At 37.7% G+C, this 124,194-nt stretch overlaps 1 protein-coding gene across 1 annotated transcript; it reads right to left on the minus strand.

The window, feature by feature from the left end:
• Positions 1–6,439: 6,439 nt before the first annotated feature.
• LOC125229974 (vesicular glutamate transporter 1) lies at positions 6,440–81,295 on the minus strand. Its single transcript, XM_048134927.1, has 13 exons — positions 81,121–81,295; positions 68,924–69,082; positions 66,618–66,725; positions 17,097–17,209; positions 16,463–16,602; positions 15,126–15,380; positions 12,082–12,275; positions 11,696–11,858; positions 11,119–11,226; positions 10,541–10,726; positions 9,991–10,176; positions 8,491–8,667; positions 6,440–7,986 (listed from the first exon to the last, which is right to left on the minus strand). Exons 3-13 carry the CDS (start codon positions 66,683–66,685, stop codon positions 7,780–7,782), a joined length of 1,797 nt encoding a protein of 598 aa, XP_047990884.1. The 5' UTR covers positions 66,686–66,725; positions 68,924–69,082; positions 81,121–81,295; the 3' UTR covers positions 6,440–7,779.
• Positions 81,296–124,194: the final 42,899 nt, after the last annotated feature.

Genomic DNA, 124,194 nt, shown 5'->3' on the forward strand with positions numbered 1-124,194 from the left:
CAGCCAAAAGGAGGAAAAGATTTTATTAGACGGTACGATTATTATATCAATCTCTAACAACTATATTTCTAGTGGAAACAAACCAATGTGACCAAAGGCAATGCAGGTTAAAACGTCTAAAAATTACACCGTTGTTAGTATTAATTACACGTGGCTGATGCAAGCACTTCAACATTGACTCAACCGAGTAGGTAAAGTACTTATCAAACAACCTTTAATATTTGAACATGATCAATGATTAAGAAAAGTATCATCATGCTTACCTACATCGGAATCGACCACAATTCCTTTGAAATGTATACACATAATTTAATAGTTTAACAAAATATCTAGATCAGAAACCATAGTTAAGTAGTAAATATTTACAGTAAAGTTACTAGCGTACCCGTATTTTCCACCGAGAGCACATATATTGTTTTACCAATCACTCCACATTTCCCCGCCTTTGTCTTATCGTTATCGCATCATTTGTAATATCCAACATCTTTAACTTCGATTTTATTTCTTCAAGTTGCCATAGCACCCTAACATTAAGACTTTGTAAGCATAATCTATCGACTCTTATAAACCTAAAATCTTATAAATAGTTCAAACCACTGTTTTATATACAATCTTTGTCTTCCGCGCAACTTTTTCAATATTAAATTCATTCAAAGAACTCTTATTGTTTTATCTCTTATACTTTACAAGATCTTATTAAAAAATTACAGTAAGACCCAGCATGAGATAAATTATGTTTATTTGTTAAGAAATAAATCCAAAACTAGCTTTAAGCTACACTTTTCAATTGCTGAAAAGTAAAATGTGTTTTAGTGGCATCTATTTACTAACTTGACAGTTTATAGTGTCGATCATTGTCGTAATATAGTCGGACTAGAACTTCAATCAAAAGAGTCAACAATTGATTGTCAAGTTAGTGTAATAAAGGCTGATTTATTGTTTAAACTTCTAATTACTAGTTATGATAGGCCAGATTGAAACTAAATGCTGACACTGCCTTAACCACAGTGAACTAACTGGGCACACATAAATACTACAATACGTTGATACCACTCGGTGACCTTATAGTCTAATTAATACTGCATATTCCATTTTATTATCGTCATCTTTACTTTCGTTTTGTGTAGTTACTACAATCTGTAACGACATAGTAAAAGAGACTTTTCGACTTACCAAATTGACAATTGTAATTCTTCATGAATATTTTATATGCAGGCATTTATAGTGCGATATAAAAAGTTTAAAAGTTTTTGTAGAAAATAAAGGCTCCCGTTTCTACTTTTTATTTAACTGTCACACTTTTGATAGTTGTGGCAATAATTTTGTATGGGAAATGTTAATAAAAGTTTAGTAAAACAGTAATGTTGAATTGTCAGTCATAGAAAACTCCCAATTGTCAAGATGGTATAGGTAACTGTCATTATTTGTTTTCTAATTCTACCACCGCTGGCGGTAAGTGTAACAAAAACACACAAGTTATAGTGTAATCAATGACTGATTAAAACCTTTATGTTATCTATACAAACTGTAATAAGTCTTAAATGCATGGTTTCATGGTTTGTTTTTAATTTGAAATTTAACGGTCTACACGGTCCGTCCAGTCCGGCGATCGCCTAGGCCCTAACTGATGTTATATTATTATTCTCCTATTAAACTCTTATTATAGGCCCAACACTAAATTTAAACTAGTAACAGAGTGGGATTGAGGTACCAGTAGAAAGTATTTATAAGTCTAGTCCTCATAATTAACAGGGTTTTATGTTGGCATTCTCAAGAGAGAACAGGGGAGACGGAGACTGCTTATCACCAGGCGATCCGTGCGCTTGTTTGCCATAAGGAATTCTTCTTCTTCAGTCGGTCCCTCAATGCTGAGGATCGTGACATCATGTCATTCTGTTGAAGACTAGGTCCCTCCATAGACATAAGGAATTAATTCGTTGCATTTAACCATGCATTCAAGGATTGAATAATGAGTAAAGCAACGGGATCAAATGAGACGTAAGCGACACAAATTATTTACAGCGGTTGTCAATATCAGGACTTTGAAAGCAAATCCTTAAACATGAGTCTAATCAGTAATTGACAAATCAGTGCCTTTGTGCAATAAATACTTACTTCAAGGCTTATGTTAAATATTACTTTGACTTGCAAACATGCAGAGAAATTTACTAGTGGAACGGGGAAATGATTTTAGTGATCTTGTATTCAACCTGTTACACGAGTACAATATTTCTCTGCATGAAAACATTCAAAATGCGTTTAAACTATTGTAAGTACACATAAACTCTATTAGATTAGGTTAGCCTACTAAATTTATACGCATTTTAATTTTCTTTTAATCTAATAAATGGCAAACATGCCGTTAATTTTTTTAACACCACTAAACTATTTACAATAGTATTTTAATTCATTAAATTAATGATAAAAAAACTTGGTTTAAAAATACAATACGAATAAGATAAAACGAAAGAAGTTTAGCCACATTTTAATGAATGTCCCTACAAGCTACTCCAAATTATTGCACTTTCTATATATAAATTTGAATATTATTGTCTCGTCCTTAAGTACAAATTTCAAAACAAAAAATGTGTTAAATAATTACTTATATTCAATTCAAGAATAATAATAATGTTGTCCTATGCAAGGTAAATTTTATACTGTAACACTTATTATAAATCCTTACGTTCTAATTATACAGGCTAATTGTCGTTCCCCAAGGGAACATTATTGTCAACACAGCCTTATAGAGTGAGATCACCCCTTTTAAGAATATAATTATTGTCGTATATTTAACTTACCAAGTAATGCACCTACCTATAATGATTTGATAAATAAAATAAAATATCTAATTAAAAAATACAAAGATAAAATTCATAACGTAGGTAAGTAATCAATACAATCAGAATACCTATCTAAGTAATCTAAGTACCTATCTCGACGTATAACAAAAAAAAATGTCGATATCATAAATTCAGTGTGCGCTCGTTCATAACTAACAATTTAATGCCATTATCGAAAGTACGTTAATAAAACAAATTAATTAGTTATTAATTATGGTTTTAAAAACTAAACACAACAATCAATAAATTTATACTTACTACAGACATACAGACCGGATATTACGAATCAAACAATTTATTGCAATAACCTCATCAGAAAAACAATTGACATGCACTGACATCCTTAAAAACAATGTATTTGTTTATGTTGTAAACGTAAATGAACTCATTTTCGATGTCGATGGCGTTCTGTAAACTATATAGTAAGTATAATAACGAACAATGTTTCGATGATTACTGAACATGGATATATTTTAATATGATTACAATAAGTATTACGCTAACTTATCCTACTAAATAGTGCACGTCAAACAAGTGACCGGGTGATCGGTACCCTTTCCGCCATAGACATTGGACATCGTGAAAATTATCATTGATTACTTTATACATTACGATATGGATGAGTTCAGCCATTCTCAACAAATATGACCATCAAAACTCCGCTACCACCAAAAATCCGTTTTTTATTATTATTACACCTTTAGGACGTCAAGTAGGTAAAGACTTGCCCTATTACATTAGGTAAATGACTAAATTGCCAATTTATAATTGTTATTAGTTATTAGTTAATTAAGTTTTCAGTTCAGTAAATATTCCATCAAATTGACAGTTATTATATGACACTGATAATTCAATTTTTTTTATTTATTTAAAAAGTAAACGTGGTCGTAGTGTCAGTGTCCTTCACTTGCGGCACAGTATAATAAAGAATATCTATGCTTGCGAGCTTAATAATGAACATGAGATTGTCAGTAAAGATTGGTAAATTAGCTAAGTATTTTTCGCATAAAACGTTATCACGCTAATTCATAAATTTTAATGTTGGTAGAGTAACTGCTAACTGTCAACTTGATAATATACGAGATAGCTAGAGTGTTACCTATTTATAATTTATAATTAAATTTAAATTGAAAGTCTACTAAAAACTTTTTTCTAGTAAATCATAGTTATTTTATCGTATTTTTGCACATTTCCCGACCTTTAAACAGCGGCGTCGTCGTATCTGAAGAATTAGAAATATCAAGATTTTCTGGCCATGAGAACGAGTCGTGATTGATATTTTTAAATCCATATATTTTTCAAGCTCATAGTAGTAAATATATAAATTCTTTAAAATCCAAACATTTCATCAAAGTTCCACAGTCTTTGATCAAGAACTGAGATACCTGTTTTATTACTTAAATTATTAACTTTCTAAGTCATGATACAAAATACTACACATTGAAGTAATTTTAAAAGTTAGTCAAAATATTTTACAACACAGAAATTGACGGTGTAGAGATTCTTTAAAACAACCACTTGCTCTATATTATAATTTAAGACATGAATCTAATGACATGAAAATAATAAATAATGTTAGAAACTACAGTTCTATATCCCTTTGAAAAATTAAATAAATTTCGCAGATATGTTTAGACGATGTTTAACTGAGCTACTTGAGTCAGCAGCCAGCAATCCGGTAAAGTAGCAAGATTGTTTGCTAGGGTATCTAACATGCCTACACCTATGATAATTCTCACCCATGTCCAACAATCGAACTAATAACAAAAATTTAATATTATGAACGTCCTAACCTAACTATAATAATGTTCTCATATATTTCTTTTTTCAAATACGCATTTTTGGAATCATTAGTATAATTTGGTATAATATATTTATTTTATTCTGCAACCTCAGATAGATTCAATCATTATTTTTTGGTTATTATACCGAATTAATAAATTATCATTCATTGAATGCCAGTATGTCATTACAGTAGAAGACCGTATAAAATATATGCGGCCATCACGCAGACCCTTATTATATTTTTTATTATTTTCTAAAGTTATAGTTGCCTGGGTTAAAATAACGGCATCTTTCATATATTTGCAGAAATTTTCTAAATGTTAACGTGCACCACATAACAAGTGTACTTACGCTAGACTCTTATGCCAACATCAGTCATCAATTATTGTCACATACCTGCTGTTTCATATTCGTTGACGCATACCCTGTCGAGTGTAGGTAGCCGTAGAGCTATATTGTCAAGTAAGCCACTAAGTTTTATTTGTATTTTAATATCCATAGAAGTCAAAGTTGTGAAAGCGAACCCCAGGCTGGAACGAACCGCGGCGAATGCCGGGATAACGGAAGGAGGATGATGAGAAGTCATAAGTTTATTGATCATCGACAATTCATCACCAGAGTTGCTTTTCCGGATTTAGGAGCTATTTACTGCTCACCAAAAAGTTTATATTACGACTTGTTTATAAACTTTTAGAATCTAGTAGGTAAAGTGCAAGGTGCAATCTAACAATGAGGTGGATTGAAAATTGGTGCCGTGCTTTAAACCCAGAAACTATGTACAAGGTGAAAGCTATGTCAACTAATTTATAAGTAAAGCAATATTGACACATCATGCAGTAGGTACAATTACTGTGTATTTACATCCTGTGTATTTTATTTCTAGACCTATTCTAATGTGCATATGTATTTACAAAAGTGCATGAGTATAATAAACTAATCGTACCTATTTACAGTTGAATAAAGTAGGTAGTATAAGTATTCATACTAAGTACTTAGGTGCATGCTTTATGCAATGAGATCAATGAATTCTGATTCTAAACAATCTACAGCTATGTGCCTAAAATGTCAATAGATACTTAGAACTAATGCTAATGTTCCATGAAATTTACGAGAATATTATTTGCGTAGAGTATTTTTATAAGTTTTTACCAATATGTTTATTTATGCGTCTTATCGATCTATTATCACATTATTGACTATGTGGTTGAATTACTGAAACTGAATCACGCACATGTAATATTTATTAACAACTGTATTTAATCAGTTCTCCGAGTAAAAACTCAACAAGTTTTTTTGAAACAAAGAACACAATTTTAATTCAAAAGTTATTAAAAATAATGAATTAACACCGACATTTCACATTATTTACCAGTTTAGTAAAGGTATTTTAAAACACATTTTATTCATTTAACCTAATTTACTCGCTCAAAATACTCTCTATCAAGAAGATCGAATTACTCTAGGAAGACGGGGAAATGTGTTTTAGATTGCAGATCCATACTAAATATTTATGGAAACTTGCTACATATATACAAATCACTGATTTAAACTTTCACGATTATTACACATAATTATTTTTAAAATCGGGACTTAATCGCGTATAACTACATATTAAACTGACCTCCAACGTTTCAAGGGCGGCGTTGTCCCCGTGGTCTCGGAGAAGACTCAAGACCACGGGGACAACGCCGTCCTTGAAACGTTGGAGGTCAGTTTAATATGTAGTTATACGCGATTAAGTCCCGATTTTAAAAATAATTATATATACAAATCATTGTAATAACAAAGTCAACAGCACAGATACTACTGATATTATACGTAAATTGGATGTTATCTAAATGACTTATAATTACAAGCAAACGCAAATCTTAAAACAAACATGTTTGATGTTTTGATTTTTTTTTTAACATTTTAAAATTAAGTGATAGGTACATTTAATAAAATATTCTTAACTCAAAGATTGCAACTAATTTAGGTATAATTATTAAACAATGATTGCATTTCTTCCCTCTGTACGAGTAGTTAACATTCCCTAGCAAGTACATAATATATTTTCTACATCTATAATATCGTTTTATATTTCAAATAGGTACAGGTAAATCTAAATTTGAACAATTTAATTACATACTTATTTGTAAAGATATAAACATTTTACAACAATTAGCAACAAGAGAGCAATGTATACATATCTATGGGACTCATGCATTTAATATTCAGTGACGTGTGTTCCTATTTGTTCAGGCTCGGGATTGACCAATGACCAAATGGCCAATGGTCAACATAATCGAGATTATGGTATATTTCATCGCTACATTATTTTGACAATTGCAACATAAGAATGAGATTTTTTTTTAATTATTATGAGCTAACCACAGAATTGTCATGTTTATATAACAATTGTCATCTTAGTATAATATTTGCTTTGTTGGTTATACCAATGGAGTAATCGAGACTGCTCAAATAGTAACACGCTTTCAAAGAAAATGACGTGAAAATAAAACGATACTAAGGTATATTTATTACTTGATGATATGTCAATAAATATAACAATACAGACTCTTTTAGGCTACGAAGAAAATCAGCACGGTTTACACCGAGCAACATAAAGTTCAACCTCAACTGGTTATGTATATGAATATAGAATGACTGAATGTTTATAAAAATAATGAAGATCTGAACAGGTACTGTTAATTTCTATAACGATATGACGTAGTACAAGCTAACCATGGCGAGAGTAATAGCACATGTAATTTCACCTATCTACTCGTTGGACTAGTTCACCACCCGACCGAGGGGCGGCGCTCGCGTCGAGTTATGAACTAGTAGGAAAATACTATGGTGAGCACAAAATCTTTGAAATCATTAAATCATATACTTCAATAGAATACTAGACGAGAATCATGATTTAGATTGCTTTTAGGTAAAAAAAGTTTTGAGATTGCAGAAAAAATCGTCGCTTATCAAAGTTTGTTATGACAAATATGAGCAATATGTATAACGAGCAATCTCGTCAAACAATTCGCGAAATCTGCTTTTAAAGTGGGAATAGTTGCGTTTAGTTGGAGTGAATGCTCAGCACTCATCAGTCCCTTTGGGCAGGTTTTTTTTAAACAACTGAAAATCAAACCTCTCCTCTAGTACCACATTGAGCAACCTAGTAAGTGCCGTCGTCTGTGAGCTCAGGGTACTGGTGAGCTGGCGGTTGCACGGGCTCGGCCTGGTAGAAAGCTCCAGACACGAACGGGTTGTTGGGCACGTGGGCCGTCGGCGGCGCGGCGCCGGGCGCGGGCGGCCGCGGCGGTGCCACCGCGCCGTACGCTGGTGGTGAGCTGCTCTTCAGCGGCGCGGATGGGTTACCCATCTAGATTAAAAAAAAAAAACTAAATTATAAAAATACACGCCGCCAGATTGGTGTCTTAAGGGTCGGTTGCACCAAACCGTCTCGTCACCGTCAAAACGTTCGCTAAATTTTATTATATGAGATGTTTCATAGATCTCTGCCGCGTGACGATGATATGTTTAACTGTATTTGATGCAACTGGCCCTAATATGTGAAACGTTGCTAAATAAAGATTGTATTTAATAAATTTAGTAATTTGACCAAATCCCGCGGTGTATCGAAAAATCACATGCAAATTCTTGATCCGAATGATCCGTCTGAACAGGGTCTTACGCGGCTTAGAAAAGACGTGTATTTTTTGGCACGACTATTTTCATAAGGGTTAATCTTTCGGTCCTAAAACTAGTCTAGCGACTCGTAAAACTGTTGGTTCAACCCTCGATTGCACCTCGTCCGAAGCGAAAACGCGACAGTACACTGGATTACAAGGATCAGGAGGTACATATTAGGGATCAGGATACTTACGAAGGTGGTCTCATGGTCCTTAGACTTGACAGGCGACTCATAAGAAGGCGGCGGCTCGGCCCATGACTGCAGCTCACCCGAAGCGAATATGCCGTAGATGGTGATACCAATGAAATGCACCGTCGCGCCCATTAGGAACACCTCGCGCCACTCTGTTATTGCTTTCTCCAGCTTATCCTGTAGAATATATTTCAATGTCAGATACTATGGACGGTATTCTATAAGTTTTTTAAATGAGCGTCTTAAATTAAAATAGTGTATCTATTCCGTGGATATAATCGAAACAAGGAAAGTTCCTATTTTTATGTGACAAATTATGTGCAATTGGTTCTGAAGTGCACAACACAGCAATTTCTCACAGAAATCTTTAGAAACAACGTGCCTGTATCTTAACAATATCTCATTCAACACAGAGATCTATTTAACATGTTTTATCGCAACCTTATGCATAAACAAGGGTATCGGAGCGCACTACCGCAGCAGGAAAGCACCATAATAAAGTGCTAACTCATAAATACTGTTTCATACTCCGGAGTAACGCATCACCGCGCACCCACAAAGCGATTCATTTCATATTCCGAACACAACTCGCTCGGAGCTCGATTTCCTTTTTAAAATTAGCCACGGCCGAATGTCCTTTTTGTTGCGACAGCTATCGCTGAGGAGCGATACGGTGGGGGCCGCTTTCATTTCTATATAACGTAAGGACTTTAAACTGAGGCAGGAAATGCGAAATAATTTCATCTGTGAGTAGCTGAAGCTGCCGTTTCTGCATTATGTGCACGTTATGGATCGGATATTGTGAAAGAGGGGCAACGTTTTAGGAAACAATGGTAGAGCCGGATCAAGCTAAGTCAGCGGCGATTTTGACTGTTTAAACTGTGCAAATGTTACATTTAACTTTATGCAAAGACCTATATACTTAACTTCGTATAGACGGCCAAGGTCTAAGAAAAAAACGTACCTCAAAGCCATAGAGAAAAAGGTACGGTGGCCAAGATGGCGTTACACCTTTGGGGAACGCTCGGCTAGATGGCGCTAATATTAATATTTGACATTGTAACACATATCAAGCTAACAATATGGGCCAAATTGACAAAACTGAGGTTCAAAAGTTGTAAGATTGTGTCGCGAGATGGCAGTCTATGCACTGTGATTACACATTTTACTTTGACAGTAACTCTCTATAATACTAGATCCTCTTTGACTTTATGACATTTTGGCGTTTACAGAGCACATTCTCAATAGGTATGTGTTTTCAAAATATAGCGCAAAGCCAAGTTAGTTGTTGTGCTGGTTTATAGTATAAAATTGATAATTTTTATTTTTAACATTTTTTTTTCAATTTTCTTTACTATACAAACCTAGGCACGATATTTTCAGACTTCGAATGATTCGACTCTTAGTAACATCTATGAGTTTCTTTTAATGCCATTTGGTCTTTAAAATACGTCAATATTATGTCCAGTTATGTGAGCTTTGCATTCTACATTTACATACCTTCTCCTGCGTGATGTAGTTAATGACGATAGGCACCACAAAACCGGCGATTGTCCCGATACCGTTGGACAATCCCATGAGGATAGACGCGTATCGCGGCGCGATGTCCAGGTGGTTCACATTGTAGCCGGAGATAGCAAAACCGCTGCATGCTACGCCCAGCGTCAGTTCTATAGTTGCGACGTACTGACAAAGAGAGAGGAATTTAATAATGATACCATATGATGTAAAGATTAAGCAGGAAAGCGGACCCTGAAGCTAGGCTGGGAAAATTCTAGGTTAAAGAAGAAGAAGAAGACCCTATAATGTGAAATAGTGACATCTTTTAGAGCTATGTGATTCAAGAAGTGGAATTAAGATCAAACAATTGCCATCCGGGTCTTAGCGATAGAATAAAAATACTTGTAGTTTGTTAAAACCTGTTCAGAATTTTGCAGGCATGGTTAATATATGAATTGATTCATACAAAAATATAAATTAAAAGTTGAATGTAATAAGCTTGTTAATAAGTAAATAGGTATCTGATAGGTACCCGTATGCCTAAACTCACCTTATTATCGGCATAGGCGACAAGAACAAAGAAGAACGCCTCCAGCCCGAAGCCTCCGCAGTTAAACAGTTTCCTCACGTTGGTGGTAGTCATCGTGCCACTCTTGCGCAGGTAATCGGCCAGCATGCCGCCGATCGGCACCAGTGACGTCATGATCAAGTGAGGGATGGCGCCCACGAACCCAGACTATAACAAGATATCAACGTAAGTTTGGCAAAAAAACTATTCTTAAGATCTCATTTACACAGTTATTTATATTTTGTTCAAGTGCAAACATACAAGGGTACAACTCAAAACCATGTCCCAAAGTTCGTAACTTGCAGATTGCAGCAGACATGAGATAACTTGGTAGGTATCAGTGGCGGGGCGTCGATACAACTCGATTCCCTACGGGTTCCCTAAAATTCTCCAGTATCTGTAGAAGTTCATACAAAACAGATCCCAAAAACCCCTCCGGCTTTATCAACGAAAATTTTCACGCCACGCCACTGGTAGGTATATCATATGGATTAATATGTGCGTACACTACTATATTTTTTCACTGGACTGTTACTAAGTTTGGTGATTAGGTAACTCACCTCTGTGATTTGCATTTGAAATCTTGAATTAAAATACGCAGACTGAAAAATAACTAACAAACAGAAATTCCACGTTCTGCAGAAATTCGCTACAATAATGGCATATACCTGAAACAAAAGAGAATCATTATAGAAACACACTTGAGCATTCATCATCTAGATAGGTCAATGAAAGTGGGAAATAAACAAGCTTATTCGAAAGCATTTAATCAGATAAGAGTATGACACATTCTGGCTTGGTACATTCAACATGCATGTCAACTTACTGGAGTGGAAAAGGTCTTCTTCCACGGCGTTCCCCAGACGTTAAGTGTAGAGAATCATTTATAACTGATAATGTATGAAACAGTGGATTTTAAGTACTGTTCGGTGACCAAGTATCATATGACTTACTGGGGGTGAAGTGACTGCATTGACATGACTGCTTGATGTAGGCCATCTTCTTGTCATTGCAAGTTATTGGAAGATAAGAAAAAAGGCCACCCACGACATTCCCCAGAAGCTGAGCGTGAGAACCTATCGTCTACGAGACAGTGACTTAAGTTGTTCGGTGATGAAGTATCTCGTGTGAACTTACTGGGGGTGAAGTAAAAAAGGCCTTCCAGGGCGTGCCCCAGAAGCTGGGCATGGGGGCCTGTGTGGCGGTGCCGAGGGACTGCTCGATGTATGCCATCTCCTTGCCGGCGATATGCGGGTGCTTGCTCGGCCGCTCGAACACCAGCCACAGCCACATACAGTACCTGCACGATAATAAACAGAGTCAGAAATGCCAAATAATAATTAACGAAAAAAAAAACAAACGAGCTTCAAGAATTTATTGAACAAGGTATCAAAGGCACACATTTTTTACATATCATATCCACCACTATGCTCATAGACGTGGAATTGCATCGGAAATGCGGAAAATGTCCGCATAGATCCCGCAGAAGATAAGCATAGTTCAACGGCACACCAAAAACTCACCATATAAGTCCAAACACCCCGTAGAAGTAGAACGGAGCTTGCCATCCGATGTAATCTGATAGCATCCCAGACAGAGGCATCCCGATGACAATGCCCGCATAGGTCCCGCAGAAAGCCAGCGTGGCCAGCCGAGAGCGCTCCATCGGTGGCGCCCACATACGCCAGATGCCGTGGCATGAAGGATAGGTCACACCCTAAACAGAAAATTATTCTTAAAGTTCATAATATTAAAGGATATTACATACAGCAAAGGACTAAAAGGGACTACTCCAACTTAAGATTTTTCCACAACCATATTAAAACACATTACCTTTTATACCTCCTTACTATAGGCCTCGACAATGCCAATCTATTATAATTTGTAAAGGATGGGTAAATTGGGATGCCTACACTAAGCATAGCCCGACATTCGATTTACCCTTAACTATTATGTTTCAATGGACTAGCAAAGATTAGTTCTTTACAAGTAATGTATTTTTTTGTTAGGTAGGTATACCTATTCTTTTATAGGTATTTCATAAAAAATATGCCTTACGAGTACATACGTAGCTGTAATTTCTAAAAGTATATCTAAACATTTCTGTAAGATACACCAGTCAATAGAAAATCTTCACAAAGCGTCCCATAAAATGGGATTCTTTTGTCAGTATATCTACAGTTATCAATGATTAGATTTAAGGGGATATCATGGGTATTGAGGAGTCAGCTAAGTCGCGATACACGGGCGCAAATACGTCGCCATAGCAACGGGGTCCGCGTAATCCTAAAGAGGCTTTTGAACATCGGAATCGATGCCGACTGTACTTGAGAGCGATTAAGAATGGATACGGCGGAGGCTAAATTGTAAAACCACTCAAACGTGCTCTAAATGGGAATGGTATGTAAAAATTGAACATAGGTACATGGACTTGTGATCGTTCTAGAATAGGTACACATACTTACAGAATAGGGAATATTAAAAACAAATATACTTACCTACTTATTCAAATCGTTTATCTTATGGTTTTATGTTTATTAAAGGACAATTTTCTTTATCAGGTTTGTCTGACTAGTCGCAAGGTAGGTAATAGTATTAATGCATTCCACGTTATTTACGACAAACTTTGCCTTTTAAAGCATTTTCGTTTACGCTTTTTCAAAAAAAAACTTTAGGCCGCAACGCACCACTCAAAACAAAGCGTGCTACAATACGTACGTTTTGTTTTGAGTAGTGCGTTGCGGCCTAGCATTAAATTTTATTTTCACACGATTTATGATAACAATGCTTATTAATGTGCATAAAGCTGTCTATCTGCACTTCTCTGTAAATAAAATACGACTAACAATTTAGTTCTTATTTATGCATGACCACTATTATGCTAATACCATTATCCTACTGTTTACACTTATTAATAAGGGATCGCGCCGACCGCTTCCGCGGAGCGGCACTAATGCGCAGTTAATGCATTCCTAAAGACTACATTACATCATGTAGAAAAGCTGTAATATGCAAAATGTTGTTTGTCTACAGAAGGGGAGTGGGATCCAAACGTGACGAGCGGAACGGTCGGGGCCCGAAATTCGGAACGAGCGTAATAGGCCTCATCATGCGATGGCACGATCCGATCAATGCCAAATGTTCAAAATTTTAAACGTATGACAAGTGAACTTGTTACATGTTCATCTTCTCACCCTCTTTATCGTGTTATTAAATGTTATAAGTAAGTATACTCGTATGTAACCTTTGCTATTGCATAATGCGTTCCATATCGAATCCTTTGTTGTCTTTTTTGGCGAATCGATATACCTTCGCAATAACATTGTATCTAGGTACTTTGAAGTTGTTAAGATTAAACGTTTTGGGTATGTAATGTACTATTTTGCAAACTTTCATTACGTTAGTATTTTGTATGTAGGGTAAGGTGGTTGACAGTGGGTCGCTGGTGCACAATAGGTCACGCACACTACGACGAATTCAAATACACTATTATTAATTTATTACGCGCCGTGGATACCTCTGGCCAACACGTACCTACTAGCTCAGTGCCCAGGGGACCGCGCGAACAGAACGTTGTGTGCAGGTGTGAACGTGATATCACTCCGCGGGTAGCATATTTACGTAAGTTGGAATTTATCGTATAATTTCGAATTATATGCCATTGAATGTCTTGTTATCGTTTTTATTACTACCTTGATTAAAAAGCTATTGTGTGTTTTAACATTTTCCGCTATAAATATTTTTTTTGTATTTGTTTTTAATTATTTAATTTTTTTGGCGTGTAGGTTGACATTGGGTCATATGGGTCAAGTACACAGTGGGTCAGATTTAGTACACATTCCTATGTTACAGACTGCCTCGAAAAAGGGTCACACCTGTAGAAATGAAGGAGGAATACCAAACGAACGAGTGGAAAAAGCATAGGCTGCCATAAAAAAATCTTGGAAGACTATTTTTATGTGGCTCTTACTTATGTTGTATGGTCAGAAATGTTCATTTCAGAAATATTGATTCCATAAAAGCATTTTGAGTAGTTAATTATTTATATACGCATAATAATTATTGGTCTAATTTTCTTACATTATAAAGTTTAAGTTAGATAACAAGAAATATTTATTTTTGTTTTATTGTATGGCTGTTTACTAAGCTTGTATGGCCGAAAGTGGAAATTCTTACAAATTGGATCTTTTAGTTAGATGATCAGTACACCTATGTTACTAGGTTTTGATATTTAGTATTGAATATTTTAATAAAAATTAATACATGTTCTGTTTCATTCTTTTTCCCCTTATCTTTCTGATATGATTCTCTTTGGTCCACTGTGGACCACTGGTATATCCATTGTTCACACCCCCTGTTGCACAGTGGATCAAATTCCATTTTTTTTTAAAAGCGTTAGTGACCATACATGTCTCATAATATAGCTTTTAAACCACAACACAATAAATCTTAAATAAATGATGTATATAAGAGTCCAAACAAAATGTAAATATGTCAAACCTTTCCTGAGATATGGCCTCCGAAAAATTGAGTGATCCACTGTCAACCATCTTACCCTAAAACCCACCTCAACAAATCCCTGCGCGACCTTCAACAACACGACTGCAGTGGGCCCCACAGCCATGGCGCCAGGGATGGCCATATTAAAGATGGCGGACGCAACAATGGCCGCCCCGAAGATCCTGTTGGCCGGGTACATGGACGCCAGGAAACCGCCCGGCAGCTGCGTGATGAAGTAGCCGAAGAAGTAGGAAGAGTCGATGGACGCTTCCACTTCCACTGTCCAGTTGAAGGGCGTATCTTCTTTGACGCCGCTTGATGTCTGTTAACAGTTTTCTGATGTTATGATGTGACATGATGTTTCAATAGCATTAAGTTTTATAAAATAAGCAAGTAAAAAAACACTTTTTTAATATTCAGGGAGTAGGCACTAGTAGGAAGAGTTGTCAAAGCGGACCCCAGGCTTCCATGAGCCATTGCGAATGCCGACATAATACAAGGATGATGACTAGTAGGAAGAGCATTTAGAATTTTTTGTATAAGTTTTCAAACCATTTTTTGTAAAATTTCGTGTCACTCCTTTACCTACTTTTTAAAGTCAGGTAAGACCTTTGTTCTTTACAAAAGACTGCTTACATCCTCATGAGTATGTCTCATCATGGCGATTTTACCTAATTATTGATAAATAGACGGAACCTTTGGTAAATAAGTATACCCTTCTAGGTCTCAGACTCAGATGGGTATACCAAGAAAGTGGTGGGTACCTACGCTGAAGCCATCGTGTAGCTCTTCAGGGTGGCTAGCCGAATGGCACAATCGCTCACGAAACGCTCACGAAACGAAGCGCTAGTAGATATCTATCTCTATCGCGCTTGCGTATTGGCGCGACAGAGCCAGCGGCGTATCGCTTTCGTTTGGCGTCGGAGAAATGCCATTCGGCTACGGGGCCTGGTATGGTAGATCCGTAGGCGGTGTGTCAGGTCTACACATTTGGCCTTTTTACTAATTGTTACAGAAGTTTTTGTGAGTTTGTACGAACTCTCAATAAACCCTGATCATTGTTTAAACAGGCCAAATGTGACGGCCACACACACATCACACACCACACATCTCATGACACACTTATCCATATAGATCTTACTGCTATGTTAATAATTACCAAAGAGGATTGAGTATTATAGAGAGTTACTGTCAAAGTAAAATGTGTAATCACAGTGCATAAACTGCCATCTCTCGACACAAGCTTAGAACTTTTGAACCTCAGTTTTGACAATTGGGCCCATATTCTTACTTTGATATGTATTAAAATGTCAAATATTAATATTAGCGCCATCTAGCCGAGCGTACCCCAAAGGTGTAACGCCAGTTACGGAGTTACATAATTATGTCTTTGTAACTACTCACGTTGTGCTTCTCCGTCATCTTGAGCTTGGCCATGCTCATGTTGCACCGCATGCCGAACATTATGCTGAAGCCGAAGCAGGCGAGCAGCGCTACAGTGTAACGCGCGCTCAGGCATGGTAACTCCGCTTTGATGTACTTGTCTGTAACAAAATGTACCGTTTTAAGTACAGGCAAGCAATCTGACTACTCTACTCCAAAAATTCAGCAGGTGACTGCCCTGAGTAGGTCTGAAACCAAGCCCCCTGGCTAACTATTAAAGGAACGAAGGAAGGAATACTAGAAAGTGTATCATAAGAGAAACTGTGTCTGGACTTCACATTTCTCCTTTTTATTCATAGTCACATGTGTTTTTACGAGTTCATGCTTTTGCAACTTGCTACTCACGGTTAGTGGTTAACGTGTGAACTCTCAATAAACACTCATCATTGATTTAAATAGGCTACATTTTATGTGAAACACAGACACACTTCCCTTATGTCACACTTACCCGTCTTGACCTTAGGTATTCGGTGCGCGGTTATACAATGAAGTAAAATGTGTCTACACGTAAAAATAATTTTCTGCTTTTGTTGTCAAGAGTTCCTTCATTGAGGAAGCTATTATTCAGATATATTTAGGTACAAAATCTACTCACCTATATGTCTCGGTGGAGGCCTGTCGGGTGAAGGTGGTGTCTCCAGGTCCTCCCCGTCGTACATCTGATCGTAGCCCTTCTGTTCCACATGAAAGGTTTCATACTGGCTGTTCCTGCAACAAAGAACATCACTTCATAAGTCATGTGTACCTACGTCGGTATCAAGTTTTAAGTTCCGATAATATTATACTGTATTGACGTCAAGAGTGTTCAAAATAATACTTTTTAATAAGTTAAAAAACATGAAAATCGGGCTTTACTAGTTGGTCTACAGTTTCAATTTTGACAGGGTGGTTGCGGTAGACAAACTGACAAATTTTTAAGTTGAACCAAATCTTATGATGTTGGGATTAAATTACTTTTTTCGCGAGAAAGGAGGGCTACGCACCATCACAAAACATGATTGTATTATCCATTTACTGTTATCATTTGCCAAAATTAGTTGTTCATACTTTTACATATGCAAAAGTACCTGTTACCATTATATCAGCATACAATCAAAATAGAGACTGTTTGCAAAACATCCCTAAACGGAACATAAAAGCAAAATAAGTGCTCACTACCCTCATGGATATTCCCGTGTAACTACATTAGTCTCCCGTGAGCAGTCGCGTCGCGTCGCGGCGATTAGATTGCAAACAATGAATTGCGACGTGCGACATGCGACGACACTGCTAATTCAATTTCATCGCTTAATGGCCCGAGTGCGTCCCAAACCGAGCGCACATACGCGTTGTTATTGTACTATTTTTCGAAAAATACTAGCAAGTTAAATGGTACAGTCACCGGCAATAACATCGTACAAAAAGAAGACCGCAAAATATGTGACATAATCTTATTTCTAGACCCATATAAGAGCGTTTCACTTCTCCACACAAACGATAAGATATATTATAATTTTGTTGTCAGAATGATGTTATGTAATTTGACGCCCTGCATCATCCTCACACACCCAACGAGAATTAAAAAAAAATAGTAACTACTTAAAGCTTTCGAGTTTATTAAAAATCCATCCAATTAATATCCTATTATGGTACTGTTCGCCACGCCAACACCTGAGCGCCGCATCTCAATTATTACATTGTTAAGTCACCCACACACCTCGTCGGCTCTAGATTTTAATTCTGCATTTTTCATTTAATTTGCACCTGCGATGGACGCAGCATAGTCGATAACCTGCTCTTTGAACGTATTTTATGTAATGTACGGAATAATTTATATAAAGAACTAGGAAATATATATGAAATAGAAGTAAGTAATTAGTAGTCGAAAAGAATCTTCAAATTACCTATGTACCTATAGTTTATTTATTTTAACAAATCTACGTATACAACTAGCGAACAAATCAAATTATTTTATTGAATATTTTTATCTATTTCAATTTATAAATCTACGTATATTCGAAACAGCTATTATAACTATTCTAATGTATAAGTTAACATTCAAGAATCAAACTCCATTGTTCCGTCGCCAGGGCTACCCCATATCCTCCGTTTCCACTTGGTTATGCCCTTTATGCGCTATTCATTACCAAAGGGGACGCGGACAGATCGCCGCGTTTATTACTCTTGTCAGCGGAAAAATGAATTCACACGCCGATGACTGTTTCGTAATGACTTTGAGATTTTTTGATAGAATAGTACAGTTACGTTTAATAACATTTATAACAACTATTCTAATGTATGTATAGGCAAGAACGATTTAATACTGGACTGACAAAGCCCATACAAAAAAGCGTACCCTTGAAATGTATGGGCCTTTTAGGCTTAAAACTAGATGGCGCTGTTCGCAGCCTGAAAGTGGCCAAAATCATATTTTTACCAAATATTTTTAACAATTAAGAATCAAACCCGTTGTCTCTGGTGACACCCGTATCGTCAGTTTCCACTTGCGTTATTCATTACCGCCCAAAGGGGACGCGGACAGATCGCCGCGTTTAACATTACTCTTGTCAGCGGAAAAATGAATTTTCAGATTTCGTACTGCGGCCCTAGCATGCTATTGTGAGGTAGCCGCGTCTGTGCATAAAGTGCATAAAGGACGGATCGATGCGATAAGTTATATCACGCGACCGTGCTTACCCAACTGATCAGTGTATGTTTGAATTGGCCTGTTAGTCAGATAAATTAGTTTGGTCCAAAAAAAACTAAATACTATAACCAGGGCCCGTAACTTTCATGCCGATGACATAAATTTGACGTGACGCTGCATATAGGATGGTTCAAGAATTTTATTTAATAATTAATCATTATTCATCAATCATTTTAATCATGATTCAAGATAGATTAGTATTAATCTATCCATACGTGAAATAATTAATACCTACTTGATGCGTGAAAAATAAATTAAATTATTTGAATATTTTTTATACATACCTTTTATTAAATAGTTTTGTTACCGTATTTCAATAAATTACAAAAACAATACAAATTATTTCCTTTTCGTTTCACGTATCAAGTAGGTATTAATTATTCCATACTTTTGAAGTCATTTGTACATGATTAAATTGATTGATGAATAATGATTAATTATTACAATAAAATTATATGAATCAGCGTGACAGTAAATTGATGTCATCGGTATGAAAGTTACGGACCCTGACCATAACTTTAAACAAAGTTACTATATTTAACTAAGTCACATATTAAAATATGCTCCCTTTAACCTGTTTACACGCTAAAAGCAGTATTTTTTGTTCGGCCATCGCCTCATCTAAATAACTGGTGCATCGCCGATCGGGGGAGGGAAACAAATTTAACCGACAATTGTAAATCAATTAGAGAGGGTGGTTTTATGGGGTGTAATAGCTACCCCCGGGGCAGGGCCGGATTCGGAACAAACTAATATAAATATTATTTTATTTTATTTCTTGGTGTGTGCCACAGTGTAGATAAAATCATAATGTCCTTTAAGTATAAAGTGAGTGATTACAAAGTAGAGAAGGTTTTTTTTAAATTTTTATATGTAATAATTTGTAACGATTCTTTGTACCAACTGGGATATACAGATTATTTTACAGACATAAAAAATAAATAACGTCAAATAATTATATTAATTTAATATTGTCAAATATTTTATAAAAAAAAGCTACTAGGTAATAAAATCTGCGATTAGTAGCTGTATACATGTATAGCACTTTTTAAGATTCTTATTCTGTCGTTTTTAAAATTGCATTAAGCGACATTTGGGTAGGAGTGCATTTTTATTGCTCAAAAGCTGTTCTGCTAATCGCATACTTAAGTGCCACCAATTTTCAAACTGCGAAAAGTTAAAAAACCTAACATAACTAAATCTTAGTAGAGTTAGGATTTTTTTACAGGAAATATTTATGCCATGCACAAATCTCACAATTTCGGAAACATTCCCTCAACCAAGAACGATTTAATACTGGACTTAACTGACAAAGCCCATACAAAAAAGCGTACCCCTGAAATATATGGGCCTTTTAGGCTTAAACCTAGATGGCGCTGTTCTCAGGCTGGAAGGTGCCAAAATCATATTTTCCCCAAATATTTCTGCGTGTTTTTATTTTTTATAAGAACAAATGACATATTTCTTTTTTTTTAATCATGTTATCACGTCAATACAGAAAAATAAATTTGTAGGCATCATAAGTGTAGTTATGATAGTACTAGCTTTTACCCGCGGCTTCGCCCGCGTAATAAAAGTATTCTTATTGAAACGTTTACAAAAAATAAGATTTTCATTTGGATCCGTAGGTTTCTTTGTAGGTACATCTGTCCGCGATTATTTCGATTAAGGTAAAGCGGGGCAATTCTCGACTGCCATTGTAACTGATCTATTTGCCGTACGGTCAGCCAAGAGAGTGGTTTACCACTTTTCGACTCTATTGATCGAAAAGTGGTAAACCACTTTTTTGGCCGACTGTACCTTACACATATTAATATTGTTTTAAAAGAAATTCTTGCAATGACTGTAGAATTGTTACACAGCGACCACAGCGTAGGTAGTAGGTACGAATATGTATGTATTTTACCTATATAAATATTTATACTGGGGAAACTTCATACAACCCATATAGCCAGTATCTCGACGCTATGGTCGGTAGGGTAAAAAGTACTTTCTTGCATTATCGCTTACAATTTTTTCCATTTTGCTTATACTTATTGCAATCGTAAACATATAAAAGGCAAGCAAACAACGATCTTCTTACAGCACATTGAATGTAATAGTTATTACAGATGCAGGATACTCGCCGATGCCTACTTACTAATTCCCTTCCCACCGAGCCACCTGCATTTTACACTGCCTAGATATCGATTGCCGACCGATTATTCCGACCCCAATCCCTATTCTTATCCCTGTCCCTATCTCTATCCTTATCCCCGTCCTCGTCCCCGTCCCGTCCCTGTCCCTGTCCCCGTCCCCGTCCCCGTCCCCGTCCCTCCCCTATCCCTGTCCCCGTCCCCTATTCCTATCCCTATTTCTATCCCTATCTCTATCCCTATCCCTATCCCCATCCCTTCACTATCCCTATCCCGGTCCTGTCCCTGTCCCTGTCCTTGCTCCTGTCAAATTATCTTGCTAATAGGAGGTGAACTTTGAAAAATCCTTTTTTAATGCTCCTCTAAGGAACTTCCGTGTCAATTTGAAATCTCTTGAACCAGAAGTAAATATAAAAACTAAACCTATACTTATGGCTATTTTGGATATTTTAACCCCATTGCACAACAACAGAGGAGAAAATTTCTTTTCCACCTCATTAGATTTTAAAATCGTTGTATTTATCGTGATCAGCGACCCGATAAACCATAAAAACGATACCCATATTGTGTTTTTGACTTTACCCCCTTTGCACCCTTTTAGGGGTAAAATTTTCAAAAAACCTGAAACATGTATTTAGTCATATGTCTTTAGAAATCCTCCTGTGAAGTTTCGAATAAAATAGTCAAACTAATCTTGTTTCCCCATACAAACTTTGAACCCCCATTTCACCCTTTTAAGAGGAGAATTTTGAAACATCCTTTCTTATTGCTCATCTACGCTATATGAGGAACCTACGTGCCAAATTTGACATCTCTAGGACCAGCGGTTTCGGCTGTGCATTGATATGTCAGTCAGTCAGTCAATATCTTCTTTTATATATTTTTTTGATATTTAAACCCCATTGCACAACAACAGGGGAGAAGGTATTTCACTTCCGCCTCGTTAGATTTTAAAAACGTTGTATTTATCGTGATCAGCGACCCAATAAACCGTAAAAACGATACCCATATTAGTTTTTTGACTTTATCACCCCCTTTTTACACTTTTAGGGGTTAAATTTTCAAAAAACCTGAAACACGTCTTTAGTCATATGTTTTTAGGATCCGTCCTGTGAAGTTTCGAATAAAACAGTGAAACTAACATTGTTACCCCATACAAACTTTGAACCCCCATTTGACCCCCTTAGGAGGCGAATTTTGAAAAATCCTTTCTTAGTGCTCCTCTACACTATATGAGGAACCTACGTGCCAAATTTGACATCTCTAGGACCAGCGGTTTCGGCTGTGCATTGATATGTCAGTCAGTCAGTCAATATCTTCTTTATATATTTTTTTGATATTTAAACCCATTGCACCACAACAGGGGAGAAGGTATTTCACTTCCGCCTCGTTAGATTTTAAAAACGTTGTATTTATCGTGATCAGCGACCCGATAAACCATAAAAACGATACCCATATTGATTTTTTTACTTTATCACCCCCTTTTCACCCTTTTAGGGGTTAAATTTTCAAAAAACCTGAAACACGTATTCAGTCATATGTCTTACGGAATCTTCCTGTGAAGTTTCGAATAAAATAGTCAAACTAATCTTGTTTCCCCATACAAACTTTGAACCCCCATTTGACCCCCTTAGGAGGTGAATTTTGGAAAATCCTTTCTTAGTGCTCCTCTACACTATATAAGAAACCTACGTGCCAAATTTGAAATCTCTAGGACCAGCGGTTTCGGCTGTGCGTTGATATGTCAGTCAGTCAGTCAGCTTCTTCTTTTATATATTTAGATTTAATAGGTGGCGCTAAAAAATCGAGGTACGATTCTTTCGTATGAAGTATGTAAATCCTATATAAATAATCCTTGCTTCAACTATCAGTATAAGACGCCGAAGACGCGTCAACTACCATTTAGTACAATAGGCGCTCGTCCATTGTTTAATTAATTAGCGAAGAAGTCGCGTTCCTCCCTGGCGGCTCGAGCTCGAGTGCATATTGTGATCCCCCGCTCTTCACGTCGCGCCCAGGGTCTCAGGGTGTGTGGTGCTTTATTTTGGTTCCAACTTGAGAAATCTGCATGCTGGCTGTTTATGGTTAAAGATGCTATGAATATTCAAGATAATTTACGACTGGTCTGGCTCAGTCGGTATTGACCCTGCCTGCTGAGCCGCGGTCCTGGGTTCGAAACCCGGAAAGGGCATCTATTTGTGTGATGAGCACAGATATTTGTTCCTGAGTCATGGATGTTTTCTATGTATATAAGTATGTATTTATCTATTTAAGTATGTATATCGTCGCTTAGCACGTACAAGATTTGCTTAGTTTGGGGCTAAGTTGATGTGTGTAAGGTGTCCCCATGATTTATTTGATTTATTTATTTGAGTTTAGGTTTTTCTTGGCTAGTTGGTTTACTGTGCGTTCTGAAATTCGACCGCTCAATTTTGTACATTTCGTCGTTCGTAATATATGTATAACTAATCATTAAAATTAAAATAGATTAGTCGAATTGGACAATTCCCAATTTAGCACGCTCATATAATCAAGTGCATTTTACCGTTTTCTACAAAGTATTTTGAGTGACGAAATCGAGCAGTTGAAATTAAAAACTCTGCCTCCAGCACGGGAAGTCGTCCCTATCGCACTTACAAATAGTGCGATAGGGACGGCCTGCTATTTTATCGTCTATCGCGCGACCATGCTTCCCGTGCAGATTTTATAAATAAAATAAATCAAACGTAACCCAAGCTTATCAGTGATTAACTAAAATTATTTAAGCGTTTTCGTTCCTGTATATACCGAGAATATAATCATCCACTAATTAATTACTAATTATATCTAAACAATGTCAGTTACCAAGAGCCCTCAAGAGGGAACTTCGAGCATACCGAAGCGACGGTACGGAGAGTCTATTAACGAAGTTAGTGGCTAACTAAAGTTGGCGAGTAGCGTGGCCCAGTGACGCCGCGTACTGTCCGGCTGTGCCCGCCGTGATGAAAATACTTCCACTTCTGATAATGGCAATGGGAGAACTTGTTTCTTTGAGCACGTAATTATTTCTTCGAGGTATAGAGGTAAATAGATGAGGTAATAATGGAAATTGAGATTATTTTTGATACCAGCCTTTGACAGCGATTGGGCTTTACTGTCATGAACTTATCTGAGTAGTAGATAAGTTCATGACAGTAAAGCCCAATCGCTGTCAAAAGCTGGTATCAAAAATAATCTCAATTTCAACGTCATTAAGAGATCACGATTAATATGATTATGCCAATGAAATGCTAAAAAATACGTAAACAAATACCAAACGAAAAAGGAAAACAGGTGCTACGAAAAGTCGCGTGTATTTTGTTTTATTTCATTTTTAAGTTACCACTCTTTCTGTCACAAATATGTAGGTAGGCATACCCAAACTGACTCACTGATCGATCAGCCAGTACATCAAACCCCGCGATCACAGTGACAAAGTTAAATGCCTTAATAACTATATCCATTAACGGGTACGACAAAACAGTGATTACGCGTTGCGTCGCGTAATGACGGGCTGTGCATTAGCGGAACAAAGGGGAGACGTAATCAGTTCAACTTTTGGATGTGCAGGCTTTTGATTTGTGGGGTTGAGTTATGGTTTTATGTAGTTTTATGACTATGTATTTAGATTGAATTCCGTATAAACATTATCTGTATAATGAAACATGGCCCATTTAGGGATGGTTACCAAAAGAACACTGTTGTTGATAAAAAAGCAGCTACGCATAGAAAGCTACAATTCGTAGCTCGTAAGTAGTCAAGAACGATTTAATACTGGACTAACAAAGCCCATACAAAAAAGCGTACCCCTGAAATGTATGGGCATTTTAGGCTTAAAACTAGATGGCGCTGTTCGCAGCCTGGAAGTTGCCAAAATCATATTTTTCCGAAATATTTTTGAGTGTTTTTATGTTTTATAAGAACAAATTACATATTTCTTTATTTTAAAATCATGATATCACGTCAATACACATTGTGAAAAAAAAATTGTAGGCATCATCAGTGTAGTTATGATAGTATTTAATAGGTGGCGCTAAAAAAATCAATGATTCTTAGTATGAAGTATGTAAATCCTATATATTTAAAAAATCCTTGTTGGGCATTAAAAGCTATTGGCAACGTGCGTGACAAAGTGACTGTCACAAATACACGTCATCTTATGGACATCCAACATTAATGCTAGCGGCAGCCGTTGGAACTAATCTGACACCATACCATACCATTTAATGGGCTTGGGAAAGCCCAAAAAATGAGTGCAGCACCAGTCGTGTACGTAGCAGTAATTAGGCATTGTATTTCGTGAAACATTAGGTCCGCCTCAAGTCGCTGTAGGTACTCGTATAATAATGCAATTAAGATTAAAATAGATATGTAATCAATAAACAAAACGCAAATATCTGAAATCCGTAATGAAATGTAAACCAACTCCCACAACAACAGCCAACTCTATATCCGGCTCATTACTTGCTCTGCGAGTTATGGAGCTAGTTAACAAGACTTGGTTGTATGCGGCCCACACTGGTACTAAGTAATAAATTAGATAGCTAATTTATTTTAATTAATCGCTATCGTTAGCCCTACAAAAAATATGTGACACGCTCTTATTACTCAGCAAAAAAGATTTTTGCGGCCTTTGAAGTGTAATACAGGCGATATAATTATTACAGGTTACTGTAGGTACTTATGTGTGACTCAGCGGCTGATACAAATTACATTCCTTTTAAATATAAATTTTGTGGATCATGCCACAAAATTTATATGTGATGAGATTAAAAAAAAAAATTATTTGCAGCATTTTTATTTGCATAGGCGGAAGGATACAGATACGTTAATGATTTTTTGGGGTAGGTGAGCTTAGTATAAAAAAAATAGATTTTTTTGATAAGTTCTGCCTAATCGCCAGTCTCTTGGATTCAAGTAATACGTGAACAGAGAGGGAGGAAGCACACGGATACGTCGATGGCGTCCAAAAGCCAACTGTTTGAATAAAACATGTAATAAAATAACGCAGACCTCACATGCTTTTTGACATTACTTAAACTTTTTTGACATTACTTAGACATTACTTAAATAAAATATAATTATTTAGGTATGCTTATAAACTAAGATTCTGAGCACCTAACAACAATAATATAGGTAAGTATACCATTTTTGTTGTAAATATGCTTATCTTATCGAATTCATTATTATTATTCTTTCTCTTTATTTCTTTCAAATCTTAGGCTAGGTTATTTATAATACGAATATAAAAGTAAAATACAAAACCACTTACAAAACAATAAAAAATATAAACATATTATAAAAAACCTAACCTAGGGTGCCGCCAGCAGCGGGGCAGGGCCCAAGCTGCCGGTGGTTAGGGCTGCAGAGAGAGGAACCGTCGGACTATCCGCGCTGTGTCCAAAATCACCGCCTTCTGCATCTGACCCTTGATCCAACCACCGAGCGAGAGTCTCTTAAGATGTTGGTCGAGACTCTTAGCTATGAGACCGTTCGCTGAAACGACTATCGGGACAATGATCGTTGAATCAACATCCCACATGGTGGTTATCTCGTGAGCCAAGTCTAGGTACTTACTGGACTTGTCCTTCTCGGCTTTCACGAGATTCTCATCATGGGGGATAGTGATGTCAACGAGCACGGCCCGGCGTTGCGGTCGATCTATTATCACAATGTCAGGCTTATTGGCTACAATAGTCCTGTCAGTGATAATAGATCGATCCCAATAGAGCGTGGCACGGCCATTTTCAAGAACTGGCGCAGGTAAGTACTTGTAGTACGGTACTTCGCGGTCCACAAGGCCGTATTGAAGAGCAAGCTGCTGGTGAATGATCCGGGCTACGAGATTATGCCTGTGCAAGTACTCACCGTTAGCAAGATGAGAACAACCGGAAATGATATGCCTGAGTGATTCTCCGGGACGGCGGCATGCCCGACAAATGTCGACCGTGCCGTCCTTCAGGATATATTTCCGGTAGTTGTTCGTCATCATAACTTCGTCCGCAATTGCACAGGCAAAACCCTCAGTTTCTCCGAAGAGGTCCCCGAATCGTAACCAGTTCACCGATGCGAGCAGGTCTACATCGGGTCCCGTGAGGGCCTTGTAGAACCGCCCGTGTAGCTGCTTGCTATGCCATATCGCCTTGCGGTCCGCAGCACTTAGTACCACAGGTTTGCGCCAGTTCTCTTTCGCCAAGGAGAGCGGCGTGAGGTTTCCGTCCACTGCCACCACATCACGATGCATCCCACACTCGTTGTTAAGGAAGTAATTCCTGAGATTGTACACCTCACGGTTGTGGAGATTTTTGGCGTTTAGGAAGCCTCGACCTCCGCACTTCCGTGGGATGTACAATCTCATAACAGACGAGCGCGGGTGTAACATACGGTGTGTGGTAAGCAGTGACCGGACCCTCCGATCCAGGGCGTCCAGCTCGGTCTGTGTCCACCTTAGTATGCCAAAGGAGTATGTGAGTAGAGGCATTACCCAGGCGTTAAAGGCGCGCACTTTGTTGCCTCCTGACAAAAGACTGTTAAGGACTTTTGTCAGCCGACTGAAAAAGCGCTCCTTCACCGACCGTCTAATGCCAACATCCTCAATACCCAACGACTGTGACATACCAAGGTACTTATAGGTTTCTGATTCAGAGATAGATCTGAACGACATCGTCTCAGAAAGTTGTAAATTTTCTGAATTTACAACCTCCCCCCGCTGTACATGCATAACCGCACACTTATCGACACCAAACTCCATTCTGATGGCGGTACTGAAAACTTCTGTGGTTTTCAATAGCACCATCAGGTCTTGGGTGTTCGGTGCAAATAGTTTGAGATCGTCCATGTACAGAAGGTGAGAGATGACTTCACCCTCTCTCCGAAGCCGGCAACCTAGCCCTGAATCCTTCAGCAGGGTGCTGAGGGGATTCAGAGCTAGGCAGAACCATAATGGACTCAGACTGTCACCCTGGAATATTCCTCGCTCAATCCTTATGAAGTCCTGCGGGCCAGTGGGGTCATCTCTGCCTCCTGGTTGACGAAGGACTGTGGTCCACTGCCTCATACATGCAGCCAGGAAGGATATTAAAGCTGCATCAAGTTTATACAGCTCCAATACCCTTCCCAGCCATGAATGAGGCACTGAATCATAGGCCTTCTTATAGTCAATCCAAGCGGCCGAGATGGCCCCCTTGTTCCGTCGAACTTGTTGGCAAATGGTCATGTCTATGAGGAGGAGCTCTTTAGTACCACGGGACCCAACCCTACATCCATTTTGAGTGGGGGCCAGAATGTTGTTAGCGACAATATGCGCGTTAATTTTTGCTCTCAAAATGGATGTAAGGAGCTTGTAGAGTGTAGGCAAGCACGTGATGGGTCTGTAGTTTTTTGCTTCCGTGGTACTACCGGACTTGTAGAGCAGGAAAGTAACACCAGTTGTTAGGGAAGGTGGGAGAGAACCAAGATCGAGGGCTTGTTGAAATTGCGTTGCCAAACGCGAGTGCGAGCATCGAAACCATTTTAGCCAGAAGTTGTGCAATCCGTCCGGTCCAGGACTTTTCCAGTTCTGGGCCGTACGGACAGCACAACTTACGTCGTCGGGGCTGATGGTGATAGCCCCCATAGGTTCGATGTTCTCGCACTCGCGTTCGACAACGGTCATCCACTCACCCTCCGTGTGTTCGACGGGCACCGACCAGATGCTACGCCAGAAATCAGACATGGCAGTAGCATCCGGCAGCCGCACGTCAGACACACGAGGGTCGGTTTCCTCCCACCTTCGGTATACTTTCCTTTGGTCGCTTTGAAAAAGACGATTCTGCTGGAATCGGTCCACACGCTTTCTGTAGCGGCGAATACGGCTTGCCCATGCATAGACTTTCTGCTTCAGGAAGTCGATGCGCTCTGTGACATTGGCCAAATAGTCGCGGGGCCTGATGTCCGTCCCCGCGAACGCCTCACACAGGGATACCTGATATTGATACCTGGCCAATATTCGTAAACCACAAAGTTTATAATTTCTACAGAAAATAACTAGACTCATTAGGTAAAGACTCATTGGGTAGCCATATGATTTTTTTTTTCGGTACATGTCGTGGGTAATTGTCAATCGGGTGTCATTTAAGTCATCAGTTGAGTTCGTTGAAAGATCACAATGTACGAGCGAAAATAATTGCTTCTTTTAATTTGTAATTTCAACAAGCACAAGTCTTTTTTTGTTATAATGTCTGAACATGAAAACAATGTACCAGATAAGCAGTATTTATTTAGTTGATTACTTTTTGGCATCAAGTTTCTTTTAAGCTATAAATAACATTTTACGTAACTACCTACTCGCGTATTGAATTGACAAACTTGTGTTAAAATCAAAAGTCCTAAAGTTATGATGCCAGGCCCCTGTTTCAAAAAGGCTACAATTGTCAGTGACATATGTCGAGCGACAATTGTCGATGACAGGTGACAAATTACAATTTTATAAAATATTTTCTATAGAATTGCTTACAAACATGACAGGCATTTTGCTACAATTGTATGTATTATAATTATGTTGTGAAACAATAATTATTATTTCTAGGCGACATATTTGTAGAATTGTCGGTGAATCTCGACAGGAGGATTAAGATGTGTCGAATTGTGTGACAATTGTAGTAATTTGTGGTTGACATACGCGTTTTGTTCAAAATGGCTGCCCATGCGAGAAGTATAGTGACACTATTAGTGATAGTGACAGTAATTCCTACCTACTTAGGTTTTCGTACTTAGTTAGGAGTTCCTGTTACTTCGCCGTCGATATAAGTTTCAATAATGCTACGTAAATATGAAATTAAATTTGTAGCAAACTACGGATATCTCAATTTATTTTTATCATTGTACCATCGGCAGCAATGTTAGTACCTTATTACAAGGGCATAAAGCCTACCGATGATTAGTTAAGAGTGTTGCTGTTAGTAAATGCTATTGGCCCCTTCGTAACATTATTAGTACTTAGGTATATTTTTGAGATTTCTCTGCGTTATATGTATTATTATACTAAATTGTGTTTTTAAACTTATGTATCATAAAAAATACTACATACCTATGTATCTAAATAGCTATCATTAATATTATTTTGTACAAATACCCTCAAATTAATTTGAGCGTTTTTAAATGAACGAGTTACCTTCGTATTTAGGTACACCGAATTCTAAATTCAAATATTTTTAGTTTAGTTAAGCATTTTAACTATTAGTTTAGAATAGTTTTAATTTGTTTTATTTGTATATTTTTATTGTAGTAATGGTCAATGTTTTTACTTTTTCTTCTTTTATTCACGTTTATAAGAAATAAAGTTTATATATCTTAATAATTAATAATTCAAACTTATTAAATACTTAGTATAGTGCCAAGTTAGGTATATGTCTTAGATATTTCTATTTCTTTGCCATACATCCGTTTCAATCAAACGCTGAGCTCCTTTATATTTAAGTATTAACTTTCATTGCGGATGTTAATTTGTTATCAAATTTATCAAATAACACGAATAAAATTTGCGGTCGGAAATCAATTTTAAGATAGTCATCTTTCTTATTATATCCATACTGCAATATTGTTTTTGAAACAAAATACTAACACATAACCAATGCCTATTTGATACACATAAATAATGTTACCGAAGAAAATTATATAATGGTGGGAGAGGATTTAGGTAATGAATAGTTTTAAATAAGTTTTATCGAAGTTAACAAAGGCATTTATATTTATAGTCAGCCAATAAACATAAAAATATCCATTAAATAAATTTACTTATTGCCATTTGAGTCAACTACTATTAAAAATTTGATACATTTATCCCTATGGTTAGTCGTGACAATTGTATTCTACAATTGTCGCACCTGTCAGCGTGGTGAAACCAATAATTCTACATATGTAATATTTTGTGACAATTGTCGCACCTGTCACCTATATGAAATTGGGGCCAGGGTGGTTCCCGACTATTTTTCTTGTATTGTTAGATAGTTTATTTAATATTATTAAACAAAATTAGAATCTTAGGTGCTATTAAGTGCTACTTTGGTTTTTATGGTACTTTTTACATAGAGCGAATTTACCAAACAAAGTTAAGTTTTGCGGTCATGAAAATTTATTAAGGAATTTTACGTCACAGGTTCTTCTGGCGTGAAAATAATAACCCGCGAATATATTTTTCGCATGGCCAGTGATTGCATCGAAACAGAATTTTCAAAGAAATTGGACACAGTGGGTCACCAGTTAACTAACTCTAGCACGTTCCCAAAAGAACACAAGTCCGGATTTCTTCGCAAATTTTCACAGCTAAAATCTGAATTTAAGAATATATGGCATGCTGCAAATAGAATAGAACCGTTATTTTTACAGAAAAATGACGAATGGTTAAAAGGGACTTTGGAAATTCCACTCACTCGTAATACTACTGCCTGTGCCTGTGCAATTTAGATGTTCTGAATCGTCTGCTTTTAACTTCAGATCCATTGCTTAGTAGCATTAGGCCGTTTTCACATTATCCGATCCGATATCGGATGTCGGAAGGATTTCAATAGAAAAAATCCAAGATGGCGCCTGTAATGTATGGGATATCGGTCCGACATCCGATATCGGATCGGATAATGTGAAAACGCACTTAGACCTAAGCCGCCTAAAAAAGTCAAAACTTTTAGCTCTGAGGCTAGAGACATGATGCTTCCTCCAGAAATGCATGTAAATGAAATCGGTGACACAGTCAGACCACAAACACTGAATATATCTTCATCTTCTGATGACAATGAATCTTCAGGCGATGACGTGTCGGATGTATCAACATAAGTATATAGGTATTTTATAAAAAAAAGTGTATAGATATTTTTGATAAAAACATTATTTTAATTAAAACAAAATACTAAAATATGAATTTACAAACCAAAATAAAATCAAAAATGTAACTAAATAATTTTGGCCAGCCTTTGGGGTGAAATACCCCTCTGTGCGCCTGGTTCACAAAGCGCATTACTCGGGGGCGATTATTACCCCCTCTGAAGCAGATCAGCTTTGCAATGAGAGTCCTAAACGAGTTGATACGACGCTCGATCCGTACTTGCCATGCAGGGACACCTCCGACGGTCCTAGTTGCACGGTCAGCGTCCGGAAACTTGACTCGAGCAACACGGCACGCCGCGATGGCTCCGCAGTACATGATCGAGTGTGTATCATCTAGATCTTTACTAGTCCGTATAAATGGCTCTAGTAAAGCGTTTAAGGCTCCCATTAACGCTAGATTGCGTCTATTCATAGGCAGACGTGGTAATCGTGGCCTAGGATTGTTTGCGGAGCGATACTGCGTAATCGCCTCTTCCAAAGACCTCCTCAGTTGCTCATTAGCAGGCTCACTTACGCTCTGACTCGCGAAGTCCCCGCCGTCGCTACCGGAATCAACCCGCGGCGCCTCCGGTGCCAGGTCGGGTTCGGGCACCGGGTCCGGCGACATGGCGGGCAAATCCCGCCCCGAGGCGGGATCCGCGCGAGCAGCGAGAGCCTCCTGGCGAAGCCGATCAAGTGTGGCGTCATCCAACCGCTTTGACCGCTGAATGACGCGCACCTGATCCGATAGACGCTGCTCCGATACGGTGGTGGATGGCTCGAGTGCCTGGAACAGAGGCAGCATTCTAGAACGGTACGCGGATAGCCGGGTTCCCCCCTCTGTGGCCCCGTAATAGGCGCGCATGACATTCTCGTTTATTTCTCGAGTCCATGTCATGCGACGCACTACACCACCGGCAGCGGGAGCCGTGGGCGGGGCAGGATGTCCCGCAGGCCCCAAGCGTGCCGGCAGCGGTGGCCGCCCTCGTCGCGCAGGTGGTCGTGGCGGCGGTGGCGGCGGCCCGCTCTCGTCGCTCGACTCGCTGGTGTCGGCCGCGGTGGCGAACTCGTCACTCGACGGCGGTTGCGAGGAGACGGACGAGGCGGGCGAGGGTGGTGGGCGTGCGCTTGTTAGTAGTGACGCTGGTAGAGCTCGTGCTTTGCTTCTTGTGATCATTTTTGTTGTCGACACATGTTGTACTTATTTGTCATGCTTGCTTGTTGCCCATGTGTTCATGATAGAATGAACTCGTATCGTGGGCAATATTTTCCTCAAAAACAATTATAAAAGCAACATGTAAACACAAAAATTGGAAAATAATACAAGAGAATTTATAAAAACACGTCTGACGTTGACAGCGTCATTTTTTTTTTTTTATTATTATTCTTATTAATAGCCTACATGGTGTCCCACTGCTGGGCAAAGGCCTCCCCCATGGATCTCCATCCGTCACGGTCTTGAGCAATCTCCGGCCAGTCGCTAAGATATGCGTCCAGGTCATCCCGCCATCTCCGCCTAGGTCTGCCAGATCCTCGCCCGCCACACAGACCGTGGCAATTTTTGCCCACCTCTGTGGGTGCATGCGACAGACATGGCCGGCCCAGTCCCATTTCATCTTGGCGGTCTTAACTCCAACATCAGTAATGCCTGTTTTGGAGCGCGAACGAATTCATAATATGAAAAATCAAATAGTGGTTTCAATTCAGTCAGGTAATCTAAGGAGTAAAATAAAAAAAATCTAAAGAGATGGAGTACATTTTTACGTGATCATATGTAGCTCCTATCTATTGAAATCTATTTTGATCCTCAAATGTGAATGCGACTTATAGAGTACCCACATACTCGTATCTATGTAGGTACATTTAAACATGTAAATGTTCAAGCAAGAACGCCGTATAAATGAATAAAGAAAGCCCCATAAATAAATCACGAGAACGGTCTCGCGTTTCGACACTCGCGAGCATAATGGAGTTATGACAAAAATGGCGAAGCCAAGAAATATCACTTGGAGAACCCGAGACGCTTGTTAGCGTCTTTATTTATGGCCAGATTTATTTTATGGCCGGCGAGGATATCACTGAATCAATGGGGAAGAATTGCTCTAAAAACAGCCAATCACATCGATTTTTCTGTTAAACTGTCTTCTTGCTGCTAACGAGGAGGGTAATGCTCTTTGAGTTTATAAATATCACGTTTTGCTATGTTAGACAGAATAAGTATTAAGTAGGTATCATTGAGATAAACATTAAACATGACTAGGTGATAAACATGACTGTGATTGTGATCTTTGTAAAGGTACGATTGCCTAAACTATAACATTTTTAAATATGTGCCATACGGAGTGTGACATTTTATGTCATACAATCACAATCTCATACAAGTCATACGCTTCGTGAGCATATCGTAGCTAGCTTGCCGTATCGCTTTTCTGTAGTAGCGCGACAGTGCCAGACTGCCTGCCTTTCGGTGGCGTTACGTAACGTCAACGATTGTCACTTTGGCTAGGCCGGCATAAAAGTGAAACTTACACGATTTTACTTATTACAGTTATTACATACTGGAAGCAACTTTTATTTTATAAGACACCAAACTCTGGCCCCGTAGCCGAATGGCATTTCTCCGACGCCAAACGAAAGCGATACGCCGCTGGCTCTGTCGCGCCAATACGCAAGCGCGATAGAGATAGATATCTACTAGCGCTTCGTTTCGTGAGCGTTTCGTGAGCGATTGTGCCATTCGGCTAGCCACCCAGGGTTAGATAGCAATAAGTACATAGAATCGCGGTGATACCGGGCACATTACATACTGTATTTTGCACAACCTAAAAATAACACTCAGTTTTCAGCATATCCATACTAATATTATAAATAGGAAAGTGTGTGTGTCTGTTTGTTTGTCCGTCTTTCACGGCAAAACGGAGCGACGAATTGACGTGATTTTTTAAGTGGAGATATTTGAAGAGACGGAGAGTGCCATAGGCTACTTTCTGTCTCTTTCTAACGCGAGCGAAGTCGCGGGCAAAAGCTAGTAACAAACAAAATGTATAACTGAATTGTAGAAATCTTTTGTTTGAGCTGGCAATGACAGTATTCGAATAGAGCACTTCAAAACAATTTTATTACGCTAAAAACAGGAACTGAAAACAGACTGCAGTCTAAACCGAACGTGCTTTTGGGCGATTCTATTTCAAATATTGTGTTTCCAGGGAGAGGCGAGCTACAAATATAATAAAAATGGAAGGCAAACAGCGCGGGACGTATTTGCGATGATATTTGTTTCGTAGGTTCTTACTCTCTGCTCTAATCTGCCGGGGGAGGCAGACCTCACGCGCGGGATTTTGTTTCTTGATTTTTATTTCCAAATCAATTACGGTTTCGTCTATTTATTTATCGCCAAGGCTATGTTCGACTTGGTATAGTGGCGACACGTCATAATAATATGTGCTAGTCATAGGGACATTTTTGTTAGTGTAAAGCGTGAGAATGATAAATGACAATAATTATGACAAGTCTTGCGTAATATAATAAATTCGTAATAAAATAATAAAAATAAATTCAAGGTAGAGCTAGCTAGTTATTTTAAGAAAATTCATTTGTAAGACACTCCGCAAAAAGACTTTTCCGTTTTATTAAATTTAACTTTTTAATATTCGATTTATGTATAATTTACTGTATAATACTTAATCAAAATGTATGTAAGTAGATGTTTTCTATTTAATATTTCATGTTCAATATATTGTAAGTTGACAATTTTTCCAGTAGCTCTGAAAAGATTCACTTGATGTTTAAACTCGTTTAACAGGATTACCTACTTTCAAAATTACCTTACTTTCTTCATTCTTTTTCCTTCAAACAAATCCAAGACACTACAACTTAAGCCCGAACCCGAAGTGTAAACGTTATTGCACGCAGTAAATAAATTGAAGACTCGAAAGGGGGATCCGACAAATCCCGGTTAATCCAGAAAGAGCCCCGAATGCAGGTTACTTGTAAATATCAATTACGCAAATATCCTGGCTTAAGTGTAGACGGATGCTTTGCAGGATAAAGTGAATTAGAGCGAAGGGGTGGCTCTAGCGTAACTCCCTGGAGCGTTTTGGGAACACGCTGACCGTGGTGCGAAATAGCTGTGAACCGCAGATTCCAAAATAATGGGGGAGATACGTCAGTCTCAAATACAGATGGCAATAATCTGAATTGTTATGATTGTCATTTGTAACGAACAGTTCCATACACGTACTTCACTTCAAAAATAGACAAAGTACCTAACTGAGTGATGTCAAATTGTATCAGCCTCGGCACTCGCGAACAAAAATATTCACACACATGTTGAGGTATAATACCTCTTCCAATCGGATATTTTTCCTGAGTAAAGAAATAAGTGAAATGAAGTGTAGTTTATATACTGTAGGTAACTTATATCCAAGCTCAAAATAAATGTAAATTTTATTAAAAGCCTACCTAGCTATAAATAACTCGTCATCGGAACTGAGTTGATAAAAATATAATAACATGTCTCGTCTGATAAGCTACACTTTCATTAGGTAGATAAATTACATATAGCTTTATACATACTATACATAGATGTTGAGACATTTTTAAATATTATTTTTAATATGAAAAGATACCTTTTGCCGTCCCAAACCCGATTTCCCGAAAGTAACTGAAAGTAATCAAAGGCCGCATGACTATAGAGGAATACGGCAGCAGTCAATTGGAAAACGTCCCGGGGGCAATTTTTTAAAATCCAATAGAAATGGGAGTACAATTTCAATATTCGTACCGCTGACTCGCAGGTAGCATTCCTATCACTTGAAGAGTCGGTGAGTTGTCGCTACTGTCGCTAGTGTGGGCTATACTTTCCGAAATATCAAGTGGCGATTGATGTACTATCCCTCTCTATCGCACTCTCTATTGGCATAAAAGAGATAGCAATATGACTTTAGTCGAAAGTTAGTATTGCGGTGCGTATAACTAGTAAGATGATCGCATCAAACTGGGCATAGTTGTTTCAGCGGCAACGATAAGCAGCTATTAAGTTCATCATTCATCAAAGTTCACTTCATATATCGAAAGATAGCTAGAGAAATCCTCCTTTATGAAATGAATGAGTCAATGAATTTTTCATATGATGGTGTACTATCAGCTGCAAAAGTGCATGGCGAATTTATCAATGAATTCATTCATAATTTCTCCATGCACTTTTGTAGCTGATAGTACATGTATATGTATTATGGCTGGTGTGACCAACCAACAGTGAGAGAACCCTAATAGACTCCTCTACGAACGTACAAGTAGTTAGAAGTTTAAAAAAGATGTTAAAACTCTCGATAACATCATAGAATTAAAAAATATTTTGGCTTTATCTTTTAAGACAATTTAAAACACACGGATTGGTACGTATGAGAAACGAAGGGTATCGTGCGTGAGATTCAAGGTCGTGTCAAAACCAGATCAAATTCGTAGGTAACAAGTAGGTTTACTCGTAACAAAGTCAATCGGGCTTCAGGTTGTTCATAATACCTAAGTATTATATATTATCTTGAGATCTTTTTACACCGGTTCAAACCCCAATTTAATTCAACCAAGGAGAATACTCTGTCAGCTTAGCGACCTCTCGCCGTGTGGCCGGTATTAGGTCACGGTCTTTAATTAATTACGGAATTCTAAACATTGAACGTTGATTGGATCGTTTAGAAGAAACAGCTAGTCATAAATTTCGAGTTAGATAGTGTCTGAGTTTTTGGCTACGCACCCAGGCCCCGTAGCCGAATGGCATTTCTGCGACGCGAAACGAAGACAAAACGCCGGGAAAGGTAGGCTGGCTACGTCGCACCAATACGCAAGAGCGATAGAGATAGATATCTACGAGCGTTTCGTTTCGTGAGCGCTTCGTGAGCGTTTATGCCATTCGGCTACATACCCAGATCAAACAGACCCTAGAATTGGGTGAGCCGTAAAAGTCATACCAACCACAACGAAGATACTGCATTGCAATTGATTGCGTTAAATCAAAATACCTTAAGGGATCATCCACATATTACGTCACACCAAATTTCAGGTTTTTGGACCACTCCCCCCCCCCCCCCCCTATGTCACGCTTTTTTGTATCCCTTTAACAGGGATTGTCACATTTAGTATGACCCCCCCCTCCCCCTTACACTGTGACGTAATATATGGATGACGCCTAAGTTATGGCTTTAAGTTCCATTCGTCTATCAAAAAAAATAGACGTTAATTTATAATTTTTATAAATATCACCTATGATTGCATCCGAGTTTGCTCCTAGCCTCCTTAACCGAAAATTTCCATTTGTCTCGCCATCTGCGGGCCGATTTTTGAGTCTCACGCGTTCGAATTCAGAAAATTATCACTGAAAATAATAGGCAAGTCACCGTTTTCAACCGGCATTTTAGTGACAGTGAGACTCAAAAATCGGCTCCCTGTACTAGCCTTTAGACATGTAAAAACCATCCGTAAGCATGAACTAACAAAGAATGGGACGCATCCCTTACCCTAGTCAGTAGTTCAATCATAAAAAGAAATTGGCATACCTGTGTCCCGTAATGCCGGCCCTGGGGACCGGGGGTGACATGTGAAGACATAAAACTTAACTATGACTAAATGTGGGGAACGGAAATGGTACTTATTGGAAAATATTGTGTTGCGAAGATTTATATTCCTTTTTTCCTGAACTGGCGAACGGACCACGTGAGCAATATTTTGAGATTTCTTTAGTGATTTTGCTTTGGGAATTAATGCAGGGCGAGAAGAAATTAAACGTCAGTGTAGAAACACACATTTTAAGGTATATATAAATAGTAAACCACATTACAAATAAATAGTTAGTCAATTATTGAATGTTAGAAAATTGAAATTTTAACCAAAAGTAAAATTTTAAGAGCTCCTAATTTAGCTAAAATCACCAAAATCACAGTTTTCTGATTATGCCTATAAAATATTTTGTTTAACATTATACCCAAAAAACGCACGGCTGGCATTCTTTGTGTTGCGTACTGTCGATTTTAAGATTTTCCTTCATAGCAACTTCAAACATGCCTACGTATAAATTGTCCTCAAATAAAGATTATTTTTACATTTATCTATCTGTTTTTGTCTGTATAGAAGTATACAGGGTGTAACAAAAATGGTGGTGATCCGTTTAAGGGCATATTCAGTATCGTATTCTCATCAGGAAAAAGTATGGAGATTCGACCGATTCGCGCGGCCCGGCTCATACAAAAGTGAAAATTTTTTTAGCGAAAAAAAATTTTCTTCTACTTTTTCCTGATAAGAATACGATACTGAGTACGCCCTTAAACGGATCACCACCATTTTTGTTACACTCTGTACTTAACCCTTTGCAAAATACGAGTGTTTGAGTTATTGTCGGTGCTACGCCGTGTCGTAGCATCATTCAGCGTAGCGTTCCGTGCCGTTGTCGTTCAACAGTCACTGAGATATTCTTTCAAGCAAGGAAACATCGAATTCGAACTACATGCACCCAACTATGATGCAAACTGAGTTTATTATAGTACTGTATTGATTTATTCTTGATACTGGAGTATAATTTACTCTTCGGAACAATAATTTACTGTGAATACATTAAGCAAATGTCAAGTAACTGCTGATTATCAGTTTGTTCTTATATTATGAGTAAGTAGTAAAAATCTTTTTATCCTGGAATTTTTTCTTGTCTCCATCAAAATATTAACACAATTTACATCTATACCGCGTACTTACATTATCCACCGCCAAAACATGGTCCCAGTGGATTTGTACCGGGGAATCAACAGGTGATACCACACAACGCCACGCAAACTTCACACAAACTTACACCCTCTCCCTTCCCCTGAAAGTTCAACTTACAATCACACGTTTATTATTTCTAAGTAAAGGCAACCTGTGGATTTTCGCGAGATTACTTTCGCCGAAAATTGAGAACCGTTAAAGTGAAATACACTTTTAAGGAAATGAAGTGTACGGAGCTAAAGTTGTAGAGAGTTAGATACAGTGAGGTGCAATAAAAGAATGATAATGAGTGGTCTGAATCGCGTTATGGAGGCGATATCTAGGCGCGAGCGAGGGGTCGTGACGTCACGGCCGCTGGTATCAAACTAGCCAGATGCGTGCCACGCTCCCTCAGTCCTTACTCAAAGAGCGATTCTGCAATCTTTTGTTCTGTTATTATCTTTTTTAGCCTTTAAAGATAACATCTATATTTTATTATAAACGTAAACTTCTCATGAGCTGATTTATATATGTGAATAGGACCGTTGGGAAATATTTTTACCAACATTTTAGCAATACATCGGTAATAATAAACATAATTTACTGATTTATGATAATTGATAACATAATTAGGACCCAGCCTTCAGGAAGGCTAAACTCAAGTGTTGTGCTTACATTCAGTTCAGGTTTTTGTTAGTGTGTGTGTTTCCAGTTGTTGACTGAGGTATTACATTTTCTATGAAGTAGTGTGGTTATTCATTGTAACCTAAAATTCCAAGAATAGGCAGACATATTTCGAAACACTCTAATTAAACATTGCTAGCATTTTTACATTGCTAGCATTGAATGATGCGGGTTCAAGTCCCGCCGGAAGCGTAAATTTTTCCATTTTTTCCTTTAATATAAAAATGTTTAGAATCGTTAGCAGACGTTTCTGCTTAATAAAAATTAATTGCTAGCATAATTTTGAAACAAATTTAATATAGTTGTAGTTACAGAATCTGGTATTAATCTATAGATTTAACCACAAGATAGGTAGTTTGATACTTAACCGAACTTCGTTAGTATTCGAATTGGCTTCATTTTCCTCGTAAGACAATAAATATTATTGTTGAAAGCGCGCCGAATCGCTCTGCCGATTGATCTCGTATTCGGGTGACAAGAAGGTGTAGTGGGAGTGAAAGAAACGAAAACTCGAACAGAGGGAGAAGAAAACAAAGGGGATTCATTCAAGATCAACCGTTTTAATCTTAAAGAATTTCTCTTGAATTAAGGGATAAAAGTAAAAATGGCCGGGTGATTTTTTAGGCTTATTCGTAGTTGCAGAATGACGAAGACAGTCCCGCGAATGCTCCAGATTCGCAGACAATGCCCTAATTTATATCCAACTCACTTACTGAGGTGTTATTCTATTCGTGTACCTCTTGTGAACTTTCTTCCGGACCAGCTGAAGCTCGCGCGTTGCTTACGCGTCTTGGAGTCCACTGAGGGGCAAGTGCATTGGTTTTTATGAGTTGTTTCGTAGTGAAGGCTCGGGAACGTTCAGGCCGGAGTCAGGGCGGGAGTCGGTGGGGTAAAGTACGTCTATCTCATTACACACGACTGCGCCGCCATGTCCGCGGAGTTTTAGTGAGTGTTTGAAAGTTCACTAACTTCTGTTCTCGCCTTTAATGGGTATGTTAAGTGTCGGTCGTTTTGAAGACGATGTTGCAAACTTCTAATTGGATTTCTTAATCCGCATCATCATTTTCAGTTAATTCAGTTATTTCACTGACACGTGATACGATCTTATCTAATTATACAAAAAGTTTAAAAGTTAAATGGAAATTATCGGCAAGTGTTTGAATAGTGTACAAATATATTACATATTAGAGAATAAAACCCGCGATGCAGATTTTTTAATCGAAATTTTTCGTACGATCACACGGAAAAAAACTTGTCAGCAAAGAATATCTAATATCTAAATCACACGTTTTAATTTAAGTTGCCTCTTCATAATAGGTAGTGGTGTAATATATTTACTAAACTCATTAAATTAACCGCTTTCAAAAATCCAACAAAATTCCCCCGTCACGCTCATCACAATAGTATCATTGTTACCAAAAACTACTTCCATATTAAACGGCAGCAAAACCGGCGCCTCGCGCGTACAATTAATACCAGTTCGGCCAAGGTGCTCACAAAGATATACACGCCTCTATTGTCTAAGTGTCAGAGTGTGTGTTTACATATTTTGGGCACTCCCTGCGTTTCGATATATCTGTTAGCGAACGGCCGTCACAAAGCCAATTACATTAAAACATTCGGCACAAAGGGCGCGGAACAATGGAGCCTGCGAGGAGCCGCGATATGTCTTTCAATGCTTTTAACTTTGCTCTGATGGCGAGGGAAATGGTGACGCCGCGCCGCGACAAATGCCCGTGACTAGGGGTGGGACGTGTCGATGGAAATAATTCATTTTTCGATTATATCGATGTCTTTAAAAATTTAATATTTGATTAATGAACCAGCGCGGCGTAGCATACTAGTTTGATAAACTTTATCGCATCGATGCGTCCCTACCGCACTTACAAATAGTGCGAAAAAGACCGCCTGACGTTATATGGTTTATCACGCGTCCATGCTTGCCTGCCAAATCTTTGCAAAATTATATACATACGTATTTTTGTGTGCGGAGTTCCAAGTCAGATCATCCGCCAGACAAAAGTAATGGTGCTTCCACATTGGTTATTATAAAATGTTAATGTGCCACGGGGACAACACACATAATAATACACTACATATTCTGTCATGATTGAATTTTGCTTATGCGGCTAGTACGGTAATTAGTAAGCAGAGTCTTGGACACGACAGAGCTCTTAGATCTTCAAAAATACGATATATATTAGGAACGCAGTACTTGCCACTACTTCATTACCACTGCTAGTAATTTTGTTTCAATTTTTAAATGTGAAAAATAATAATAATGTACATTTTATCGATACCTACACAGTAACGAAGCATCATGCACTAGTATAAAGAAGTGAGACGTAACCAATGGGGTATCACGGCGTGGTTGCATCGCAAACTTATTTTAATAAATCGTCTCTTTTTGGTATTACATTAATAAAATACTAATAAAGCTATTAAAAAAATACCTTTCATCGATATCCACACAGTAACCAAGCATCGCGCACTAGCATAAAGAAGTGAGACGTAACCAATGGGGTATCACGGCGTGGTTGCACCGCAAACTCATTTTATAAATCGTCCGCCCGCTGGCCCGGAACCGCGTTAGCCACCCTTCTACACTAATGCACTACCTTTATGTACTGCGATAAAAAATGTCCAACGAAGAGCTTTTTAAAAAGCAGTTTCGACCAGTTTTTAGGGTTCCGTACCTCAAAGAGGAAAAACGGAACCCTTATAGGATCACTCGCGTGTCTGTCTGTCCCTCTGTCACAGCCGATTTCTCCGAAACTACTGGACCGATTTACTTGAAATTTGGCACACGTATGTAAACCTGTGGCCCAAAGACGGACATGTAATTTAATTAAATGAAATTTAATCACAGGGGTCACTTTTGGGGGGTAAAATTGAAAATTAAAAAATCAAAGTTATTAAAACTATATTGTGTTACATATCAAATGAAAGAGCATTTTATCAGCTTTTGAAATATATTTTTTTTATATTTTTTATTTTGATAATTTAGAAATAATTTAAGAAAATAAGCAAAAAATGACCATTCCCCCCCCCCTTATCTCCGAAACTACTTAGCGTAAAATTTTCAAAAAAATACACGAGATAGCCCTCTACCTGTAGATTACAGGAAAACCTATTAGAAATCTACATTCAAGCGTAAGTCGGACTTAAGAGAAAAAAACTCAGATTACGAATTTCACTCACTGCCGCTGCAAGTAGTTACTAAACGACTTAAAATTGTGTAAGCGCGTTGGACAGGTATAAAGAAATCAATTTCTGTTTCGTTTTGCTTTAGAAATTGTTAAAAAAAAAAAAAACATTTTCCAAAATGACTTAAGTTCCTACTAAAAAGGAGGCGCTTAAGACCGTTTAGAACTTCACTGACCATAATATTGCCCACATAGGTCCAAAAAAAGGTGTATATATACGAAAACAAAAAAATTGTGCCACCGACAACCAAAATCTGAAGTCTATTTGCTCTATCTCTTATAGTTTCCAAAATATACGCAAAATCTTTATAGTACGAAATTTAGTGAACGTTGCCATTACATGTCGTCAGGCGCTCATGACCTTTTTGTATGGAAATGTCGAAATCCGACTCGCACTTGACCAATTTTCTTAGAAAGTTGTGTTTTATTATAGTTTTGAAGGAGATTTCTTGTTTTTAACTACCAACGCAAAAACGACGGAGTGTTATAATAATAATAGGTTTGACGCTTGACATGTCTGTATGTCTGTGGCTATGAAGCTCCCGAACGAATCAATCGATTTTGATTTAGTTTTTAATGTTTAAGGTGAATTCGTCGAGAGTTTTTTTGTACCACGTAGGTGGCAAACAGGCATACGGTCCGCCTGATGGAAAGCGGTCACTGTAACCTATTTACGCCTGCCACTCAAGGAGTGGCACATGTGCGTTGCCGACTCGACTCATTAGAAACTTGTACAAATCTGTACTTAGAAGGGGCCTGGGTGCCGACGACTCAAAGGACAGGGGGCGTCCATTAATCGCGTCATACGTTTTTGGCTTATTTTAGACCCCCCCCTCCCCCATGGTGATCTTTGGTGATATTTTCAGGACCCCCCCCCCCCCCCCTGGCCAATATGACGTGTAATTTTTTGGCAACTTAAGTAGACTTTTTTCCAACCCACGAATCAACCAAATCTTGGCGCGAAATACAAATTTTCTATGAGAATTAAACCTTCGCCCCGTCATTTTTAGTGCGTTTTCACATTATCCGATCCGATATCGGATGTAAGACTGATATCCCCTATATTTAAGCCGCCATCTTGGATTTTTGCTTTAGAAATCCTTCCGACATCCGATATCTTATACGTATTTCAAAAATATAATGTTTTTAATAATTTTCAGTCAAGTAATTTAAGAAAACAGGCAAAAATGATCATTCCCTTATCTCCGAAACTAATTAGCATACACTTTTCAAAACATTTTTTTTTAATACTACGTCGGTGGCAAACAAGCATACGGCCCGCCTGATGTAAAGCGGTCACCGTAACCTATGGACGCCTGCAACTCAAACAACATTACCGGGTAAGACTTTAATGTATAGCTTACAACAATACCTATTAGAAAATATATAGTCAAGCCTAAATTGGACTTAAAAGAAAAAAACTCAAATTACGAATTTCACTCATGGGGCTGCAAGGAGTTACCAAATCTTTTGAAAGTGTTGAGTGCGTTTCAATATTACATGTACATTCATTTTTGTTTCGTCTTTTTAGGGTTCCGTAGTCAACTAGGAACCCTGATAGTTTCGCCATGTCTGTCTGTCTGTCCGTCTGTCTGTCCGTCCGTCCGTCCGTTCGTCCGTCCGCGGATACTCTCAGTGACCCTTGGCACTAGAAAGCTGAAATTTGGTACCAATATGTATATCAATCACGCCAACAAAGTGGTAAAATAAAAAGTGGAAAAAAAATGTTTTATAAGGGTACCCCCCTTACATGTAAAGTGGGGACTGATTTTTTTTTCATTCCAACCCCAACGTTTGATATATTGTTGGATAGGTATTTAAAAATGAATAAGGGTTTACTAAAATCGTTTTTTGTTAATATTTATATTTTCTTAAATAATCGCTCGTAAAGGAAAAAAAAAGTGTCCCAGCCCCCCTCTAACTATTGAACCATATGTTTAAAAAATATGAAAAAAATCACAAAAGTAGAACTTTATAAAGACTTTCTAGAAAAATCATTTTGAACTTGATAGGTTCAGTAGTTTTTGAGAAAAATACGGAAAACTACGGAACCCTACACTGAGCGTGGCCCGACACGCTCTTGGCCGGTTTTTAGTGAATTGGGAGAAGACGGAGTGTTTTGGGAGTGTATTTTTATTTATACAACATAAAGCTTTTAAATCTAGAAAAAATTAAGTTATAAAACTGTTGTTGTTCACTTTAATGTAGGAATCCTGAAATTGTGACCAGCACTTACTATCTACTACGTATTAGCATCTAGCATTTCTGGAGTCACGAATGCTTAGTTAAAAAAAAAACTAAACCAAAAGAAAATCTCAATATAAATGCAAAAGAAGCAACTAGATGTCTGAAACCTCTCCCCGCCATTTTAAGGTCTTTAATATACTGGCAACCGTCAACACGTGACATTACTCTATATAAACGACCGTGCTCGTCCACTCTCTTAATAGACAGTATCTACCCGGGATCTTAAGTAAATCAAATCGCCCCATGAATGGGAATGAGCCCGGCTTTTCACGGACTTTTCTGAACCTTCACAATGGCGGGATCAAGGAAACTTATCTCGGGGACTCGCCAAAATGTTTCTTAATGCTTATTTAAGTAGCTGCTATTTGATGTTATCTGTGGGAGTATATCTTCGTTTTCTTGTTTAAGTTGAATGGGTTCTATAGATAAGTCGTCTAGACTATAATCTACTTAGTTGTTGAAGTTTTCAGTGTCGGGGTTATTAAGCGGAATTTATGACTTACACATTGGTGCTTACACTCGAATAATTTTACAATCTATCTTTATTGATCGACCATTATAAGTATACTTTACGCCGGATTAATTAAGTGTCATCTACATACATTCAAAACCCTCTTAAACTTGAGCGCCAGCATAATTGTGTTAACTAAGCAAGTCAAATGTGACCGATTAACAATATCGTTAAAATTCATAACTAAATCCTTATGTACCCACTCACTTACTCATCATACAAATTATTTAATTATACTCTAATTCAGAATCGCCACAATGCACATTTTCATCAAAGTTAACATGTTTTTACAATGTCTTCAAATTTGCATTTTTATGGTGCCTAAACACTTAAACGGACGGTATAAAAAACCCCAGCACGATCAAACCACAGTCCGTACAAAATACAATTTTAAAAACATCTCAAGTGGCTCCGAAATTCAAAAGTACATGGTTCCTTTTGGAATGGTGTGAGTGAGATGTAAAGATTTGTGGACCCTTTCAGCTAGGATAGGACGCTGTACCGCGAGCTTTGAAAAACAACAATAACCCTCCACATACGTAGATGAGAATACGCAATATACTTTGAAAGTACGCCTATTGTAGAGCTAAGAACGCGAAGAACCGTCTACTTATTTATGTTTGTCAGGAAGCACTTAGTAACATTTGTAACATGTAGGTACAGTCGACTACAAAGAGATGTATCCATTTTTTCACCTGATTACAATGCAATAAGGTGAAAAAGGATACCCTCTTTGTAGTCGACTGTACTATTTGTCACTCACGTGAACAGTCAACGTTAGAACCCTAGGACACGTCTACAACCATGTCAAAATGACAAGCAGTAAGAGATTTCGTCCAATCTGAATTATAACCTCACTAACCGACATAGCTACTAGTGGCTAGAAATTTGGTTGACCAATATGTATATCAATCATAGCCATTTTACAACAGGCGTTTAAAAAAGGAAAAAAACGTTTTATTAGGCGTACCCCCTAAAATGTGAGGCGAAGCTGATATTTTTTTCATTAAAACGCCAACGTGTATATATTGTTGGATAGGTATTTAAAAATGAATAATGGTTTTTACTAATAACTTTCGATCGTTTTTGATTGATAATATTAATATTTTATAACGCGAAATAATCGCTCGATACTAAAGGAAAAAATAGACTTTTATGTAGGGTTTTTAAGATTTATGCAAGACCCTGTTATGGTAAAAAGATCTAACTTTAATAAAACGCATAAGTTTAAAAAAAGACAGAATTAAAACGACAGAAATTAAGAAATGACGTAGTAGAGGAAAACTAAATAATTTATGAATACTTAAGCTACTTTTTACCTAATTTGTTAATTTACGTTCGTTTAATTTGTTTTTTTTTGCATACTTATATAATAAACTTGCACAAGACCAGCATTCCAATATAAACCACCCAATGATTTAAAATCGACGTGTCAAAACAAATCTTGCACTTCTCACAGTTCACCCTTTTGCGCTGCCGCGTCACATACTTTATGAGCTCTGCGCCGCCCCCTCTCAGTTTAAGAGCCACGCTATTTTCATGTTTCGCAGTACAAATGGGAATCCATTTAAATACTAAGCCAACGTTTCAATACGCCATGTAAAGTGTTTCGGCGGGATTGGGACCCCGCAAGCATCGAGCTTGTAAAGTAGAATTCAATCTAAGTAGATGTAAGGGGTAAGCAAATTGGTAGAAACTCACTCATGGAAAGAACTATTAGGTCCAAATAGAAATTATGACAATACTATAATTATTAAATTACTAGATTTTGCTGGCGGCTTTGCTTTGCTTTGCTCGTGTTAGAAAGAGACAAAAACTACCCTATGTCATCACCCTATGTCTCCATCCCTTCAACTATCTCCACCTAAAAAATCACGTCAATTCGTCGCTCCGTTTTGCCGTGAAAGACGTACAAACAAACAGATACACGCACTTTTCCATTTATAATATTACTAGGTTTTCCCCGCGGCTTCGCTCGCGTTATAAAGAGACAAAAAGTAGCCTATGGCACTCTCCATCCCTTCAAATATCTCCACTTAAAAAATCACGTCAATTCGTCGCTCCGTTTTGCCGTAAAAGACGGACAAACAAACAGACACGCACACTTTCCCATTTATAATATTAGTAAGGATAAGTATAAGTATGAATGCAGTAAGCTATGAAAATTCATGGGCTAATTCAATAAATTACCTAATTTTATTATATTCTCGAAGGTGCCTTTATAATATCATAATATGTCACAATGTCTGATGTCTACTTAGTCTGATTATATTGATTGGGATGAAACTGTCATAGTAAGTGCGTTTTCACATTATCCGATCTTTCGGACCGATACCCCATATATTTACGCCGCCATCTTTGATTTTTTCCTTTGAAATCCTTCCTACTTCCGATATCGGATCAAATAATGTGAAAACGCACTAAAGTACGAAACAGTATTATACAATTACACGAATACGTCCAAGTTCTAACTTTCAGTTGGAGAATTAATTAAGGCCCACTTGCACCAACCTCTTAACTCAGGATTAGTGGGCTGTCAACTGTCAAATTCCATATAAAATGGTAGGTTAACCCTCAGGTTAACCCTCCATTTTCGTTGGTGCAATTGGCTCTAAGACTTCCACTTAGTGATGTGCAAGTTGCGGAAACTTTCCAAAAAAAAAATTTTAAATTTATGAAAGGGAAAGTTTCCACCCATACAACTGTCCATACAAAGTTTGGAAAGTTTCTGAAGGTTTCCTATGTGAAAATTTCAGAATTTTGAAACTTTCCGTCGGCACATCAGTACTTCCACTTCTACATAATAGAGCTTTGGAATAGTTTGTCATCGCCACAATAGGTCTTCATGCTACGCCGTAGACCTACTACGCAGCTTCGTCGCAAGCTCATTTTACATTATGGGCCAATACGAACAAAGCGTATAAGGGGTTACAGCTACTTTTGTATCAAAAATGACGCTAGTGGTTGAATAATAAAATATCACAGACCTGTATCTGATCGCTGTGACGTCATATAAGCACTGATCGAATTTGGCAGTATATGTGTTTGCGGGATAGGTATGTGTAGCTGGCTTCACATTGGGGCTATTTAGTAATTAGTGTTCATTGCGAGTTCATACACTTCGGCTTGCTACTATTATTTCTTCACTTAGCAAAATTACATTTGCCAATTCCCTAATAACTTTTTGATATTGTCTACCGAAGCATACTTGAGACACCGAGAGAGAAACATATGTTTCAAATCTTACGACCGTGTCAAAATACTTGTTGTATGAAAATTCTTCAAAAAAGTACATTAATCGTTACCCACGCGTTTGCCATTAATTTGCTAACCTTTTTACTGTCCACGCTTTATGGTCCATATAAAAAGATACATTAAAACGTAACCAGTCCCTCAATATTTTTATTGCCCGTCCCCCAACGCCGTTTCACGCTTCGTCCCTCCGCAGTCGATCAGCAAACAAATAAGTTTGTTGCTTACAATCGGGTTCTATTCGGAGCAGCTCAAAGCGAAGCCAGCGCGATGCAAAGGCCTTTGCTTGTGAGTTACAAAGGCGGTTCTAAGTATTCGATACACGTGCAGTGTAAGGCGGGATGTAATCAAGTCTTGGATCGTTAAAAAGTTCGTTATTGTCCTTAGAACAAAGTTGTTGGGTGACGCACAAAGTTGACTACTATAAAATACTGGAGTATATATGCGATATCTTATTAACATTAAGATTATTATGATGAAAATATTCCAGTCGTCAATTTCTTTTTACAAGCTTTTCTTCAACTTGCCTTGTTAGTAATGTTAGTATGATAGTTTGGGTCAAAACGTAGAAGCGAAATTTGAGCCACGTCCCGGTTTCCGATTGAGCTGAAATTTTGCACACATATGTAAATCACGTGACAATGCAATATTATGGTATCATGGAGCTGATCTGATGATAGAGCAGGAAGGTGGTCACAGGAACTCTGTTATGAAACGTCGTATCCCCATCGAGTAAGGTGTTTTAGAAACGTCTCGGAGAACAGTAGATGACTGTTGAAAGAAAGGTACAGTCGGCGATAGAAGCTTATACCAAAAAAAACTTATTTGTTTAATTTAATGTTCCATAATTGACAAGAGGTACAGAGTAATCTTTGCTTACTTTTTTAGGCATTTCCTTTTTAGTCATCTAGCTTCTCTGTTAATTTTTCGTACCCAAATAGGTGAGACGCATTAGACCTATTAATACCTTTACATTAATTAAACATCGTACATACAAAAGAAGTTATGCAGAGATAAAAAAAACATTGGATTCTAAAATAGGACCCCCACTCAGCATACCTAGATAGATAAATAGATAAATAACTTTATTCGTATCCACAACACAACATATAAAGGCTTACAATAAACAGGAAAAAAGAAATGTGAGTACACCGCTTAACTTAAATAACCAAAGAAAAAAGAAACAAAATTATAAAGAAACATGTATCGTGGTACAAAAGGCGCTGGCTCAGCGTTGTGATGTGTGTGTGTGTGGGTGGGGCAATCTGTGTCGATGGCATATACATACACATACATAGGTAATGCTTAGTACTAAATATTGAATATTGCAGATATTTACCATCTCAAGCTAGTATTTAACTACAGAAGTATAGCCAAAACGTCGCACGTTCACCCTTCGCTCACACTGGGTCACAGCCGCGACAAAGGGTTGCACTCCCAGATTGGCTAATGGACAGTGAAGGCGAGATACCGCGTGATAAATCACCGCCGAGATTACGCCCATTATCTAAAATGCGATCTCCAAGTAAACTTGTTGATGTAATTGACGGAGACGGACGGCTCATTTTGTAATGGATTTTGAAGTTGCTCGTTTGTTTTCAAAGTCTTTTAAAAATGAGGGAGAACGGTGATAAATACTCGTATTGTTGATGTCTTTAATCAATATTCGGGAAGAATCCAATTTACTTCCAAAGATACAAGATACTTGTGGCATTATTTTTATCAAGAACATTAATTACATAGGTACTATAATTTGGATCATTATCATCATCCTCCTTGCATTATCCCGGCATTCACCACGGGTCATGGGAGCCTGGGGTCCGCTTTTGACAACTAATCCCAAGTTTTGGCAAAGGCACTAGTTTTACTAGTTGTACTATAATTTGGATAAACGATGTAATTAATTTACTTTAGTTCTGAAAACGTTTGGCACATACAGGACTGTCTCATTAAAGCATACAAGACAGAATAGGCACCTTTGTCTTACACTAAGACCTGATTTAGACGGCGTGCGAACTCTCATGCGATTTTAGTTCTATGCGGGCTGTTACATGTTACAAATTTAGTACAGCCATCAAACACCGCAATGTAACAAAACTTGTATGCAAGTTCTCATACTGTCTAAATGGGCCCTAAGAATCTGAATCCATAAATTTTAACTATATTTTTTTAAATATGCATCCACAAAAATTGATTGAGTTCTTAAGGGCCACTTGCACCAACGAAAATGGAGGGTTAACCCGAGGGTTAACTCACCATTTTATATGGAATTTGACAGTTGACAGCCCACTAACTGAGTTAAGTTGTTGGTGCAAGTGGGCCGTTGTGTTTTCATTGTTGTTTTTTACTGAAAAATTGTATTTTCCAGAATATAGCATAGCATGTCATGAAATCCTACACAGTTTTAACCTCTCACATAACACTGTTTAATCACTTCTCACTGACGGCAAAACATCTCTCATTAGCTTGTTAATTTCTCATCCCCAATTCTCGCAAAATATAACCGTGAGGGGCCAACAGCGTTAAGGGCACAACAATTGACATGCATTAACGGTATTTCCGGTGGCGCTTCTCTGACGTCGTTAGGGACCGGAAATTCAATCGAGTTTGGGGACGCGGCCACCTCGCGGTACGCGTACACTTGGTTGCAGTATCAGTTTTGCACTTGTGAAGAGAACGAGGCTATCTTAGCCGTTTTTATAGCAAAAAGGTAGATACATAGGTTCATTGACGAACGATGGTCCTAAAGATTCCATTTATAAAATGAAATAAAATGAGGATATAAAGTTATGTACATGATAGTACAACGTACATTGCGGAAAGGCTCGACAGCAATGCTTATAAAGATTATTTTTTGTAATTTAAAATGAGCACTATCAATAATAGCACAGAAAGAGAAGGGTTCTCAGGTAAGATGACAGATGAGATATAATTTCTTGGAAAAAGCCAAGGTCTAACCTAACCTTTCACGATGTTAGTTTGTACTTTAGGGACAAAGTCTCCTTTTTGCTGTGTACTTAACACAGCAAAAGGGAGTGTACAAGTTTCTAATGGGTTGGCAATGCGCATGTGACACTCCTTGAGTTGCAGGCGTCCATAGGTTACGGTGACCGCTTTCCATCAGGCGGACCGTATGCTTGTTTGCCACCGACGTAGTATAAAAAAAAATTAATCGCGTATACTGTATTTAGCAATAGTTCTATTTAAATAAGACTAATTTTGCAAAAGGCATCAATGAGTAAAATTTATAAAATCATTGCAATAAAATTGATGAACCAAATCAAACGCTTTGGTACACATTCGATTCGCTGGAAATATACCACATCTATCATCTATGATATTAGTAGGCACGTCTTTGTAGTAAGAAGTATGTAAGGAGTTTATTTGACACGAAATCCCCAAATCGTGCCTTCCACTACATCGCTCACGAGGTGCAAATAGCTGTGAAGGCAGACTACAAACATAGGGAGCGATGCCGCCACCGCATACACACGAGCTCACGAATAGGGTTGCCATCAAAAAATTCGTAAACAAAGCTGTAAAAATAAAACGCCCAAAAGTATAGATATCTGCCTAAAATTCTATAGCATTATCATTACCATTGACCTAATCAATGTTTATTTTTAACAGAATGTCAAAATTCCCATACCTACATAAGATATTTTGCTGAGACGAAAGCTTAAATTGTTCCTTATTAATCAGATTTTGTTTAAAGTGCACAGTTACGTAGTTACGTTAGATATTTACATAACTTTTAGCTATATTAAACTACATTCACCACCCTAAACTGAAAAAAGACGTTCGTGATCCAAGACAGATCTCGCTGGACTAATTTAGCATTAGTTGTCTTAACATACTTCACTCTTAAGTACAACCCTATGACGTTTGCGGCACCCAAAAGCGAAAAATAAGTAGTAGACTTGCAGCTACTGAGGGTACGGCTACAAGACGTGCGAATGAGTGATCCTTCAATTCACTTCGTTTGGTGGTAAAGCGCACACGAAACAAGAAGACTAAGTACAAATTCAGTCAGGTTAACAATAAAGGTTGGATCTGAAAAATCTGCGCGCCATCGTGCATCGTGAATGGACATAATATGGCTATTTCATAACTTTTTCAGGGCCTTTCTTGACTTCCTACTCAACATCAACAATGGTCTGATAGGATTTTCGAAAATTTGGGCTGACAGAACTAGCCAATCCCACCACATGGCGCAAAATAGGACAAGAAGTCGAGTTGCGGAAAACCGACTAACTAGCACCTACCATGTCCTTTAAAAGTACAAAATTGCGACTATTCTATAAGTTTTCGACAGCGTTCCTGTCAGCTAAAAAGGCCCTTGAGACTCACGAGACTGATCCCGCTGATCAATAAGTGTTGCCGAGTCAAATATTTGCACACGGCGCACATTAGTGGAGATGATGACGCGCGCAATACCACCCATGTGACCGGGTTTATGAAACGCAGAGTAGGACAAATTCAGGAATGGCACGGTTTTAAAATATTTAATACTAGAAATCTACTAAATAAATTTGTCTTGGGTTAAGACGATAGTTACTCATAACATGACAAAACTATAGCTACCTATTTATATTTAAAAAAAACTTAAAAACAAGCTATATTAGGTACAGGATAAAGAAACATTAAGGATTTGGTAGCAAATTAGTAAAAACACTAGGCGGATATTTTTAGGGTTTCCTAGACTTTTCAATATCCGTCAAGCAAGGTAACAAACTCATTACCAATAGTTAGTCTTAGGTCCACTTGCACCAACCACTTATCTCAGGGTTAGTGGGCTGTCAACTGTCAAATTTTATACAGGGTGGGGCCTGTAACAAAGGCGAATAATTGAACTCTAGGCTATTCTCCTTATACTGATCAACATTTGTTCGGCGACTTTTAAAAATAACTTGTATTTTGATTTTTATCACCCAATGAAAGTTTTTTCTAAGAGGTAATGTATTGCGAATTCTGTTAAGTCTAAAGTGTGACAGACAACGTCAATGACAACAATAATGGCGTACATTGAAGCTAATAGTTATTTTGTATGAAAAATTAAAAATTTAAAGACTTCATAATTTTTAAAAGTCACTGAACAAATGTTGATCAGGGTATAAGGGAATAGTCAACTGTCAATTATTCGCCTTTGTTACAGGCCCCACTCTATAAAATGGTGGGTTAACCCGATGGTTAACCCTCCACTTTCGTTGGTGCAAGTGGCCCTTAGTCTAATAAATTAATATCTATATTAAGAGGCGGACTTACTTTTTAATTTTAATCTAATCCCCAGTTCCGTTTCTATATATTGACAAATTCATATGGAAAATATCTTACTCATGCTCCTATATCCTGAGGTATTAAATAACTGTGTGTACTTAACACAGCAAAAGGGAGTGTACAAGCTTCTAATGGGTTGGCAACGCGCATGTGACACTTATTGAGTTGCAGGCGTTCATATAGGTTACGGTGACCGCTTTCCATCAGGCGGACCGTATGCTTATTTGCCACCGACGTAGTATTAAAAAAAACACTAATTAGATATGTTAAGCAAAAGTTACAAGATGTATAGGTGAAAAACTTAAGAAAGTCACCTGTTGTATGTGTGAGTGACGTGTTCGAATAGAGAACACATATTTAAAATTAGTAACACAAACAAAACAAACGCCTATTCGAACACGTCACTCACACATACAACAGGTGACTTTCTTAAGTTTTTCACCTATACATGTATGTATAGTCACCGGCATAAATACATATGGTGAAATTCTTAACCCGTCACCACACGGGCATAAATAAGTGATGATTTCTATACCTTGTCACATTAACGTCTTGTTTGAGATGTCATACGAAATTGTCAAACGCTTTAAAGCGACAAGGTACAGAAATCATCACTTATTTATGCCGGTGACTGTACAACTAAAATTTACATAATGTTTTGTGAAAGCGCAAGCTTTAAGTGCCTCCTCATCTCGCTGGTTCATAAAATAAATAAAATAAATAAATATTATAGGACATGTCTTACACAGATTGACTGAAGCCCACGGTAAGCTCAAGAAGGCTTGTGTAGTGGGTACTCAGACAACGATATATATAATATACAAATACTTATATACATTAGAAAACATCCATGACTCAGGAACAAATATCTGTGCTCATCACACAAATAAATGCCCTTACCGGGATTCGAACCCGGGACCGCGGCGCAGCAGGCAGGTACACTACCGACTGCGCCAGACCGGTCATCAATTTATGAATTTACATAATGTTTTGTGAAAGCGCAGGCTGTGTGTGTGTGTGTGTGTGTGTGCTCGTGGGTGCTACGCTGGTTCATGTGTCGGGAAACGCAGGAAGTATTTTAAACATTTGGAAACAGTCATATCGTCCACGAGTAATTTTCAAGATTAGATTTGTATAATATTTGCTCTTAATAAAACGTATAAAATATTGAATAATGTATTCCCTCTGCAGACTGCAGTACTCTGTGCCATGTAACATAATGTTTTGTGAACGCGCAGAGCCGTAAGTGGGCGCCGCCTTGTCTCGTGGGCGCTTCGCTTCTAGTCCATGTGTTGAGAAATGCGGGAACAATTTTAAAACATTTGGAAAAGTATACCGTTTAATGAAATGAAATGAAATGAAATGAAATGAAATATTTATTTTCCAAGTAGGCATATTACAATGCGCTTATGAACGTCAAATAAAACTACGCCGGCTCTAACCCTACGCCTCAGCCTCGAGAAGATTTCAGTCCCCCCTCAGTTGGAGGAAGGTATCCACTATGGGACCGGCAAGAAACTCGGCGGGCCACTTCTTTTCAAAACATTACATCTTATAATTAACATGCATTAAAAAAACAAGATACAATTTAATAAGCAAAAGTATTCATAAAAAAAAATATTAACACAAGAAATTATACAAAGTACAAAGCTATTATGATTATTAATAAGAGATGTTAGAGATGTATAGAGTCTCTAAGTGTCAAAGTATATCTAAAAAAATTATACATAAAGAAAAAAAACGAATAGAGTAATAACTAAACTTAAGTTTTTATAATATGTGTTTACAATGTTTACAGGCACTCTTTATGATAATTCCATTCGATGGATATTCCATTGGATGGATGGATTCGATGGACTGTTTCGTTAGTGGTGGACAGTTATGATGTTTAGTATACGAGTAAATTGTCGTTAAATACGCATGCGTTCAGGTTAATAATGATTTACAAATTGATAGGACGAACTGCCTAATATAAAATAGATACTTACCTATTTTAAAGAACCTTACCTAATATATGTAGGTAGTAGTTAATATGAAATGTTGTATCATCCATGAATTTGTGAGACCACATTGCTAATATAGGTATACAATTTTTTCATACAACCCTAATTAAGTTTCCCTACAAATATACGCTAGCCACGAATCCCACAGCTCAGCAAAAGGCACCGCAAAAAATCCTTCAAAGCCTCACAAACGGCTTTCCAATCAAAATTCCACGGACTTAATTAAACCTGGCTTCTGTGACGTCAAAAATAATTAATTTCGCCATTTGCTACCATTTGAATACAATGTTGCCTATACGTGGCTTTCTATCAGAAAAGGATCCTTACAATTGCAAATAGGAATCATAGTTTAATAGAAATTCTGTTTGATTTTTAGATACGTAATGTGTCCCAGGGATGTTTCAAGTTCAGCAAAGACCATCGTCTCAGAAATTTTGTTGGAAATTCGAATGAAATATCTTTTATTACATTTGCAATATAAGGGACCTTCAGTGACGGAAAGCCGCGTATGTGACGTATCCTTTGAAGTGGGATTACCCGCCCCGCGCCGCAAATTAAATCCGTGTCTCGGATCCTCATTGACAATTTAGTGCAGTTAATGAGGTGCCCGGCAAGGGTGGATTTTAATCTTTGAAAAAGATTAAAGTTGGTGGTCAAATGAACGTTTGATATAGACGTAATGAGCAGTCTGGTGGCTACTGGTTATGTTTTCATCTAAAATTAGTACTTGATGCGATGGCGTCCTAATGACCTCTACCATGTGCGTGACATTTATGTTATCGTCAAAAACCTAACCTAATATGGAAAAACCTACACATAATGGAAGTATTGTACAAGGTCGGATACGATAGGCGTTTGTGGTATCAATTACCGTATAGTGTAATAGCAATCAATAATTTAACAACTTCTAGTAATAAAATTCGCACGTAGTGTTTGTCTTTTCAGCTTGTACTTCTGGAAAACGGTTGCACGATACCGCCCATAGTAAAAATATCAGCAAATATTTTTTAAAACACGGCGGCACTCGGCATCTTCGCAGATCGCGACCGCACAAACGCACTGCTAATAAAGATGACTGTTTGCAGAGATTCGGAAGCCGGCCCCCTGGCGCCGCGCGGCGTCGCGCCGTCCCGCCGGCCGGTCGGCCAGACTCCGCGGCGACTATCGATCCCGGGGGATGACGGATTGTCCCACTGGCTCACAACAATGCTGTGGGCTAGTTTTCTATATGTTATAACCAGAGTTAAAAACTCCCGTGACCAAGTAGGCCATGACAGATGATCTGGAGCTAGACAAAAACGAAAAAGGCAATTCAGTCGATATCCCGATCAATATAATTCTAATGTTATTTATAAGCCAAGATCAGAATTGATCAGTTGATGATATGTTAATTTCATAAATTGACTCTGCGGCGGCGTCTATTGATCTCGGGTTGTGATGGATTGACCCCAATGCTGAGGGGTAGTTTCCTATAATGTACTTAGTGTTTTTACCCTTGACCATGGCATGGTGCATGTAACTGCGTCGAAATATCGAGATCTCGAAAAAGATAGAAAGGTTTAGCGCGGTTTAAATATCCAAGCAGCCAGTGGTTTAGCCAGATTTAGAATGGTCAGTTAATGATGTGGCAATCATTTCATGAAATCGCAAATCGCAAATCGCATCGGTACCGGCGATGACCGATTGCGATAAAAAATATCACCACTCCGAAAATGCATTTAATCTTTTTTCTTAAAAATACAAAATATTTAAAAAATATTCTAAAAACACATGAAATTACTTATGTAAGTGTAAAAAAACTCAACGTGCTGGTGTTAGTGTTAGGTACTTACGAAATTAGTTTATTTGAAAAAAATAATACCCCCAGTATACAGATAAACCCTATTTAACCGTTAAATACATGACCTTGACAAAGATTTATTCAAATTTGAATTTTGACATGCTGTCAATAGAGTCAAAATGCATGATGCATAATAACTATCACTATGCGTTTCAGGGTTAAAGAACAGTCTTTTCTGCGATTTGATTTCTTTGTTTAGAGATGATGGTATAACTCTTCTCGCGAATCAGTTTCATTACACGATACTATCGATCTCAGGGGATGGCGGATCTCGGCCACTCGCTGCTATCCAACAATGCACCGGATTTCGATATTGTAGAATATTTCCTGACAAAAATACTCGCGGAGGATTTATATAATAATGACTAAAGAAATGCTGGAGGCGGAAAAAATGTCCTGATTTCCTGTTTCATTAGGAGGACCTATGAAAACAGACAAGAAATTACTTTTATTAAAAAATCTCCAATTAATTATTCAGTGGTTAAGTTGCAAGATTAGATTAAATTTAGTCCTATAAATCAGTTGAGCCTGAAGGAACTGAAACAGTCTAGTATTTATCGTCACTTTTCGCGCAGTCACAAATGGAAAAGTGTGTGAATTTCATTAGTTCATGTAAATTTCGTTTGCTTAGGTTTATTTCGAAAAACGGCCTCGGAAATAGAAAACGAATCTGTATAAATAATGTGGATCCTAACAACATGTGATACAAATTATTTTAAATTTGTTTAAGTATTTAAAAATACCTATGTACTTCCATATTTTCTCATTAGGAAGCAAACTAACAAACAAATATCTTCACTATTCTAAACATGCCACCCTATCTTTACCAAGTCTTCAAAATAATTTTAAAGCTATCAACATTAAACATTCAAATCTCAAATCTGTCCATTGACTCCCCCAGCAAACAGCATGAGACGTCACATCGTCTAATTGGGCGTCCGCGCCACAATGAGGCCACAGCTTTGCTTCAACTTTGCTTCATTAAAATTTCATCCCGCCGGCGGTAACTGGCCAATTTGCGAGCAACCCGACACCCTGCCAGCCTGGATACTATTGACAGACGCCTTTGTAACATGTGAACAGCCGTGGGATACGGATAATTAAATAAGTTGAAGGAGGAAATAAAATGACGTATTGATTATCGAACGGTATTTTTTACCGTGAATTTTCACATTGAAAAAGTTGCTTTGTTACTTCTTTACGTTATCGTCATAATTTAATGCGCTGATTATATTTAAATGAAATATCGTATGGCGATCTATACATGTAGGATAGTTTTTATTCACCATACGTTTCCGAAAGTTGTATGCGTTTTGACCTTGTCTTTATTTACATACCTTTTGTAATATGGTACCAATACACCGTGTTTTTATAGAATTCCGTTAACTTCGGCATATAGTTAGGTCCATTATAGGAAACAGAATAGCATATATAGTTTTAGTATTAACTTTTTTCTGAAAAACACCATACACCTGCTATAGATGTTACATCAATTGTTGTAAAGAAACGGACTGTGTGTTCGATATGCGATTGAAATGTCATAGTTTTGACACTTACTTAGTGTGAGTTAATTGTAAAGCCCGTTTTTCAATCAGCAATTAAAGTAACATCTATCGCAGATGTATGGTTTTTATAGAAAAAATACGAATTTAAGAAAACTAACTCTGCCATTCTGTTACCTATAATTAACCCAACTATATGCCAAAGTTAACGGAATTCAATAAAAACAATAGTACCAACAATCAGCGATAGTAAATGGTAGGGGTTCTAATAACTTGATCTCACTTTTGGAAAAACATCATGAAAGAGAAATTGGTAACAGACAAGTGCTACGCATAGTTCCGTATAAGAAAAATTGACGGATATTAAATATAAGTGTATTCGTTCATCATAACAATTTCCCGGATGTGCAATCAACATCTTTTGTGACATATTCCTTGAAAGATCTCTTGATCAGGTAAAATGTATCAATAATAATAAAACCTGAATAAAGTTGATGAGCATCCTTCTTAAAAAAATTGGTTATTGTACGGGAATTCAGCATGAAATACATCAATAATTATCCAACATAGCTTATATTCTACTTTTTTAGAAAGGCAGAATTTATATAGTTTGGAATGGCGTGTTTTGTTACAGTTAAAAATACTTTGGATGCCAAGTAGATACAACATTATATTGATTGGCTTTTCAGGGGCTAAATAAAAAAAATATTAATAGACCAAATAAAATAACAATATCTTCACTAAGTATCTACAGCAAACTGCCAATCCTTAATAATCTCTGTCGAACACTACAATAAATCCGCTCTGGCGTAGGCGCACTTTAAACAACCAATTAACTAGAAAATTACAAGCTTTCAAATCTCCGAATTAAATTCTAATCCGTACTCAGCTAATGCAGATGTTTTATTTCAATATCCGCTTTGTTCAAGTGGAATAAAACAAAATGCCTGAGCAATTAATCGAGGGCTCCGGAGCGGGCCGCGGGCCGGACCCATCGGCAAATTGTCGCTGCAATATTCAAATGGCGGAAACAATTAGTGTGAGTGCTGTGTGTTATTTAGCACTATCGGGATGTATATGCATGAAACAAAAGGGCAAACTAATAAGGGACCATGGTGGAGATACGCCCTTTTGGATCGGCGCGTAGGTGGCAGGAGAAGAATGGTCCATGTGGGGTGCAGGCGGTTTTTGCACTTTTTGTTTATCATCACATCCATTTTGCTTAGGTACGTGCTCAATTTTCATTAAAAATATTCAAGCACTTTTAAATGACTCTTTACTGAAATGGTAAAACAAGAAACATACCTACTTTTGTATGTAAATATATGATAATATTAATAATCTATAAGGTACCTGTTCTAAGCACCAGATTTAAATCCAGGACCACTCCACATATACGAATGAAATTTAACCAAATCTCAGATCTTATATTGCATAGGTATACGAATAATTATGAAACATTTTATTTCAACAAATCACCCTACCTAAAACAATTTTAATAGACACGTTAATAACCATCAAATGCGCAACGGTAGCCAGCAAAATATGAGGAGTAATAATTGCGGGTCTCCCCTGCACGTAGCAAATCTCTTTTGTGCTCGCTGATAACGGCACAAAGCCTGCTAATGTCTTTTAAGGACTTAGTGATTTAAACGGACTAAATAATGAGAGCTACCCTTCCTCGCCTGCCAATTTATGAGCTTAAGGAGGGACAACATTGATGGACTAGTGCTGACAATATGAAACGAAATGAATATGTTTAACAAGTAGCTTTTTATGGACTTGTGTTTAAAATTTTTATCATAAACATATTTTTTATTAATTTTTAAAAAATTATTAAAAAATATTATTTTCTCAAAATTTTACTATGTTTTATTTGATATGACCACTGTTTTCATCATCATCATTATCTTGCCCCTATCCCAGTCAGTTAGGGTCGGAGCAGCATGTCTTCCTCTTCCATACACCTCTATCACGTCATTAACATATTTTAGTTCCATATGACCACTGTTTTATATTAGTTATTAACTTATACTTTATACATACAAATGGTGATCTTTTTGTAAGAACTATGCTATATTTCACATTTCCAAGCACATTTCAAATGCCTTATTAAGTAATTCGTAGCTTGATAAAAACTGATATTAACCCCAATATGTGATTCCATCGCCCAAAACTCTGATCTACATTAAATATCCCGTTGTATGGTTTGATGATTTCAACATCGGACCAAATACTTTGCCGCTATTATCGTTATGTTATCTTATCCATTTCACTAGGTCCTTTGTCAGAAAATGTTTCAGGACTATTCAATCATAGTCCGTATTGTGTTGGTTTAATCGTACATCAGCAGTCAGGCGAATGAAGTAAAGCAAATTGTACATTAAAACAAATATAATAATTCTCGTATTCATTTATCGTAATTGCAGTTTTAGTTGTATAGTTATTTAAGACTTATATTAAGATTTTGGCTTCCACAGAAGCCATTTTCTAATTGACGATCCTTGAGCTAACCTAGCTGTTCCTTTATAACATAAGTACCAAATAATATCATTCCCATACTTTATCGTTCGTAACGTGTAAGATCAAGATTGTTCGTAGCTGCACTATTCCATTTCGAATTATAAAATTGCAAATCTAAACCACCAAAACATCTCAATCTTCCACGGCCAATATTAGCAGTCGGTCAAGTGATTTGCATCAAATCCGGATTATGTCTATTTATTATCAGTGAGAGACCGACTGGAGCAATTAAGATTATTTATTTTCATTGAGGAGTATGAAGGAAGAGGTAAACATTACCATTAACAGCTACAAATTGTATGCTTTTGTCGATCGTTATCAAATTATATCTTGATCCTATCTCTGTTCTATTCTTTTACATTAACATTCTGAATCATAAAAGTGCAACCACCAAAATATCTCAATCCTCCACGGGCAATAACCGCAGTCGTTCAGGCGATTTGCCGAGAAATCTCGCAGTCAGCAGTCGGTGCGCTCGGCGACGCAAATCCGGATGATGTCTGTTTGTTATCAGCGGGCGCCCAACTGGGGTTGCCGTTCGTTACGGAATAATCGCCTTATTTATCGATTGCGAACGACTCGACTCGTTTACATTATTATTTTTATCGATGACTGTGTATCTTTAACTGCTAACGTTGGGAGCATTTGCAAGTTAGTAGGAAGCAGGTAGAAAGACTTTAAAAGTCTACATTGGATAAGTGTATAAGTACGCGGTATATCTTATTTGTTTCCATTCGCTGGGCAAATAGTTGCGTTATTCATCCATTGCGACTCATTTAAATTACTATTTTTATCGATTTGTGTATTTTTGTAGAGTTGAAAATATTTTGCAAGTTTGTAAGGAGATTTTAGAAGGTTATAGCTTATTAAAGAATTGCCGCCTTTTTTATGAATTTTGAACAACCTAGCTCATAAAAAATATATTTTTTTATCGGAGAATAGGTACGTTGACATTTTTTTGAGCAACTTAAGTGCACCCATATTTTTACACTTGACTACTAATTAGTTAATAAGCGCTATACTTAACGACGCGTTGTGAATGTGTCTGTGAAGCTTTTCTGCTACATAAGCGAATCATAAATAAAAATGCTATCTGGGCTAAGAAACTAACTAAAGAATAATGAAGTTCATCATTTTCTTTTCTTTAAACAGGAAATTATTAGGTACTAGTTGATTGAAATTAATTAAATTTTAAGATTAATGAAATTACCTACCTACCATCGAGTAATGTACTCGATGCTACCTACATACTAAAATGTTTTCAATATCACGAGCTATGAAAAAACTTCGTAGAATATCCTAACTCAGCCCCCGTTATTTCAGTGCAGCGCATCGTCGGCTGTCAATATTATCGGCGATGGCCGCTCCGTCAGATTGCTTCGCGAGCAAACAAAACTTTCTGTCGAGATGTTATTGCCTTTGTTTCAAGCGGAAAACTCCATTTCGAGCGATTATTTCCGATTAAAAAACGGAACGACGACTTTTGTATTGTTTTTGCAATCTTAAGGAAACGTGAGATTAAATATTTGATTAGATAATGCGTTTCCTATTATAATAAGTAGGTAGTTAGGAAGTGATTTATTTATTCAAAAATTTATTTTTTGCTGATTACTTAAACCAAGTTCTTTATTTAACAATTTCTTACAGTTTTATATACATATAAAATGTACCTAACATTTTATAAACTTAACTACCTTGAATATCGAAAATGCGCGATCATGAAAGTCTAATTACAAAACCTGTTCACCACTGCAAAAGTTGTTAAATTATAAAATACCTACATCCTTAAATTTAGATCCGAGGAAAATGTGTTATGGCACGTCATACTAACACGTTAATGTCTTTGTTTATACCTTACTAATAAAATAAGTCGACTTATTAGGGTTTATAGCCGAAACGAGTTTAACCGGCATCACCAACGGGTTCATATTAGCGACATGAGCCCATTAAAATTATGGTCTAGAAGATTAAATAAAGGTTACAATATTTAAAGGCCATCTCCTACTAGTCGTTTAATTTAATCCTATTTTCATGTGGTGTGACAAAATAGCGAAATGTAGGTAAGTACTTGCAAATAAAACCACACTAAATGTGTTTGTAGTAACTGTTTCAACATAGAATTGCTTTTTGTCTTTATAAGATGAATCATAATCATAACCAACAAAATGAAAGTTTACAATTTACTTAAGTTATTTTTCGAAAATTAGGTATTAACTTGTGAATAACGTTATTGACTGAACGTAAAATCGATACATACCTATACAGATTCGTATTGTGGTTAGCTATCCCTTGAAAATAAATACTGATTCTAACACATGTGACTTGAGAGTGAGACCATGCGAGAGAGAGGAACACGTTTAGTAAAGACATGACATAACGGATTGTCAACGGCAGTTCAATACGGCCTTGTGGACCGCGAAGTACCGTACTACAAATACTTACCTGCGCCAGTTCTCAAAAATGGTCGTGCCACGCTCTATTGGGATCGATCTATTATCACTGACAGGACTATTGTAGCCAATAAGCCTGACATTGTGATAATAGATCGACCGCAACGCCGGGCAGTGCTCGTTGACATCACCATCCCCCATGATGAGAATCTCGTGAAAGCCGAGAAGGACAAGTCCAGTAAGTACCTAGACTTGGCTCACGAGATAACCGCCATGTGGGATGTTGAATCAACGATCATTGTTCCGATAGTCGTTTCAGCGAACGGCCTCATAGCGAAGAGTCTCGACCAACATCTTAAGAGACTCTCGCTAGGTGGCTGGATCAAGGGCCAGATGCAGAAGGCGGTGATCTTGGACACAGTGCGGATAGTTCGACGGTTCCTCTCTCTGCAGCCCTAACCACCGGCAGCTTGGGCCCTGCCCCGCTGCTGGCGGCACCATAGGTTAGGTTTTTTATAATATGTTTATATGTTTTTATATTGTTTTGTAAGTGTTTTTTTATTTTACTTTTATACTCATATTGTAAAAAAACCTAGCATAAGAGAAAAAGATAAATAAAGGAAATAATAATAAATAACAAGGACTTTTCCAGGATGGCAGTGTCCCCGTGTTCTCAAAACGGTTCAGTTACACGCGATTAAGTCCCTTTACAATAGCGTAGTTTGCTATAGGTACTCAAAATAAAATATTTTATGCGGTGCACGAAATAAAGCACCAAATAATTAGAAGAAAAAGTTGGACAGTAGTTAGTTTTAAACATAATTTCTATTTAATAAGTCAAAAAGAAAGATATAAAGTAAATGAGTTGACTCAGTTGACTGTGACGTCACTCCTCACGATTTCATATTTTACAAATCAGCAAATCGTTTTGACAGTTCTTAAAAATAACCTGATTTGACTCGTAGGAAACTAGCTTATTTAAATAATGTATAAACATCGTAAAAATTTTAAATCACTGTATCAAGTAACACCTTCCCTTTTTTTTACGGAGTGGGAATGCAGTTGCACACGCTGTGTGGGACTCGACGTTGCTTCTGGCGAGAAGGGGAGAAACGGCCCTACCCACTAAACCCACTCCGGCGTTTCCCCTCTTTTTCGTTGTGAGAGCGCACTGGGTTCGGACGTTTTCACTTCACCACTGCGCTCTCACGTAACTTCTTCCCTAGAAATGTGTATACAGCGATTAATGGACGAGAAAGAGACAGCACTTACTTGAACAGAAGGGGTTTGTTGGCGAAGAGGCCCGAGGCCTTCTCTTTCGCGGCCTGCAGCCCCTGCATGGCGGACACCCGATGTCCCACATCAAACTGCACCTAACACCTGGGGAAAAGTTATTTATTAATAAATAAAAAACTTAGCCCGTGTGGTGACGGGTTAAGAATTTCACCAACCCCTTTCTTCCCGTGGGTGTCGTAAAACTCGACTGCGGGATATGGTTTAAATTGTGGCGTAGGCGAGAGGCTGGCAACCTGTCACTGCAATGTCACAATTTCGTTTTCATTCAACCCCTTATTTGCCAAGAGTAGCACTGAAACCTGAGTGGTTTCATGTGCTCTGCCTATCCCTTTACGGGATATAGCCGATATAGGCGTGTATGTTGGCGTGTACGTTTATGGGATGTGTGCGTGTATATATGTTAAAAACTTAAGTAAACTTAATCTAACACACAAAATAATTATACAAAATATTAAAAATCGAAATAAGATGTCATATATTAAAGAAAAAATGACGAGCACCACCAGTGGTGAAGGCCGGATTCGAACCGGCGTCTTTAGTAATCCGGGCTAACGCCATGAACCCCTACGCGTGATAGTAGTGTGTACTTAAGCAACACAAATCAAAATATTTGTTAAAAATAATTTGATTTGTTCCCATAGTTGCAAATATACAAAATATATTTACAAATAGAAGATAGGAGCTAGGTGGGCGCCAGGTGATAGGGTGCCTAGACGGCTGGTAATATTCCGCTGAATTGCAATGCTACTTAATTCGTCGAGTGTAAAGAAAGGAACTAACCCTCTGGAATAGTATAATAAAAAGTATTATCGTACAATATGGCCACTCCCGAACCCCGCTGAAAGTGCCGCCTACCCGCTCTCGGTTACCTCACAGTTACCGCCTGTCAAGAACACGACCAGTCGACCTGTCATATCTCAGATAAGCATGGTACAGATGTGCGAAAAGGATTTCCTTCGTATTTTTCCGGAAACGTTCGTATTTGTAACGCTAGTTCAGTCAATGTCAACTAGTACATCTTGTACTGAGACTGACTGAAATAGCATGACACGAAATAGCCAACAATACGAAGGCAATTTTTTTCACACTACAGCTGTACGCGTTCACCTACACGAGCTTAGACTGTGTGTGTGTGTGTAAGAACGCGCTTCTTTCACATATTTGATCGCCACTGTCCGAGGTGTGCCTCTGGTCACCCGTGGCATCACTAAGACGCTTCGCCAGCTCCTTGAAACACAAGTGTGCTCCGGGTCCCCAGGGTCCGAGGAATAAACAGCAATGTTGAAGTCGCCATCAACCCCAAATAACGGGACCAGGCAGGCAAGCACTGTCGCAAGATAAACGATATAACGTCAGGCCTTCCTTTTCGCACTATTTTCACGTGCGATAGGGACGCACCAATACGATAAAGTTTATCCAACAAGTGTGCTACGCCCGCAAGGATGGACAAAGAAGTAATTGACGTCACCATCAACAGAATTTGCAAAAGATGTAAACACACTTGCTATTCAAACACATACACATACATATCTCGCCTGTACTCCCAAAAGGGGTAGGCAGATCACATGAAATTGCTCAAGTTTCAGTGCCACTTTTTAGCAATTTATAAATTAAAACCTTGAATGAAAGGGAAGTCGTAAAATCGCAGTGACAGGTTGCCAGCCTCTCTGGTTGTACACCTCGTTGATTACTGCTAAATCATGTGTTATGTAATAAATTTTTACATCAGCATAAACTATTCATACAGCAAATTAGTTGGTAGTGGATATTTAATACAATGTTTTTTTTGCCTTGTTCGCAATTCACTGTGACATAGTATGAAATCTCTAGAGACTTTTATATTAAATGGGTCGCAAATAGAATTCTTTGCCCACAACGTTCTGTACGTTTATGACCTGATATAAAATGAATTCATTAGCGTTATTTGACATAATTAGCTAAAACAATACATTGGGCTAGTGTAAGAAGAACCACGATCAAATAAATATTTTCAATAGTGCTCTTAATCATTAATATATGGTATTGATTATTTCTACACCTTTAATCAAGAAGTAACAGTCAATATATTTAAGTTATTCCTTTCCTAAGAGATAAACTTAAAATGAATCAGTGCTTGTCAGTGTTACATAACGAGCAGCTGTACCTATAGATATAGCTATGGGTATATGTATAACCCCACCCCTGGCTAAAAAATCAATATTTATTTTATTTTTGTACATAATTGAATGGTTTTTGTTTAAGAAACAATACAAAAGGCATTAAAAACGAATTAAAAAACTTACATAGCTTCCAGTTCCCGGTATTCGCAGCTACGCAGCGTCTGTCGATGCCGTAGCACCCCGCGCGCCTCTACGGCGTAGCACGACGGCTGCGCGCAGCCCGCGCCGCCATTGGCCCAACTGCTCCTTACGTAGACGCTGGCCCGCCAATCACAGGTGCAGCTGGAAAAGGGGCGTGGTTTTCAAATTTTCAGAAATTTTCAGGAGGACCATGCAACCTCCGAGAGGCACCCCCGACAATGTTTCCACATGAGTGCAGTGCGGGGGGAGACGCTTTATGCACTTTTGAGGAACACCGTTCGAATTGTTATTGATTTTGAAATGAATTCTCATAGTTCGTTTCTTAATTTATGTTCATTTCAAAATGTACTAATGGTACTACAAAAAAACCTACAAAAACACCCAAGCCCATACTCGTATTCATCATTAGTCATAATATTACTGCCGACCTGAACCCAAAACCAACTCCGAAAATAAAATTAATCTCTGGAAAATCCTTTATGCTCAAAAACCCTTTATTTATACCTCGTCTTGGTTGTTATTTGTGATATTTTATGACCATGAGCATTTTCGAGGTCATCATCAGATAAACTCAGCGGTACCTTAAAATTTAATAAATTTTTCAGCTTAATAATTAATGGGAAAGAAGAATAATTTAGACAAAGCAAGATTTCAATATTCGAATAACGGAACGGGACAGGAGAAACTCAATAAAAGCTTGTAAAACTGACAAAAACGAAGACCGTCAATCAATTGGTACCCTGCACATCTCGGACACTGGCGATCAAATATATGAAAAAGGCGCGTTCCTAGCACACACTCTAAGCTCGTGTAGATGAACGCGTACCATGCTTGTATAAGTGAGATATGACAGGTTGACTGTTCGCGTTTTTGACAGTCGGTAACTGTGAGGTAACCGAGTGGGGGTGGGCGGCGCTTTCAGCGGGGAGCGGGAGTGGCCATACTGTACGATAGTACTCTTTATTATACTGTGCCTTAGGCCAATCTACATGTCAAAATGACAAACGGTAGGAGATTTCTTACAATCTGATTTATAGCGTCAGTATGACATAGTCCTACAGTGGCCTAGGGTTCCAATTGGTTGACTGTACAGACAAGCGTTTCTACCCTGCAGTCGGCATCAGATACATATATCGGAGTTGCCAAGATGCTCACGAATATCCATACATGGTCTTTAATATCTTGATATTAGAGGCTTTGTACAGATCATAAATTACAAATGCATCAACGACAAAGAAAACATCAACAGTTGTCAACTCTGACTCACGTCACGTGGGACTCGAACCCACATATTTTGATTGGCAATCCAATGTGAGAAATATAAGTTACAAACTGCGTGTTAACAATAAAATTATAACTTTTATACCGTATCCTAACAAGAATCTCAATATCAAATCATACTATTCCCAAGCTCAAAGACAAATGCAACCCCGTTCCGAACAGACAGGCGTATCGATATAGCAGTTCATTTCACGGGCACTCGAGCCCGCAAATGAAGTTTCCGCGGTCCAGCGGCCACCGATATTATTCGATATTCAGCGTTTTGGGAGCCGAGCCCATGAATTCTCTCTCGTTATGGGTGCAGGAAAAATTACGTTTAAAAATGAGGCTTATCTGATGGGGGAGGAAAGTGTCTATTAAGTGAGATGAGATAAAAACAATTGGAATTAAATATTCCGTTTAAGAATAGGTAACAATAGTTCTGGTAATTGTATTTTAGAGCCCCCGCTGATCGTATTTGCAACTATAAGAACACAAATATAATTGTAAGTAGTAATGCATTTGTGATTTTGTAGAGCATGTTTATCAAAAGCAACGTAAGGTATACAGCGGAGCAATCTCGACTGGGGGACAAATGTAACTGGTCCATTTTTTTCAATGTTTTACAATTTTTGCATTATTAAATAGAATGTCCACCGGTTATATATGGTAGGAGTGTTCAGTGGATACATTTAGAACTCAACATCATAGTCTAATAATGGAAAAAATGTATCAGTCGAGATTTATTCCGCTGTACCTTACCTGAATTTTAGATCAATAAACGAATAAATAAACAATAAAAAGTAATAATATATGCTGTCTTTTTGATTAGTTTATATATTTTAATTTAGTTTTATTTAATTTTTTTAAGGTAATTTAGTTTTAATTTTTATATTTTATTTGTTTAAGATTGTACATAGATGATTGTTTTTGAAAATCCCTTTAAGTCTTTATTTTAATGTGATCTAGGTACAAATCACTTCAAAATAGTATTTAAGGCTTGAAACATGTCGCATGAAATCCTCGATTTGCTTGACAAACTGCATGCAACCCTCAGCTTGATTAATGCATTCTTTTATAATCTAAAACGTCAGCCAGGGGGCGCCCCAATCCAGTTAAATAGATCCGAAACCGCTGACGGCGGCTCATGCACGTCGTAATGAATAGAGTTATCGTTTAGCTGCATTTGCGTATTCGGGAATTTATGACTTTGGAGGGACCTTCGAGCTTTGCTAAAGGTACTAGCTGCCGAGTGGAACTGATCCAAGAGAACGTAATAGAAGGCCGACTTATATAGTACATTTATTTTATTATTTCATTTAGTTCAGATGCTTTATGCTCCATAATTATCACACTAACAGCAATTATGGAAATGATTAGTTAATGGAAAAATAAAAAAAAGACCAAAATTAAACACGTACAGTCAGCAGCATAGAAAAGTAGACCCAGGAGAGATGCAAGGGCATACAAGTTTCCGTCCGTCAACCGCGCAAACATGACCAAAAAGGTATCCGAAATATTTCCGGCGCCTAAAAGGGAAAGATCCTGCGAAACATGGACAGGTATCCATAAACATGGACACGAACGATGCAAATGTCACATCTGAAACTCGGGACAGAGCATCCTGGCGCAGGACAAGGAGCGCCGACCCCAAATGATGGTAACAAAGCTAGGCAGAGAGAGAAAGATATAGGGGACCAACCTAAACCGCTGAAGACGCCGCTCATGAACATCGTAACGTAATGAATAATAGTTCACGTTTAGCTGCATTTACGTATTCGGAAATATATTACTCCCCTATGTAGTAATATATTCCCGAATACGCCCATCAATCGTGTAACTTATGCAAAATAATGTTATCATTTGGAAAGGCTTTAAATTACATCCTTCCCATAAAAGTCATCTTTATTTAATTTATACTGCTAAAATAAATTTTCAATCCATTCTTTGAAATCCTCATATATATTTTAATAAATAGTTGAAAATCAACGCTGGGTATCATAACCTAAGAATCTTTTACCAAGTAACAGTCTAGTTCATTGTCATATTCTTTTTTTTTTTTTCACTGTTGAAAAAACTGTGAGCATTTAATTTTTTTAAATTTTGCAAGCGAGTGTAACAACTTGTTTTTTTGTGCAGACATGTAATGATGAATAGTCAAACAAGTAATTTAAATATACCTTAACTAAATTGCGAAATCCTAATAATACGCAAATTTCTGTTTTGCCCTATGGTTGAATAGTAGACTTTGCCTTAATGGATTAAGTCCACCATTTGTACTTTTTTGATTGTGCAATAAAGTTTCAATAAATAAATACATTTAAGTATAAATGTTGTTTATTTCAATAAACCAGGAAATGTTACCATCATCGTCCTCCTTGCGTTATCCCGGCATTTGCCACGGCTCACGCAAGCCTGGGGTCCGCTCTGGCAACTAATCCCTAGATTTATTTTATTTATTTATTTTATTTTATTTATTTCAAAGACGTAATACAGTATGATAGTAAAAACCAAATCATTGTGTAACTAAAAATACATAAAAGCATAAAAATACAAAAGTAAAAAAAAAACACATCACAAATTAACTAGATTTAAGTGACAACGTAACGTCGAGGCTTCGTTGCGTCGTCTGTCCGGGCGTAGAATTCGGCAGGTTGCCCCGGAACCGACGTAGATTATTGAAATTAGTCTGGTTTCCTCACGATGTTTTCCTTCACACCGAAAACCGACTGGCAAATATCAAATTACATTTCTCACATACTCGTAAGTTCCGAATAGTATAATTATATTATATACATATAATTATACTGACGACACCGCTCATGCAGTTGGTAACAAATGGAGTTCATATTTAGCTGCATTTGCGTATTTCGTGGGACGCGGTGGGCGTTTAATTTAGTGGCTCCAGCTAGATTTATGACTGTGAAGGGGCTTGCGACTAAGTTGTATGCAAAATAATGTTGTCACTCACAAAGGATTTCGTTGGCATTTAAATGCGTGCAAAATTTCTCTTTATTCTGCTCTTGCAGAGTATAAAATGAATGGCATACCACATATCAGGAAAAAGTTAACCAAGCAACCAAATGTCTTTTCTATCGCTGTAACATCAAAATAGCGCTTTTGTGTTTTTGTATACCTAACACTAAATTTTCTTATTCATTTAATAGCGCAAACTAATATCCTAAAATAGATAAAAGCACATAATCGTAATGACTTTACTAAGAGCATTTTTTTTTATAAGTAGGTACTTCATTTTAAAGATGTAGTATCAGACTTGTGGGTTCAGTGAAAAAAGATTTCCATAAGAATTTCTATTCCTTTGTTGTACAGTAACATCGAGGGTATCGGCACATCGGCCGGAGAGTGGTTACTCGGTAAGGGCCGGTAAGAGAGGCTCAAGGACCGATAAGCGCTGAGTGAGCGAGTGTCGATCACTACTGAATGCCGGTCGATACAGTGCATACACAGTAGATGTAGGCATCTGATTTGTTATATAACTTCAGTCTTAAAACGGAGTCTTTAATCAGAAGACTCAAAAGGCCTAGGGCCACTTGCACCAACAAAAATGGAGGGTTAACCCGCCGTTTTATATGGAATTTGATAGATGACAGCCCACTAACCCCGAGTTAAATGGTTGGTGCAAGTGGGCCTTAATGTCATTAACATGTCTACCTGTTTCATACAGTAACGTCCGGACTATAGGATGGAGACTGGTTACTTACTAATACCGTGCTACCACAAATAAGATATTGTCACTATGGGTTTATGAATGAATAGCTTTTCAAAAAAATCCGTATTTCCCGAATCTCAGACAAATTCCCCGTTGAAGTTAAAAGTTAAATTAATTAAATATTAAAATGATACTTGCGCTTTCCAGTGCAGTGCTGGCCAACAAATTTGCAGTTAACCCGACTTCTTTTCTACATAGGCATCGAAAAACGTATTGTCACTTTAAATTCATAAAAGTGTCATATGCTTTTATAGTTATGTATAAAAGTGTCTCTCAGGAGTGTGCGGCTACACGGCAAATACAGAGGGTGTCCTGCCCTGCTGGCCTAGCCGAATGACAATCGTTGACGCTAGACGTCGATCAAAACGCAGTCTGGCTCTGTCGCGCCAATCCGGATGAACTAGCTACGATATCGATATTATCGTGAGCGTTTTGCATTTGGCTACGTACCATGAGGCTCCCAGCTACACTTGCCTGACTTGCCACTTGCCGCTCAAGAGCGACGAGGGCCGATAAAAGCTGAGCACGCGCTATCAAGTGCCGATCACCTCTTTAATTGCATTTTATGGCGTTTAATGTCGCTTTAAAAAAAGAGAAGGTTTTGAATTCGTTGGCAAGCATTTTTTAGGGTTCCATAGTCAACTAGGAACCCTTATAGTTTCGCCATGTCAGTCCGTCCGTCCGTCCGTCCGTCCGTCCGTCCGTTCGTCCGTTCGTCCGTCCGTCCGTCCGTCCGTCCGTCCGTCCGCGGATATTCTTAGTGACTGTTAGCATTAGAAAGCTGAAATTTGGTACCAATATGTATATCAATCACGCCGACAAAGTGGTAAAATAAAAAGTGGAAAAAAATGCTTTGTTAGGGTACCCCCCGTAAAGTGTAACATGTAAAGTGGGGACTGATTTTTTTTTTTCATTCCAACCCCAACGTGTGATACATTGTTGGATAGGTATTTAAAAATGAATAAGGGTTTACTAAGATCGTTTTTTGATAATATTAATATTTTCGGAAATAATCGCTCGTAAAGGAAAAAAAAGTGTGTCCCCCCCCCTGTAACTTTTGAACCATACGTTTAAAAAAGATCACAAAAGTAGAACTTTATAAACATTTTCTAGAAAAATTATTTTGAACTTGATAGGTTTAGTAGTTTTCGAGAAAAATACGGAAAACTGCGGAACCCTACACGAGCCACGCTTTGACTTAGGAAATATTTGAATATCTTTTGTCTTCAAATCTCATACAGTCAACCATTAAACCTGTATCAAAAATGGAATTATTGTCAAAACCATATTTGTACTACCCATACAAAGGCACTCAGTAATCTTTCCATAGTTTCCATAACAGTTAGCAGTAGTTTAACATCGATGTTATCCGTGTGTTTTGTCCCACAGAGTTGTTCCTAGTCTCAAGTGCTGAGCGCGCCACGTTAAGTGCTCCATCAAGACTTCGGTTGCATTTTACACAATGTTTCACTAACATCAGGGTCAAGTATAGAAAATTAATCTACTAGAAAGTTACCTAGAATAATTTTAATGTAAAATGAATGTGATAGATATACATACTATAGCATTTTGTTCTCGAAATGTTCATATACTTAAGTAGTACTATCTAAAGACAGTTGTTTAGTACTCAAAACTCCAAGAGGTTTTCTTTAATCCTCAATGGCTTCCAAAATCTCATCTCATCTGATTTGTACTTCATAAGCAAAGCATTATTTTATATTTAAATTCTACAACTCTAAACTTGTAAGACTAATGCAATGTTGATTTAAAAAAATGAGCAATTCCTGTTAAGTTTGTACATTTGGATCACGTCTCCGATTTTGATAAAAATTGGTAGGCTGATAGAGTCCATGATGCTGAGCAAGATCCACTAGGTTTCCCAAAATGTCCTATATAGTTTGTATGAATCCTTCCTTTTTTGTTACCAGATATCTATACATTTTCGGTAACAAAAAAGGAAAGTTTCATACAATCAACCTAGGACATTTTGGGAAACCTAGTGGATCTTGCTCAGCATCATGGACTCTATTTACTAAGTGGTAACAAGCACTTAAAGTTTTAAGATAAAATAAAATAAAACAAAACAATACAACAAACAATGCAGCAGCCTACCAATTTTTATCCAAATCGGAGACGTGATCCAAATGACAAACACAAACTTAACGGGAATTGCTGAAATAAAGATTCAATTTTCAAACGAATGGTTACTATAATCAGTTCAGGCTTACTTGTCCAATATAGTAAACAAATGAAACGTCAAATATGGTCAAAGACACCTAACACTACAGAACCTCCTCCTTCTACGCAAAGAATTCGGTTAAAGATCTGATAAATTATTGTAGTTAATATCAATGCATTTTTTCCAAGCTATACAAACTCAAACGTTCATATCGATCGTTCATAACGATAAGATCATCCCAACCACATCCCAACATTACGACTCATAGACAATCTAGACTTCATAATGTCAGGAGTTTTTGATGTCATCCGTTCGTAATTACAAATTATTGATGAAAATCGTTTTAGAAATGATATTTTTCAGTGGTTTTTTGATTGATTTCAATACTTTGTGAGTTTATTTAAGTGTATATACATTTTAGTGATGGTTAATGTGTAATTCCAGAGAAAAGTGAGATAATGTTTTCCAGCAGTGTTTGTTTACTATATTGGACAAGTAATCCTGAACTGAGATTACGTACTTTATGTTCTTCTGGCTTAATGATGAAGGAAAATCTGTAAAATGACTTTGTTATAAAACTACCTCTACTGTGAGTCGATAATAAAGTCATTTGTGTCAAAAATCGCATCAGCAGAGACACCTCATCACCTCCAAACGAACCTTTTTCCACACGATTGCGTGTCACCGCGCCACCTGGGGTGCATCCCTCTCCCTCCCACCCCCGCCAAACTCCTCACCCCGTCCCCCTCACTCCAGCTATTCATGACTTATTAACTTCTCTGAGGTATCATGGCAACCGCTTCGACGATTTAATATAGAAAATTGGGAACTCGGTCGGAAATAAGATCTATACAGTTTATTAAATTCTTTGGGCTCGTGTCGATTAAATTTGAAGTGGTTTTGATTTGATTTTGTTACTATTGAAGAGCCGACGGTAGATTACTTTAATTTAAACAGTCAATTAAGCAGCATATGTTTTGTTTTTGGTATATCAATATTCATCCTAATTAAGTAAGCTCGTAAGTAAGTACTCATTCATATATCTAAGTAAATACTTGTAAGAGCACACTTGTTTATTTTTTGTAGAAAGTTTAATTTAATTAAATATTTGATTATGAATGATTGTCTTATTTGGAAAAAATATATTTCTACTAAGTTTTGCTCGCGTTAAATTGGAAAATTGAGGAATACTCCATACAAACTTCCACCCCCATTTTAGGCAAGTGTGGGGGGGTTAGGAAGAGACTAAAAGTAGCCTATGTCACTCACCATCCCTTCAACTATCTTCGCTTAAAAAATCACGTCAATTCGTCACTCCGTTTTGCCGTGAAAGACGAACAAACAGACACACACTTTCCCATTTATAATATTAGTATGGATTGCCACAATACGATTTTGCCGTCGGATATTCCCTCGGAACGTCATAAAATGAGTAGGTACATAATAGATATGATCCCATTATTTTACATCACAATGAAAATTACAAGGAAAATATGATATTTCAGGTACTGGTATATATTCTGATAGCAAACATTCATGGAATATTCGTTAGAACATCCCGACCGAGACACCGCAGGAGACCACTTCCAGCTGTGTCATGGTGACACATATACAATTGTTTATATTTATCTACACATAAATCATATGTAACAACTCTTCTGTGTTACGATGAGTTCCAAATGTATGTTTACAGTCTGTGCGGAAAGAGATGGGTCGTAGAATATATGGCTTACCTTGGTAAATTCACTAGTCTTATCTTCCTAGCATTATGCCGGCATTTTGCCACGGCTCATGACAGCCTGGGGTCCGCTTTTGGCGTTCCCATCACCGAAAAGAGACTGGCAAATATTAATTGACATTTCGTACATATGTTTCGAAAAACCCAGTAATGTAACTACTTAACAAAACCACATCTCGGACACTGGCGATCAAATATTTATGAAAGAGGCGCGTTCCCAGCACACATTCTAAGCTCGTGTAGGTGAAAGCGTATCATGCTTGTATAGTAGATTTCGACTGAACATGTTTTCGACAGGCGGTCACTGTGAGGTAACCGAGAGGGGGTGGGCAGCACTTTCAGCTGGGAGCGGGAGTGGCCACACTGTACGATAGTACTCTTTATTATACTGTGACAAAACACACATCAAAGTAAGTAGAGCATGAAAATTTCAAAATAAATTTTAAAATCCGATATTATTTCTAAAACACCGAACGATCCGCTCGAGTTCGAATCCCGGCGTGTTTGCCGACCGATCGCTCCCCGAGGAGCAAGCAATAAAGTGCTCAAACCCCGCGTATTTATTGGAAATACATCCGAACGATTTTCTCCGATACCTGGAGTGGTTGGGAGACGTTGAGAATTCGTTGAGAGAAAATATTGAAACAAATGGTGTATCGAACGTTTTAATTTATCGACACTCATTTTAAATGGCATATTTTCAGCACTTATGTCGTTACTCGTATATTATAATGTTTGAATTAACCACATTCAATGAAACTGTTTCTTTCCAAAGATATGAAGATATGAAATACAATTGTAATTGTAACGATATTCAAACTTAAATTTGATATTCATATTAAATAAAATTTTTTTACTAACTCGAAGGACATCAATAAAATAACGCATTTTCATATCATCATTAGTCATTACACACTAAAATCATTATTATGCTTTCCTTCACATGAATAAAGGTTCACCTTTATACCTAATCGTTAGAATAAATTTCCATTTTTAAGAGGCCGGAGCCAAAAGTTACCGGTTGTTTACGTAAAGTTTCTAAGAAAAAAAGTCTAATTAAAAACGGCGTTCTCTAATGGCATTTTAAAGCCAGCCATCATCGGTTTTTACATGGTAACCGTTTCAGTAACGATCGAGATTTCAGCCCAGGTGAGGGCGGGGCGTGGGTAGGCGCCGCCCACCGGCCATTGTTCCACCAAAATTGAATAAATTAACTGGAAATTTAATAGATAACTCTATTAATGCCCCAAACAAGGTCTGACTCGCCGACGTCAAGTACGAGTTAGCGAAAATTGTTTGTCGCGTGATTGAATTTGGCCGGAGCGAGGGGTAAAAGCTTCTAGCATCCGATATGGCATTAGCCAAATCGGTGGGGCGGCGGAGTCTGCATTAAAACTTGCTAAGTATTTGTGTATATTATTTTAAAATTATGTTTAGGTAGAGACAAAAGAACATAGTTAATTACTTACTAAGGTACAAAAAAATTAAGGCGGCAAAAATTATTTTCTTTTCATGTTAAATAGCAATTTAGTTGAATATTATGTAATACACTATTTAGTACTGACATGTAACTATTTCAAACTTCAAATAGGCTACTAGACTCATATCTAAGTTTAAAATGGTAAATGCCCCTCCACATTTCGTTACTTTCCAAATTTGAAAGAGTGACTTCAAATCGTTCGTTCCTTATTAGGCACACACAATTGTTTTTTTTTAAATTGTTATATTGCCATAATCTTGTATCGCACGTAAGCTGATTTTTTTTTTGCCACTCCTTGTTTTTGGTGTTGTGGAAACAAACTAGAGATGATAAAATGAATTTAGTAATGACAACATGACTTACTGATAACATTTTAAAAGCAACATTATGTATATCATTTTAACCTACTTCAAAAAAGAGGTAGTTTTCAGGTTCATTTACTAATCCGCAATTTGTATTTGCTAGTTGTTGATTAGAACAAGAACAAGACTCCTGAAATAGTACATTACGATACAAGTGCGTAAAAAAGGAAGTTCGAAACGAGTGACGATAAATTAAAACACGACCGAAGGGAGTGTTTTAAATCGACACGTTACGAATTTCCTTTTTGCACGTGTATCGTACGACGTTTTTCAGTACAGAGGAGCCTTCAAAGTTTCGACCTGGCGTATAATGAACCACTTCTCGCACTAGTGCGTAAAAAAAACACCATCTGTACTGAAAAATTTGTTTCATACGTAAAATTTTATAGACTAATTACAAATAATATACATTATAGTTTTTTTTTGGGTTTATAATTTAGTATAGATAATAAATAAATATTATAGGACATTCTTACACAGATTGACACAGGTAGGTAAGCTAAAGAAGGCTTGTGTTGTGTTGTGTAAGTATATAATGAATTAATGAAATGAAACTATGAAACATAATATGCTATGGACGCATGGATCTTAGATCAGAGGAAGACAAAAGCGGAGACAGGGAGAGAAGAGAGGCAATTTCACAGAATAGATCGGGGCGCCTAGACAAGATGCCAAGCGAGAACGACTGACGTCTTGTCTACGAAGCCTTACTCTCTCTTGATACTTCAGAAACGTATGAGAAAGAATTGAATTTTATCCACAAGAGAGCAAAGTACTTTTATACAAATTTTAACTTGATCCTCAAAGCTAGCTAGTGCAAGGTTTTTCATAAATGTTAAATAAATTGATGGATTTCATTTAGTTTAATGTTTTGCATTGAATTTTATAATCATATTGGTGTTCTATTTATTGTATTATTACGCCGTGGCTTTCGTGGGCGACGGTCGCGCGATGGTCGCGCGACGGCGATGCGACGCATACGAAATCAAACCTTATCGATATGGAAGTATGAGACGCGACGCACGACCGTCGCCCACGCAAGACACGGCGTTACAGTATAACAAACCCATGTAACAAAGATGTTAGACATACATGTATGATCTTTATGATACATGCTGATACTTCTGATGATTTCACAAAAATGTTCATGCTAAATAAATATGATACTTACCTATGATGTTTAATTTATTTTGTAGTGACAAGTTTACATTATTTAGAATTTTATTAACTGAATGAACATTGCGATTTAATAAAATTAATGAATTAAAAAAATATACTATCATCATTATCAGTCTGTCCTATAATATGAAAAGTTGGCAAAACAAAAAAAAACTAAATTTCAATAAATTCAGAATAATAATGAAAAAATACCGAAAGATAAAATCAGTATTTAATATTTTAAAAACATATTTTTTTATGTAACAACTTACCAATGCCAGTTTTTCTTCATAAATACACCTTACACATAAGTATTATAGACATCGATAAGAATGAAGATATGTTATTATTTATTTACTTAAGTTGTAAGTTGCATTTAACTATATTTTAATAACTAACAATCCTTATGAATAGATATGTGATTTGTTGATATGTTTTGTATTGATATTCTTTAGAGTGGTTGTTGTATTATATACAATTACTCTAATTCAATACGTGAACATTCTAATGATATATTTTATGAAATGTATTTTCTATGATTATATTAATCACTCATCCGGGAGACATCACTCTTAAGGTTTTTTTCTTTTATTCACTTTGTTTACTTTTTAAACTTTGTTGTACTTGTTTATAGTTTGCTTGTAACTTCTGAATTTGGTATCTGTATATTTAAGTCGCTTTTGTCTTCTCATTCTCAATTAATTCACTTTTTATAATTGTTTTGTAGTTTTGTTGACGATTTCGACATTTATTTTTCTACACAAAAATTTAACCATTTTGTATATCTTACTATTTTTTTTGCTAGCTGTCATAATCATAATGTTAAAACAAAGCATTGTTCAGTTAAAAATCATTTTTTTATTGTTTACTTCGCGTCTTAGCCGGTTGGTACCGACCCTTAAGAGTGATGCGCCCCCGGCGGGCACCACGTGACTGCCGCCAACTTTTCTGTTTACATCCCCTCCGCCGCCCCGCCGCGCGCACCCCGCGCGGAAAACTCACTATGCTAATATTTTGCTATAGTTCTGAGTGGACCCTGGTAGAGGATTATAGAGGTTTTGATACAAATGAAGCGGTAATAGCAGGAAGGGATTAACAGACAAATGACAAGTTTTACGTATACAATTCAGTATAACAAGGGTCTTACTTTTCTACAATTGTATTAGGTAGGTATATTATTTTTTTTTTAATAAATAAATAAATATTGAGGGACACCTTACACAGATCAACCTAGCTCCAAATGGGTGTTAGGCGACGATATACATACTTATATAGATAAATATATACTTATTGCTCATCACACAAATAAATACCCTTACCGGGATTCGAACCCGGGACCGCGGCTTAGCAGGCAGGGTCACTACCAACTAATTACGCCAGACCGGTCGTCTAAATTAATATTAAAAGAGACGGGGGCGGTAGAGTTCTTGATATCATCACTTGAAAATCAGTGGAAAACGGACGAATGCTATTTTTGAAATACTTAGTAGAGAACTGGGCAATCAAATGGGATTGAGAATTGGTTTTCAAATCTATTAATGTAATTTAAATACCTGGCAATGGAGATATTAAATACAAAATCGAATGGTCGAAATTCAAGTATCGACCCCCAGGACACACAACTTCAACATTGATACTCTTAAAAGTTGCGTATAATCCACTTAGCTACCAGACCTTTTTGTTTATTTCACGTTTGCTACAGAACCTGGACAATGTAAGTAGAAACAAGACTACTTACGCCTGCCGCGTTGCCATGGCAACGCAGTAGTTGGGCTGGAAACCGCGATAAGCAGCTTTGCTCCGAGGATACGTCTGGGGTGCGGATTTGTGATAAAAGAACAAAATAATGATGCAATGTTACGGCGTTTACTGTTATATAAATGTGAAGTTCTTAAGTAAAAGGTAAAAAAGGCGCTTACCATAATAAGAACGAAATTTAATCGCATCGCATTCTTATACGAGCTACTATAAAGTAGTTAGAATGTCCTTATTCGACAATGTGGTTCCATTTACTTGAGATTATGAAAATGATCAATTGATGACAAAAAACAGTTTTTCAAAAAAAAAACAAAATATACAAAAGGGGGTTTGGTCTTCTTGCTTAAAATTTTTTATAAATAAATAAATAAATATTATAAGACATTCTTACACAGATTGAACGAGTCTCACGGTAAGCTCAAGAAGGCTTGTGTTATGGGTACTCAAACAACGATATATATATATATATACAAATACTTATATACCTACATAGAAAACACCCATGACTCAGGAACAAATATCTGTGCTCATCACACAAATAAATGCCCTTACCGGGATTCGAACCCGGGACCGCGGCGTAGCAGGCAGGGTCACTACCGACTAGGCCAAACCGGTCGTCAATCATCATACATTTGTAAAATAATTTACATTTCTCTACACACAATTTGGAAAGAGATATAGGTACCCAGCCTGGACTACGGGAATTATCTTAGCTAGTTTTTATCGCAACAATTATGGTACGCACTTAACTGTATAGTCTCTCAATCACAAAACCGTCGAACCACGTGACCAGTTTTGAAAAAGTTGTGAAATATACGTATAGGTATGGTAATTACAAAGAAGTACCCACTTTTACCGTTAATTCACTCTTTACTTACTTGTTATTGAGACCTGACCCTTTAGCACAACTTGCATTGTCGCGATTTCAAGTATGGACTCGCGCGCGACAAGGCAAGTTATGGCTACAATACAATACAATACAAGCATTTATTTATGGTAAACACACATAAAAAAAAATACAAACAAATGATTATAAAAAAAATACAGTATAAATATTGTTTACCACGAAATGGTCCCGCCTCAGCATATTGCTAACCATAAGGTCAGCGCTGATCTTCCGTCGAGACTATTTGTGGGCCACGGACGCAAGGACGGCTAGAGGGTCAGATATACTTTGCACAATACTCACATGCTTCCAGCAGCTAGAGCTACGAGCTTACACACCTCTGAATCGCTTGCAGTAGCTGTGGCTACATAGCAGGGTATGGAAATGTTTCACTAATTTTATGTCGAAGCAGTTTAGGGTGCCTTTAATGAAAATCACGTGAGTGTTTAGACAAATTCTCTGGAACTCCCGTTTGCACCCATGGAACTTTTCTCAGTACATATACATGTCTTCTTGCTTCTGCAGCTCTAAAATGCACTGAACTCCTGTTCGGGCTGAAAAAAATTCAAATATCTGAGACGGCCGGAGGCAGATTTTTACTTTACGTCGGTTTATTTCGTCAGATTTAGATAATTGATGGCAAGATATTATTCTGTAAATTTCTCCACATTTTCCGTGTGAACAGATAACTCAAAGGGTAAAATTCCGTTATTTCTGAGTTTTGTTTTTGATTTATCTAGAATCAGCAATTTTGCAGTTTTTCACTCACAAATCTTGCAATTACTACGTAAATAAATCCACAGCAAAATCATATATTATTTTTTCTTCAGGTATGTAGCAGGTATAAAATAACTTCACTGCACTCTTCACTGGCACCGTAACGTAAAAAATATATAATAATTGAATGTCACTGGAATAACCCACCGAAAACTACGATATCTATCTTATTAAGCGAACACTTTGAGACTGGAATAGAATTTGTTTACGCGTGTAAATTAACAAGTACCTAATAAATATATTATACTTACTGCAGGGTCATCGTTAAGGGTGCAGATATCATGACTGCAGATTCATTTAATTTATTTCAACAGAGATCATGAGTATTTTAGATTATTTAGTAAAATAAACATTTACAGATTATTTGGATTTGATAAGTACAAGTGGTTTAGGCGTATAATGTCCCACTCGCAAAACGTCTCTTGGTCCCTTTCGCAAAAGGTCCCTTTTATAAAATGTCCCATTGCCAAAACGGCCCTTCTGCAAAATATCCCGTTCTCAAAATGTCCCTTTATATAAATTACGTCCCTTTCGCAGAAAGTCCCTTTCACGAAATAACCCGATCGCAACACGTCCCTTTCGCAAAATGTCCCGTAAAAAATGGCTCGTACCAATGAGTTTTTTGGAACTGTGTACGAAATATCATTTGATATTTACTAGTTGCTTTTCGGTGAAGGAAAACATCGTGAGGAAACCGGACTATATTCAAGTGGCCAGTATTGATAACAATCTGTATTATTACCTCTTTAATCCATAAGAACCTGGCTATTTGCAAACGGGACGTTTTGCGAAAGGGGCATTAGGCAGCCGTGACTTTCAGCGATAGGGGTATTTTCAGAAGGGACATTTCGCGAAGGGTATGGGTCATTTTGATAACGGGACGTAATGCGAATGGGGTTTTTTGCATAAGGGACAATTAGCAGAGAAGACGTTTTGCGTATGGGACGTTATTATAGCGGAGGGACGTTTTGCGAGTGGGACATTATACGCCTAAACCGTACAAGTGAACTTCAAGAAATGACAGCGTTGAGCAATGAGTACCTCTACATTTGACAACATTTGTCAGTAGATGCTGGATGCTGGCTGGATGACATATAAATGATATATTTTAGGTTCAATATCGTCATTAAAATCTCTATCTCCATAATCGTTACGCTATAAAACATTCATTACTACATAATTAGTACACAAGGATTGGTCCTCTGTTTGATCCTGTTTTTAAGCAATTTGTATTGTTCGGGAAATATAATTTGAACGCATCCCGCCGCACGCATGCCCGGTGTTCTGTATTTGAACGTTTGCTATATAGTAAACGTAAATATTAAACGTTCGAATTATATTTCCCGAACTATAACTCAGAGAAACAAGCAAATAACTGAAATAACTGTAATAATACCCATTTCTATGGTTTACGGCCGGTTGCATCAAACCGTCTGTCACCGTTAAAGCGTTCGTTAAATTTTATTGTATGGGAAGTTCCATAGACATCAGCTGCGTGACGATGATGTGTCTGTCAAAAGTGGTTGATACAACGGGCCCTTATTCTCCATACGGATATATTATAATATAGAAGAAGTATATTTTGTAAGTCCTAAGTATAACTTCCGATCGTGTACAATTAAATATTGGTAAAATCCCGGATAGTTAACGACCGAAGAAATGGCGTCTTCCTCGCACAATCTATATAAGTACAGCGAGAAGATGTCTACAGCATCCTTGGTACAATTCCTCCAGGGCCTATTAGGTATAAGCTAGCTACTAAGTTATATGCTTAGACTTAATTTATATATAGGTACATTTTTCATTTAAATAGGTAAATGGCTTTTCTTCATCATACGTAATTTGGTAATATGATGATGATGATGATATCCTGTTATCCCTCATCAGGGATTTCCATTCTTCGCGGTCCAGCGCGGCCTCCTCCAGCTCCGCCCAGCCGAGGCCAACTGATGCCGCCTCTTTTTCCGCTGTGCTTCTCCAGGTGGAACGTGGCGACCTTGCCCTCTTTTTCCGGGAAATTTCCAGGTCAGCCCTTGCTTGGATAGGTGGTTGTTTGGCCTTCGTAAAACATGACCTATCCAGCGCCATTTCCGCCAATTTGGTAATATAGTTTAACTTATTTTTTTTGTATATAGCCTATAATGTGTCCCACTGCTGGGCAAAGGCCTCCCCTATTTTCCGCCACTCGTCACGGCTCTGTGCATGCTCTCGCCAGCCGCCACAAAATGAGTCCAGGGTGGCTAGCTGAATGGCACAATCGCTCACGAAACGCTCACGAAACGAAGCGCTAGTAGATATCTATCTCTATCGCGCTTGCGTATTGGCGCGACAGAGCCAGCGGCGTATCGCTTTCGTTTGGCGTCGGAGAAATGCCATTCGGCTACGGGGCCAGGGTGCGTAGCCGAATGGCACAAACGCTCACGAAACGCTCACGAAACGAAGCGCTAGTAGATATCTATCCCTATCGCTCTTGCGTATTGGCGCGACAGAGCCGGACTACGTTTCGTTTTCGTTTGGCGTCGGAGAAATGCCATTCGGCTACGGGGCCAGGTCTTTCCGCCACTCATCTTTGATCTACCTCGGACTCTGGTAATTTGTGGCGCCCATTCGGTCGCTACCTTGGCCCATCTCTCCGGATGCATCCGACACACGACAACTTAAATATCTAAATTAATTGCTTGCCCTTAAGAGTTAAAATGTAAATTTACGAAACACATTGCGAATGTCATATTATGTCATTATCATTACATATAAATTATCTATTTCTATCATAGCCTCTGACTGTGAACTTCTGATACCTAAGTGATAACGCCTATAGGCATAGGTATATTATTTACAAATATACACAACGAACATGCCTTAAGACGATACGATACAGGTCAATTCTCCATACAAACGCTCTCGACTATTTCCTCCCTGGTTTTGAAGATAGAGCAATGATTTTTTCAGTACAGATGGTGTTTTTTTACGCACTAGTGCGAGAAGTGGTTCATTATATGCCAGGTCGAAACTGCGGAGGTCCATCTGTACTGAAAAACGTCGTACGATACACGTGCAAAAAGGAAATTCGTAACTCGTGTCGATTTAAAACACTCCCTTCGGTCGTGTTTTAATTTATCGCCACTCCTCTCGAACTTCCTTTTTTACGCACTTGTATCGTAATGTACTATTTCAACACAGATTATTAATAGTTTTGATTTTTTTGCTATTTTTATTTTAAAAGACGCTAGAGCCCATCAAAAATTTCTAAAAACGGTGCTTTTCAATATGGCTCAAAAAAAGGTGTGATACTCAAGATCGGTAACAATTAGCCAAAAAATCTAAACGGTCCGACACAGATTATTTCATTGTTATTCAGATTCTCAAATTTCGTTCCGTTTAAATAAGCTCTGAAGGAGGAAACAGTCGAGAGCGAAACCTCGATTTAAAAAAAAATCGATTTTAAAAATAAATCTAGTTAATAACACTAGTATATTTAACTGAAATTCCCAAATTGAAAGGGGGACTCCTTTCCATTTTAGCATTTTCGCTCCCGTAGCGTCTTAAATCAGCATACTTCTTTGAGCAATACCATAAATATTATTACAATCAACCTTCATAGCCATAGACGTTTAGCAACTAAAAACTAAACACTACAGCACTTGACTATCATGCATGTCATTAAATTTCAATGTCAGAGTATGAGAGTAATATTCCATGAATTCCATGATTTACGGATTAATTAAACAAAAGTTGTTTATTGACGGGAAGTTTGTTGGATTTCATATCCTACACTGCGAGTTGGATACTGCTTACTTGTAAGTCTTATCATAGTTATCATGTACGACACATTTACATAAGAAATCTATAGTATTTAGGTACAATCTCGTCAGTGGCTGATCTTAAAAATATTATTTACGAAAACTTAATTTGGTATACGTATTTTAACATGTTTATAGCGCCTCATAACATAAACTGTTTGTACCTATGATGAATATTTAGGAACCGTGTTATAAATATATGTATGTAGGTATATACTTACAAAGAAAGTCGTGGAAGATGAACGTACAGTCAAGTGTAAAAATATGGGTGCGTACAACTTATCAAAAATATGTCCCATAGCACTTTATGTCGGCGGAATAAGGTCTCGGTACATATTTTTGAGCGGATAAAATCGATACGTATTTTTGCCTGTACCAAAGCGTTATATTAACTCTTCCCTTCCCGCACAGACTGTACATGTAGTAGGTAGGAATAATTTTTATTTTATGTAATATCTATATTGAGAAATTTCATCTCAAATACGAAATCACTGCTTCTTAAATACAGTTAAAAATAGAAATATAACTAGAAAATGAAATCCGTTTGCATTACCATTAACGCAGGGACAATTAAACGCAATGTTGAATACCATAAAGATAAATAAAGATAGTAGCGAGCGTGTCACCTAATGGACAACCAATTTCAGCCCCTGTAATTATTAGTCTTACATGTATATCTAATTATTAGGCTAACATATAATAATAAGCGTATTTTACAGTTGCATCTGTAATATTATGTGTTGTGTTAGTTGAACTTATCACGGATAGTCATGGTTGAACTTCAATTTCTAGAACGACATAGATTAGATTATATATTCTGTGTAGGGTGTATGTGTATGTAAGTAGGTACATGGTTAGTCAAAATCCTACGTGGACAACATAATAGCACAGTATAAAGCAGTAATAACTCTTCTAACAAACTTCACTCCGCGCGGTGTGTCGAAAACTACTCTCCATATGCACCGAATACATGCGAAACTGGTAAATATTGGGCTGGACAGTCGGGGCCGCGTTTGCGCGCTATGTTGACGTGTTGAGTTCGGGAGAAAATGACGTCAGCACCGAAGACATATTTTCGTTACTGTAGTGTGTATGGAGAACAGTTCTCAAAATGCGGAAATGTCATTCTTTAGAATTCCTAGACACCCAGAAAAGTAAGTGGTTGTTATATTTTTGCAGTGTTAGGTACATTATTGCTTACGTAAATGGCGTAAAAGTGAGATTTAAAGCTAGAATGACACATTAAAATCAATAAGGATTTATCTGTAACGACATTTAGGTAGATGCTGCGATCTATCTAGCTCGAAAGTTTGGTACCTACTTAAATATTGTGCAAACATCTATTCAAACATTTTATGTAAATACGATTTCGTCAGTATTTAAGAAACAAACACGTACTTGAATCTTTATTAGATAAAAAGGTAGAAAGAGCGTTGGTACTAGCATAGCGCCATACACAGTTACTACGAGTAGGACAGTAGGTACCTACGTTTCTAGTTCAAACGAATCTTTTTTTTATTGTGACGGATTGGGTGTATTCTAGAAAAAACATATAAAATGAACATATTTATAATGATTTTTTTGTGTCTTCAATACTGACTAATGTGGTGTCATGACGTGGTATTGTTATACTAAAACCTACTTACAGTTAATAGTACCTATTAGATTTACAACAACTTACATTGTACGAAGTCGATTATAGTAACGTTGTACAACCCTGCGTGACCTTGCGCAGTAGTAACGACCGCGTCGCCGCTGCCGCAGATTAACTACTGATTTATCTTTATACTGTGATAATAGCTACGGACGTGTTAGTTTTGTTTATCACTAGGCTTGCATTTTCCAATATGAGTCTAAAGGTGGAAACCCATTACACCATATCATGCTATGACCGTGCTATGAACGTGTCAGGCACGGAATGTAACGCGACACGGATGGCTATGCCCACTACAACGTGTCCACATCATTTCATATCCGGGCATAACGAGTTAAGTGACCGTAGTGTCCGCGTATCATCCCCGTAGCATAGACGAGTATAGTGACCGTATTGTCCGCGTATCATCCCCGTAGCATAGGCGAGTATAGTGACTGAAAGAAGTATGACAACGCGTGTATAACGTGCTTCAAACGGTCACCATACGCGGTTATACCCCGTTTGACCGCCTGCACGCACCGTTCTATCACCGTTGCGTGCCATTCACGGAGCATTTCGACACCGGCAAAATATCCTCGCCAACAATATTTGACGGTCCGTGCATGGCACGCTACGGGTATGATCGGTGATGGAACGGGCTAGTATGCATAGCCTCATACTTTGTAATACAAAGAATATTTTTTTGTCTGACACGTTCATAGCACGGTCATAGCATGATATGGTGTAATGGGTTTCCACCTTAAACCTCCATCACCTGCGCGGCTCATTACCAAGAGTATAATCCGAGTTTTGAATGATTCACGGTTATTTTCATTAGACTTATATTGACCGGGATATAGACCGTGATTAATTTTTTGATTTTTGTCGAGCTCCTAATATTTCTACGCAGTTGCATGCATCATGATCACGGAAAACTGACGAAGGCGGGTGGATGTCAAAGTTGCGTAGACAGCACGCGATCTACCCTCCTTCGCGCGCGTCGGTTGCGCTCACTTTCAGCGTTACCAACCAACCACAACCAATGCAAATGCGACCAGTGGTAGAGAGAAGTGGTAAAGAGTATAATCGTTCACGCTCCCTCACTACACGTTGCATTATCCCTCTTTCGTATTGTTGCGACACATATAGTTGCGTATCGTTAGCCACGGGCCGTTAACGATTGTGCTCTTGGCTAGATTGCAGGTTTCCCTGTGGGAATTCTACCTTCATTTTATTCACCCAACCATACTTACCGACATGACAGCGTTGAGTTGGTCGCGTCAGGTGTGCTCTTTTCGACGGATCCTGTGGCCGCTGCTGGGCTGCGGACGCACTAGTTAATTCCCCGGGACCCCGCACATAAAGCGGTGAGAGGACACCATTTGGTTTAGTGGGTAGGGGGGCCTTTGTCCCGAGTCCCACATCACCGACCGGGTAAACGTAAACGCATTCCCCATGTAAAAAAAAAGTTACTATTATATATTCTAACGTTATTCCACGTATCTCGTACTGGCATATTAGTGCGTTAGCAAATATGTCAAACTCGAGGTAAATCTAATACAGACTTGCACTGCACAGTAAACGTTCCACATTAACGCCGTAAAGATGGATGAAGATAGGCGGCCGTGTACAGTAATGGACGCCCGCCATTAACTGCTGTCAACTGCGACTATTAGTCACACGCCACCGAATGTGGTGTCAAATTCACTCAATCACTGATGTTAAATCCGGCACGTAATGCTGTAGTTTTAAATAATACCCAATTAGTATGAATCAATGTATATGTATAATTCACGCACACATATCAAGTACAAGTACTTAAAATATGATGAGCTGGGATGATCTTTGATGGTGGCGAACGGGACAACAGTCTGGGACTTGTCACTCCGGGCCTTGCAGAGGCTAAGGTCGCCCCTGTATGAGCGATGTTGGTGATGGTTAGAATTCGCCAGATTGTCAATTAAGCAATATACATATCTTGTGTCCACTAGAATCTAGAATAACCTGTACTACAGCAGCGCTATAGTTGTGCACTGGCTGAATAAAAATCTAGCCGATTTCGTTCTCAGTAGGTATAACTCACCACCGACTAGGCAAATTAAAATTTAATATTTTTTTTATGAAAAAGTAACAACCACAGGCCTCCGAGCCTCAATTTTGTGAAACCAGCAACCCTTTTTTGTATCATGCTGCGTTGTAAAATATTTGAACCAAATTATAGCGGTCTAATTTTAGAGAAGAGCTTCGTTGACTTTTTTGCGCTAACTTGTTTTCAACTCTGCGGGTTGTCTTAACCCTTTTTAGAATTATTAGATTATTTGTTTGAAAATCTAAAAAACCTATAATTCGGTGCAGATTTAGCTTTATATTGTATAACTCTGCCTACTATTTATAATCGCTTTCCCATATTTGATGCTGATACTTACCTACCTTGAATTTTTGATAAATTAACTTTTATTTTATACATAAAAATATAAAAAAGTCTTGAATCGTTTTCATTGTTTTCTGTATTATTATCATTAAAAGCCGTACTTAGGTATCATGTCTTCGGATCAGTGACGATTTACATAGATTTAAATCCTTAAACAAAAGAAACATTGGTCTGGTTTCCTTCAAAGCGTTGCAGTTTCCACACCACATCAGCCTCGAATTCCAATTAAAGCCTCTTAAGTGGGTACAGTTAAATGCAGAAAAAAATATTAATTTCCAGATTACATTATATTTCATACACTAGTCGTAATTATTCATTCTGAATCGGATTCCATGTATAGTAGGTAAACAATTGGATTCCACGTGTTGGAGTTAACAAAGCTTCTGCTGTTGTCGGTTACCTCAAGAACATTTCGTCACTACTTTAAAAAAAAACTTGTATTTTCGTCTGTCAACGAAAAGAAAATTGTAGTAAGTATGTATGCAATGCATAAAGACTTACTGCGTTTTAACTTTGAGGAGCAGTGTGAGATACGAGATTTTTTCAAAGTAGTGACGATTTGCTTATATAGAAATAGTGTCACAATGACCTAGTGGCAAGTCACAACACAAATCCTTGAAGACTACATTTACTTACCTGTCTTCAGAAGTAATATCAGAAATAGCCTTACTGAATAACAGATTATAATTACTGTATTTTCAATATGAAACTCCGCGTACTTTTGCAGTCAACTGTACTTACATTTTAAGCTTCTCTAATTGCTGCCTTTGAGTAGGCTGAATCGCTAGTGATTGCATTATTAATGTAGAACTGCTGTATTGCACAAAACGCACACTTCAACATCCAGTTTTAGCTGAAAATGTTGAATCTATGATGATACAGTCATCATCATTCTCTTGCCCTTATCCCAGTCACTTGGGGTCGGCGCAGCATGTCGTTCTCTTCCATACATTTCTATCACTTGTCATCTCATCATTAACTTATGATGGTACAGTAAACGGCCATAAATAATGCACATGGGTTTTTCGTCTTCGTAGAGCGTTGTCTCTTTCTTGCTCATGTGACGTTAATTGTCTCTGTCCAAAGACCAATGTGCATTCTTTATGGACGTTTGCTGTACCTGTAACCGTAGGTTCACAGTGGCTAGCCAAAGTGACAGTAGCTCCCATAATGAAACGCTTTGTGTCTCTCTACCACTCTTCCTTATCGTGCGACACTGATTATTGCGTTTTGTTCGCTACGAAGCTACAAGTTGCTACGCAGAGCAGCCAAGGTGCTCGTCATCGTATTTTCAAAGGTGTATTTTAGCACATTGGCCGCTCCGAATACTACGTCATATATTATGATGGTTACAGACGTTACTACAGCAGTTTTTACCGTTACCGTTTTTTTTTTGTTATACAATAGTATCAGTCATTAAGGTTAGTTTTAATCCATACTAATATTATAAATGGGAAAGTGTGTGTGTCTGTTTGTTTGTCCATCTTTCACGGCAAAACGCAACGACGAATTGACGTGATTTTTTAAGTGGTAATAGTTGAAGGGATGGAGTGACATAGTACTTTTTGTCTCTTTCTAACGCGAGCGAAGCCGCGGGCAAAAGCTAGTGATTAATAATGTCTAGCATGGAAAACATTGCATTCGCTACCTTCACAACGTTTGTAGAATCCGTCATCATCACCCGTATAGCTATACAGGGTGGCCCATTCAAATCGGTCAGTATGGGAAAGTCTGAAACTGTAAGACATACGAAGATTTGTTCTTAGGAACCATGTCACCGATTTTGATAAAAAGAAAAACTGCATTCATACAATTAAAAAAAAAAGTGTACCCAGCTGGGGAATCGAACCCGGTTGTTTTGAAAAAATAAACTTACACTATTTCTATTCAGATATCGTTTGTGTAGGTCTTAAGCAGTAAATATCTCTAAGAAACATAATGTCTAAAATGAATAAAATGCATTTTTTTCACATACTTTAATTTATCATAGTAGGTGTTCAAAGTGACCACCGTTACAATATTCAGCAAGTTCACTTCATCTTTACAACAGTGTACAAAAATAGCTATAACACCGTTGAAGACCTAAAAGTAGCCATAGAGTCAACTTTAACGCAGATTCACCACATGAAGATACAAAATGCAATAGTAAGATCGTTACCTAGACGTGTTGAATATTGTATTGAAAAAGACGGTGGTCACTTTGAACACCTACTATGATAAATTAAAGTATGTGAAAAAAATGCATTTTATTCATTTTAGACATTATGTTTCTTAGAGATGTTTACTGCTTAAGACCTACACAAACGATATCTGAATAGAAATAGTGTAAGTTTATTTTTTCAAAACAACCGGGTTCGATTCCCCAGCTGGGTACACTTTTTTTTTAATTGTATGAATGCAGTTTTTCTTTTTATCAAAATCGGTGACATGGTTCCTAAGAACAAATCTTCGTATGTCTTATAGTTTCAGACTTTCCCATACTGACCGATTTGAATGGGCCACCCTGTATATGTCGCGTAATATCAAACTCCGATCATTAATATTCACATAAAAGCCATATTTTGAGACGTCCTTATTAAGAGTTACCTCCAACCAAGTCGCCGGCGGCAAATGACTCGCATTCATCGCCATGGCATCCACGTTGAATGAGGATATAATCTCTATGGGGTTGGGACGGTGTTGCTAGTATACGATGTATTGCGAATAGCTTTTCCTTCGTACTTCTCCGGAAACGTTCGTATTTGCCATGCTAGCACAGAATATATAATAGTACAAGTACAGAAGGCCCACTGCTTTGAAGTTCACGAAATGCCGCCTTTTTAAATGCCTACAAAATGATTACAAAGAAACGAGCCGCACGTGCGCAGCGTCGGACGTAAGGGTTGCCTATGGATTAAAAAATAATAATACTCAAATAAAATGTTATGTTATTATATTCAAGTCTTGGGTACTTTCTAGGTATATATACAGTATTTATATATTTTTGTTTAAGTCCCAACGTCACAAGCCTGATTGAACGTTTCCGTGGGGCATAAATGACATAGTTAATAGTAGATCTGTGTAATATATATTGTCCTATTTTATTCATGATGTTTATTTAACTAAGCATTATTAGCCATTCCACACGCGGATATCACATATGAACCTTTAAAAAAACTCGCGACGTATAGTAACAATAGAAAGTGCGAACGTGCGTTCCGTGAGAATTCGAGCCACCCCTGATTAGGCCGCGAACTGGCACATGACGCGGGCGCATGTACTTGTAGCGCGGCTATGGAATCGCGGAGTGAGCCGCCCCTGATGCTAGTTCATACGGTGTCAGTACGTCTTGTACTGAGATTAACTGAAATAGCATGAAATTTCCGTAAAAATACTAAGGAGAAGCTTTTCGCACTACATCTGTATTTATAAATGTATTATAGTTTACATTTACCTACAATGTACATACTTATGAACATGTTTACGAGCCTTTGAAGATATTTTCTAGTTTATTGAATGCCAGCTATTTGAAAATTGTTATTAAAACTAATTACTGCATGGTGTTTTGTCATACACCTATTACTTACAAGGGTTCTACACTATAGCAACGTATTCTTTAACAAAAACTCATGATGGATCTTTGAAAAGGTGCACGAATACAATTTTTAAAAACAGCCCGCTTTTCCAATTTCCCGCCTTTTTCTACTGATGAAAATGGCTTGCCAAACTATATCACAGATTTTTTACTCCTACCTGGCAACACTGAGGACAGGGTGGGGGGAGGGGGTAGGGGCGGAACAACGGGCTCGTTACGACGCATCCGCCGGAAGTCCTCGCGATGCATTGTCGGGGGGCATGGATGTTTTTATTTGAAAGCAAACATTAATGATAAAATCGCTCGGACTTATTGATGGATGGAGATTGTTATTTGGCTGTTGACAACCCTAAATAAACTGTTTCTATTTTATAATTCATAATTCATAATGTCTTTATTGCATCCATGGTTACATCTAGGTGTTACATATTTATATCGGTTTCACATGGACCCTGACAGGGTACAGCAAGTCTTAAATCTAAATTATGCTAGGTATTGAATCGATTATAATATTACAATATTGAATTTTAGCAAGGTAATTATGTAAAAGTATTTTATAGGTTCTAGCAACTTCTTTTTGAATTGAAGTCGGTGAAATATCCATAGAATCAAGAGTGTAGGTACAGCCTGGCAGAAAAAACTAGCAATCTAATAATGGCAAAATTTTAATAATTCCTTCGATATGACGACACGATAATATTGTGGTAAAAAACGCGACGGCACTAAGGTACGATGTTGTCACTTTTTAATACATATCTACTCTTTTTTTAGGTAAGCCCTAGCCTACTTATACCTACTAATTATTTATGTCTTTTTCATAAAAACCTATCTGAAAAAATACCCTAATGAAAGTAATGTATCAACCAATCTGATTTCATGAAATGTTCTTCGAAGCATTAGCAATATTTTCTAAATATTAAATTCTATAAAGAGGAGTTTATGACTGTATTTATTTCACTTTCAGTAACCTATAAAGCCTTACCGTCTACACGAATTATATTTGTAATATCGCAAGTCAAACATCACTCGTAATTATCAGTTACACACGAAAATAATTACGATATCCCGAAATGATTAGCGCTTCTCTAAACAACCGATTCCTTTGCAGTCAGCAACGTTCCTGTTTTCTAGCAATTAAGGCCTATTTTCTATTTGGCTGGTGCCTGCGGATGGTATGCCGTTCCGCCCAGTGAAAAGCGATACTAAGGTAACCAAATGTATCGTATTTTTTGGATCGTCTCATAAATATTTAACTTCAAGTAGGTACTTTAACCAATATGAGCTTTCGTATTTAAACTATATGTGGGTAAAAATGCAGAAGGTGGTATGGTGGTGGTGGTAGTGGTGGACGGAAAAGAAAGTTCATATCTGCTCGATATCAGTAGGTACTTAGGTAGGTATACCTACCTACGATACAAGTGCGGAAAGGAGGAAGTTCGACACGAGTGGCGATAAATTGAAACAGGACCGAAGGGAGAGTTTTAAATCACGAGCTACGAATTCCTTTTAGGCACGTGTATTATACGTTTTTCAGTATAGGTTATGTACTGCACATAGGTATGGTCCTTTGAAGTATCGATATAGACACATACATAAAATGCCACCTCTCGCATTAGTGCGACAAAGTAGCAGCATCTGTACTGAAATAGTTCGTACGATACAAGTGCGTAAAAAAGGAAGTTCGAAACGAGTGGCGATAAATAAAAACACGACTGAAGGAAGTGTTTTAAATCGGCACGAGTTACGAATTTCCTTTTCGCACGAGTATCGTACGACATTTTTCAGTACAGATGGCCATCCGAAGTTTCGACCTGGCATATAATGAACCACTTCTCGCACTAGTGCGTAAAAAAAACACCATCTGTACTGAAAATCAAGTTTATTAAAATCCACTCGAATTCTAACCCAACAGCGAACTATTTTGTTTCCCGTGGTTGACACATAAATGACATAAATGTTGTCCCGTTCTAGTCGGCATGGTAACCCTACATGTATGGGAAAGTAATAACGCGGATGCAGTGAGGTGTCTTTTCGGTCCGGCCCTCCCGGGAAATCACCGTAAGCCGCGCGTCGACAGCCGTCGGCTAAATCTCTACCGGCCAGTGATGCGACACGACATATCGATAGTTTTTAGAATATAATAGAATATCATTCGTGAACACAATCAAGACTAATTACACATTACAACACAAACAGAAAGGTCACGAAATGGCCTCATCTCAGTCTGTTGCTGGTGACTTCCACAGCGCTGATTTTGCTTTGGTAATTGCTAGGAGTCATGCTACAGTAGGTTAAGTAAGATAAAGTCACATTGTTGTAACTATGGTGTCGATGCATATCGAAAGATATTTCTGTACCTACCTAAGACTTGGTACTTATAGCTAAATAATAGATGAACAGGTAAACTACTCACGTCTAGGCGATAAGGCACGACAATATGACAATTTTTTTCCTTTGTGCTGTTTTTACTTACTTATAAGTATTACCTGAATCAAGTTTCTTGAAGATTTCCCAGAACTAATTATAACAACCGTAAATGCAAATGTAAGGTGTAGCTCAATTTTGCAGCTATTCGCACGATCTCATTACATTTAACGACACACCACATGCTTAACAATAAAATTTGCACAGCCCAGTCTATCAAAGGCGCTGCCAACTTAACGTGGTTACACTCTACATACATACCTTGCTAGAAAAGACAACGGCGCGTCAACCATTCGACACACTCGCCCAAAGAATATCATACTCACTAGGCACTCGCCCATCAGCTTACGCTACCTCCCCTAAGTACTCCAATTCCTAAATCATCTACTAGGTGATTATCGTTATCGATAGAACGAAGAAAAAAAATCATCACCACCCTACTTAAACCGCATCTCAATCCAGAGATCGCCGTGAATGGGCCCTGATGAATCGCGCCATCCGTACGCACATTACGCTCAAAGGGGGTTTAAACCGCTAAGGAGTTTACCTTACCGTCTACTTAGTACGGAACATGGTTATTTACAGATACCTACTGAGAAAAATCTGTGAATACAATGTTGGTAAAAATGTCTCAATTTTTTTTTTGTATTTGTTTTAAACGAGGTCTTTGGCCATGTTTTATTTATTTTCAAATGATAGTACCTACTCAGTGTAAATCACCAGTAACCTCTCCCTCGCCCCTTCTAATATCTGGACACCTCGTGCCAAAAATGACCTCTCATATTGGTAAACAGAATCAATTTTAGCATAACTTGCAGTACTTAGTGCATAGACAAATTGTCTGCAGCCAGAATTTTGGATCTAAGCAACTTTAATTTGATTAACTCATATTTTCATACCTAACCGATTAGGATGCTGCATACTACAGCATGAAGTCAATCGAAATGCATAGCACAACCCAATCTTTTCATTGTTCTAATCTTTCATTTTCTCCATTGACAATATCCCAAAAATATCTTTACTGCACCATATCTGCTGAGAAGACATCAATTAAAATTACGCCACTGTCATCAAAGCCCCTGACTAGATGACAGTCGAGACGAGACGCCATAAGTCTTCATTACGGCGTCGAGAAATTTCGGCTTAGGGTGATCGCTTTATAACGATGTCCGTCGAGTTTATGCTGATCCTGCTTTTAAAATAGAGTTTAAATGGACAATGTATGGAGTGTGCATGGCATTGGTGGTGATTATTAGTTGCGAGTTGCGGGCAATATAATGGACGTGAAATAGTCAAAAACAATCAAATGAAATTCTGAATTAAGTAGTCTATGAATTCAGAGGACCAAAAGTTAAAAAATAGATATTTCTGCTTTCGTTTCGACTGAGAATTACGTAGTTACATGTGATGTAATATAGCTAAAGTTCTCTTGTATGTTCGACGGAGTAGCAATTTTATTTACCTATTTCAGGTCTGAAAATTGTAACATGAATAATAGTGCTCAAAACTTTGTGGAAACGTTAACAAGAACCATTACATTATCACTCAACGACAAAATTAATGAGAATAATTTGTTTGCTCACGCTCGCCTCCGATACCCAAAGCAGGATAAAAGCAAAGTTAAAATTTGATCAGAATTAGGGGCGTCATTAAAAGTGAGAGTGACGCGAGAGCTGAAGACCGTTTTGCCCACAATCCCATTTCGTCACCTTTTTAAAACTTTCATTTCATCAGCATACGTTACAATTCCTTAATCATCAATTTCCTATCTCGCACTCATTACATTTTTTTTACTGGAGCCTGATATTCCTATTTTGACGACGATGCCAGCTTGTCAACATTATTGTACTATACCCGCCCATAGTTGTGACACCCTCTTTAATTTCTGTCAATAGGCACTGTACTCCATTTTACCTACTGAATGTTGGTGGTAATTTTATTCACATATTAATAGTATTGTATAGGAATCAGAACAGTATAATAATGATTTATTTTATGCATAAATAAAGACATAGACACACAAATCTTACATTTTACATCCTTCCTCCATCCGATATTGAATCAGATAATGTGAAAACACTCTCACCATGATGCATAGGTATTTATCTCTATCGAAATACCGGGAGCTCGTAGGTGATTTCAATCTATATCCCGGTCAATATTAAGTAGGTATAATTTTTAAGAAAAAAACCGCCTTCCTTTGGGGTTCTGGTGATAAATACTTTCAAATGTTGGATTATGTTATCAATTCGTCTGTATATTTTTTAATGTTTGTTATTCGATATCTCCGTCATTTCTGAACCAATTTTGAAATCTGGATGATTCTGAAGTACTTACAGATGAGAATGATTATCAGAACGGAACTCTAACCAGGGGCGGCTCACTCTTCATCAGCAGTTCCACTGCACCAAATATCACTGTTCTGGACGTATGCTGTTCTTATAAAAATACCAAAGTCACTATAAGTGTGCCGTTCATATTTGAGGAGTTCCATTCTGACCATCATCAGGAGTTCCTCTGCACCAAATGTCACTATTCCGTACGTAAATGCATGCTGTTCCTTTAAAAACACAAAAATCACCATATATATGCCTTTCAGATTTGAGGAGTTCCCTCGATTTCTCCAGGATCCCATCATCAGAACTGGGTTCTGAGAAAAATGGGACCAATCTGTATGCATATAAATTCAATCAAAATTTTTTTTTTTAAAATCGGTCTAGTAACGACGGAGATATCGAGGAACAAACATTAAAAAAAATAAAAAAATAATAAAAAAAAACATACAGACGACTTGATAACCCCTTCCTTTGAGATTTGGAAGGCGGTTCAAAATAGCGAAAAGATCAGAAAGTGATCATCCTCCTTGCGTTATCCCGGCATTTTCCACGGCTCATGGGAGCCTGGGTCCGCTTTGACAACTAATCTCAAAGTTTGGCGTAGGCACTAGTTTTTACGAAAGCGACTGCCATCTGACCTTCCAACCCGAAGGGTAAACTAGACCTTATTGGAATTAGTCCGGTTTTCTCACGATGTTTTCCTTCACTGAAAAAGCGGTAGAAGGTAACGAAACAGTATTGTGGACGAGGTGGTCCTGAGCCGCCACGATGGGCGACAATGAGATTGCATTACAGAGTAATTAGTGCGTGCTCAGCTGAGACCGTCAGTGACAGTGTGACTGATCTTTTTACACTAGGTAAAGGTATATTTGCCTATAATTATTATTTGAAAATAAATGTCAGTAGGTAGTTTTTTTATAGCATGAAACCGGTCAAACAGATATTAATTTTATAATAGGTCGATCACACAGAAGACACGCAAAGTCACGTCTTACCATGGAATGACAATACGAACCAAAACCAAGATCACACGTTTTAAATTAATAACTAAGTATACATAAGTAACCTTGTAAGTTACAATTAAACAATCAACTATTTTTAACTCGTATGCTTTCTTATCTTATCAGTGCCGATAAACTAAAATGAGTAATGACCCTGTGTGAACACGGAGACCCATTCAAAGTCACATACTTATCTAAATTGCCTCTTCTAGGCTAAAGCTAGGAACATACTACGCGGACGCCCGCGGTCGCGCGATCGCGACCGCGACCGATCAGTGTGCACGGTCTTCGGGACGTGGCTTCGGCTGACCAAAACATCCAGCGAGCCAGATTTCGATCGAACGTCCGTGCGCTAAAGGCCACGTCCACGACCGACGACCGATAGTTTGAACGGTTAAGTGTATATTCATTGTCTAGATCCGCGCCCGCGGTCGCGCGACGGCGGACGTCCGCGTAGTATGTTCCTAGCTTAAGCGACCAGCGTCACAACACTCACAACTACACTTACGCTTCGAAAGCGTATCGTAGCGATAGGGAGAGCTTGCCTTATCGCTCTTCTAAAGTGCAGCCAAGGGCGGCTCACTCCGCGATCCTTTCGCCGCGCTACAAGTACATGCCGGCGGCCGCGAGTTCGCGGCCCATTCACTGGCGACGACCTTCGCGCGGCACAATAAAATTCAATGTCGTCTGCACGCGTGCGGTCCGTTTGTTAATGTAGGTAAGAATTTAGAATGGCGGCGTTTTGTGAACATCAAAGGAGTGAGCCTTCTGTACTTGTACTATTATATATTCTGTGGTGCAGCGACATAGCCAGGCTGCGTTTCGGTCGCCAAGTAGTGCCAACCACTAAAAAAATATACATGTTGTTGTCTCTCGTATCCAGTGTACGAAAAGTTACGTCGCTACGTGTGCGCACTTTCATACTAGCCCAAAGAATAGACTGATGGTCTGAGACAAAATAGTTGCGGCGACAAAGTTGCCCGTGGGCGCATACCTTTAGATTCGATGTCAGAATGTAACATTGGCCCCACGGTATTGCTACGGTTTTACTGCATACCTCCTCGATAAGAAACTAAGACCACACCTCGGACACTGGCGATCAAATATATGAAAGAGGCGCGTTACTAGCACACAGTCTAAGCTCGTGTAGGTGAACGCGTACTATGCTTGTATGAGTAAAATATGTCAGGTCGATTGTTCGCATTTTTGACAGGCGGTAACTGTGAGGTAACCGAGAGGGGGTGGGTAAAACTTTGAGCGGGAGTGGCCATACTGTACGATAGTACTCTTTTTTATATTGTGCTATTAAGGTTAAGCATAAAACTTTATAGCTAGCTTTTCTAAAATAGGCTATAAACTTATAAAATCTTATAATCCGTCGAAATAAAAGCTGTTTTTTCATAAATATATTATAGTTATGCTGCGTAGTTTCCTGTCATGCAAACGAACATAAATTAGACCACACTTGTCGGACAGTGCGTTTGATAAGAGCGTGATTTCCGCCTTATCGGTAGCCGGTAGGTCAGTTAACAATATTCCCATTCGTTGTTTTCAGAGTAAACACATTCTTTATAACAAAATAAACTATTACATAAATAATCAGCAGTAGGTAGCAAAACAATTCGAATGTGATAAGGCGGGATTGCGCTGCAGGTATGTGATAGGTATTCAGTTTGTAATAAGACAGACCTAAGCTTTAGGCAAACATTTAATTGTTGCATGTTTGTGCGTTTTCACATTATCCGATTCGATATCGGAAGGATTTCAAGGGCAAAAATGAAACATGGCGGCTTAAATGTATGGGATATCGTCCTACGTCCGATATCGGAACGGATAATGTGAAAACGCATTTTGGGAAAAAGCATTTTCCCCTCACTACCTCGGAAACACGTGTTTTGTCCTTCAATACCAACGGGTAAAAACGCATTTTATCCACTAGTGGGTAAAGTAATTTGACCTTCAATAATTCAATAAAGTCAAATTTACTGCTTTAAAATTGATAAAAGTAGGTAAATCTAGTAATAAAGACGATTTACCACCTGTGGAACTACTGGAAGCAGTGATAAACGCATTTTTTTGCGTTGTAGTTTCCTCGCTACCTAAGGGGAAAAGTTTTGTGTTACACTCGGGTGCAAATGTATTTTACTTCTCGTGTGTTAAAAAACTCGCAAATTCAGGATTCTATTCTCGAACCACTCGCTTCGCTCGTGGTTCAACTATAAAATCCTTTCACTTGCTCCTTTTTCAATTCCACACTCGACGTTACAATACAACTTTGCCCCCTTGTATAACAAATAACTATTGCCGACTGGTCTGGCCTAGTCGGTATTGATCAGGTTAGCTGGAAGAGATCCATTAAAGGGATAAGTTAGTAAATGTACTTATTTACACATTTATTATAGGTACTTATCTATTTCTCTCTTTTACTATTACTATTACTTTGACGACCGGTCTGGCGCAGTCGGTAGTGACCCTGCCTGCTACGCCGCGGTCCCGGGTTCGAATCCCGGTAAGGGCATTTATTTGTGTGATGAGCACAGATATTTGTTCCTGAGTCATGGATGTTTTCTACGTATATAAGTATTTATCTAAATATATAAAAGAAGAAGCTGACTGACTGACTGACTGACTGACTGACTGACATATCAACGCACAGCCGAAACCGCTGGTCCTAGAGATTTCAAATTTGGCACGTAGGTTCCTTATGTAGTGCAGAGGAGCACTAAGAAAGGAATTTTCAAAATTCACCTCCTAAGGGGGTCAAATGGGGGTTCAAAGTTTGTATGGGGAAACAAGATTAGTTTGACTATTTTATTCGAAACTTCACAGGAAGATTCCTTAAGACATATGACTGAATACGTATTTCAGGTTTTTTGAAAATTTAACCCCTAAAAGGGTGAAAAGGGGGTGATAAAGTCAAAAAATCAATATGGGTATCGTTTTTATGGTTTATCGGGTCGCTGATCACGATAAATACAACGTTTTTAAAATCTAACGAGGCGGAAGTGAAATACCTTCTCCCCTGTTGTGGTGCAATGGGGTTTAAATATCAAAAATATATATAAAAGAAGATATTGACTGACTGACTGACATATCAACGCACAGCCGAAACCGCTGGTCCTAGAGATGTCAAATTTGGCACGTAGGTTTCTTATAGAGTGTAGAGGAGCACTAAGAAAGGATTTTTTTAAAATTTGCCTCCTAAAGGGCTCAAATGGGGGTTCAAAGTTTGTATGGGGAAACAAGATTAGTTTGACTATTTTATACTAAACTTCACAGGAGGATTCCTAAAGACATATGACTACATACATGTTTCAGGTTTTTTGAAAATTTGACCCCTAAAGGAGGTAAAGTCAAAAACACAATATGGGTATCGTTTTTATGGTTTATCGGGTCGCTGATCACGATAAATACAACGATTTTAAAATCTAATGAGGTGGAAAAGATATTTTCTCCCCTGTTGTTGTGCAATGGGGTTAAAATATCCAAAATAGCCATAAGTGTAGGTTTAGTTTTTATCTATACTTCTGGTTCAAGATTTCAAATTGACACGGAAGTTCCTTATAGGAAGGATTTTTCAAAGTTCACCTCCTAGCATGATAATTTGACAGGGGCAAGGACAGGGACAGGGACAGGGACGGGGACGGGGACGGGGACGGGGACGGGGACGGGGACGGGGACGGGGACGGGGACGGGGACGGGGACGGGGACGGGGACGGGGACGGGGACGGGGACGGGGACGGGGACGGGGACGGGGACGGGGACGGGGACGGGGACGGGGACGGGGACGGGGACGGGGACGGGGACGGGATAGGGTTAGGGATAGGGATAGGGATAGGGATAGTGATAGGGATAGGGATAGGGATAGGGATAGGGATAGGGATAGGGATAGGGATAGGGATAGGGATAGGGATAGGGATAGGGATAGGGATAGGGATAGGGATAGGGATAGGGATAGGGATAGGATAGGGATAGGGATAGGGATAGGGATAGGGATAGGGATAGGGATAGGGATAGGGATAGGGATAGGGATAGGGATAGGGATAGGGATAGGGATAGGGATAGGGATAGGGATAGGGATAGGGATAGGGATAGGGATAGGGATAGGGATAGGGATAGGGATAGGGATAGGGATAGGGATAGGGATAGGGATAGGGATAGGGATAGGGATAGGGATAGGGATAGGGATAGGGATAGGGATAGGGATAGGGATAGGGATAGGGATAGGATAGGGATAGGGATAGGGATAGGATAGGGATAGGGATAGGGATAGGGATAGGGATAGGGATAGGGATAGGGATAGGGATAGGGATAGGGATAGGGATAGGGATAGGGATAGGGATAGGGATAGGGATAGGGATAGGGATAGGGATAGGGATAGGGATAGGGATAGGGATAGGGATAGGGATAGGGATAGGGATAGGGATAGGGATAGGGATAGGGATAGGGATAGGGATAGGGATAGGGATAGGGATAGGGATAGGGATAGGGATAGGGATAGGGATAGGGATAGGGATAGGGATAGGGATAGGGATAGGGATAGGGATAGGGATAGGGATAGGGATAGGGATAGGGATAGGGATAGGGATAGGGATAGGGATAGGGATAGGGATAGGGATAGGGATAGGGATAGGGATAGGGATAGGGATAGGGATAGGGATAGGGATAGGGATAGGGATAGGGATAGGGATAGGGATAGGGATAGGGATAGGGATAGGGATAGGGATAGGAATCGGGATAAAAATAGGGGACGGGGACGGGGATAGGGATACGGGAGGGACAGGGACGGGACGGGGATGGGGACGGGGACAAGGATACAGATAGGGACGGGGATAAGAATAGGGATTGGGGTCGGAAATTATTCCGGTCGGCAATCGCTATCTAGGCAGTGTAAAATGCAGGTGGCTCAGCGGGAAGGGATTAGTAAGTAGGCATCGGCGAGTATCCTGCATCCGTGATAACTATTATATTCAATGTGCTGTAAGAAGATCGTTGTTTGCTTGCCTTTTATATGTTTACATTTGCAATAAGTATAAGCAAAATGGAAAAAATTGTAAGCGATAATGCAAGGAAGTACTTTTTACCCTACCGACCATAGCGTCGAGATACTGGCTATGTGGGTTGTATGAAGTTTCCCCAGTATAAATATTTATATAGGTAAAATACATACATATTCGTACCTACTACCTACGCTGTGGTCGCTGTGTAACAATTCTACAATCATTGCAAGAATTTCTTTTAAAACAATAGTAATATGTGTAAGGTACAGTCAGCCAAAAAGCAGTGTAAGGTTCTTGGCTGACCGTACAGCAAATAGATCAGTTACAATGGCCCCCAGTCGAGAATTGCCCCGCTTTACCTTAATCGAAATAATCGCGGACAGATGTACCTACAAAGAAACCTACGGATCCATGTGTAAAAATGTCCTATAATATTTATTTTTTTTTTTTTTTTTTTTTTTTTTTTTTTTTTTTTTTTTTTTTATTACAAATACAAAGGTTTATAACATTATAGACTAACGCATTTTATTCCACTTTTTTCATCTCTTTACAAAATAGATACAAACCCGTAATTAAAGCTCAGAGTCCAATAAAAGAGCTGAGCCGCACCGAGCATACAGCATACTGATCCATCATTATCATATCGAGGGCCCAGGGCCGCAGTCAAACTTATAAACAGTACTTTGACTTTAACAATTTACTACATAATTCTGCACAGAAAGTCACATGTAAATTACGGGTTTAGTGGACACACATTTTAGTCAGGTTTTTATGTAAAATGTTTCGATTACGCAACTATGGGAACAAATCAAATTATTTTAACAAATATTTTGATTTGTGTTTTTTTTTATGTAGTCACACTACTATATATAAATTAAAAATCGAAATAAGATGTCATATATTAAAGAAAATATGACGAGCACCACCAGTGGTGAAGGCCGGATCTAGCCTTCACCACTAGTGGTGCTCGTTATTTTTTTTTTATGTTTCGATTAGTTGAAATCACCTTACAGTGAGAATAGCCTCCCTGTATATTTTACATTTACCTATAATAATATTTCTTAATCATACAGACGAAATCAACTGACAGTAACAGTACATATTATAAGTAATTTTGCCCCGTTATAAACATTAAACAGGAAAAAAACCACGCTGATTATTTGTTTTACATTGGAAATATGTAAAATACGCAACTTTGCTGTATCCAGAGTGTTTCATCCGAACTTCCGAAGTATCAACTTTTCTGATTTAGCTGTTTTAATTATGTGGCTATGGACCCATTTACACGGACTTGCATACGATTTTAGTGATATTGCGGACTGTTGAGATGACAATCAATCAAACACCGCAATGTAATAATAATCGCATGCTAATTCTCGCATCATATAAATGGGCCCTAACTCTGCAAGTCAATCACTGTACTGCGTCATCACCGTACTGTGCCGGAAGCGAGTCTCGCCGGGAGGCGCAACGATATTGCTGTTTGCCCAGCGCAAATGTTTGCTCGCCCGCCCTATACTTACTGGAGTTAGATCAATATTTAAATCATTTCCAACTTTGATTAATTTGCAGATTTGTTGTTTACAATGATGTCGAGGATTAAATGTATATTAATTCATAACTTAGTAGATATTTTTATGAAGTAACGTGGATGAGCCGGGATAATTCCGGATAAGACGGGTTTGTTTCATTATTGTCCGGTATCTTTTGCACAACTGCATGCATAATTTTATTTTAGGGACGGATGTAGTACTTTACCGATTTACCATGTACACTTTATTCCATATCTTTGAAGTGGCCTGCGGGCCGATTTTTGAGTCTCACGCGTTCGAATTCAGAAAATTGTCACTGAAAATAATAGGCAAGTCACCGTTTTCAACCGGTATTTTAGTGACAAAATCCGTATGCGAGATTCAAAATTCGCCCTCCAGATCTTAGATTTTTTGATTATTTCGTGAATGATCACTTATCCTTCTACCTACCTACTTCGTCGCGCTAACTAAAGCCCCTTTCAATTGTTAGCAGAAGTTACTCCCACTATCCAAAATATGCTAAAGAGGATACATCGCTCCTAAACGTAGCTATTAACCGGGTTGAAACCTTACCCTTAAATCAACTTCAAAATCTCGTATCTACCCTTACCATCCTATTCCCATCACTACAATATTCTCTACAGCAAAGAGTTCATTTTCAAAGAGTTGGGTAAAAATCTAGTGTCGCTAGTCCCATGGGAAGTAGGGACGTTGTACAGTTTCCCTCAGATATATCGAAGCTGCTAAAGCACAAATATCGGATCATGCCTCTACACGGTGCAATGTCATATAAGTTTTTCTGGATTTTTCAAAAAAGTATTTTAGTAGAAAAAAATTGTATTTTTTTAAATTTTAAGTGCCAGTTTTGTGAATAACATTTAATTTTAATGTAAAAAATAAATCCAAAAAAACTAAAAAAAAATTACACAAAAAAGATTTTTGAGGCGAAATTTGCTTGACGTCATATAACATTTTATCTTTATTTTGCCCTCAGAAATGCGTAGATAAAATATTCGGTTTCCTCATATGACACCGTGTATAGTCACGTGTTCGGTTGTTTGTGAGAGCTTTGGCAGATCCGATATATCTGATGGGGACTGTACATCTCTACTAGCACTTAATTAAGGGAAGCGAAGGGAATAGATTTCAATTAACATAACGTAACGCCCACGGTTCTTTTGTTTGTTCCAAATTGGAAATCGGGATAAATGGTGATTTGGTGATAAGTTGGGACTCTGAATTCCGTTGAATGAAACTCGACGTAATAATTGTATTGTGTAAATTAATTATTTTAACTATCTAGAGCCATTCTATGAAGGTAAATTAAGTGCAAGAAGTGCCTAGACTTGTTCTAGTTTCATAGTAAAGAGTCTCGAACAACACCTAGTCAGACTCGCTGAGATGCTATCAAGAGTCAGATGGAGAAGGTGGTTCTCCTGGGCACGGCTGTTAATTATATAATAAGCTAAGATGTTAATTTATATAAAAATTCCTAATATAAGACCGTCCACATACAGTCTTAAAATTCATAATCTGAAAAAAAGAGTTGTATCATGTATTCAATCTGTCAGATAAATCTGAAAATTCATAATCTTAAAAAATAAGAGTGTGTGGACAGTTGTGAAATTGTGTAGAACTCCCTGCAGTCGATCTAATTTTATAAGATTATGATTTTATCAGATTATGAATTTTAAGACTGTGCATGTGTGGCCTGCCTAAGATGCTGGTGTGTCACAGTCACACTGGGTTCGGTTTTTGTGTTTACATTTTTAGGGTTCCGTACCAAAAAGGTACAAACAGGAACCCTTATGGTGCGACTCTGTCCGTCTGTCTGTCCGTCTGTCACATTCCTAAATATCTCGAGAACTACTAATGCTATCAACTTGAAATTTGGAATAGTTATGACTTATGAACATTGTAAACCTCTACAAATAGAAAGTATAATTTTTTTAAATTTATGAATTTTAATTGTAGAAAATGGCCAAAATGAATGGGGGGCAAACTGTAAATTTCAAGTTACTAGATCAAGTGGGATATCGTTAGAAAGAGCGCAAATTGAACGTAAATAAACTATTTTTTATAATTTTTTTGTTGTGGAAAAAAAAAGAATTTTGAAGGAAAATGTAAAAATAATACCTTATCTCTAAAGTTTACCAATTAAAAATTATGAAAATTTTAGGAAACATTGGTTTTATGCTAAATATTACAGGAAAAATATAATCGTGTTTGTATCTTGGAAACTTTTTTTTTAATTCACAAAAAACTTTTCATATTTTTACTTTCAAGTTACCCACCCTTGCGAATGTATATCGTCCTTCAAATTAATACGAGATGTTACGTAAACCGTCTTCTTTCCAATAAAGTAAAAACTGTTTAAATCGGTTAACATTATAAAGAATTATCCCTGAAAAACCAACATAGTATACAGGTCGTGCAAATTAGTTAGCGAATTCACGAAGAGATGGCGCTATACACAATAATGCTCATTAGTACCTATACTTTTGTCTTCTAGTCAAGTCATAAGAGTTATATGAAAACATGAGATTATTTTAACTAGGTAGTTTGAAAGAAAGTTTGTACGGGACCCTCGGTGGGCGAGTCCGACTCGCACTTGGCCGGTTTTTTACTTTTGTATTAATATAAGATGTTAAATGAATAAATGCAAAAACTGCAAAAGGTTTTTCTATAAAATAAACTTGCAAACTGTAACTAACTCACTTATACTTCCGTAACTGAGACAATGAAGGAAAGCAAATAAAAGGGAGTATTCTTTTAAGAATTTGAATAAATTTCCACTAAAGAGGGCTCTCCAGTTACAGAGGAAGCCGGGGAAAACGAGAGCTAATAAAAATGCCGGGGCAAAACGTGCAATTTGAAAGCAGTGTCGGATGGATATGGAATCCTGATTTAAATTCGGACCCGGTAAAGATGAATAAACAAATATAGATAGCCAGTGTCCAATTGTCTACAGTTTTCTAGAACTACTTGTCGAAACAGTCGAGAAAAAATTTCGATTTTAAAAATTTCGTGACCGGATGACATTGAGTTGCGTTTTCACATTATCCGATGCGATATCGGATGAAGGACCGGTATCCTATAAATATATTAAAGCCGCCATCTTAAATTTTTGCCTTGGGCATCCTTCCTACATCCGATATCGGATTGGGTAACTTGAAAACGCTCTTATCTACCTCACATCTTTTTAATCGTTAGCGTGACTGTGTATCTACACTATCTACCAACAAATCAAATCCTTGCGATTTTAGGCTTTTAGCGCCTTTTGTTGTTGTTGTTGTAACGAGGTATTTAATGTGACGAGAAACTCGTTCGTTAACGGTGTATGAAGATTGCCAGTTTTAATTTTTTGCTCGTCCCTGCTTCCGGTAGCAAATATGGCGATAAAGAGGGTGCATCGCCTTTATGGTTAATGAACTAACTCCAAAAAGCTTGGCGCGAAAAACGAAAATTGGAATTTAGTTATTTCTTTCTCGCCTTTGGGAGCTTAACTTATCGGATAGGTAATGGATGACCATTAAGAACCTACCTACTTATTATTGCATGGACTTACGTTTAACTGACGTGGTTATTTCTTTTTCATCACACTCGCTCGTAAACGGTGTTATTACATGCATGCATACTGATACGTAATGAGTAGGGATTGCAGTACCGGTACTGTTTTAAAGAACCGGGATTTCCGGTACCGAAGCAATATGGAACCGGGATTTCCCGAGATTTTCGGTACTTTCGGGACTGGTCTAATTTTTTCGCTTTTTCAAATATATCAACATATTTTTTGGCATTTTTCATCTTTTATTAATATATTACCATAACTGAACCGCACCGGCTTCGCTCAGCGTATTATTTTATCTGCCTTTTTTTTATTTCATAGTAAGATTATACCATGCAACAACAAAAAATCGTGAAGAATTCTGCAACCTACTACTACTACTATCTGGCTACCATAGGCACCAATGATTAAGCGATCTGCCATTGCTGGGAGATGTTTAATCGCTTAGTAAAAGAAATAAGACAAATACTATTGAAGAAATATAATAATTTATTAACGACCGGCAGTAAAACCTCACAAAATTCCCCAAACATGTAATTTGAATCAAAGAATGTAAACTCCAGGAAACAAAACATTTGAGATGGTGCACTAATTTTTTGCTAGTCAGAGGGATCGTTCGCGATAAAATTTCTATGGAATACCGTAATATCACAATATATCTAAACATCTTTTTAAAAGTTAAGCATGTTTATAGCAGTTATCATTAAAAGTTAGACATAAGCCATTGCCGAATTTTTTTCTAGACCTACATTTATGTATCAGAGCGACAATTCCACCACACATTATTTTGTTATAAGTCGATCGGTACGTACGAGCAGGGTTTTCGATTGAAGCTCTTAGCAGCGTGATTTTCACCGACTTTTAGCACATATGTCATGTTTTAATAATTAATTTATAATAAGAAAACCTTAAACATTCCTCAAGAATCACTAGGTGAAAAACGCTCGCACGCACTATTCATACATAGGTGAAAAACGCATAAATATCCGTTTGGTAGTTTTTGAGTCTATCGCATAATTCGCGAATACGGTTTTATAACATGCAGAGAAATGAGTCAAATGATATTGAGAGAGAAAACATAAATAAACAACTTAATATAACAAACCTTCACCAAAAATATAAAACTCGACTACTGAACTGGCTAGTGGAGCTAGCTAGGGTATCGCGGTGGCCACAGATGCCAGGCTGCAACTGCCAAACGCTATTAAATAGTAATTAAGCGCGTGTTACTGTACCTACGCCTATTTTTTAACTGTTTAAATAATATAAACAGAAATAAATAAATTTTGTAGCAAAAAATGTCACTAAAAAATATTTCCCGAAAGTACCGAAAGTACCGGGATTTTTCAAGTTGATTTCCCGGTTCTTTGCTTGGCCAAAAATCCCGGGAATTCCCGGTACTTTCGGTACCGGTATTTCCCGGGAGCAAACCCTAGTAATGAGCTATTTTACCGCCCTAGCGCGGTAATAGTTATTTGTTTTACAAGGGGGAAAAGTAGTTGTTTACGTGCCAATATTGATACCTGAGCAAGCGAAAGATTCCAATATTGAACCGCGAGCGTAGCGACTATAAAACATCATAATTTTTAAGAAAAAAAAACCGTCGCCTTTCGGGTTCTGGTGAAAGCTACTTGCGAATGTTGGATTATGTAGAAATGTGTAAGTATTTTTTAAAACTGTTTTTAATGCTTTAATTATTAGATGACAATACAAATGAATATACGTATAAGTTATAACGTTAAGGTTTGAGGAGTTTCCTCAATTCCTCATGAATCCGATTATAGTATAAGAAATCGAAGCTTGACAAACTTTGACTTGAAAACTCAATATGCTTAACAAACATAACTAAATAAATGTCACTGTTCTGAACTTAAATGCATGCTTTTCTTACAAAAATACCAAAGTCTCTTTATGAGTGTGCCGTTCAGATTTGAGGAGTACGGTTCTGACTATCATCAGCAGTTCCACTGCACCAAATTTCACTGTTCTGGACGTAAGTGCATGCTGTTCTTATAAAAATACCGAAGTCACTATAAGCGTGCCGTTCAGATTTGAGGAGTTCGGTTCTGACCATCATCAGCAGTTCCACTGTACTAAATGTCACTGTTCTAGACGTAAGCGCATGCTGTTCTTATAAAAATGGCAAAGTCACTATAAGCGTGCCGTTCAGATTTGAGGAGTTTGGTTCTGGCCAACATCAGCAGTTCCACTGCACCAAATGTCACTGTTCTGGACGTAAGTGCATGCTGTTCTTATAAATACCGAAGTCACTATAAGCGTGCCGTTCAGATTTGAGGAGTTCGGTTCTGACCATCATCAGCAATTCCACTGCACCAAATGTCACTGTTCTGGACGAAAGTGCACGCTGTTCTTATAAAAATAGCAAAGTCACTATAAGCGTGCCGTTCAGATTTGAAGAGTTCCGTTCTGGCCATCATCAGCAGTTCCACTGCACCAAATGTCACTGTTACGTACCTAAATGCATGCTGTTCCTTTAAAAACACAAAAATCACCACATGTATGCCTTTCAGATTCGAGGAGTTCCCTCGATTTCTCCAGGATCCCATCATCAGAACTGGGTTCTGAGAAAAATGGGATCAATCTGTATGCATATACATTCAATCAAAAAAAAATTTCAAAATCGGTCCAGTAACGACGGAGATATCGAGGAACAAACATTAAAAAAAAAAACATACAGACGACTTGATAACCGTCCTTCTTGAGAGATATGAGGCGACGGTTAAAAATAAATCAAATCCATCAATTTATATGATTCTAAATCATCATTTATAGGTAAAATCTAGCAGTCAAATTAAGACATCGAGTTAAAATTTGTATGAAATTTATTTGCTCCCTTGTGGATAAAATGCAATTTTGCTATCTGTTTTCGAATAGCAAAGAAAGCCTTTTAGTGCGGGGCGGAAACGGCTAATAAGTATGGGAGTACAGTCCCTGCTGGCAGAAAGCATGAAACTTGGCATGTATAATGTATATAGCTTATAGGTTTATAAGAAAATAAGGAAGTAGAAACACGCCGAGGTGTCAATGTTTCCCCTCTTTCCCCCCACTTTTGTATCCCTGATTTCAGTTTTTTAATATTTCCATGAAAACCGTGAAAGCTACCATCACGATGTCTAGAAGAAATATGTTCTTCATAAAATTCTCTACAATATCGTCTTTGGAAGTATAAAGCTAGAACTTATAATTTTCAAACTATGCTCATTTTCCCCAAACGATATTTCTCTTTGGTGACCTGAACAATAAGTAAGACTAGCGACTTTGCTCTTTTACCTGTGGCGATGTTGCTTCACAAAATTGTTCCTTGGGTCAAACTGATCCGATTTAGCTCAATAGTCATGAAATCGCATGTCACTATCCCCCACAAAGACAAGGGGAAAGGGCCGGTTTCCTCGGTGAAAACTATGCATTACTTCTTTTTGCTCTTAGTGACTAGGGCAAATCGTATATCATTTTTGTGTAATATAAGGACGAGTTAATCATTTCTGAAAAATTCTTTGCACCTTATTCTTTGCACCCAAAAAACTGAAATCAGAGATACAAAAGTGGGGGGAAAGAGGGGAAACATTGACACCTCGGCGTGTTTCTACTTCCATATTTTCTTATAAACCTATAAGCTATATATACATGCCAAGTTTCATGCTTTCTGCCAGACCGGACTGTACATCTGGTTAAGAACTCGGACTATTTACCAGTTGGAGTGGTGAAAATTGAATAGCTTCCACCACCTGATGTATTACAAGATGATGGACGAATGTTCAAAATGTCAGCGTAGGTATTTCAATACATCGTCCCATTAATGCAAATACCGACTAAGTGACTTTTTGACGAAATCGAGTTTTTAGCACCTATAGAATAAGGTTTTCAAGGGCTACAATATGTTAAAACCCATGTATTGATACGACGCTGCATTCAAAAGATAGCTTCCGCATAAAGTTACTTAATGGTCAATTTGTTGCATTATAAACTGCCAGAATGTAATATGAATATTTAATATAAACTTTTATGCTTTATCCGCCAAGTAGAACCTTTTAATGGTGTATAGTGTTTTTTTGCATTTAAACATTTTGTTAAAGTAGCCATCTTATGTTCTACAAAAAAGTTTAATGTGTACATATTTGATTTTTGCAAATAAAACTATCAACAAAATTCTTTATTTTAAGCCAGGCTAAATACACCAAATGTCTTTAAGATGTTTTTCCAGAAGATGTTTGTTTACAAACATCAGCAATTTCATTCTACCAAAAAGTTGTATAGGGACTATAATTGGTTTTGCAAGTGGTGTGACGAAGGAAAGGATAACGGTCTATTACTGCAAATACCGACTATGTGTAAATAGGCGATTTTGAGATAATGCGGTTTGAAAGTTTGAAGGCACGTTTTATATGAAAACATGAAGAAATTTACGTTATGTGTATGGCATTTTAAACCCTATATTTTTTTGTTTACTACTTTGTCGTATATATATTCAGAATGTATTTAGTTGACGATCAAATACGATTTAATGAAACAGTCGAATACCTACTTAGTTGGTTTTTCCTGTAGAAATAAATGTTTGCATATTTCTCTTCTTTATACATAATTATAACCCATTGTTTGTCTTAAATAAAGCTTCGTTTTTCATACGATGTTCTACAAACTAAATGAGTTTTTTCTGAAATATACCGGGTAATAATTATAAGTTAGCCAGTAAGCTAATATAGTCAGTAGTTTTTAAGAATATTGTACGCTCGAAATGGGCACTGTTGATACTGTATTTCCTGTATATCATACCATCTTATGTACACAGTTAACAATGAATAAACTTTACTTTACTTTACTTACTAGCATACCTACGGTACGAGTAGACTTCAGATGTCACAACTGTGTACCACTTCACCAACTGCAGTATTAAGTGGTTGAAACCACTCATGGTACCCTTTAGGTATTAAATCTCTGTCACAAAGGCTGAATAAAGTCTTGAGGACACTTAGGTGGAGTCGAGGCACGTCGAATCGAGCCCTGCATACATTTACAATGAACGATGAATCCGATTCGACGCGTCGCTAATGGACGTAGTTTCATAAGAAATGCAGAAGGCGAATTAATGAGATTCGACTCGGCGAGCTTAGTGGGCACTAGGCTTAAGTTCATGTCGAGATCTGGACGTAGCACAAGGCAAGAAAATCAACGCCACAAATTAAACTCCAGTTCAGTAGAACCACCTCAAACCTCTTAATGTATCATAAATCATATTTCTATCTCGGTCTAAAGCTCGATAAACAACTAGCTATCTCTGCGTTCAAGAAAATGGACTTACGCAGACTTTTTGACAAAGGTATCGTAACTAAATAGTACCATGAGTGCTTCCAATCACTTAATACCTAGTTAGTCTAGCATTGTCAGCCGTGTTACGGACGTGTTTGTATCCAATTCCACCAGCGATGAAGATGTTGTTTAATAACTTTTTATCACTCTTGCGCAGTAAGTGTGCAATCGCACGAAGGCGTATCAGGAGTAAAAGAAAAAACTTTTTCCCAAAAGAGTGTTTAAATTTGTATTTTGGACTACCATAAATACTTTTTTATCTTTTTATTGCAAGTGTGATGAAAAACACTGCGTGTAACTGGGGGCGTAAGAATATTGCAAACATGATTGCTTTAAATCGCCCCAGAAACCTATGTAATTACCGTTACACATTACTTTTTCTTACTTATTACCTCATCTACGCCTACATTTTAGTGACTTTGGCGTAAATACTACAAAACTTTAAATAAACTATTACTTCAGGTTATTGAGCGTACAAAAACTATTTACCTATACTAAATGTAACAGTGTAGATAGTGAAATTTCGAACATAAATTATGGCGGACTTCGGATTGCTGAGACAGTGAACTAGTATGTAGTAAGTACCTATGCATATTATGCTATTACCCAAAAACGCATTAACCGATTTGTAAAATTCTTTTTGTGATTTCAAGGGAATGCTATTGCGTTACTTCTTGTTAAATTTTACTGAAATCGGTTAAAGTATTTTGTGAAAAATCTCCTAAAACCGGTTGAAGAGGATTTTTTCAAAATTTTTTTTTTGAGAATAACTCTTCAAAACCATAAATAAAGTATTATTAATGGTTAGTAATGTTAAAAAACTTTTTATTACAAATGTAACAGTTAAATTAACAATGATAAGTAAAGTTTTGTAACATAAAATTAGAGCAGCGATATTTCCTGCAACTAAAACCGCCTATGTCATTGAGAATATTTAATATATTTTGAAATAAGTTCAAAACTTTTGTATATTTTTTTTTTTTGCAAATCATAAGTAAAGTGTATTAAAAGCAAAGCTTAATCAAAGGGAAACACTGCTTTATATGTATTAATAAGAGAAATATACAAATTTTTATTTCTACAGGAAAAACCAACTAAGTTTGCTACTATTTTTTTTAAATCGTAGTTTTATCGGCAATCAAATCAAGCCTGGATATTGTTTACGATTAAGTATTAAACAACACAATACGGGCTGTAGAATGCTGTATACAAATAGTAATTTTTTTCATGTTTTCATATGAAATCGTACCTTCAAACATTAAAATCGCATTATCTCAAAATCACTTTTTTGCACATAGTCGGTATTTGCAGTAAGGGGACGACATTTAGTTTAAAATTTGGTTATTACTTCGCGAGTGTGATGAAAAACTTAGTGTATATCAATATCACAGGCGGCTGAATGATTACAAACTCGAGTTATTAAATATATCGGATGTAGGAAGGATTTCAAAGACAAAAATCAAAGATGGCTTCTTAAATGCATGGGATATATGTATAGGTGCTACATCCGATATCGGATCGGATAATGTGAAAACGCACTTAAGATAAGTATTTTTTATTCATTTGAGTTCCTTTGCAACGGTCCCAGTCCTTTCATTTTTCTTTTCCCCTATCGGGCGTTAGCTCGCCCTAAAGGTCCGGTGTCAGCGGCCTACCCGCCAATTCGTCAGCCGGTCACACCATTAATTTCTATACAAAAATACAACGGACGCTTTCGATAACACCAAAATGACATTAGGATCGTATTTTTCCTTTAGGTACATCACCGTTTTAGGTAAAAAGCAAGAAGGAAAGACACCACGCATAAATTCCGTAAATATTGTAATACGGGTACGAGCAAGGACGATTAATACCAGGACAGACAGAGCCCATACAAAAAAGCGTACCCCTGAAATGTATGGGCCTTTGAGGCTTAAAACTAGATGACGCCTGTTTCGCAGCCTGTAAGTGGCTAAAATTATATTTTCCCCGAATATTCTTGCGTGTTTTTATTTTTTATAAGAAAAAATGACATGCTTCTTTATTTGAATATCATGATATCACGTCAACGGCATCATCACTTTAGTTACGGTAAGTATTTAATAAGTGGCGCTAAAAAATTAGGTTAGTACGATTCTTAGTATGAAGACTGTAAATCCTATACCTATATTAAATCATCCTTATATTAGTTCATCAGTTACTAGTATCTGTGGTACTAGGTATACCAACAATGTACGCAATAATAAACAATAGTTATTTATTTTACAAGGGGGCAAAGTTGTTGTTTAACCGCACGTGCCAATATTGATACCCGAGCAAGCGAAAGATTCCAATATTGAACCGCGAGCGTAGCGAGAAGATTCCACATCTTGAGCGTTGCAAAGGTTTCAAGGCACGAAGGTTAAACATAGTTTGCCACTGAGTGAAACACTACATTTTTAACCACACCAACACGAACAAAATACTGACTATAAAACATCAGACTAAATCAAACCAAAGTGGTTCTCATTATAAATTGAAATAGATATCTACAGACTTGACTAAATCTCTCAAGACTCAATTTCCCACATAACAATCGTACACGTATCTTGAAAACTTTTTTTTAATAAATTGAAATAGATATCATACACGAAAAAAAAAACGGCAAGGCCCACTGGTGGCCGAGCCGGGAATCGAACCCGGGTCACTAGACCACACGCACGCCGTCGTCGTCGTTTCGTCGAGTACCACGGCGGGCGTGTGGTCTAGTGGTAAAGACGTTAGCCGCGTAAGCTGAAGAACCGGTTTCGATTCCCGGCTCGGCCACCAGCAGTGGGCCTTGCCGTTTCGTTTTTTCTTTCGTGTATGATATCTATTTCAATTTATAAAAAAAAAGTTTTCCAGATACGTTTTTTAATTTCCTGTAATATTCATTATATTAGCCATATTTGGTGAAAATTTCATAAATTTATGTTGGTAAACTTCGGAGATCCGGGATTTTCCTTCAAAAACATTTTTTTTCCACAACCAAAAAACTATAAAAAATAGTTTTGATATGTGTACAGTTTGAGCTCTTTCTAACGATACCCCACTTGACCTAGTTACTTGAAATTTTCAGTTTGCCCCCTTTCATTTTGGCCATTTTCTGTAATAAATTTAAAAAAAATGCTTTCAATTTGTAGAGGTTAATGATGTTCATAAGTATTCCAAATTTCGATAGCATAAGTAGTTCTCGAGATATTTAATAATGTGACAGACAGACAGACAGACAGACGGACAGAGCGACGCCAAAAGGGTTCCTTTTGTACCTTTTTGGTACGGAACCCTAAAAAGAACAAATCAAAAATATTCAATAAAATAGTTTGATTTGTTCCCTAGTTGTAAGGTGGTTCTCAATTCGTCTGTATGTATTTTCATTTTTTATTTTTTTTAATGTTTGTTCCACGATATCTCCGTCGTTACTGGACCAATTTTGATTTTTTTTTTGGTTGAATGTATACGCATACAAATTGATCCCATTTTTATCAGAACTCAGTTCTGATGATGGTATCCTGGAGAAATCGAGGGAACTCCTCAAATCTGAAAGGCAATACATACACTTTGTAACATAATTGCCGAAGATAAATCCTACGGCTTATACATTACCTTCCTACCTTTAATTTTCATGGTGTTTATTTAAAAAAAAAAAAAAAGTGGTATTCGTAACCGCTAGTCGATACCGGTTATGCTCTTAAATGGATCACCGGCATTAATGTTACATCCTGTATGGTGATTTTTGTGTTTTTATAAGAACAGCATGCATTTACGTACGGAACAGTGACATTTGGTGCAGTGGAACTGCTGATGATGGTCAGAACGGAACTCCTCAAATCTGAACGGCACACTTATAGTGACTTTAGTTTTTTATAAGAACAGCTTGCGTTTACGTTCAGAACAGTGGCATTTGGTGCAGTGGAACTTCTGATGATGATCAGAACGGAACTTCTCAAATCTGAATTGCGCACTTAAGTATAGTGACTTTCATATTTTTATAGAAACAGCATGCATTTAATTCGCATTCAATAAGCTCAGAACAGTCACATTTATTTGTTAGGAGATTTGTTCTCTTTGTTATGTTTACATATTGAGTTATATATTATTAAGCTAGATTGAGTTGTTAGGCCAAAAAGTGTGTCCACAATCCACATGAGAGGGTAAAGTTGGGGCTGGTGTCCCTCTCGCACTTATTGCCACTGTCAAAATTATTTTAATGACGTCATCACTGTAATTATTTGAGGATACCAGTCAATATTCAAAGTTAGTACCAACTAATACCGAATTAAAGGTTTTTTTTTAATTGCGCAAATCTGTGGTTTTATGGCTTCATAATAATGACTTACCAATTCGTTACAAGGTAATTAATATCCTTGCCTCGATAAAATACAAAAATAATTTAAGAAGTTTATAAACTTAATTATCATACAGTTAAAAATACTACTACTATAGTAATTCTCTTTAACACTGGTCACACGTGCGAGAGGGACACCAGCCCCAACTTTGACCCTCTCATGTGGACACACTTTTACTAGTCTGATAAGAACACCTTTCTACATCGGTGATAAAGTTCAATTTAATATGGCAAAAAAAGTGTGAGCTCAGTCCCTATTGAAGGTCCATGATTGAGTTTTCGAATTTTGTCAAGCTCGATATTAAATAAAATAAATAAAAAGATATTTTCCCGTCACTAGCTCGGAAACACGTGTTTTGTCCTTTAATACCAGCGGGAAAAAACGCATTTTATCCACTAGTGGGTAAAGTAATTTGACCTTGAATAAGCTCAAATTAACTGCTTTAAAATTGATAAAAGTAGGTGAATCTAGTAATAAAGATGATTTACCACCTGTGGAACTACTGGAAGCAGTGATAAACGCAATTTTTGCGTTGTAATAGTTTCCTCGCTACAGTGAGGGGAAAATGCTGTGTTACACTCGGGTGCAAATGTATTTTACTTCTCGCGTCTTAAAAAACTCGCATGTTCAGAATTCTATTCTCGAACCACTCGCTTCGCTCGTGGTTCAACTATAGAATCCTTTCACTTGCTCGTTTTTCAATTCCACACTTGGCGTTAAAATACAACTTTGCCCCCTTGTATAACAAATAACTATTATTTACCAACCGCACAGCACGATATAGAAATATAAGAACTTATAAAAACTTAGTAAGTAAAATTACAGATGTGTGTGCAGTAAAATGGATGAGACTCAGCGAGACCGCTGATTTTCAGTCCCCAACCAATTTCAAACTCAGCGATTTCTTATAATCGGAAATCGGTTTCATGAGGAATTGAGGTAACTCTTCAAACCTTAACGGTATACGTATATTCATTTGTGTCTCCATCAAATAATCAAAGATTTACATTAAAATCAGTTTTAAAAAATACCTACACATTTCTACATAATCCAACATTCGGAAGTACCTTTCACCGGAACCCCAAAAGCGGCGGTTTTTTTTTAATTATTTCGTGTGCAATGCGCAGACGAAATATTAAAGAAGAGGTACTACTCGTACTTAAATAAATAAACTATAAAAAAAATTAACAAACATTTATTTATTTATTATCATCATAATATGTGCGCAATATTCACAAAAGCATCGAAAAGGATTTTATTTTTATGTTCCGATACATTTTTTAGTGTGTAGAAAAAAATATAAATTATGCGAGTCATATCCATATTCATCATCATCATTTCAGCCATTAATCGCCCACTGCTGAGCATAGGCCTCCCTTCGTGTACGCCACTTATCCCGGTCCTGGGCTAATCTCATCCAGAAGTGCCCCGTAGTTTTTCGGATGTCGTCCACCCAACGAGCCAACGGATGCCAGGCGCTTCTTACATCCGATAGCGGCCACCATTCGGTCAACATTTTAGTCCACCTGCCATCACTCTGCCTGGCAACATGCCCCGCCCGATTCCATTTGAGTTTGGAAATGACGTCACCCACGTCCCGCACCAGGTGCGGGGGCGTCGGATCTCGACATTCCTCACTCGATCTTGGAGTTTAATGCCGAGCATGGCGCGCTCCATCGCTCTCTGTGCTACCCGTATCTTATGCACAGCCTTTGTAGTGAGCGTCCATGTCTCGGCACCATATGTCATGGTGGGCAGGACACACTGGTTGAAGAGACGAGTCTTCAGGCATTGTGGAACATTATTTGACTTAAGGATGTCCGCTAGTTTGTTGAATGCCGCCCAGCCTAGCTGGATTCTCCTGGATATCTCCTTGTCTTGTTGTTCTTTATCAAAAGATAGAATATGTCCAAGATAAACGTATTGTTTGACCATCTCCAGATTTTCGGCTCCAACCGTTATAGTAGGATTCGAATCTCCAGTGATGTTCGACATAACCTTGGTCTTGGACATATTCATCTTGAGACCTACCTTTAAAGAAGCATGGAATAGACCTTGGAGCATGCTTTGGAGATCATCCAGGGACTCGGCAAACAAAACAATATCGTCGGCGAATCTTAAGTGCGACAAGAAGACACCATGGATGTTGATACCGGTTCTGTCCCATTCAAGCGTTTTTATGACATCTTCCAGTAATGCTGTAAAAAGCTTATCCATATTAGTATTTAAAAAACCGGTCAAGTGCGAGTCGGACTCGCCCACCGAGGGTTCCGTACAAACTTTCAATAGTTTATTAATCAAATGTTATTCAATACAACTCTACAAACTTAACTAAATCCCTCAAAACTCAATTTTCCACATAACGAGTAATACAATTTTATTGTTAGATAACGTCCAAAGACAATCACGACTATTCGACTTCAACTTTTATTGTTAGACAACGTCCAAATAAAATCTAGACTACGTTTACGACTTACGACATTTCGTAATGAAAAAAAATATCAGCCCCATTTTTTATTTTTGCACTTTGTTGGCGTGATTGATATACATATTGGTACCAAATTTCAGCTTTCTAGTGCTAACGGTTACTGAGATTATCCGCGGACGGACGGACGGACGGACGGACGGACGGACGGACGGACAGACAGGACATGGCGAAACTATAAGGGTTCCTAGTTGACTACGGAACCCTAAAAAAGCCGGTCAAGTGCGAGTCGGACTCGCCCACCGAAGGTTCATGTAGGGGGTACGTACAAACTTTCAATAGTTTATTAATCTCCTGAATCGACCTCATTGTATCAGGAAAAACGCGATGTGGAAAATGAGCGTTCAACGTACAGCGACACCTATCGGCAAATTAAGTAAACTAATGTACGCGAGCTAGTATGGAAGATAGTTTTTATGGGATGACTATTTATGGCGTGATTTCCTCTATTTTAAAGCAGGTACTTTCAT

The sequence above is a fragment of the Leguminivora glycinivorella genome, chromosome 1, assembly GCF_023078275.1.
Source record: "Leguminivora glycinivorella isolate SPB_JAAS2020 chromosome 1, LegGlyc_1.1, whole genome shotgun sequence".
NCBI classification, from domain to species: Eukaryota; Metazoa; Arthropoda; class Insecta; order Lepidoptera; family Tortricidae; genus Leguminivora; species Leguminivora glycinivorella.

Coding starts and splice junctions, on each gene's coding strand:
- LOC125229974 (XM_048134927.1), bottom strand. CDS start 66,685: ATGCAGGGGCTGCAGGCCGCGAAAGAGAAGGCCTCGGGCCTCTTCGCC. Junction 17,210..66,617: donor AACAAACCCCTTCTGTTCAA/GTAAGTGCTGTC, acceptor TCTTTGTTGCAG/GAACAGCCAGTATGAAACCT. Junction 11,859..12,081: donor GGGGTGTTTGGACTTATATG/GTGAGTTTTTGG, acceptor ATTATCGTGCAG/GTACTGTATGTGGCTGTGGC.